This window comes from Notamacropus eugenii, chromosome 5 (assembly GCF_028372415.1).
Source record: "Notamacropus eugenii isolate mMacEug1 chromosome 5, mMacEug1.pri_v2, whole genome shotgun sequence".
NCBI classification, from domain to species: Eukaryota; Metazoa; Chordata; class Mammalia; order Diprotodontia; family Macropodidae; genus Notamacropus; species Notamacropus eugenii.
Window position 1 is genome coordinate 177,483,067 of NC_092876.1, and position 110,059 is coordinate 177,593,125.

General features: G+C 39.0%; 1 protein-coding gene across 3 annotated transcripts; it reads right to left on the reverse strand.

Moving 5' to 3' along the window:
• Positions 1 to 22,340: 22,340 nt before the first annotated feature.
• KCNJ1 (potassium inwardly rectifying channel subfamily J member 1) lies at positions 22,341 to 74,684 on the reverse strand. Of its 3 annotated transcripts, XM_072611562.1 has the most exons (4): positions 74,390 to 74,678; positions 42,400 to 42,570; positions 41,651 to 41,818; positions 22,341 to 26,170 (listed from the first exon to the last, which is right to left on the reverse strand). In XM_072611562.1, the coding sequence occupies exon 4, from the start codon at positions 26,147 to 26,149 to the stop codon at positions 25,031 to 25,033; it is 1,119 nt and encodes a 372-aa protein (XP_072467663.1). In that variant the 5' UTR covers positions 26,150 to 26,170; positions 41,651 to 41,818; positions 42,400 to 42,570; positions 74,390 to 74,678; the 3' UTR covers positions 22,341 to 25,030. The 3 variants fall into 3 exon arrangements, with proteins under 3 accessions (XP_072467663.1, XP_072467662.1, XP_072467664.1); XM_072611561.1 differs by lacking the exon at positions 42,400 to 42,570; XM_072611563.1 differs by lacking the exons at positions 41,651 to 41,818; positions 42,400 to 42,570 and having other exon boundaries at positions 74,390 to 74,684.
• Positions 74,685 to 110,059: the final 35,375 nt, after the last annotated feature.

Below are 110,059 nucleotides of genomic sequence, written 5' to 3' on the forward strand. Positions count from 1 at the left end.
ATCTTCTTTAAAATATAGTGACCATACAGAATTTATCTTAGGAAGCTCAGGTTGACAGTTACCTCATCATCTCATCTTTCTTCACCCTCTGTCTCCCTGTTTTGTTTTTTTCTGAGATAACCACTACCCCTCCCTCACCCTGTGAGTTACCAGGAGCTTTTCATCAGAAGTTCCTAAATGAATGAAGAAAGGTATTCTTAGAGAATGAAGGAGAAAGCAAGGGAGAAGTTCAGAATGAACAGGTATCACCTCCCAGTGAGGTGATAACTGAGAGCCCAAAGTTAGTTATGGCATTGGCTGCTTGAGACCAGATGGCATTAGAAAAAGCATGATTCTTCACAGATGAACCCAGAGGAGGACTGCATCAACAAACAGGGTGTGTCCCAGAAGAATACCACCAACTCAGCTTGGGTTGGACCAGGTTGCCATCCCTAAGACTAAGATTGCCCTATTTAAAGCAAAGGTTTTGATATTTTTGCTAAGATGGTACAATGGGGCCCTGGCAAGCACTCAAACAATTCTGAAAATTCCCCCATGAGTGGCTGAGATACAGTTTCCACGAAGGACTAGACTGTGGAAATGTTAGTGCAAGGCTAATTCCAAGCCATTATATTCTGAGGAGCTCTGAGCGCTAAACTAGGGGCAGGGGGTGGTTGTCTGAATCACTGGTTAAATACCTGACAGCATAAGCTCACTTTGCGGGCAAGAAATAAGCCAAAAGTCTACACTAATTCCAGAGCCATTTACAAAAATGAGAAATTTTCTTTCTCATTTTTACTGAACCCCTTTGAAACTGACCAGTGGAGACCAGGGCCTTCCTCTATGGCTGGTGAATCACTTCTATCTGAGAGGAGGAAGTTCAAGAGAAGAATATCCATCATGTAGTTAAACTGCTACCTGCTTCTTTTATGGTTTTTAAAATCTCATTTCTGTTTTTATTTATCCATTAATTTATTTTTATTGACTGATTCAATTTATTTGTTCATTCATTTACCTGTTAATTTACACATTCATGCATCTATTCACTTACCTGTTTCTCCATTTTCATGCATTTACACATTTATTATTTATTGGCTTGTTATTATTTATTTTTAAACATTGCTTGCATTTACATGTTTATATGCTTGCTTGTTTGTTTATTCATCTATTTATTTGTTTATACATTTATTTGTTTGCATCCTGGAATTCTTTGGTATACCTATTTAGAGGGTCCACGGATAGGATTATCTCGTTAGCCTTAAAGTTCCATCACCACTGGGCACACAGAACTCTGACTTATAACAGTTTCCATTCATTTTAACAAGCACTTTCACTTGGATTGAAACCATAATATTAAAGTTTGGTTTTAAATAAACAAAAAAATCTGGTGAATAATGAATTCCTTGTAAATCCAAATATGCCTCTTTAAACAAGTCCACTTATTATTCCTCCTTGGAATGATCTGTGTTTTTACGTTGTCAGAATTTTGCCCTTCCAATCCTTCTTCAGCCCACATCTCTAGTAAAATTGTATGGTATAACTTGATTTTTTAAAGACTCTTCTCTGAAGTAGACTCTCACAAAATCTAAGGTATATTTCCAACTTAGCCCGGCTATTCTTTCTTTATCTTAAATTCTTTATCTAGCTTCAATTCAATTCAAAATGTATCAGATATCTACTATGTGGAAGGCACTGTGCCAACACTGAAGGTAGAAACAACACACCCTCTGCTTTCAAGTGAACTACAGTTTAGTAAGGGGAAGGACAGGTTCACAGATAACTATGAAATAAGTGACACTGGTTTTAAAAAAATCCAAAAGAAAGATCCAAGAAAAATGTTGTGGCAAATATGAGGAAGAAATCATTTTCAACTGGGATAGATCAGGGGAGGCAACATCAGTAGAGTTGACCACTGGAAAAAAGGGAGTAACTTTACCAGCTGGGAGTGGGTGGGGCAGGGAGACAGTCCAATCTAGGCATGAAAGAAGGCATGAACAAAGAAGGCAAGAAGGAAGGCAATGAAGAGTTGTAGTTCAATTTAGTTGTAATACAGAATACATGAAAGAGAGGAGTAAGATTGAAGACCATCTCCAATCATCCTGATCTTTATGTTGCAGCTGGGCCCAGATGACTCTGGAGGAGAGAGTGAGGCTGATGACTTTGAATAGACCTGCCTCACTTAATTCCAATTCACTTGCAAGTTAAGACATCACCTTCCTGATGTAATTGGTCCTCTCTGAGAGCAAAGGACAAACAACAATCTGGGAGTAAAAGTAGCTGCCCCACTAGGGACCCAACTGACCAGTTCCACTTAGGCAGTGCTCCTTCCTTCCTTCCTTCCTTCCTTCCTTCCTTCCTTCCTTCCTTCCTTCCTTCCTTCCTTCCTCCTTTCCTTCTTTCCTTCCTTCTTTCTTCCCTTCCTGTGTCCACATGGGTAATCATGCACTTACATGTGGGTTCTTTGCCCAAAGGAAAGTGAATTTCTTGAAAGAAAGCTCTGGAAAAACCAGGTTTTGGTAAGACCCATTAAGATTCAAATGGAGCTGCTTGAGTATGCCTTAAACCCAAATCACTCTTACTCTCACTGTTTGATCAATAGTAAGTCCCAGCTCAAGCCTCTGTCTATCTTTGTTTGGGTTTTGATGGCCCAGAGTAAGTGTAAATAGCAATTATTTCTGTTCTGGCCAGGAACCCTAAAGGTCTTCCCCTCCCACATTGATTTTTTTTTTTTGAGTAGGTAGAAAGAGATCTTTGGCCTCATTATTTACCTAGTCTTAATCACTGAATGGATGCTGCCTTAGATAAACTGAGACCTGGGAAAGACCTTAGCTTCAGAGGGCCAAGGTTTTCCACTGCATCTGGAGCCATCTCTCATCATCCTGATCTTTATGTTGTCACTGAACCCAGATGGCTCTGGAGAAGAGAGTGTAGCTGGTCACTTTGCACAGCCCTGCCTCACTTAAATCCAATTCAATTGCAGGTCAAAACATCACTGTCCTGATGTCATTGGTTTTATTCTGGGATGAAGAATAACAACATAAGATAAAACTGAACAAGAAAGTTCAAGTTGGATTGTGGAAGGCCTTGAATATCAGCATCACAAGCTTTTTTTTTTTTAAATTTTGTGTAGTTGACAGTAGGGAGGCTTGAAGATTTTAAGTAGAGAAATGATGTATTCAGAAAATTATTTGGGCAGTATGAAGGAGAATTAGTGAAGGGATAAATTGCAGCCAGGAAGATGAGATAAGAAGCAATTACAATAATCACAGTAAGAAGAATTAAGGACTAATATTAGGATACTTGCACAATTGTAGTGTAAGTGGAAAAAAGGGACTAGATGTGAATGCTAGTGTAGTGGGGAAGCGATAGGACACATCATCTGATTGGATGTGGGTGACAGAGAAGGAAGAGTCAAAGATGACTCCAGAGTTACAAGCCTGAAAATGGTGGTCCCATTAGCAGAACATCAGGAAATCATAGGGAAGGAATAGGTTTTTGTTTTTTTCTTATTGTTCTCGTTGTTGCTGTTGTTGTAGAGGAAGTGGAACAATTTCAAGCTCAATTTTAGTTGTGTTAAATTTGAGGTAACAATAGACTATCCAGCCAGAAGTATCCAGCAGGCAATTAGAAAAATGGGAAGTTATGGGGCAAGCTTGAAACTAAGGATTTAGATATCAACCCAAAAGCAACAATTGAAGTAATTAGAAGGCATAAGATCACTAGGGGAAAGGGTACGTAGAGAGAAGACAGCCTAGGACAGAACCTTGAGGAACATCCACAATTATGGAGTGGAAGGAAGATTAGGATCCAACAAAACAGACAAGGAAGCTGTCCGACAGAGAGAAGAAGCATGAGATTGCAGTGTCTCCAGGGAAGAGAGATGATTAAAAATGGTAAATGTCACAGGGACACAAGGAAAATAAGAGCAAAAACAGCCCATTGACTTTGGCAACAGGGTATTCGTTAGTGTCCTTGAAGAAAGCAATTTCAGAGGAGTGATGAAGATGAAATTCCAATTACTTCATCTTTCATGCCAGGAGAGGGTTAGTTTGATATTTACATACCTGAAAATTATTGTCCAACAGTCAACAAAAGAACTGGAGCAGAGCAGAAAAGATCATGGTGGAATCATGATGTCAGGGGGCTATTCTACAAGCTCCACATTTCTACAAATGGAATTGGCCTCAAGCATTCTGTGTTAATAATAATTCCTAACATTTCTGTAGTCCTGACTAAGTGCCAGGTACTGTGCTAAGTGCTTTATAATTATTGTCTATTTTCACCCTCACACTAACCTTCAGAGCAAGGTGCTATTATTATCTCCAACTTACAGATGAGGAAATTGAGGCAGACAGTTTATGTGACTTGCCAAGGGTCACACAACTAGTAAATGTCTGAAGCTAGATTTGAACTCGTCTTTTTGACGCCAGGCAAAGTGCGCTATACACTGCTCCACCTAACTGTCTCATATCATCCCTTTTATCGGATATACAAGCTCAGCATGTAGCAATCAAAATAATTAAAATAAAATTTAAGACCACAGCATATTAGATTTTGTATTCATATACTTTATACAATTTCCATTTATACGCTTTAAGGTTTATCAAGTCCTTTCTGAAATTGAAGCTTAACTTACTCACATAGGATCACACAGTTCCCCTCCAAATAAGAGTATGAATTAGTCGTCAGGGTAGTTTGGTGAAAGAGTACCCAGCTGGGAGTCAGACGTCTTGGTTGTGCCTTTGGCAGTTAACTAGCTATGTGATCCTTTGTGAGTGTACAAAAATAATAGCATCTTGCTCTCAGGGTAATCGCTTAATAAATGCTTATCCACTGACTGCCTGACAGTGGCTCTTTTCTTCTCTTTATCCTGTTACACTTTTTTTTACCCTTTCACCTCCTAACACTGGTCAGGAGTTCCTTCTCCTTCGTATCTTGCTTTTTCATTATTTTTATTCTAAAGGCTTTTATTATTTTTTAAATTTTTACTCAAGAAACACTTCAAATCCCTCAATAATCTGAAGAGTAAAGTATTCTTCTAGGGTTTTTGCCATTTTTTTCTAGAAGAAAAATTAATACACACTTTGGGCATAACTAGCAGATGTTCTATGATAAAAAAAAAAAAAAAGACAACTAGTGCACACTCTGAAAGTCCTCACCAAATTCTTTTTGCCTTTCACCCTTATCAGAATTGAGATACTCAGTCTTCTGTCATTCTGTGGTCACCACAAATGTCACCCTGCTCCTTATCCTCGTCTACTGCCCTTGATGGGAAAAGTTTTTGTGTATTTGTAATCATTCTTTTCTGGAAAGTTGAGGTTAGCTTGTTGAATCGCCTTTGATGGGCACTTGCAGCTTTCCTATCAAAGACTGAAGACAACTATCCGCTGTGATGATGCATAGGAGGGGCTTTCTCTCTGAATGCAATTGCAAGCACTTATTACCTCTTTCTTCCCTTTTTTCCTGGGTGAATTGTTGCAGACCTATTCCCATTTTCCACTGTCTTCTTACCTGTTCATAGATGAGAGAGAAGCAGTCCACAGAAGTTTCCCAAAGTCACATAGGCAGCACAATTATCCCTTCCACATCACAGAGGTTAGAGGCATGGTGCTCCAGCAATCTGGAAAATCCACGTAAATTTTTTTTCCTCTCCTTTTGTAATTAAATGACACACTATACGAGGAACTCAAGATGTCACATGAGAGATTGCCATAAATACTCTTGGCATCCCCAAACCAGTGTGTAGAATCACAGTTCTTTTACTTCAAATTTAATTTTAAGGAAAAAAATGTGTAGCTTTTCATTTGTTATTAAATAATAAAATACATACAGTACAGGTAATGTTATACATAACAGTATATACATTTTATGCATTTATGAGTTGCTAAACTTTTTAAGACATTTCAACATTTCTAGCCTTTGTATGTCATCTGCTGGCTTTCACATTCTTTTTTCAGACTTTAACTTTTTACTTATTTTCACATTAAATATACACAAAATTGTGTGTATTTATGATATTAAAAGATAAAATATATTGATATCATACAATGCTGCACGTATGTTTTATGCATTTCTGAGTCCCTGAACTTTTTCTGGGTCATCTGCTGGATTCACATGCCAGTTGTAGCTTCTGAAAAACTCCAGAAAAATTCCTATTTAATTTCTTAGGCTGACCTGCAATATATTGAAACCACAACGGGGAAAAGTCATGATGTGGAAGGGATAATTATAATTAACAAACCTAGGGTTCTTTGAACCCAGGTTTTCTTACTCCAAATCTTTTCATTGTATTTTGTCAGCTATACTCAGACACAGAAATGGTAATAGGACATATGAGGACAACCAAAGGAGATGTTGTATGCCAAAGACTTTCTGCAGCCAGATTAATTAGAGGGACTATTTGTGTGGCTGGCTGTAACTATGCCTTTGTAAAAGCCACCTTCAACAGGAAGACTACCTGGATCCTCTTGTTTTGTATGAAACATCCCTCTCAGACCTCACATAGCAAGTTATTTCATAATTCTCTAAAGAAATTATTATTCCTGTGCATCTGGTAATTTCATGATGATCCCTTAGTAACAGGGCCAGGCTTCCAAAAATGGTTGTTCAGGATGTTGTTGGGTGTATTTCTTAATAAAATGAATTATAGTCTTCTTATTTGTATTGGCCCAATGGGTAGATGAACTTGGAGTTCAAGTCCTAAGATAATTCCTGGCTATGTGACCCTAGGCAAGTCACTTAACCTCTCTCAGCTTCAGTTGCCTCATCTGTAAAATCGGGGGAGGGATTAATGACCTTCAAGGTCCCTTCTAGCTCTAAATTTATTATTCTTTGATCTTCAAATATATAATTGCTTTATTCAAATTGCATAATTAGGAGTCATTGTGGTCTAATAGCACTGGATCAGAGATCTCCAGCCTTTTCGGGTTCTTCAAGTTCACTTCAAGGGCTTCAGGCTTCCAGTTTTGAGAGAAAAGATGGACAATGCCAGCCCCACTTCAGTTGACTGGGAAGAAGCCAACATGAGAGAAACTAATAATTTCCATTGTGTCCTTATTTCTAGCTGCTACATTTGAGACTTCAGGGAACACTTTGGGTGTGATCTGGCCCTCTCTATCTCAGCTGAGCTGAGTTAGCTTACTCCCAATGGGAGAGTACACTCTATATTGTCTGCTATATATTCTCCCTTGTGTACTTTCTCTGATTTGTTTTGCTATTGACTTGGACAAATGTTCAATGTAGAATTGGTATTTGGTGGGAAAGAAGTCAAGCCTTGTATGTAAAGCTTGGGTTCTTCTTTTCCCCATTAACGAAAAGCAATCAGAAGTTTAGTTTAAACCTGAAAACTATATCTCCTCCAGGGTGAAGTTTGGATTGAAAGGTCAATACTTGAGGACCTAGACTAATAATATTTAGAGTAGATAAATAGAATGCTAGTCTAGTACCTATTTTCTCTGAATAGCCAAGCTTCTGGTCCCAACCTCCTGTTCCTCTTCCTAATAGGAAATAATCTCCCTTAGAGTAAGGTGTGGGAAAATTAGGCTAGAAATGTCTGTTCCATCTTCCTTCAAGTCTATTCTATCTTCCCTACTATTACACACGTGAAGGACAGCCTTCACTACAGATAGTTCTCAATGAGCACTTATTAAGTGCCCACTATGTATTAGGCATTCTGCTAGGTACTGGATATGCAAATAGAAAAATGAGAGGTCCTACCCTCAAGGAGCTTATATTTTCCTGAACATGATAAATCATAAAAAAGATAGAATATCTTCAAAATCAAGATGCAGTGATTTGGGTGAAGGAGAACAAGGAGTTGAAGAAAGTGATGTGAGCTGAAGAGCTTCTTTGAAGGGAGCCAAGATTTCCAAGAAGCAGCAGTGGAGGAAGGAAAGTAGCTTATGCCTGAACAAAGACACAGATATGGGAGATGGAACATCTCCTACGTGGAAAATCAAGGTCAACTTAGCCAAAGCGAAGAGTCCGTGAGAGGGAGCAATATGTAACTAACTTGGAAAGAAAATCTAAGAGAATTTTCATTTTACCCTAAAAAGTCATGGAGGCTTCTTGAAGTGATTGAAGTAACTTAGACTTGCTTTGGAGTTATTTATAGTTGGTATTCATTTTTTACTAAGCTACGAGTTCCAGGAAGGCAAGAACTGTCATATTATCTAAATGAACTACCATAACATAATGCTCTGCTCCTTAACAGGTATTTGCTAATTTAATTTGCATCTTAGAATTTCAGAACTTAGTGGACCTTAGTATGTTATACTGTGTTATATTATGTTTTATTATATTACATTATAATATATCATGCTATATTGTGTTAGGATATATTATATTACATTATATAAATGATATATTATTTTTGGTTAGGTTGTATTACATTATATGATACACTATATTATGCTATATTGTGTTTGGTTAGGTTGTATTGTATTACATTATGATATATCAAATTATATTATATCATATTGTATTGTATTTTAGATGAGAAACCCATGAGAGCTTCCATTAATTTAGTAATTCAAAATCTAAATTTAAGGTTTAGAAATGACCTTCTCTGAGGACTCCATGAGGTAGGTAGCACAAGTATTTTTATCCCTGGAGGTGCAAAGAGATTAAATTATTTGCCTAGGGTCATAGGAGAGCCCAGTCAGTGGAGAGCCCAGATCTCCTCTCTTTCATCACTCCCACCTAATTACTGACTGAGTGTGCTTGCTATACATCTGACATTTTACTGCATTGTATTTGTCTAGGCGTTGGGTACCCAAAAGATTGTAATGGCTACTAAAAAGCCCGTTAGATGTTGCAAAGGACCCTATCCCATCCCATCTGAAATTTAATAACTGCTGGTTGCCCCAGAACTACAAGACTGTCTCTCAGAGAGGCAAGTTTCACCTTGGTGAAACTGCAGAGTATGGTGCCACCTGCTGTCCAGAGACTACACAGCTGGCACTTAACATCGTCTACCTCATTCCAATCCAATATCGCCCCTGTGCGGTGTAGGCTCCCCTCTCTCTCATCCCCACGTGTAGCATGTGTGTGTAACACCAGCTCTTGCTTCTCCTCTCCAGTCCTCCTTCCCTCAGCCCTCTAAGCTGGGAACACTTCAAAAAAGAAGCAGGAAAGTGGCACTGGAGAAAGAGACAGGGGCAAGCAAAGAGCTAGCAGCCTAGGACCAGGACAGCCAACTGACCCCTCTGCCTGGCAAGCTAAGATCCATATGAAGCCCTCCTGGGAGCAAAGCTAGTGGGAGGGGGGAAGTGAGAACCACAGTATTTGATTAAGGTCAGACCTGAGAACAGGAAAGAAGAGCTCAAAGGAAGGAATCTGCTAGGTCAGCAGGCTGCGGTTACAAGGATGCCATTTAACTCAGTGCTACTATTTACTAAGCAGATATTGCCAGTCAGTCAACAAGAATTTTCTTTATTTTATTTTTCATTTAATAAGCATTTATTTTTTCTCCTCCTTTTCCATTTAAAAGAAAAACAAAATCATTGTAACCAAGTCATTTATTTTTCAATTAACAAGAATTTATTTTCTCTCCTCACTCTATTTAAAGAAAAACAAAACTGTTGTAACCAATTGTCAAGAAAAGCTAATTCTTACACTGTCCATGTTCACTATTGCATGTCTCATTTTGTATCTTGAATCCACCATCTTTGTCAGAAAGTGCACTGCATGTTTCCAAGAATCCTCTGGAATCATGGTTGGTGTGGCATTGATCAGGGTTCTGAAGTCTTTTCAAGTTGTTTATCTTTATAATGTTGTTATCATATTCATCACTTTTCATTTTGCTCAGTTCCCTCTTCATCAGTTAATACAAGAACTTCCCATTCAGCAAGCATTCAATAAGTGCTGGGCCCTAGACATTCAAAGAAAGGCAAGAAAAAAATCCCCTAGGGAGTTCAGAGTCCACTGGGGGAGAAAATATGTGCAATGTCTAGGTCCATCCAAGGTAGATACAGAATAGATGGAAGGTAGTCTCAGAGCAGAAGACATCACCTACTGTGGAGACTAGGAAAGGCCTCCTGCAGAAAGAAAGATTTGAGCTGAGTCTTAAAGAAAGCCCCAAAAACCAAGAGGTGGAGGAGGTGAAGAGGGCAGGGAGGGCAGGTTATGAAGAGCTTTAAATGCCAGAGGACTTTAAATTGGATCATGGTGGCCAAAAGGAGCCACTGGAGTTCAAAGAGCCAGACAGTAAGGCCTAAAGGAACCATGGAGTTTAGATAAATGCCAAAATGCAGATTACAACAGTAAGTGAAATAAGTAGGGGGAAAGACAAAAACAGAGATAACTATAATACACTTTATTACACAAGTGTAGAAGTAAAAACAAAAAATAGAGTCCTTAGCTTCTTTCAAGGCTCAGCTGGAGTGCTACTTCCTCATCCCTCCTCCCCACCCAACTCTCGAAATTATTTTTTATTTTCTTTGTACATTTCCTCTGTATATTTCCTTTGTATATTTATTTGTCTATATGTGTGATGTTCCCTACACCTGTCTCCATCCCATCATAAGCTTCTCAAGGGCAAGAATAATTTTTTTTGTCTTTGTACCTCTAGCACCTAGAACAGTGCCTGTCACGTAGTAGGTACTTAATAAATACTTTTTATATAAACAAGTAAAAGGCCTGATGGGAGGATTTAACACATATACAAATAGTCATAATTTTAAAATTCTACAATAAGAGTGTGCAAAATAAAATGGGATGTATGAAGTGGGGAAGATCATTACTTCCTTCTGGAAAGAGGGAATACTTCCCGGAAGAGGTAGCATTGGAATTGTGCCTTAATGAATATATAGAAACTCAACAGCCTTTAGGCTATAGAATTAGAAGGGGATAGAGTTAGAAGGATATTGTAGGTCTAGGAAAGTGACATAAGTAAAGACAGAGAGTTAGGGAACTGTTGGGTTCATATGGAGTACCTCCAGTGCATAACCCATTTTAGTGTATAGAGTATAAAGAAAGGGGTGGTATGAATTAGGAAGAAGTAGGGTGATGCAATAAAATAGGAAAGGTAGGGTGATGCAAAATTGTGGCGGATATTGAAGGACCTGAACTTTATTTCATAAGCAATAAGGAACTAGGAATGGCTTTCATCAAGGGAATGATATGATCACGTCTATGGTCTATAATATAGAATAATAGTTTGGTAACTAGTGACTGCTGGGGTTGGAAGCTCAATTCCGTGTGGGCGGTCTCGGGCGGGTAAAGGTGGGAACTTCTAAATCTTAGAGTTCTCATGAGGCCCCCCAGGAAACGACTGGGAATCGAGGTGAACCGAGCTATCTCATGTATTTCCGCCTCTTCCCGTGAGAAACGTGATGGGAGAGAGCTCTCCCCGCCCTCGAGATTGTCCCGGATCTGGGCACACCTAACAGGCACGGTATTCAGATGCAAACTATGCGGCTGGAGAGTTTTAATTGGAGTCAGGAAAGCCTGAAAGCCCTCTTGGGAGGAGGGGCCACGTGTGAGGACAGAAGGCTCCGCTTTTCCTCTCTCCGCTCTTCCCTCCCCCTCTCTCCCCACTTACACTTCTACTTCCAATCTCTTATTGTAAGATCTTTGCCTCCTTGGGAGATTCTTCACTCCCTCCTAAGGAAGAATTCCCCTGCACTTGTAACCAGAACCCTGAATAAAGCTCAACCCTTGTTCGACTCTGGAACGTCCTTTCTCTCATACGAGCATCCGGCTTGGCCAGCCGAAGACCTCGAGAGGTGAGGTAAGAAGACTCGGGTAGCCCACAGGCCTCTAGGCCTGGCAAGTGACAGCTGGGGACAGGGAGAGATGGTGTATATTGGAAGACCTGTTAGAAAATACTGAAATCATCCAGATAGGTTGCACTTAGGTCCTACCTCTACCAAGGCAGAGACAGATCGGATGACGGAAGAGATAGAGTAATATATACAAGCAACAAAAGAAAAAGCAGGAAGATAACATTATCATTTCAAACATGTAATTCAGGATGAATGTTGGTGACATATAGAACAGTGGAATCAGAAGGACGAGCGTTACTTAGAGAAGAGGCAAAAAGTTCAAGACAGGACATGTTGAATTTGAGACATATGGGACATATGAATAGAATGCTTCATGGAGAAGAGATTCAGAGGCAGAGCACAGAAAAGATGTCAGGATAGAAATCTCAGGCTCATTTATATAGAGGAAATAGTTAAATGTAGGGGGATGGATGAAATTACCAATAGAGAGTGCATAGAGTAAAAAAGACCAGAACCTTAAGAAAAATATATCACAAGGTTCAGGAAGAGCCTTGTGAAGAGTAAGTACAGAATTACCTACTAAACTGAATTGAAGGAAGATGAAAACTCAAGGAAGGAATAGCTGAAGAGGTAGGAGAACCAGAAAAGGAGATGCCTTAGAAGGCAATTGAAGAGAGAGTATCCTGAAGGAGGGTGCCACTAACAGTGCCAGTTGCTGCAGAAATCAAGGAAAATGAGCACTAATAGAAAAAGCCACCATTTTTCGTGATTGGGAGGTTACTAATGACCTTCTAGAGAGTTGTTTCAGTAGGTGGTAGGGATGGAAGAAAGACTGCAAGGGATTTAGGAGAGATAGGTGGAAGGAAAGTAAATAGTGCATTCAATAAGACTGACACTAAAGGAGAGGGGAAAGATTACATGATAACTGCATGGGACAGAAGGGACAAGGGGAGCCTTTTTTTAAGGCAGGGGAAATATGTATCTCATAGGTAGAAGATAATTGACAGAAGCTGTAGAAAGGACATGGGTGGGGATTGGATCAAAGAAACAATGATGAGGGTTAGTTAATCTTAGCAAACAATACCTCTATCCATGAGGCAAGAAGATAAGAAGAGATTGATAGTGGTCAGAAGTTTTGAGTAGTAGAGTTCATAAGGTACCTAGGACTCAGTGACCATCTAGCATTTTAGCATTAAGGAATGAAATAAAGCCCATGGAGATGAAATGATTTGCCCAAAGTAACAGAGGTATCAAATGTCAGTGATGGGAGTTAACCCAAGTACTCACTGCTCATTAAATGATACCATGTTACTTCCCTGCAGGGTTAGTGCAACTACTTTCATAGGGTCTCCATCAGTTCTTATCTCAGGAGAAAGCCAAGTCTAGTGATAGAAGAACAGGAATTGGGACTACTAGTGGGGGCTTGAGGAGAGATGAAGAGATCTGGAATAGTTAGTATGGAGAATGAGCCAAGGAATCAGTAAGAGTTGAGCGCTGCCATGTAGCAGCAAAGACCAAGTTGAGATTGCATACCAGGTCTATCCAAGGGAATGGCTGAATCGACCAAGATGCTGCTATATCTTGTCTTTCTAACTTACAAAATCTTGTTTACTATGATCCTAGACTTGGCCAGAATGTTACTATTCCCTCCTTGTATTTATCTTCATCCCTTTATATTGTTTATCAGTATAATTTTTTTATCTTTCTTAAAATTGAAAGCAGGGGCTCAGGCAGTGTCTATATGTCCCAGTGAAGTGAAGGATTGAAACAAATATCTGGATAATTCTCATTCCTAAACTTGAATTTTTGCATTGGAGTGTGAGCTTGCTGAGAACAGGGACTATTTTTCTGCCTTTGTTTGTACTGTTAATGCTTAGCACAGTTCCTGACATAGTAGGAGCTTACTGACTGCCTGACACCAACTAGCTGAATATTTTAGACAGAAATATAGGAATAGATGGAACTGACCAGTTGATTATTTTAAAAAAATACTTTACAGGGTAGTCCATTTCATTTTCAGACAGCTGAAATGATAGGGAGTTATTCCTGATCTTAATTTGAAATCTGCCTTCCCTGTACCTTCCATCAGTTAATGTCAACAAGCATTAAGCACCTACTATGTGCAAAGCACTGTGTCAAGCACCTTCCACCCTCTGTCATTCTTCTTCCCTCTGGAACCAAACTGAATACATCTAAAGACTTTCTCACAAGATCATCTTTCAATCAAATGCTTGAAAAGAGCTGTCATTATTAGCTATGTTATCTCTTTTTCTGCTGATTTTATGGCAGTATTTTAATTCCTCTCACTGACCATCCTCCTCTGAGTATGCTCCAGTCTGTCAGTGTCCCTCCTGAAATGTAACTGATCTTAACACAGTATTCCAGATTTACTTAAATTGTTGCTAACATCCTGAGAATATCAGAATATTTTTTCTCTCATTTTGCACACTAATACCTCCCACTGTCCATCAAGACAACATCTCCAGCCATCCTGCCTGGAGAACAATTGGAAACAATGTCTAAAGGGCTATATAAAACTGTGTATACCCTTTGATCTAATAATACCATTACTAGTTCTAAATCCCAAAGAGATCTATGTACAAAAATATTTATAGTGATTCTTTTTGTGGTGGCAAAGAAATGGAAATTGAGGGGGGATATTTATCAGTTAGGGAATGCTGAACAAGTTGTGGTATCTGATTGTGACAGAAACCTATTGCTCTCTAAGAGATGCCAAGCTTGAGGGTTCCAGAAAAACCTGGGAAGACATATGAACTGATGAAAAGTAAAGTGAACAGAAGCAGGAAAACATTACACACAGGAACAGCAATATTGTAATGGTAATCAACCATAAAATATTTAACTACTTTGCTACAGTGATCCAATATCATTTCATGATGAAAGTTGCAATCACCTCCAGAGAAAGGGAACTAATGAACTCTGGGTCCAGCTTGAAGCATATTTTTTTCTTTATGTTTCTTGCTTTTTATTGTTTTTTTGGCAACATGGTGGTAATATGTTTAGCGTGACTTCATATGCATAATTGATATCATATTGCTTGCCTTGTTAAGGGGCATGGGAGAGGCAAAAAGGAAGAGAATTTGGAATTCAAAAAAATTTTTAATAAATGTTAAAATGAGTGGATGAATTATTTTTTTAGAAGACAACACCCTTCTTTCTTCTTAGCCTAGTTTTCATTCTTTTCTAGCAACCATTTCAATTGGAGGAGTAGTTTATAATGACCATGCTTTTTACAAGGCATTCTACTAAGTGATAGAAAAGCAAGCAAAACCAAAAAGCGCTCTTAACCTCAAGAAACTTAGCTATGTGTCTCCTGCTATGAGCATTCTTCCTTCATCTTTCCCATTCACCCTCAACAAATACTCTTTGCCCTGGTGACTCCAATATTGCTTTTGGAGATACTTTCTTCAAGATTCCCCTCCTGGATGAGCCTCCGATCTGAAACAAGAATCCTATATTTTGTTTTCCTTGACTGTCTACGTTTGTTTCAAGGGTTTTGTTTTCCTTCTTTCTTTTTCTATTGGGGCAGGACATGTAGGAAGAAGACAAAACAATAGCTAGTATTGCATGTCTCTAGGCAAGTCACAGCCTCTGTCTGCCTTAATTTCCTTATCTGTAAATAAGAATAATTACAGTGGCTATATCCCAGAGTTATTATAAAGATAAAATGAGATAACATTTTTAAAGTGCTTTGCAAACCTTATTTATTAAAACAAATTTTTATTCATTGAAATTAATCAGTTTCAAGGGTTTTTTTAAAAAAATGTAAAAGAAGCCTACAGTCCATGAGTCTTATCATCAGCCCAAGGAAGGGACATGACTTTATTTATTTACTCTTGCATAGTCCCAGAGAAATAGGGATTTATTTGGTTCCCTGACATATGAGTTCAGCCTGCTGGTAAGGTGATCAATCAATGGTAAATCTCAAGTATTTATGAAATATCCTATCTGTGCAAGATACTGCTTTGGAAACTATGAGGAATTCCAATACATATGTAATATGGAGTTTACAGTCTAAGTGGGGAAATTAATCACATGCACAGAAAAAGATAAACTACCATTACCCAGCAGAATGTAAGCTCTTTGACGACCAAGATTATTTTAATTTTTTTTCTCTGAATCCCTAGCATTAAGCACTTCCTTTAAGACTCAACTGAAGCAGCCTTCTACCTAATGAAAGCTTTAATCCTCACAGTTGCTAGTGGTTTTCTTCTCACTTAACTACTTCACATTTACCTTCTATATGTAAAAGCCAATTTGAGATAGTAGATAGGGAGCCAGCCTTGGGGTTTGGCAGATCTGGGTTCAAATCTCACCTTAATACTGTGTGACCCTGAGCAAGTGACTTAAACTCTCATTGCTCAAGGCAGCTCTCTAAGCCAATCTACTTTGCCAGAGGGAATTTTTTCATTATGTATTTGCTATATTAATGAAATCACAGGCCCAGTCATTATTCTATACATACATACATACATGCATATGTATATATACATATGTGTATATACATGCCATACCTGATAAAATGTAAATAAGAACTTTCTTGTCTTTGTGTACCTATCTTACAGCACGTAATAGGCACTAGATAAGTGTTGATTGATTGATTGCTTAATAATTATTTGTTGAATTAAACTGAATAATTAGCATAGTGACTGGCACATGAAAGGCACTTAAATGTTTATTCACTATAATTCAAAGCAGTAAATGGCAAGAGTCAAGTGAAGTATTTTAGACAGGAATTACAGAGGGGTGATCACTCTGGGCTGAGATGCTCAAGGAAGGTTTTGTGAAGAAGACTAAAACTGATTTAAGCCATATAGGATTGGTCAAAATTAAATAAGTGGAGAGGTTATGGGGAGCTTATTCATGAAGGAATCAGAGGCATTGGACCAAGTGGGAAAACTAAGAGACCAGTTTGCCTGGAGTAGAAGTTTTGAGAGTAGTGGCAGATAAGGTGGAAAATTAGGTTGGATTCAGATTGTGAAGGGTCACCTTGAATGCCAAGCTGAGGAGTACAGACTAGAGTATAGGGAATGGGGAGTCATTGACAGGTTTTTCAGCAAGGGAGGCAGTTACACAACAAAGAGTGTTTCATTAATTTTAATCTGATGGCTTTATATTCCACATATTAGAAAGTGGGTAGACTGGAAACAGAGAATCTTGTTAAGAGAGAAGTTCTGATAAGACTTCAAAATAAAGATGTTGTCAGACATATCCATCCCTAAAGGGCATTTTCCTAAATCAATGTATTCTGGCTCATCACATCTCTTTAGGTTGCCTCTGATCTTCAGATGAGTAAAATGATATCTAGCTAGTGGAGACAAAACTAGAACATTAGCCTTCTGGTACCCAGTTTTCTGTTGTTTCCAATAGATGGAGAAAGCAAAATTCTCTAGAAAAAAAACAACCTGAGGACTTGACTAATTTTTTCCTACCATTTCTCCTTAGGCTTGGCCTTCCTACTTAGCTGGAACTTTGATCAGGTGTATTCATTTAAGGGCTACTACTCCTTGGCCATCCAACTGTCAATTGAAGATGTGGACCCCAAGATTCCCAGCACATGTTTTAATAGGGCAAGGTGTTTGCCTGCAGGCAGCCATGAAATTGACTGCATGCTTTTGGAATGTGACATGCTTTGTGACTGTAAGCACCCAATGCCTAAAATTCAAGTGAAATGCAGGATAGGGCCACCAAATAAACTGGATTAGTGGGCCCAGATTGTCAAAAGGCCCCAGATTAATGTCTCTGGCTGTGTGGATGTTCATTCTAATACCACCCTCTCTAAACTTTTAAGGCCTGGACTTGCAAAGAAGTCAAATACCCAAACATATGGTGCAATCAAATACCTTTTCCCTAAGGAGAGATTCCACAAGGTACTTACTGATGAACTCCATAGTATTTAGCTTAGTATGAGTATAAGATTGGCACTTAATAAATATTTGCTACTTCTGCTTTTCCAGGAGGGAAGGAGCATCAGTGCCTGGTGTTCTCTGGAAGCTGCTTAGCCTCTTAGGTGTCTTGGAGATTTCCTTGGCTTGCTTTGTGGCATTTGCATCCACACTGACCCCTCTCCTCACAATGAGTTCTTTCTATCCCCAGGGGAAAATCTGCATGTCACTTGCCTGGAAAAGCACCTGGGCTCACCCAAGGGCTATAATCCAACAACAAAGTGAACTGAGTCCAAGACCTGGGCCATTTTCCTACTCCTCTTCTCCCCAAGCATGGTCTTATTGGCTTCTGCTACTAAGTTTCAATGCAACTCATCCTCTGGGCAAGGCCCAGCTCCAAGGAGTCCAGCTGGGTGCATCTGGTCAGGGAGATTAAATTATTTTTGAATTCCTAACTGAATGTTCTTTTAATGGAAACTTAATGACAGGCATTGAAATAGATTTCCTCCATAACCCCTCCTCCCTCTTGCTCCCCACACATGGCTCTGGGCTGCCGTGGTTCCGATAACCTTTATTCCCTGCCCCTGGACTTTTATCTCCCCAATGACAAATGGTTTTTGCTGGACAGAAAGAGGAAATTCCAGTCATTGTTCTCAAACTTCTGGCTTCCAAAATAAAATGCTGTATCTCCTCTGTCAAGCTTTGATTGACATTCTGCTTCCTGTAATGGCTGGCAATAACGGCTAAGGGGCAGGCCCCCCACCCAGCTCATTTGCATATCTGCCATCCCATGGGATGGAGGGGATTTTGTGCCTTTACACTATAGGATGATTCTTTGAATTGTAGAATCTTAAGTGTATGAAAGGGTGTTGAAGGTCATTTAGGTTAACTGCTACACAGAACATGATGCTAACATTCCCTATTCTCTAGTTAAAAGGAACAGTTTAGTATCTTATTTCCACTGCTTACCATCTGTGTGACCCTAGGCAAGTCACTTAACTTGGAAGATCTTCTTTTTTTCTCCCGTGTTAAATGAGAGATTTGGATGAGATGACTTTGGGTCCTTCCATTTCCAAAGTGATTATGCTAAGTGAGGACCTTTCAGTGATGGAGAACTCAAAGCATTCTTTTCCATCTTGAAGTTCTGATTGCTAGTAAAGTCTTTAATTATGTAAAAAACTTTTGGAGGTAGCCAGCTGGAGCTGGACTCAGGAGCATCTGCCAGACACCTAACATAGAGAAGTATCCTACTTAATTATATTTCAAGGATTGGTATAAAGGGGATTCAGAAGACCTAGTCACAAGTGCACTCATGAAACTGTAAGTCAGATATTTAGTTAGGAAGAATTGATCCTCACTGGAACTTTGACTTAATCTTTACCCCACTCTAAAAATGCAGAAAAATGTCAGTAGTTCCCTATATCTCCAATACTCATCAGTTGCTCAATGACAGTCAGATTCCTTGTCCTCAGAAAATACCTGAGTGATATAGAAAGGACAACAGTAACAACAAATACTTGAAGTAGTCGCACAAGGATGGATTCCAGTGTCTGGTTGCAGGCCATACTCACTGGGGATAATTTTCCAATGAATATGACACCAAAGATGAGATCAGTGTCCATCACAAAAGAAGTATGGTGTTCATGTCCACCCCAGACCTTTTACTCCAGCATTCTAGTTGTGTGTTTGTTGTATCTCAGATTAAGGTGGGGAGAAGGTAGCAGGAAGTGAGTTATTTGACTCGACTTTTCATTTTCATTTTCCATCAATGGCTCTCCTTGGTTTTGGCTCCAAGAACATAATGTCTCCCCCAGCCCCTTCCCCTGGATAAGTTCATCACCTGAAATTTCATCATCATCCAGGTTGATCGATCTTTGATACTCAACACCCTCTCAGTACTCTCAGCTGCCTCTCCCCTCTGATTGCACAGTTGGGAGGTAGAGCAATGAATGGAGGGTGCAGAACTTCCCAGCTCAACTCATTTTCCACCAGTTGTTTTGCTTGGTATCAACTCCATAATGCATCATGTCCTTGTGACAGTCAGGCACTCTTTGGTAACCTCCTTTTTAGTTTCATTTTGTATATTGTTTTCCCTTATTAGATGGTGAAATCCTTGAGGGCAAGGGCAGTCATTCTTTTTCTTCTTTGTACCCCCAGCACTTGGCACATAGGACCCTGAGATCATAGAAGCTGGAAGAGACCGTAGAATGACCTAGTCCAACTCTTTCTTTTTTTAAAGATGAGGACATTGAGGCTCAAAGGGAAGAAAATTACCTGCCTAAGGTCACACAGTAAAATAGCAGGGCTGGGATCCAAACTCAGGTCCTGTAACTCCAAATCCAGGTCTTTCCCATACTAGCTCCAATGCTACAGCTTCCCACTTAAGCTACCATAAAACCCAAGAGCCTTTATACCTTTTATTTAAAAATACCCAAGGAAAGAAGTGCCACATCTTTCCTTGGTCATACATCTCAGTGTCTTATAATCCTTATCCCCAGAATCTTTTTCCTGCTATCTATAATTCATGCTCATTTTCAGTATGGGCTGCTCCCTGTCCCTTTTTGAACACGACAGCTTTTCATATAGAACCTGTTCCTTCTTTCCTTTTACACTGTCCTTTCTAACACTAATATGTTAAAATCCTGTAGCCTTACCTCTTTGAATCAGTTACCCCAGACTTCAAGTCTAGTGTCAGAGCTTGCTCCCTCATTTCCAAAGTCCTGTAAGAGCCAGGAGGGGTTAAAGTCAAAAACCAGATCCTCAAAGATCCCATGGCAACTGTGCTAAATTGGCATCGTTCAGGAGATCAATGGCAGTGGAAATACTGACTGCAAGAAGGCAGCCCCCAGGCACTCTGCCAAGAAGCAGCAAATGACTTAGAAAGGATAGACTTTGATCTGTATTCACCGATTCAATCCATTTTTTTTCTATTTTATAAAAGTAGCAACAATACAAGAAAAGGGGGTACAAAGAACAGGCAAAGAGTAACCAATTTAGTCAGAGGTTCTTGGTGGCCCAGAAAACTTAGTCTACCCCCCAGGGCACTTAACTGCTTCCATACATTCTCTAGCATCTTGTCCCACACAATGCACATTATAAATACTGAGTGACCTATTTAAAAATTGTACTGTAAGCTCCATGAGGCAAATCTATTCTTTTCCATTCAATAAATGTTTGTTATCACTTCTTAGGTACAATGCACTATACTAAGTGCTGAGGTTACAAAGACAAACATGAACATTCCTGGGGAGCTTACTGAGAATACGTGCCAACAAGTCGGTAAATATGTACATATACATATAGTAATATGAAGTCATTTTGAGAGTGAGAGGGCACTAAAACCCTTGGAGATTATATGAAATCAAAAGCAAATCACATAAGGACAAGCATATGCAAGAAAATTCTATCAAAGTCAAATTACAATGACTTATCTATCCCACCTGGCAGCCCTCCTATGGACTTTGCCATCATGTCCATGTGCTTCTCACATGTTGTCTTCCCCCAGTAGATTGTAAGTTCCTTGAGGGTAGGGACTGACTTTCTTTTTCTATTTTCCTTGGGTATGCCAGTGCTTGATACAGTACCTGGCACTGAGTAGGTACTTAAATGTTAATCAATTCACTGATCAAACAATAGACCATGATGAAGGTAAGATGACTCTTATTCATATGTCCCCTGCTCTCCAGTACAGTCAATACTTCATTGTGTGTTAAATTTAAATGATCAGCAATTTGGTCCCTCAGTGAGGTGCTTAGCTCCTCTGTTTCATGGCCACAGAAGGCACTGATAGATAGTCTATCTAATGTCACATTGGATCATAAGGACCAAAGTATGTAGATGGATTGGCCCATGTACTTCATCACTCCTTAAAAAAACAAGAGATGTTTCTTACTGCTGAGCATGCCATAGCATTACCCTGTATACAAAAGACTATGATTGTGAGTGTCCGATAGAGTAACATTGCAGTAGAAAGGCAATAACTGCAAGAGAAGTTGTCTCTTCTTTAGATTTTATAAGACAGATACCCAGACAACAACTGATCACCTTCCCAACCCCCAATAAATCTACCTCTACCCCACATGTACAAAAATACTTATAGTAGCTCTCATTGTGGTGGCCAAAAATTGAAAATCAAGGGGATGTCCATCAGTTGGGGAATGGCTGAATAAATTGTGGTATATGAATGTAATAGAATACTATTGTGCTGTAAGAAATGATGAACAGGAAGACTTCAGAGAGGCATGGAAAGACTTATATGAACTGACGCTAAGAGAAAGGAGCAGAACCAGGAGAATTTTATACACAGAAACAACTACAGTGTGCGAGGATTTTTTCTGGTAGACTTAGAACTTCATTGCAATGCAAAGACAAAAAAATTACCAGTGGTCTCTTAAGGCAAAATGCCTTCCACATCCAGAGAAAGAACTATGGAATTTGATTGCTGAATGTAGCAGATCATTTTCTTTTGTATTATGATTTGGTTTGTTTTATGCTTTCTCCCAGTCATTTTAACTCTTCTATTCAATATGACTAAGGTGAAAATGTATTTAATAGGAGTGTATGTGTGGAGCCTATATAAAATTGTATGCCATCTCAGGGAGGGAGTGGAGAGGTAGCGGGGAAGGAGAGGGAAGGAGGGGGAGAAAATCTAAGACATATGGAAGTGATTGTAGAACACTGAAAACAAGTAAAATAAAATAAAAATTAAAAAACCCATTCTATCTGCATATTGGTTTTTTAAATAAGTTTATTCTTTAATAATAAATGTTGCTTTTGAAAAAAGCATTAAGTATTTATAGATTTTTTATATTAACACTCTGACAAAAATTGATTCCTGCTTAGAATTAGGTACCATCTACTGTAGTTCACATTCAAAATGGCAGCAGGAAGGAACTGAATAAAACCCAAGCACAGTCTTATATCCTGGGTAATAGAAGGAGGAGGGGATAGGGGAGAGAATTGGAAGACCCATCAGTTTCTTGACTGCTACATTTCACTCCATTCATTGTCTATTGTCACTTCTCTTTTGGAAAGAGCTGAGTATAACAAACCCTAACAGACAAGTCCAATGAACCTTCTCTGAGACTCTGTTGAGCCTCCATTTCAAGTATAGCTTCGTACTTTTAAGCTCCTTGTTTAAGGAAGAAAACAAGCCATGCCCAGTATAACAGAATTTTCACTTATAATCCCAGTCAACATGGAGAGAACATAAAGGTATCTTTTTGGGAAAATGTTATCACAGCTTTCAAATCAAGTACTTATCTTTGCAAGGAAGTTTGGGTGCAGATTCCAATTCACTGATTTAAGATGTGTCTGTCTGTACGTACAACATGAAACAGAAATTTGAAGCTGTTGAGTTGGCCAAAGACCAACATGGGTCTTGAGTTTATTTGGCTCTTTCAGAAAATGGTTTAGGCTCCAGATCTCCATTCCACTGTAGGTGTGGGTAGACACAGCCTAAGTGGGCTCATCTGTATTGAACAATTGCTGGACTTTACTGGGTACCGACAGCCAGGAGTGGGAAGTGTGGCCCATCGCCCAAGAGTTATTTTAAAAGTTGGATCTGTATGGGTTAGCCACACAGTTACTCCCTTTGTTCAACAGCCTCCTCTTCTTTCTGGCAAGCTGGGTTCTCTCCTCTAGTTCAGCCCATGTTTCATTTGATGGAAGACAGAGTGTTGTAAGAGAGATGATTCTCGATTCTCAGCATCAGTGAGACTACAGCTACCCTGAGAAACTCACAATTTCTTTGAGGGGTGGTGGTAGGGAGTAAGAAAACTCATTTTGAGGGATCCTATTTTTGAATTTCAAAGTGATATTTGTGTGCTTCCTGTCACTGTGAATAATTCATGAACCATGTTTAACTTCCCTGAAAAAAACGCCCAAAATGAGACTTCTATGGCTGAGGCCTTCCAATCAGTTCACCTCTTGGGGCCTCAGGTTTCCTTATGTAGAAATCAAAAAGGCTGGGCAAGATGTCCTGTGAGGTCCCTTCTATCTCTAAATCTATAATTATTAGTTACTGATCCCTGCATTGCCTTTATTGGGGCTAGTTTTCATTGGGACACCCCATGTAAATAAAATGCATGAAAAAATCATAGGGAAGAGCAGACAATAATTAGTGCCAATATAAACAGTCAGACTAGATCATCAAGGAAACATCCCTATTTTGTCTCTTAAAGTTGTGATTTTCCGGTGGGCAACCTGCTGCCTCAAGGCCACATGTGGCTCTCTAGGTTCTCAAGTGCAGCCCTTTGACTAAATCCAGACTTCGTAGAATTCAGTCAAAGGGCCACACTTGAGGATCTAGAGAGCCAAATGTGGCCTCAAGGCTGCAGGTTCCCCCAGCCCTGCTAGATAATTATCTCAGTTCTCCAGCTTCCTTCACTTAGGTAGATACCATCAGTTACACATGATCTGTTGCAATGACTGGCTTAACACAAAGTAGACAGATCTTCTCCTTCAGATGCCCATCCATATGTCAATCATCAATACTGCTAAAAAGAACTCCCAGATTGCAAAGGATGGGGAGAGGGGCAATGGAATTTGCTTACTTCAAATGTTTGTATCAGTTCAACTCAACAACAAGCCCTGAAAGTTAAGAAAGTGAAGGCGCTAAGCTAGCTCTTAGGAACTCAGAAGCAAAAATGGACTAGCTCCTGCCCACGAGGAACTTACTACATTTAGATGATTTAATGTCCTAATTCAGTTGCTTTAAAGATATACTTCTACTGCCTGAGATTGGTAGTATTTGTGCTGTAAGAAATGATGAACAGGAAGACTTCAGAGAGGACTAGAAAGACTTATATGACCTGATGCTGAGCAAAAGGAGTAGAACCAGGAGAACTTTGTGCACAGGAATGACCACAGTGTGTGAGAGTTTTTTCTGGTAGACTTGGAACTTCATTGCAATGCAAGGACTTTAAAAATTCCCAGTGGTCTTTTAAGGCAGAATGACTTCCACATCCAGAGAAAGAACTATGGAATTCAATCGCAGAATGTAGCAGATCATTTTTGTGTGTGTATTACGTTTTGGTTTGTTATATGATTTCTCCCATTCATTTTAATTCTTCTGTGCAGCATGACTATAGTGAAAATGTATTTAATAGGAATGTATGTGTAGAACCTATATAAAACTGTATGCCATCTTGGGGAGGGAGGGGGGCAGGAGGGGAAAAAAAATCTAAGTTACATGGTAGTGATTGTAAAACACTGAAATAAATAAAATTAATTAAAAAAAAGAAATTGGTAGTACTGTGTTCTATAAGGTCAGACCACAGATTGCAAAGAGTAATAGCATTCGTTAACTTTCTTTGAAGTTCTTGTCCTGTTTAAGTGTTCCTGAAAATTCTTATTGATCTTCTGTTTTCCTAAGTTATCATGTACCATATTTGTTTTTTGCTTTGCTTATGTGAATGGCTACATTTTAGTATCATCTGTTTCACTGACTTCTTCCATGACAAAGTTAGGATTGTCATAGCCTCTCTTCAACCTAGCTTTGGCATCTTTCTCATTATAGAGGCATAAGGCACAATGTGGGGTATCCACTGCCACTGTCTTGCCAAAGTTATGGAAATCCACTCTATATTTCCCTTCCTTGGTTTTGGACACCATGGGGGCAAAACGATAGCCCCATAGCACTTCCTCTGGGACATAGGATGTCCGGGCCTGACAGGTGGCACTGGTGGACTCCACTGTTCCATCTAGAAACACCACCAGCTCAAAGTCCTGCTGGAGAATGTTTTCAGGTGCCATGTGGAAAAAAGGGCTGTTATGGTCAATAACGTGATAGATGGTCAGTGGGGAAATAAAGAACAAGTTTTCATTGCCTGCATCAACCACAAAGCTGATATCTACCTGGTCCAAAATAATGGTCTCTCCCTCAGGTGTGACTGTGGTCCTCAAAAGCTTGCCATAGATGTGACTGCCAATCAAGAGGCTTTTCCTAAGGTTAGCCACCCGAATCAGGAGACAAAGCTTCCCACCCCGTTTGCTTATGACAGCATTCTTACTAAAGGTGATGGTTTTGGCTCGTTTCTTTGGTCTAGAGATTTTGGCTAAGATGGCACCACACATAAAAGAGTTGATCATAACTCCAAGGATGGACTGGAAGACGAGAAGGAATATAGCTGTGCCACATTGCTCTGTCACACACCTGTAACCGTAACCGATGGTAACTTGCGTTTCTAGAGAAAATAGGAAAGCTGAGGTTAAGCCATTAATGTTATCCACACATGGAGTATGGTTGCTAGATGGATGAAACTCTGGAAGATCTTTATGTATATAGGCTACTGCGTACCATAGGAGGCCAAAGAAGAACCAACTGCCTAAGAAGACAGCGATGAAAATGGTCATCTTGTACCTCCACTTGAGATCAAGTACTGTCGTCCAGATATCCACAAAGAAGAACAATCTTGATTGTGCTTCCACATTGCCAAACTCTATGTTACACCTTCCATCTTTGGAGACTAGCCTTGCTCTCCGTTGGGAATGTCCAAAAAGGTGTATAGCAAAATATTTCTGGAGATATTTGAACATCCTTTCTGTCAGCACTCCAATCTGGAAAACATATCAAAGTTAAAAAAGAAAAAAATTATAATTCTATTTGTTGGACTAATTGAGGGGTATGGATTGGTAACCAAAATTCTGTTCTCTAAAGGAATTATTTACTAAAGGGAGATATAGGATGCTTAGATATTTAGTAATAACAGTTTCATACCACAAAGTTAGATTTCTCTGTAATAGCATTAAAATTTAATTAAATTCAATGAGCCTTTCTGGAATGTATTTTATGTGCCCAGCACTATTTAGACACAAGGTCAGGCTATCTTAGTGGATCCCTAGACCAGATACCATGTCACAATGGATCTCTATAATTTGTCAGGATCCCAATGAGGAAGGAAGCAGCCAAGATCAACCTGCCCCACCCTTCATCTCATTATTCAAAGATTTCATTATTAGGAGCCAGCTGTCAAGAAGCAGTCTCAACAGTTCTTTAGACAATACCATTCCATCCAGTTCCTCAAAGCCCTTTCTAAAACAATGGTTCATGGCATTTCTGAGTGAGGCAAATGTTATTCTCATGCATTTCATATTACAGAAAGGAACAAAAAGACTTTCTCTTAAAAAAATTCAACTAGTTACTAGTGGAACCAGATGAAAATTTAATTAGTAGTCTTTTGTCCTAAGCACTGTTTCTCACACAGAGTTTGAGAGTTGGAAGATGCTTTAGAGATCCTCTAGTCTGAATTGTATCATTTTACAGATAAGGAAACTGAGGCTCAGATAGGTTCAGTGACTTGCTCAGGTTGTGCAGCTTAGTGTTGTAATCAAGAGTCAGATCCCAAGTTTTCTGACTCCCACTGCAGCAGATTCCACTTCTCTTCCTTACCTCACTTTCCCAACACAATCCCTTCATAAAACAGCTAAAAACCTGTAAGCCATCACGAATGCACTGACGTTTATAAAGAGAAGAATCCTTTTTCTAATGGGAATAATTTCCTCCTAACTTATCTTTTTAGTGAATGTCATTTTCTCTCAAAATTAAGTACATCTACACAGCCACAAAGGCAACATTATCAAAACTGTGTACTAGCCCATTTGTGCCAAGTGTGAAATAAATGCTACCATAAGCCTCCAGTCTCTTCCTTCCCCACCTCCAGCACCCCATTTCTTCACAGGTTTATATTTCACCAATAGTCCTAGCTCTGACCAAGGGCTGCTATCTCTGGGAGAGGCTCAGAGCCAATGGAGTATTCTTTACATGCAGAATGGTTTCTTTTAAACCAAGCCACTACGAGGTCTGGTAGAAAGGAAAAAAAGGTTCCTGCCCAGACTCTCCAGTCAACTCCCTGTGTGACTTTGAACAAGTAATTTAACCTCTCTGAGCTTTGTTTTCTTTATCAGTAAAACTGCATGTTAACTCTCATATTAGAATGTGAGCTGCTTGAGGTGCTGTTTTTATTGTTCAGTACTGTCCATAACTGTCCAAAGAGTTTTCTTGGCAAATATACTGGAGTGGTTTGCCATTTTGTTTTCCAGTGGATTAAGACAAACAGAAGTTAAGTGACTTGCCCAGGGCCACACAGCTAGTGAGAGTCTGAGGTCACATTTGAACTCATGTTTCCCTGACTCCAGACCCAGCACTCTTTCAACTGAACCTCCTAGCTACCTCCCTCCTTTAGGGACTCTTTTTGCCTTTCTTTCTATCTCCACCTTAGCACAGTACCTGATGAGTAATAAGCACTTAATAAACATTTGTTGACTGACCAATTGACTTGCAAGGTCCCATAATGCTCATAGAATCATGAATGTTAAAACAGAAAGGGCTGTTATGGCTTTCAGGTAGTTCAATGACTCTGATATTGTTTTGGCTAGATCTGTTTTCCAGGTCATTTGTTTTTCCAGTAAGGTATCTTACATTTTCTTCTATGTTTTCTTCTTTTGAATTTGTCTTGATGTCTCATAGAGTCATTAACTTCCACTTGCCCAATTCTAACTTTTAAGTAGTTGTTTTCCTTAGTTAGCTTTTGTACTTCCTTTTCCATTTGGCCAATTGTACTGTTAAAGTTGTTTTCTTTTTCCAAGCTGTTAATTCTTTTTTTCACAATTCTCTTGCATCTCTCACATTTTTCCCAATTTTTCTTCTACCTCTCCTATCTGATTTTTAAGCTCCTTTGTGAGCTGTTCCATGAGTTCTTTCTAGGCTTGAGACCACTTGCTATTTTTATTTGGGAGTTTGCTTGTGGGTGTTTTGACAATGTTGTCCTCTCCTTACTTTGTTTCTTGATGTTCCCTGCCACCATGATAACTTTCTATGGTCAGATTCCGTTTCTTGTTTTTGCTCATCTTTTTTAGCCTTTTTCCTATCTTTTAAATTTGAGCTCTACTCCTAGGGTGGAAGGGAAATTGTCTCAAATTCTTGTGCCAGGAGCTGCAGGCCCTGGCTGTTTATCTGGTACTGCACTGATGTTGCCCTGACGCCCACAAGGGACCCTGGTGCTGTGCTGAGGGGTAGGCTGGGGGTGGCTGGTGCTGCTGGTTGTTATTAAAGGTCTGGTAGCTTATCTGGTGCTGAGCCAGGGTCCTAGTGCTTGTTTCTGGCATGTGCTGAGGCCAATGGGGTTTTCTGTGCTTCTCCAGGGTTACTTTGAAGCAAGTGGCAGTCTGACTGCTGGAGGCTCTCTGTTTTCCTGTGGATGTCTGGCCACTGACAGTTGTCTGTTTGCCTGGAGCTATGTTGAAACATGTGGCAATTCTCAGAGCTGGAATCTGCCTGTTTCCTTGGCTATGCTGAGGCATGTGATGGGTCTTGGTGTTGGCATTTGCCTGTTCCACCACACCAGGGTTCAGGATCTCCCAGTGGTTTGCTGAGATGGAGCTTGCTGCTACCTTCCTGGGACACTTGCTGTCCTGGATTGTGCTCTCCTTTAACCAAGTGAGACAGACCTTTCTTTCCAAACTTCTAAGTTTCTTGGGCTAAAAGATTGTTTCACCCCATCTTTTTGCTGGTTCTGCTATTCTAGAATTTGTTTGGGGGTGCTATTTTATAGTTGTTCGGAGGTGAATATGGGAGAGTTATGATGATTTGCTATTTACTGCACCATTTTGACTCCTGGAAGTAAGAATGTCCAGCTCATTTTATAGATGAGGAAATCGAAGTAAATAGGGTTGCCATTTGCCCAGGGTCACACTGTTAGAAAGTGTCTGAGGCCAGATTTGAATTCAGGAAGGAATCTTCCTGACTCCAATCCTGGTACTGTTAGGTGGCATTGTGCCACCTAACTGCCCAAGCACTAGGGATAAAGAAAAGGCAAAAAGTAGTACCTGACTTCAAGGAGTTCACAGTCTAATGAATTCAACAAATACACGTTGTGAAGAAAAACCAGTTCTCTCATTTACTATGTCCCTGAGTCACTTAATTCTCTAAAGGAGATAGATACATACTTTGTCACTGGTCCTCTGGAATCATGAGTAGTTATTGTGTTTATCAAGGCAACAAGATGGCACAGTGGATAGAGTATGAGACCAGAGTTCAAATCTGGCCTCAGACCCTTACTAGCTATGTGACCCTGGGCAAGTCACTAAACTTCTGTTTGTCTCAGTTTCCTCATCTGTCAAATGGGGATAATAACAGCACCTTCCTTGCAGGGTTGTTGTGAAGACCAAATGAGATAATAATTGTACGGCACTTAGCACGGTGCCTGAGATAGTAAGAACTATGTAAATGTTAGCTATTCCTATTATTATTATCTATTATTGATTAGAGTTCTTGTGACTCCCAAGACTGTAGGCATTCAGTGTTCTGAATTTCATTACTACTCCTTTCTGGGTCTGTGTCTCCTACACCCATTGTCTTTCCTGACACTCTCTAGCAATTGGAGAGGAATGTGGTACAGTTAAAAGTGGGATGCATTAGGAGTCCAGCAAGCTGAGTCCAATGCTATGTCTTACTATTTGCATGACTTTGGGCAAATCACTTAAACTCTCTGGGCCTCAGTTTCTTCATCTGAAATATGATGGTGTCTAAAATTCCTTCCAGTTCTAACTTTATAATCCTATGAATTTGTGGGTAGGAAGAATTATTTACTATCCATCTTCTAACCTAGCCTATATCAGCTACACACTGAGTACTGACCAGCAGGAAATATTGAGTTTTCCAAGTGTTCACATAATATCTATGCATACACACACACACACACACATACACACGGACATGTACACATGTATGCATAAACACACACACGGATATTTCCCCACTGACAATAAGATAGCATCAGGAAGAAAGAAGATTTGGCATTAAGCTCTCCATTCACTATTTGATTAGAAAAAACATTCTATGGCCCTCTCTCACTGGATTCTTTGAACAAAGTATGGTATTTATATGAAATGCTTTTTACAACTACTTGGCTAACTCAAAGCTGTCAGTTTATTCAGTCATGAAAAAAATTCTACCTAGAAGATGATAGGGTACTGAAGAAATTCATCCTCTACCAAGGCCATTATTCCCATAACAAACCTATTACTCACACATCCAACTTGGCTTACACAATGAAGAATGGTTCAGTCTAACCACAGATAAAGTTAATATGTATTTTACAGATTATTAAAAGATTACTGATGTTATGTCATATAATACGCATGCATGTTTTTAGGTTCCTTCCTGTTGAAATCTTCAAATCTTAATAGCAAGCAAAACTATACCCTGGCTAATATTTACCAAGGTATTCTTAGGGACCTAACAAAACAAGTGGAATACAGTATTGCTGCTTTTCTCTTCAGTGCCTGTGCATTCCCACTGCTGTAATCAGCAAAGCTCCTTAGAGTTTAAAACCTTTATGTAAACTTCCTAGTGTTACCTGATCTATCTATTTAAACAACACCGGAGAAGCACATGCAAAGTTTGGAAGCCTAAGAGTTGAGGGGGAACCAGGACACCAACCAGGAAGCCTCAGTAGTAGGAACATAAATAGGAATCCTCTTCCTGAGTTCTACTAATTCAACAAAAGATCTGTACAACCCTAAGGAACTATAGAATCATATGAATGGGACTTTCAAGATCATCTAATTCAATCTCTTGTGCATTTCTAGAACCTTCTCTGTAATATCCTTGACAAGTACTCATCCAAACTCTGCCCGTCCCCCTCCATTGACACAGGGCTCCTCCTAAAGCTGCCCATTCTACTTTGAACAATTCTCTTAGTTAGGAAATTCCACCTATTGAATCAAAACCTAGAACCACATAAAGTAATTCTTTTTGACAGTCTAGAACCCTGGGCCAAATCTGAGATGATATTTATCAGCACTGATTAGTATTAAAATTTGCTTTTATTCCTTTGGTAAGAGTAAATGTCTTATCCTTAGATTTAAAAAAAATCTTCACAAATATAAGAAATGTGGCTCTAGACAGTAACTTATCTGGAAAAGATCTAAGGTTTTAAAAGAACTGCAAGTTTGACAAGTGTCAGAAATATAATATGGAAGAAGAATATGAGGGAGAGGGAGACAGAGACAGAGAAACAGAGAGATGAGTGAGGAGACACAAAGAACTTACAGGAATAAGGAAACGCAAGTTCTACTGTGCTCAGTCCTGGTCAGAACACTCATAAAGTATTGTGTTCAGTTCTGGGTGCCATCTTAGGGCAACATTGATAAGCTAGGGAGTGTACAGAGTAGGATAAACAAGATAGTGAAGGATCTTGAGTTACTGCCATATAAAGACAGGTTGAAGGCATTGGTGGAGGAGGGCAGGGTAGTATGGGGAAGATAAAATGTAAGAGGAGCCTCCTAGGTATCTGCATGTTTTTGAAGTGATATTCCATGGACAAGTCATTTGCTTTGCACTGTTTTGACCCCGAAGGCCAAACTAAAAGCAATGGCTAGAAGTAATGAACAGGCAAATTTCTATATGATATTGTAGGAAAATCTTTCCTAAGAGTCAGAATTATCCAAAAGCTAGAAGGGCAGTCTTGGAGATAGTTGATTCTTTTTCACTGGCAGTATTCAACTTAAGATAGGGTATAAAAGGAATTCTTGTTCAGTTGTGGGTTGCACTATCTGGCTGCTGAGACTTCTTCAAACTGTTAAATTCAGTGATTTTCTGATATTCTGTATCATAGCCCTTCAAATATATAAAGACAGCTATTATGCTCCTGCCCTTAGTTTTTCTGTAAATACTGCAGTTTCGGGCAATTACCACTTCAGAAAGTCAACAGGTCTTTATTAAGTATATACTTTGTGCTAGGAACTGTACAAAGTACAGGGAAATACAAAGAAAGGCAAAAATGGGCCCTCAAAGAGGTTACCATCTAATTTCGGAGCAACTGGCAATCTTTCAGCGCCCCTGGCAAGACTTTAAATTACAGATGAGTTGACATCTGCATCAGTTATACAGGAAGCTGCATCAGCAGAAGTGAAGGCAAAACAGAAGTCCAGTTTTGAAAAAATTTGAAAACCATTTGTTTTTTTACTCTGTAAATCAGTTACTGAGGGTCCTCTGGGAAACTGGACAACAGTACAGAAGAAATTAGTTTTAAACTAACACTTCACACCTTATACAAAGACATACTTCAGATAGAAAAATGATCTATAATAGATATAATTATAGATGTATAGATACAATTCTTTGTAAATAAATGAGAAAAACAAGGAAGAAAATACCTTACAGATCTATAGATGGAGAAGAGCTCATGACTAAAGAAGAGATAGAGAGGACCAGAAAAGATTAAATGAATAATTCTGATGAGTACCTGTCAAGGATATTACAGGGAAGTTTCTAGCCATGGACAAGAGATTGAATTTGTTGATCTCTAAAGGGATTCAATATTTCTTCCTCCTTCCCTTTTTTACTTCCTCCTTTTCTTCCTCCCCCTCCCTTCTTTTTTTCCTTTTCTCCTTCCTTCTTTCCCTTTCCCCTTTTCTCCCTTCCTTCCTCCACTCTCCCTTCCTTCTTTCCTTCCTTCCTCCACTCTCCCTTCCTTCTTTCCTTCCTTTCTTCCCTCCTTCCTTCCTTTCTTCTCTCATGTCACAGTTCTCTCTCCCCACATCTACTTTGAGTCCTAGCATCTAGGTAATATGGTTCCCAGTAAGTACCAAATTGATGCAGTTTTTAAAGATACACATGCAAGTTGATCTGTCCTGATACTTCTGTCTCGGTCAGTCTGTGCCTGCCCCCTTTTACAAATCAAGGTCTAGCTCAGTGAAAATTCTCATTCATGAAGTATGATCTAAAGGGATTTTCAATGCACCTGCTGCTGTGAACTTGAATCATTATCAGAAAAAAAAGCCCTATCGACAAAACAATGAGGACCTAGGACAAGAGAATTTACTCCTTGTTCATATAATTTTCATGTTGGCTAAGGAATTCACATCATATTCAGGAGGTAGTACTGAGGGAGAGGGGTTTCCCTAACTTTATTTGGCAGATGCCCAGATTCTTCCCTCAGCTAAAAAAAGTTATTGTTCTTACACTTACGCATCAGTGACTTCTTTCCTGAATGCAATGTGTTCCCCTGTGCCAGTAAATACCAGAAGGTCAATGAATAACATCTTTGATCACCATTACATATCAGCCTAGTCATAGACCTGACAGTCTGGGCATTTCTGTAGTGACTTAATACTTTTGAAGAGTCAGTCTTTCCACCCTATAAGGGAGAACAAGATGCTTTTGGAAGCACTGTCCTTCAGCACCAATTTAGAGTCTTCTGGATGGCCTGGGGTGAATGAGGCTATCTCTAGTCCCTAAGATTCCCATCTTTGCATGCTCATTAGGATCTCCAAGGTTAAGTTAGTGGGTAGGAAAAAGATGACCTCCATATTTCACTCCTCTCCCTGGCCCAGGCAAGGGTCACCCTCAGACTGGGGCAATTTTGGCACCATCTCCTAAGGGTATGCCCAAATCCACTTTTCTAGATTTTGACCCAGATCTTCCCCATTTTGTATCAATACATTTGGAGATTAGGTTCCCTTTCGAAGTTTCATCTTTTCCTTACACCTCTCTTCCTATTCAACAGAGAGGCAAATGAACTCTCCTATCAACAATGAATGGTGGCAATATGTCGTCCACTGGGGACCTCACTTATCTTCGGTGGCTGTTTTGTAGACTGGCAGATTAGCTAGTCCCTTGGTTACTTAAAATCATGCAGTTTTCCAATGAACTTCTATTTTGTGTTTTTCTGGGACACCAATATTTTTGCAGCAAGACTCTGTGCTGTTCCAAGAGTAAATCTGAGGATTATACTGTTGCTTTTCCCTCTCTGTGTGTGCTTCCAAGCTGATGTATCACTAGACAGTAGGTCTCCTTTATCTGTTCTCTCAGTCAGATTATATATTGGTAATGAGTCACACCTTTCATCTTGTCATCAACCACAAATGTTTTATTTCCATGATCACTGAAATTCCTTTATTTGATCATAAGTTGCTGTCATTCCATCTCTTTCTACACCTGACTTGTCTTAACCTATTTTTTGTTTTCACCATGACTCCAATCCTCAGGACTTCCTCAGATTGTCATTCCTACTCTGGCTTTTCTTTCTTCCTGTTCCAGTTTCAACCTTTACATAAATCAGTCCAGCTTTAAACTACCTTCACTCCAAAATCCCTTGCTCATTTGCCCCATCACAGCTCATGCCTTGCCAAACCCCAACCCTGAATTACTTACACCATCTGTCACCTTCGCTGCTACTTACAAAATACTTAACAGATCTAGAGGAAATCATGCCACCAAGTCTACTATAAATTCATATTATCTAATCTCAGCTGAGTCTTCATTACATGTAGGACTTTTATTGTTGTTCACTTGTTTTAGTGTTGTTGACTGTTTGTAACCCTATTTGGGGTTTTCTTAGTAAAGATACTGGAGTAGTTTGCCATTTCCTGCTTCACCTCACTTTACATTCCCTTCAGTTTGATGTTTTACTGAGAGACACAGAAGTCTGCAATTTCAAGTCTTTGAGGATGGGGAAGATAGACATTCATCAGTAAACATTTATTATAGTGATCAATAAACAATAAGCATTTATTAAGTGCCTCTATGTGCGAAGCACTAGGGATGCAAAGATAAGTGAAGTGAAAAAGTATTTGTCCTCAGTATGTTTACGTTCTATCGGGCATTCAACCTGTACATAAATGTATATATATGTGTGTATGTATGTATGTATGTATGTATGTATGCATGTATAAAATCTATACAACATTAGTACATGATATTGGGGTGAGGAAGAGAGACCCTAGCAGCTAAGAGGTTTAGGAAAGGATCTATATAGAAGGTGGTGGTTGAGCTAAGTGTTGAAGGGAACCACCTGTCCCTAGAGGCAGTAGTGAAAAGGGAGTAGATTTCAGGCATGAGAGATGCTAGTGCAAAAGTGTGGAAGTGGAGTGCCATATATGAAGAGTAATAAGAGGACCTATTTAATTGGACCTTAGTTTGAAGGAAGAAGAGTAATATGAAATAAAGCCGGAAAGGTAAGTTGGGGTTAGGTTGTGAAGGGCTTAAATGCTCCTTGATTTAATGTAGGATCAATGTAGTTTTTTTCAGTGTTGTGGTCAGGCATGCATTTTAGGAAAATCACTTTGGTAACTGTGTGGCAGATGGGTTGGAGTGGGGCAAGACTGGAGACTGGGAGACAAATTGCAGGGGGAAGGGGTGTTATAGTAGACCAGAACAGAGGTGATGAGAGCTTTTTCTAGAGTGGCAGCCATATAGGAAAAGAGGTGAGGACAGTTGCAAGAGATATTACAGAGGCTAAATAGAAAATCCTTAGCAACTGATTGGATATATGGGATAAGAGACAGTGAACTGAAAATGGCATCCAAGTTGTGACCTTAGGTCATTGAAAGATGATGGTGCCTTTAGTAGAAAATGGAGTTTGGAAGAGGGGTAGGTTGAGGTTGGTGTGGGGGATGAGAATGAATTGTTTTGGACATGCTGAGCTTGAGATACCTTTTGGAAAAGTTCAAAATATCTAATAGTTGGTGAGTCAGGGCTTCAGTACAGGAGAGAAACTAAGGGTGGGTTTCTAGATCTCATAATCAGCTGCACAGAGAGAATAATCGAATCAATGGGAGATGAAGAGATCATCAGGTAAGACATGAGAGAGAAGAGTAACACACCTAAGGGAAACCTTGAGGCACACCTGCATTCAGGGGTGGTGATATGAATGATGTTAAACAAAAAAGGACTGAAGAGCAGTCAATGAATAATGGATAATCTAGCCAATAGAAAAATTGTAAAAGGACATGAACAGAAAGTTCTCAAAAGAAAAATAATATATCATCAGCTACCATATTAAAATAATGCTGCAAATCTTTAAAAAAAAAAGCAAAAATTAAAACAATTCTAAGGTCCCACCTCCTTCCCATAAGATTGGCAAAGATGACAAAAAAATGGAAAGTGACAGTTGATGGAAGGATAGAGAGAAAACAAGTGTATTAATGTACTCTTGGAGATGTTATGAACGAATCCAGACATTCTGGAAAGAAACTTGGAATTATATACAAAAAGTCACTGTGTGACTTTAGAAAGAGAAAAGGTTCAGACTGTGCAAAATATTTATGGCAGAGCTTTTGTTCTAACAAAGAATTGGACAGTAAAAGAGCGCATATTAATTGAGGGTTGTCTGACCAAATTATAATGAATGTAACAGAAATAATGTAAATGCAGTTTCAGAGATACTTGAGAAGATATTCTTAAACTGATACAGAGTGAAATGAGCAGAGTCCAGAGAGCAAATTTTATGATGATAAATACAACCATATAAAGAAAAACAACTCTAAAGACTTAAGAACTCTAATCAATGAATGACCCAGCACTATTTCAGAGGGCTGATGATGAAACCCACCTCTTGACAAAGGACTAAAGTTTTATATATATATATATATATATATATGTGTGTATATATATGTATGTATGTATGTATGTATATATATGTATGTATGTATGTATGTATATATATACATATATAGGACACAATAAATGTGAATATGTGTTTTTATGACTATGAAAATATGTTACAAAGGTTTTTTTCCCCATTGTTTTGGTGTAGGGGGAGGTACTGGAGGAACAGAAGGGAGAAAGAGTCTAATAGTACTGCTCCCCCTTCCCCCCAAAAAATAGAAAAGTAGAAAAAGGGTCACTGAAGCACTTTAAAATGCAGAACAAAAGGCAGCCCAGAATGAAATACAGATAAATATCTTTGAAAGTTGCATGTTGAGTTTATTATATACTAACAAGTAAAAGCAAGTTGTATGAAACAGAGATTTGTGGTTTCATGCTCAAAATTCTGTTTATATTTCCTTTGTACATGGAAATGCCCATTTTTTTATGCTTGTCAAAATCTAGAATTAAAAAAAAAACTTTAGAAAGAAAGAAAGAAGGGACAGGTGGGAGGAGAACCAAGAAAGAATGTGTCATGAAAACGCAAAAAAGAATCTCCAAGAGGAGAGAGGTTTGTCAGCATTGACAAATGAAGCAGAGTCAAATGGTGAAGATGAGAATGAGAATTAAGACAAGCCCATGAGATTTAGCAATAAAGATGTCACTGGTAACTTGGAGGAAGGAATTTCAAATTGAATGATGAAGTTGGAAACCAGATTGTTGAGAAATGAGTGAGCAGAGAGAAAGCATGTCCAATAAGTATAGAGGGCTATGTCTAGGAGTTTGGCTGAGTAAAGGAAGAGAAATATTGGATAATAGCTAGAAGGTCTAATGAAGGCTAAGGGAAACTTGGATACGTTTGTAGCTAGCAGAGAAGGAATCAGTAGATAAGAAGAGATTAAAAATTAGAAAATAAGGGGGTGGTTATGGGCATAATCTGCTGGAGAAGATGGAAAAATTAATAATCCATGTAGAGCATTTGAACTTGATTGGAGACCCGCCTCATCAACAGAGATTGGAGTAATAGTAGAAACAATGAAAGATAATGTCAAGAGATAATTAGACACAGAGAGGAGAAAAGTCAGTGCTCACAATGAAAGTCCCCCCTGCATCATCATCATCTTCATAACTAGCATTTATATAGCGCTTTATAGTTTGCAAAGTACTTTGTAAATATTGTCTCATTTTTTCCTTACAGTAACCCTGGAAGGTAGATGCTAATACTATCCCCATTTTACAGATGATGAAACAGGCTATGAAAGGTTGAATGACTTGCCCAGGGTCTCACAGCTAGTCAGTGTCTGAGGGCAGATTTTAATCCCTAGCATTCTTTTCTCTGCTTCTTCAGAAAACAATTGGGGAACAAAATAAAAATGAGTGTGAATAAAGGCTGTGGTTGGCTAAAGGTTGTTAATGCTATCTCTGGGACAAGGAAAGAAGCGATCAGTGTGAGGCAAAAGTATATTATGTAAAATGTGGTCTTTGAGCTGAGTTTTTAAGAATGCGAAGGATTTTGATGTGCGAAGAAGAATAGAGAATATTTCTGACTAGGGGTACAGCTGTGAGCAAGGCATTGACAGGGAATGGAAAAATGCTGAGTATGGTACTGAAAGGACAATGAAGAGCCCAGTCTGGTTGGAGCAGTGGCTACGTAATAGGCAATAAAAGAGATGGGGTTTGAGAGGGGGTGTTAGATGATACAGGGCCCTGAAGCAGCAGGGCTTAATAGATACAGTATTAGAGTTGAAGTCAGAAAAACCTGGGTTCAAATCCCACCTTTGACACTTACTAGCTAAACACTCTAAGTCTCAATTTTTCATCTGCAAGATGGGAGTAATAATAATAGTGTTTATCACCCTGACTTGTAAGAATCAAATGAGATAATTTATGTAAAATGCTTTGAGATCCTTAAAGCTCTATAAAAATAAGAGCTATGATTATTTTTGTTGTTATTAAGTGCCACATTGAGGTGTTAGTGCCACAATGGAGTTTGATTAAAGGAGTTAAATCACATTTTGTCACAATGACAAAATCAAGGAGTAACTTCAACTAGCAGTGTAAAAGTATTCAGGATTTTTGTTGACCTTCAGAGATTTTATGACTTGCCCCATGCTGCAGTATGCCTCTGTTTTGAATTAATTACAGGCTGTCCCCTGAAGTTATGGGTATGGGTCACCTTCACTTTTCCTACCAGAAATCAGCTGTGGTTGGCACAGTGCCCCAATCTATAGGCATGAAACCTTTTATGTCCTACTGGATGAAGAAAGTGTGCCAAGGACTATGAGAAGAAACATTAGGGATCCTGTTGAGCTAACCTAGCAAGAAACATGAGGAGTGGAATTTTTCTAATCCAGTATTTGTGGAATATGAGCTAGGTTTTACCCATTATGAACTTAGGGCACTGTAGGTTGGCACACAATGCTGGTGACCCAAACTTGGCAAAATTGTGAAATGGGTGAAATTGTGAAGTAATTTGTCTCCTGGGCCTTTTTATCATCATCTTATTTTCCTTCTCTTCCTCCTCCTGTAAGTCCTCCTTCTTCTTCTGACCTTGTCTCCCATCCTTCCAGGACCCCATTGCCGTTATGCTGCTCCACTCTTCAGCTTAGCTGATTCACACTAAAATGCAACTCAATAGATGTGTCCTTTTAAAAATAGAATTCAGAAAGGACAATCTCTATCTCAAAGACATGAATCCCCAATTATAGAATTTCAAACACTGTAGCACCTAAATGGATGGAGGAGGACACTTGGGGACAAGGAGGCTGTGGCTATGCACCCCAAATTATATTTTGTAGTTGACTGCCTTCTCTGCCTCTATACAAACCTGGCTTTTTATATGACTCAGGTCTCTTCTATCTTGAAACAAAAAATGCCCCTGGCATTTCTCAACTAGCATTCTAGATCTCTTCTCCCTTTCACAGCCTAAGATCCAGAAAAAGGAGTATAAACTACCTACTACCGTCCACCCACTGGCATCTATCCTCTGATTCCATTAACTTACTGAAATTGTATTTTCAAGGTTATTATCGATCCCTAAATTACCTGATCTCCTACATTCTCCTGGATCTCATTGTCCTCAACCTTTTTGGCACTATGGACCTCCTCCTTCTGGAAGATACATTTTTTTTTCTTCTGTATATTTCTCTTGAACTTCTCCTCCCTATCTGACTACTCTTTCTCAGTCTTCTTCACTAGTTCTTCCTCTTCCTCATCCCTAAGTGCAGGTATCCCTAAGGCCCTGTTCTTAGGACTCTTCTCTTTCTACTCTACACCCTTGATAATATCATCCAGTCCCATGGCTTCAGGCACCTCATCTGTTTAGTTCACTCCTAAATCTATACATCCAAATCCAATTCCATGAGTTGTATTCCTATACATCCAACTCCAATACAACTCCCTAAACTCTGATCCCATGTCTCTACCACAGCTACTGATCACTTCCTCAACTTTCCATTGCCTCTTCAAACTCAGCAGGTTCAAAACTGAACTATTCTCTTTCCCCCTAAACCTGCCGTTCCTCCTGGACCCACCGTACTCTTAGTCATTCAGGCTTAAAATATTAAGTTGTGTTGGACTCTTTTCCTTGCCCTCAAAGTTCAATTAGATGCCAAACCTTGTCAATTCGGTTTCTACAATATCTCTTGTATGCATCCCCTATCTCTATTCACATGACCACCACCTAATGTGAGTCTTTGTCATCTTTCCTAAACTGTTTTTAACCTCTTCTCTGGTCTTCTTGACTCTAGTGTCTCCTCTCTCTAATCTGCTCTAACACAGCTACCAAAATCACCTTTCTAATGCTCAGATATGACCAAATAATTTCTCTGCTCAAAAAATTTCTGTAACTCTTTATTATTCATTGAATAAAATACAAATTCCCTATCCCAGTCTTCAAAGCTCTTTGTAATCTTGCTCTGATCTAACTTTCCAGCCTTATTTCCATAATTTCCCTTTACCAACCAAATTATTTCAGACAAACCTGAAAATAGCTGCCTCCCAGTAACATCCTGCCCTTTTATGCATTTGTTCAGACCTGAAGCATATTCTACCTGGTTAAATCTTTCTCTTCTTTCAAAGCTCAACTCAGGCACCACCTCCTCTGTGAAGTTTTCCCTGATTCCTAGAATTGAAGGTGTTATCTCTCTCTCTCTCCCTCTCTCTCTCTCTCTCTCCCAGCCCCTCTTTTCAAAGTTCTCCTTTGCTCCATCATACTTTACCCTGTGTCAATTATTTGTGCACATGTAATATCCCATCCTTGACAGCAGGCACAACGTCATTTTTCACCTAATGCCTTGCACATGGTAAGCATTTAATAAATGGCTAGAGCTCTGAACTAGACTCAGAAAACCCCCTAATCCCACCTCAGGCACTTTTTAGCTCAGTGACTCTCAGAAAGTCACTTAAATTCTGTTTGCCTCAGTTTTCTCATCTATAAAATAGGGATAATAATAGCACTTACATTCCAAGGTTGTTGTAAAGATAAAATAAGAGGATGTTTGCAAATCCTAACTTGACAAACACTAAAGTGCTATGGAAATGCCAGTTGTTGCTGCTGCTGATGCTGCTACTACTACTACTACTACTATTATTATTAAATGTTTAATGAATTAATTTGCATTGGAAAATGATTACCTTGTTGATCCTTTTACTCTTAAATTACTTGCCTGTGTCCCTCAGGGCTCAGCAGATGACTCTCCAACCTGCATGTGGTGTTGATACACTTGGTGTCTGTTGGGAGAGGCCAGGAGGTTGGAATGCCAGAGTCCTGGCACCTTCAGAAATGACCTGCTCCAATTCAACAACTGAGGATAAAGCCACAGTCTCCAGAAGACCTGATGGAACACACCAACACAATCAGCTGGGAGAAGAACTGGAGAAAAAACTGGCTTCTATAAGCCAACAGGTCTATATAAATGGCAGTACTTTTGACCAATCTAAATTGGAAGGGTCAAGAGTTCTGAGTTCAAATCCCAACAGTGCCTCAGAGTCATTGTGTGCTCTTGATTTGCCTCCCATCTGTGTTCTATTATTTCTTCTGCTCTTTAGTTATGTAAACCTTCTTTACACATCATGATTTCTTATGGTCGAAATGGTTAGAGAAAATTTAGCTCAATTGAATGATACAAAGAATTTTCCAGCCTCATTGATCCATTTCTGTCATTGAAGGACTACAGGGCAAAGTTTCTTACAACAAAAAAAATTACAGTGAGAATATTGGTGTATAGAGTGTTTTTACTTTATGTATTAGATGTGTTCCAGAAAAGTTTTATGTCAGTAGAATTTCATTCAGCAAAGATTTATTATATTATAATTATATTCTATATAATATATGTACGTATGTATTACATGTGTATGTACGTATATGTATATAATTACATTCTAAAAGAAAGACAACTTGGGACAGAGTGCTGACCTTAGAGCCAGAAAGATCCAGGTGACAGTCTTATCTCTTCCACTTCCTGGCTGTGTGACCCTGGGCAAGTTATCTAATATGCCAAAGACCCAGGCAACTCTTTAAGACTGTAATACACAGCGAAGGTGATGTATCTATATTGGCAGAGGGTGTTTCCTCAGCAGGAGTTTTCTGTTCCAATGAAATCACAGGGTTGATTTTTTTTTAAAGAGAGACATGGTAGGGAGAGAAGAAATAGCTAGAGAGATAATGTAATAAGGTAGAAAGAACATAAGACTTGGAATTGGGAACCCCAAGTTCAAATCCTAGATCTCATATTTCTGAGATAAATGACCACTGACAAGGCAATTAAACTCTGTTGTCCTCATCACACGTTGTTCAATTGTTTTCATTTGTTTCTTAATCTTTGTGTTTTTTTCCAAAGATGCAGATTTCAGTTTGTTTTTAAATGTGTAACCTGTCAGTTTATTAGTCATAAAATTAGACATATAAAAATCTTCTTGAATTCTAATATCAATCCTATGTACCCCAAAGCAATTCAATATTCAAATAGTCACAAATAATGGTTGAACAACTACCAGTAGAAATCCATATCTGAAATCCTTTTGGTAAGTTCTGGTCCCAATTTTATTGAAAAAGAAGTCAGATCAGGTTCCTTTTAAAGGAGTTTGGTCAGTCATGTCTGACTCTCCACAAATCCATGTGGGATTTTCTTGGCAAAGATATTGGAGTGGTTTGCCATTTCCTCAACCAGTTCATTTTACAGATGAGGAAACTGAGGCAAACAGACTGAAGTGCCTTGCCCAGGAAAACATAGCTAGTAAATGTCTGAGGCCAGATTTTAACTCAGGAAGGGGAGTCTTCCAGTTTCCAAGCGCAGTGCGGTGCCAAGCTTCAGTGCACAGCAAAGTCTACAAAGCTTAACACAGTTCTGGGTACAGAGTACACACTTAATAATGCTCATTGACTGACTTATCTATAAATGAGGATAGTTATTCTTGCATTATCACTCTTGAAGTGCTGGTGCTGAGAAATGTATTTTGCAAATCTTAAAGTACTTCATAAGTGTGCTCAATTATTATTTAAAGAAACACTTTGAAATTGAAGATTGTAACTTAACCTTCCTTTCTCAGCTTCCTGATCCCCTCCAGCCACAAGGTGTTCAGGGCTCAGGCATTCAGTCAAAAGAAAGGTATGTCCTACTATCACAAATCAAACTCAAAGACTTCTAATTTCTAGGCTTTTGCAGAAAAGCTGAGTCTGTTGACACAGGACATGTCAGAAGAGTGTGTGGAAGAAGCCAGAGTTGGAGTCAAGACATCTGAGCTCTTACACTGTCTACTTAGCATACAAACATTTATTGAGAGCCTTCTGGGTGCAAAACTCTTTACTAGCCCCTAAAGAGAATTAGAGGCTATCCAGAGTGAGATGGGCTGCCTCAGGGGGCAATGGGCTCCTTATGGATAAGCGAGGCCCCATTGACTCCTTGTTGCTGATGTTATCCTTCAGTATTGGTCTAGATGGACCCAGATGGCTCTGGAGGAGAAAGGGAGGCTGATGATTTTGTACAGTTCTTCCTCACTCAAATCAAAGCCAATTGTAATTTATGTCATCATCTTCCAGATGTCATGGTCCTCTTTGAGAATGAAGGAGAAACCACACAGATGAGATGACCTCTGAAGTCCTTTTTAGAAACAATTAAGTGATGCACTGTGGTCCAGTGACCTAGAGTCAAGGAAACCTGATTTCCAATATAGCCTCAGACCCTTACTAGCTATGTGACCCTGGACAAGTCATTTAATCTCTGTTTGTCTTAGTTTCCTCCACTGTAAAATGAGGATAAAAACAGCACCTACTTTGGAAGATTGTTGTAAGGATCAAATTTGTAGAATGCTTAGCACATAGCAGGTGCTTTATAAATGTTTATTGCCATCCTCTTCTCTTCCTTTAATTTCCTACTTTTAGATTCTGTGATTCTTTTTTATAAAGTAGGGAAATTTTTTTAATGCAAAAATAAAAATAATAACAATAAACAGCCCCTTTTGTTTTGTCTTGAAAGGTGATAGATTTTTTTTCTAAAGTTGGACATATGCAATGTAAGTATTTTCAAACCCTAGCTCAGTGACCTTCTTATTCGGACATTTGAATATTTTAAGAGCATTTTGAAACTGCCTTAGAGCTCATTGTCATTGATGTCTTAAACCTAAACTCTGATACCTCATTGTGGCCAGACTGATAGATCTGTACCCCTCGATATAGTCCAACTCAAATCATTAAGAAGGACAAGGCTTGTTAGGGGAAAGGAGTGTGGGCTAATGCCAAGGGGGAAGTCGTATAGCTAGAGATACTGAAATATGGGATGGTGGTGGGGATGGTGGTGGGTGTTATGCCTTGGAACACTTATAGGAGTCAGTGATTACCCAACTCTGCCTTGGCTTCTGGTGAGCTATCAGAGATAAATTAATGGGCTCCCACATTCACTTCTCTAGTCTTCAAGTTTTGTTTGGGAAAACCTAGGGGGCCAAGGAGATGCTGTCCTCCACCATGTGGAGGGCAGTAGGATTCATGTATTTTCCTGTCCTGTGTTACAAAACTATCCTTTAGACATCGTTCTTTATTCACCTCCCTGACACTTTATGCCAGTGTGTTGCTTTTTTCCCCTTTTTCTGGGGGTTCTATCTATCTGGGGATAACACTGAAGATACCAGCTGGGTGGAAACATTTCTACCCAGTATCACAAAATCAGAAAATGGTTTAGAGCTAGGGAAATGTCCAGCATTCTCATTTTACAGATAAGGAAACTGAGGCCCTGATCATGGTCACACAGGAAGTAAGTGAAAGAGGCAAGATTTGCACTTAAGTTGTCTGGCTCTAAAGCCAGTCTGACTCTGTGAAATGATGTCTTCATATAAAGTACAACAAGATGTGCCCAATACCAGGCTGGCTCAGTCCTTCTCTCCTGTTCTCCTGGTCAGCCACTTCCTTGTGGAAAAACTGGAAAAGAAGACAGAAGACGAAGGACATTTCCTATAGATTATATAGGCATGTCAGGGCAGGACAAAGGCAGGAAATTCTCCAATCATAGAATCCGAGAGCTGGAAAGGACCTAAAAGATTGGCAAGTTCACAGATTATATCACAAAAACAAAACTATCAGTCTCTAAGTTCATTCTGTTGCTACAATTTTCTTATCAGTCATTTCTCATCAAGTGATCTGATTGGACTTTTCCTTCTAGGCTCTTGGATCTTGACCTATAGCTAGAAAATTATTTGCAAAAAGATGGTACTATCTAGCCAAGTATTTGTGCAAATATATGTAGATATAGTCAATTCCCATTTACCCAAAATGGCTGGTAAAGAAGGAATGCCAGTTTATAGAATATGCTCAGAATTACTAGGTATCCCATACCAAAATCATTTATTTTCAGAAAATTAGAATTCACTTCATTCATTTTAGGGGGAAAATGTATTGCGTACATACTATGTGCAGACACTATGATTGGGTGAGGGGAGGGAAAATTATATGAGCCATATTTTCAAATTATCTTTTCAACTAATACATCTTTATTTTCCTTTCCCTTTCACCTGCCTTTCCCCTTGCACCCCACCCCAAAAGACCTTGTGACAAGTATGCATAGTCAAGCAAAACAAATTCTCCCACAGGTCCTACTCATTCTCATTCTGCATATTTAATTAAGGAATAATTCTTGACCTCAAGATTGTTGTTGTAGTCGTTCAGTTGTGTCCGACTCCTCGTGATCTCATTTGTCCTCCACAATATCCCAAAGTCTATCCAAACTCATGTTCATTGAACACTTTGAACAACTTCCAGCCTGAGAGGTTCATCTTCCAATATCATATCTTTTAACATTTTAATCCTGCCCATGGGGTTTTCTTTTCTTTCTCTAGTTGATCACATTTTGTCAGAACTCTCCACTATGACCCTACACAGCAGAGCTCATAGTTTCATTGAGCTACACAAGTCACCACCATGACAAGGTGGTGATCCAGGAAGAGTAATCTCAAGGTGCTTACAATAAAATAAGTAACAGTAAAATGCAATTAATATTAGATTTCCATTGACTACTATTTAATTATTGTTCAATGATTCAGGGACTCTCCCACTGAGATTAAATATTTGCAGGACTGGTTCAATATTAGGAAAACTATTAGCATTATTGATCATATCAACAACAAAACTAACAGAAACCATATGATTATCTCAAATGACTCAGAAAAAGCTTTTGACAAAATACAACACCCATGCCTATTGAAAACATTGGAGAGCATAGGAATAAATGGAGCATTCCATAAAATAATAAGCAGTATCTACCTAAAACCATCAGCAAACATTATATGCAATGGGGATAAGCTAGCTGCATTTCCAGTAAGATCAGGGGTGAAACAAGGATGTCCATTATCACCACTGTTATTCAATATGGTACACGCATAAATATTTTTGTGGTTTTCTTTTGTTTTGTTTTGTCTTTCTCACATTATTCTTCCTTCTATCCACAGCACATCACAAGCATGATAAATTTTTCCAGTCATAGAATCTGAGAGCTGGAAGGGACCTAAGAGATTGGCAAGTCCAGCAATTTTCAAATTTTTTGATCTCAAGACACCTTTACACTCTTAAAAATTATCAAAGACTTCCTAAAGGCTTTTGTTTGTGTGAGTTCTGTCTAGGTATTTGTAAATGTGTAACAATTGGCTCTCTGGGAACATGTGCAAGCCTCAATTGTGAGTTTAACATTTCTCTATCACTCCCTTAAGTTTAGACAATCAACAAAGCAACAAATTAAGACTTGATTTGAATCATTTTCTGATTTTCTAGATGTTTAAAATAAAAATTTAATAGTTCCTCTTTGAGCTAGCTCCAGCACATCCCTGGATATCTATTCAATATTTGCAATATTAGAAATGAAAACATCTTTATATTACTTTGAAAAGAGTTTTGACCACATGGACTTTTCACTTTGATAATTACAAGTCTCATCAAACTTCCTCATTTTGGAGAGGAGAAAACTGAGGCTCAGAAAGGATAATACACTTGTCAAGGTCACACAGGTAGCAAATTATAGGACCATGATCAGGGTACAGGTCTCCTGACTCCCAGTCCGGTACACTTCCATAATGTCACTTTGCTTTCCTTGAGGATCAGTTGTTAACATAAGGCTATTATCATGTCTCAGTCACATCATTATGGATTTTAATTACCAGTATTTAGGACCACAAACAAAATCTCAATTATTTGACCTTTCCAGTAGTTTGCAATCTGAGAAAATGGGACTTTACATTAAACTTGTGAGCCTTATTTTTTTATAAAATGAATATTAGTTACTGCAGGGGTGGGGGGAAGGGAATTTCAATGGAGATTTCCACCTTGGCAGAATTCCCAGGCTGTTGAAGAACTCAGAAAGCTGACCAATCTGTCCTCTACTCTCATACCTTGCCTTCTCTCTCTAACTAGTCACTGCTTAGTAACTGGGCTTTGGACTGGGAGGAAAGGGAAGACAGAAGAGTGAGGTGTGGTTTAGCATGGAGAAGCTTTAGAATTCCTAGAGGTTTCTCCCTTCCCTTCTCTTTTTTTTCTGCTGCTCTCCTTGCTTCTCTTTTGCTCCCTTCCCCTTGTTTCTCCTCCAATTCTCCTTCTTTCTTCTCTTTCTTCTCACTTTCTCACTCTCTTCTCACTCCTCTTCACTTTCTCTCTTCCCCTCTTCTTCCTTAACTTCTCTTAACCCTCCCCTTACCACTCCTTTTGTCATCTTCTTTCCCTTCTTCATTGTTCCATTCGTTTTCTCTTTTCTCATTTCTTCATGATTCTTTTTTCCTTCTTCTCCTTGCCTTCTTTGTCTCCTTGGCTCATTAGTTCCCCTTCCCACTATCTTTTTTCTCTTTCCTTCCTTCCTTTGCCTCACCTCCCCTTTCTTCCATTGCAACTGTCCTTTCCCCCTTTCATGTTCCCATACTGCTCTCTAAGCCCCATTGTTCCCCCTTTTATGAACTTCAGTGGTAACTAGGCATTCTGGCATTGCTGTGGCTGCAGCTGCTGACATATTCCTTTTTCTAGTACTGCAAGACACTTGGGGAGGAGAGAATGGAAAGAATTCTTCAATGCAAAACCAAAGGAGGGAAAAAGAAGGGGGAGACTTTGGGGCATAAAAAGCCCAAAGGGAGAGAGAGAGTGGGAGAAACTGGATGGTAATCAATTAGAATGAATGGTCTCTGGGCTGCAAAGGAGTTTCCAAAGGCTTGGTTATTTGTGCTGGCAGGAAATTCATACAGCCCAGAAATATGGCATGAACCAATGATGTACAGCTGTGCCACCTACGGTCAGGCTCTTGCCAGATTTCATAGACTATAGTGGGGGTGTGCAGGGTTTGAATAAGGCAGACCTCCAATGTGGGGGATAATAGTACCATTATAGCTTAGTAGGGAGAGGTCTTCCTTCTGAACTAGCATTGCACTGTTGCCCTAAAGTGATTTTGGGAAGCCCTGACCCACTGGAAAGAGGTCTGACCCTCCTCAAAGTTAGAGATTAAATTACACTTATGTGATGTGATTTGAAAAGTTTCCCTGCTTCAACTTAGTCACTTGTTATGACACCTGAAATTCAACCATGACAGGTTCCTTCCTTTAAGTTGCAGTAGCAAAAAGAGAGGGTCACTATATTTTCCCAATCTTCACATAAGTATAGCTATCCCTTCCAAATGGCGACTTTCCCCATCATGGCTTTGATACATCTTGTGTTGGCCAAAGAAATTAAATGGGAATGTCTGGGGAGTTTTGTAGAAGCTGCAAATGACACGTGAAGACCAGGAGACAACACAGAGCCTATGGCCAAATATTTAACCCAAATTTTACAATAAGGCAGTGTGAACACCTCATAAAAGAAAAAGAAAACAATTGAGACTTCTTCTCTGGTACAAAGGGAAGGTTAAAAATTTTTTACCAGATTCTCCTGATCTCAGGGGCACCATATCCTTAACCCCCACAATATAGAAAGGATAACTGTAATGCCATTTTGGAATGTCTCCATTTAGTCTTAATATTACCTTTTCATTTATTATGTCTTTATTCTAAACATTTTTCTTTTTAAATTTCAAGTTTCAGACTCTCCCTCCCACGTCTCCCCCACTCACTAGAAGGTGAACCATATGATATCACTTTATACGTGTTAAATCATGTAAAACCCATTTCCACATTAGCCACAACAGAGAACAGAACAAAAAATATGAAGTGAGAAAATCATCCCTCAATTTGTGCTCAGAGTCCATTGGTTCTCTTTCAGAAAACAACTGTTTTGCCTTTCTTTACTCTTTGGTTGTACAAGATCAATCAGCCATTCAGTCTATTAATCACCAAGCATTTACTAAACACCTGTTGTGTGCCAGGCCCCCTGCTGGGAGTTCAGAATATAAATACAAAGGATGAAATAATTCCCTACTCTCAGGAGCCTATATTCTAATGGGAGAATATCCAAACACTCATTTGAGTATGTAGAGAATAAACACAAATAAAAACAGAATTTTTAAATATGGTATTTTAAGGGGAGGTTGCTTGAAGATTAAAGGGTTAGGAAGGGTTTCACTTAGAAGGTGGTACTTGAGCTGTGTCTTAAAAAAAGAAAACTATTGTTTGAGGTGGCGGTTAGGAAAAGTTCATTCCAAGCATAGGGTGACCAAGGCAAAGACACAGAGGTAAGAGATGAAATGTTGTAGGTGGAGAACAGAGAAGTCAGCCTGGCTGGCTCAGAGGGTGAAAGAGTTAGTAACATATAATGGGATTGGAAAGATAGACTGGGTCTAAATTATCTTGGGTTCACCAAGGTAGCCAGCTTGCTATCCGAAGGCCAACTAGCAGCTCGGAAAGCCTTTGTATCTCCTCCTTTGAAACACAGTGAAATGGCCCCAAGATGAATGACTACTGGTTGTAAACCTAGCCTGCCTGTTTATTTTTTTGTGTGCTGTAAGTAGATTTAGGAAATAGCTCACGTTCAGAAATCCACATGTCCCATAAACACTGTATGTGTCACTATTTGTCAGCTGCTGTTTCTCCCTGCCTAGGTTTGTCACTGTGAAAGGAATAAACTTTTTATGAGCATATTCAAAAATGTAATAAAATGAGTTTTCTTGCCATAACAAGGTTAAACACAACCTTCCCCAGGATTCAGAACCATAACTAGGGTGGAGTGACTAGGGCTTTGACCAAATACATAAAAATCTAGAGGGTGCTGTCAACATACTTTTTTAATAATATAGAAACAATTGAACTTAGTTTCATATGAATAAGTTAAAATCAGAATCTTGAAGATGACTATAGCTTTGCTGCACCTCATCTGAACTCCGTCTTTCCCTTTCTCCATCATCACTGCCATAGGATCAAACTAGTTGCTTCTCAGGGGTCTCCACCCAGATCACAGGGAAGGTTTTCCAAGGTTTCTGGTCTATGCTTTACTCCCATGCCACCCCTGTCCCTCAACTGAATTTGTCTTTTATATTGATTTTAAATTAATTTTCATGATATTTGTCTCAGTTCTGCTTTACAAAATTTGTCCCAGGTAGGAGGAATAAGCTCTGGCGGGGGATAACTCCCAAAATTCGAACACCTCTAGGAAGGACACCACTGAAACTTTTGTATGAATAGTCCCTGGTCATGGGAACTCCCTGAGGGCAACTTATCTGAGATCAGGCCACGGAGAAAGGGGAGTATTGTTAGGGAAGGAAGGTAATTTGAACTCATCTAGTGCTTTCTAGGGAGAATAATACTGAGGAATATGTCACAGAAGAAGGATCTGGGAAGAGTTAACAAATGCTTTGGAGAAGGAGGAGACAGAGGAGGAAAGAGAGCGCTGGAGACCAGTCTTACCTGTTTTCTATTTTCACAGTGATAGCCATCTCCCTAGGTTTCTTTGGCTGAGGGAGGTCTTCTGTCCTATAACAATCTGGAAAATCATAGCCTCTCTCCCGATCTCCCCTAGTTATTTCATACGAAAAAAGAACAGTTTATCCTGAGATTCCTCCTATTGTTAACTTTTGCTGGTACTTCATCCATGTTACTCCCACTGACTGTGGACATCAAGGGGCACATATGCAGCACAGTGAATAAAGGGCTGCACCTGGAATCAGGAAGATCTGAGTTCAAATCCTGCCTCAGATACTTATTAGTTGTGTGACTTTGGGAATGTAACAACCCTTGCTCAGTTTCCTCATCTGTAAAATGGGGGTAATAATACTCCTCCAAGTATTGTTGTGAGGATCAAACAATATGTCTAGCACACAGAAAGCATTATGTCAATGTTAACTCTCACTATTATTATTAATATCCCCCAAAGCTCTATTGTGAGATCTCTTCTTTTTCTGTCCTATACTCTCTCACTTGGTGATCTTATTATCTCCCATTGCTCCATTTATCCATCTATACAGATGATTCCCTGATCTATATTGCCAGCCCTATCCTCTCTCCACAACTACAGTCCTATATCATCAACTGCCCTTTGGACATCTCAAGCTGGATGTTCCATAGGCATCTCAAACATGTTCAAAACAATGTTCTCCCCACAAGCTCTCCCCTCTTTACAACTTCCCTAGTACTCTCAAGGGCATCACCCTCCTCCCAGTCAACCAGTCTCCTAACCTTCAATCTAACCCCACAAATCCAGTCTTTTGCCAAGTCTTATTACTTCTATCTTCCCAACATTGCTCATATTCGTTTTTGTCTCTCTGTTCATTTAGCCTCAACCCCAGGGCAGGTCCTCATCTCCTCAATACCTGGGTGCTAGATAGTTACAAGAGCCTTCTCATTGGTCTCTTTACTTCATGTCTGTCCTAACTCCAATTCATTTTCCATTTAGCAGCCAAAAAAGATTTTCCTAAAGTATAGGTCTGACCACATCATTTCACCATTACTCAACAAACTTCAGTTTGCATTATCTACAGGATCAAATATAAAGTTTTCTATTTGACATTCAGTAATCATTCTAACCTAGCTCCTTCCTGTCTTTCCAGTCTTCTTCCATTTGCTCCCTTTCTCACACTCTATGATCCAGTTATACTGGTGTACTTGCTGTTTATTGAACACAAATATTCCATCTCCAGCATCCTTGCTTTTGCAATAACTGTCCTTCTCCACTCCCCCAGCCTCCTCACTTCCTCATCATCTTCCTTCCCTGACTTCCTTCAAGACTCAGTTTATATCCAAAGTCATCCACTGCATCTTGGGCCATTACCAGTAGTCTTGACTTTTCCTTGTCACTGGACTTTGATGACTCTGGAGGAGAGAGTGAGGCTGATGACTTTGTGTAACTCTGCCTCACTTAAATCTAGTTCAGGTACAAGTCAAGACCTCATCCTTGTGATGTCATTGAGAATGCTCACTTTGAGAATGAAGGACCTACATCGAGAACATCACCACCACCACCACCATCATCACCATCAACAATAACAACATATCCCACCATCTGCAGGAAGCTTTTTCTAGTCCCTCAAGTTGCTTGTGACTTTTCCTCTGAGACTACCTCCCATCTACTCCATAGGTATGTTGTATGGCAGCTAGGGTGCTGAGTAGATCTACCTGAGATCTCATCCAGCCTCAGAGACACTTACTAGTTGTGTGACCCTGGTCCAGTCACATAATCTCTGTCTTCCCTATTGCCCCCATCTGTAAAATGGGGATAATAATAGCACCCACTTCCCAAGGTTACTGTGAGGATCAAATGAGATATTCTTTGTAAAGCTATCAGCACAGTGGCTGGCAAATAATAGGGACTAAAGAAGTGTTAGCTGAGATTATTATCATTGTACATTGTTTTTTCCCATTAGAATATGAATTCTTTGAGGATAAAGACTGTTCATGCCTTTCTTTATATCCCCAGCACCTGGAAAAGAGCATGTGCTTCCTAAGCATTTGTTGAGTGACTGAGTGACTCCCTGAGGTGACTGTTGCCTCTGCCTTGTTCCTCCTCCATGGCTAAAGTTTCTACAGCTCTTCAGGGCTGTGGTAACTGAAAAGTCCCAAAGAAGCACTTTTGGGGTGTGTTTTGAAGCTTACTTTGATATTTTAAGGATTGGAAAATGATTTCCTCATAATAAGCCTGCAAGGTATTATGCCCACTTACAGATCAGGACACTGAAGTTCAGGGAGATTAAGTGACAAGGTAATAAATATCCTCAATTTCATTTCTCCCAAGGAAACCAATATACTGCAAATAATGATAAATACTGAGAACTCTCTCCTGTTCACAGATGCCTTCTCCCCAGGAAAAACAAATAATTAGAACTGAATCTTAAAAAAGAATGAGGGGTGGGCATTCAGTACTTTGCTCTGTGATAAAATACACTGCCCTTGGGGAACTTGAGGAAAAATGTAGAAAACCACTAGTCTATCCTGGGTGGCTTAATAAGAAAAAACTCACATTTCAATAACCTATTAAGGTTCCCAAAGCACATTCTTCACAACAGCCCTGATAGGTAGCTAATGCAAGGACAGCATTATTATCCTCATTTTACAAATGAGGAGATTAAGATTTAGAAAGTCAAAGTGAAGAAGTAATACATGAATCTCAGCTCTGTTTCACTCACACTCAGTGCATGGGTTCAGACAAAAGTGGATGGAGAGATAAAAGAGGTTTTCTGTGATTAACACCATAGCTAATATCAGAGTAAATGAGCTCAGGTCTCCTGATTTCCTGTTCAAAGACATTTTCATTATTCAGTGTGATCTCCCCTTCTCAAGGGAGGCTGAAGGCTAGAAATAGATCAGTGTTTCCTTAATTTTTTGTTTACAGAACCATGGGCTGTCAAAGCTTTAGGGAAGAAATGTTAAACTCACAGCCTGTAGGCTCACAGAATCAAATTAAAATGTTTTAATTGGGAAACATTTGACAAAATAAATAAAAACACAGTAGAATATGTTGTTGTTCAGTTGTTTCAATCGTGTTCGACCCTTTGTGACCCCACTTGGTTTTTTGGGGTTTTCTTGGCAAAGATAGTGGAGGGATTTGCCATTTCCTTCTCTAGCTCATTTTACAGATGAGGAAACTGAGGCAAACAGGGTTAAGTGACTTGCCCAGAGTGACACAGCCATTAAGTGTCTCATGCCAGATTTGAACTCAGAAAGATGAGGTTTCCTTATTCCAAGCCCCAAGCTCTATCCACTATACCACCAAGCTGCCCGCATTGGGATATAGTTAATGTTAATATGTGGTTTTCTACATCAATATGTGGCTTGCAGGGGTCGTTCTGTCCCATTTAGTCATCTGGCTTCTATTTGAATTTGACAGCACTGTTTGAAGACCTCCAATAACATCTAGTTCAACCCTCTAATTTACAGATGAGGAAACTGAGGCTAGTAAAATATAGATATCGTTGTTGATGCTGTTGTGGACTCCCTGGACCTATCTCCTTGGCTCCAATCTGCCACCACAAAACAAACAGAAAACCTCACCTGAAGCAGCATGAAGAACGGAGCGAGACACCTATGAGGTGATGTCTGGTTCTTATTCTATAATCATAAGTAAACTACTCATCTATGCCAGAAACCAAGTTCAGACACTGTCCCTTTTTATATGCTCGCAGATGACAAAACAGCAGCCCACAGACCACCTGGGAAGCCTACAGGGGTCAGCCAGGGGAGCTGCTGGATTGGATGATTTCCCAGGGGTCCCTCCAATCATTACATTTTTCTTGTATGTCTATGCCACAGTGTGAACACAAATTGGAATTAAAGTCAAAAGGTCCTGTAGTGTGGCCAGTCCGACCTGACCATTCAGTGGGGGAAATAAGGGGAAAAAAGCATAGGAAAGCTAAGGTGTCAAGGGGATCCTGGAGCCCCCAGTCTTTTCTTTCTGTTTTCAACTTTATTTTATAATTTCCTTCTGTACACTGTATGCTTCAGCCAAGTTCAAATACTTTTTGTTCTGGGGTCATTCATTGTGCTTTTCCTTTGTCCCTTTGCTTACATTGTTCCTGATGCGGAACCAAAACCAGCATGAAGCAATCAGGACTGTGTTCTAGGAAGTAGCATGAAGGGGACAGGAAAACCTGTTCCTCACGCCTATTAACACCTGCTAACCCATTGGCCCCCATCCCTCACTCAGCTGCCGCTGCTAGCTTCCAGGGCTAAGCATCTCGTAGGGCTACTTCCCAGTCATGCTCTCTGTTTTCAGTACCTGCCTTGCAAGGAGAAATCCCAGGGCCAATCTCAGATCAGAGTTAGGCAGGAATCAGCCATGAGGATTGACATTGAACCTGGTCTGTGGAACTCTTCCTTTTAGGGTCGTGAGGTGGCGCAGTGGAAAGAGTGCTGTGCCTGGAGTCAGGAAGACTCATCTTTCTGAGTTCAAATCTGACCTCAAACATTTGCTAGCTTTGTAAACCCTGGGCAAGTCACTTAACCCTATTTGCCTCAGTTTCTTCATCTGTAAAATGAGGTGGAGAATAAAAGGGCAAATGACTCACCTCTCCTGGCATCCTTTCCAAGGCTGAATGCTCCTTCTCTCATATCCCCTGGCACTTGGGGTTAGCGGAAGGAATCTTCTGCTCTTTGCTTCCTGTTGCCACTTTTAGACCCTTCCTCTGCCATCCTCACTCAGCACCCACCTCTTCTCCTTTAAAGTTCACTAGATCCTAGCCAGACCCTTTTTGTTATTCCACTGTCCTGATTTACTCTATGGGCCTCCAGGTATATTTATGCCCATCCCTAGTAAGTTCAGTACCATGTTCTTCTTTAGCCCAACCCTTACACCCTTCAAATTCCCTGGTCTCCCAGTTCCAGTTCCTCAACCCCTCCACAATCCCTGTGATCTCGAATTCCATTCTCCTTCCACCATGTGAAGGAGAGGTCACTCCTTAACCCCAACCCCAAATGAATTTGCCACAGGTGTCAGAATTCCTAGTTATGGTTCTGTTTCTGTGCCTAGAATGTCTTTTCTCCCCTTTTTCACCAGCTGAATTCCTAACAATCCTTTAAAATCCAAATCAAAAAGTAGCTCCTCACTGAAACCTTCCCAGATGTGACTCAGATGACTCAAATGATTCAGATTGCTCCCCCCCCCCCCGCACAGAATTCTCATAGCATTATTATACAACTTTCTAGTCTTCCCTAAACAGTACATCTTGCCCCCCGCCCCCTGCTTAGCACAGGCAGTGCACATACTAAGTGCATAATAAATGTTTGAGTTTTACAATAATTAAAGTTTAATCATTTATTACTTAAAATATATTTAAACAGCAGCAATCACTTCTGAAATGCAATATGTATATATGTGTATGAGTATGATACATGTATGTATAATATTTTATATGTATAATATATGTATAATATTTTAAATAAAATTAAAATTCTTAGTCAGGAAGAACTGAAAATACAAATGTAAGAAATGAAACACAGAGGAAAGCAGGAGATGAGCTTCCAGGTTTTAATCAGGGAATGGCTGTGTGTATGGTTTTTATTCTGGGGGAATTCAAAGAGAGCAGGTTGCAAAGAACATCCCCTCAGCAACCCAGAAACCCTCCCCACTGCCCACCCCCGGAATGGATCCTGGATTCCAGGTTAAAGAAGGGAAAGACTGAGCGGAGTTTTTGTTAGTAACTGTTACTGAAACTTTTGTCTGCCTATCCTCTCACTAACACGTAGGCAAGTCATCTGTCAGGCTTTCCAGACCCACCCTCAGCCCTGTTCAGATACCCTTAAGAACATCTCCCCGTGCTGAAGAGAAGAGTTATACCCAACATCCTGAGATATGAACCACAATGAACAGAGGTCTGTTCTTCCCGGATGCAGGGAATAAAATTAACAGAAGGAAAAATGAGGGTGAAGATCAGAGAGGAAAAAGAAATATTGACAACAAAACCATGAGATTAGATTAGATTGCAGAGATCAAATTGTACCAGGCCAATTGGATTTCCTTCAAGGATAGCATGACAGGGTCTCTGGATAAAGGAGGGAGGTTAGAGATAGATTTTCTCTGGGGACTGGTGAGCTTTTTTGACTGCCCTCCATGAACATCTGAACAACAAACTCTTATCTGGAGCTGTTACTAATGTCCAAATCCAGTTGAATATCATAATAAAATGGAAGGACCCATACCTAATTGGAAAGTCCCACTCAAAGGAGAGAGAAATGAGTGGGCTGTTGCCTCTTGTCTCCCAAGTGAAGAACCTGAGGCCAGTTATTTCACGGGTTGTCAATATCCTGTTTAAAAGAAACTTTAAGGATAGTTTAATTCAACGTTTTTGGTTTTCAAAGTGAAAAAAATTGAAGTCCAGAACTGGTCAAAGTTATTCAGCATTTTATGGTTCCCTGACTCTGGTTCCAACGTTCTTTTCTCTGTCTTTTTAATTAATATAATTCAATCCTTCATGATTATACTGTTAGGTACTGTATTTTAACTTAATATACCTTCCGATGTGTGTCCATCTTGGATTCCATCCATGGAGGTTTAATTACTAGAAAGACATTATTAAGGGTCAATCTCATTTATAACCCCATTCTATGACCCAGACCTAAAGGAGTATATTACAGTAAGGCTCCAGTGTCCTAGCGAGATCATTAGAAACTGGGAAATAGTGTTGGATCTAAGCCAAGGCAGAGTAGGTGGCCACCTATGTGGTATGGTTTTAAGGGTGGCATGATGTTACCTTCACTTTATAGGCTTGAGGTTTGCAAGGTTAGCAATTAGAAGATTGTTTTATTTCCTCTTAAGCACTTTACCCACAAGTCAGATATGTTGCTATGATCTGGACAGTGATAAACCTTGGTGATGACTTACTGTTCCTAAAACTGGGATTCTCATCAGTCACGTTAACTGGGACAACCAATCAATGAGAGTATTTTTAAAGTGTCTGCTATGTTCCAGGCACCAGAGATACAAAGATAAAAGCAAAAAAGTCCTTGACTTCAGAGGAGGCATTTTTACACATTATATTGTGTGTAACCACATATGCATAAATATGTATAAAATATGCAAATAAATTTCTATACCTGTGATCTTTATCTGTGTAGAGATCTCCTGTTTGAAGAATTTTCTTTATTAATGTAAATTAGCCCCTTCAATTCAATTTATAGTCCAAGACACTCTAAATCTAGGTGCCTGGGACATGGAGAGGTTAAGCCGCTTACCCAGAGTTACACTGTAACAGGTAGCTCCATGGCTGGAGCTTGAACCAAGGGCCTCCTGACCACTAGGCCACCTCTCTATCCACTATACCATACTGCCTTTCAAACAAATAAATACAAGGGAAATTGATGGGAGGGGGACTGGCAGCTAGATAGATTAAGAAAGGCTTCCTGGAAAAGACAGTATTTGAATAGAATTCTGGAAGGAACAAAAGATGCGAAAAAGTGGGGCTGAGCTGGGGTTGCACAGTGGAGAAAAAGAACCCTAGACTTGAAACCAGGAAACTGGATTTAAATCCTAGCTCTGTTCCTTATTAGTCATGTCTTCTCAGTTTCCTCATCTGTGGAAATGGAGATAATTTTGCATTACTCAACCACACAGGGAACTGTGGGCATCCAATGACATAAAGCATGTGAGATGTTTTCTAAAGTGATAGATAGATGTTCTCCAATAATCCCCAATGTTGTCAATGTGCCCTCCTACCACTGTCACAGATCACTGCCCCTGCATGGCCTTTAAGAAACACTGCAGCAGCAAAATTCTCCATCTCAAGTCCAGCGTGATGCTGAGAATCTCTGAAATTAGCTAGACTGGTCCTCAGAAAACAAACATACAGAACCATACTTGGAAACAGGATTTTCAGCTTGGGAAGACTTACTAGAGCTTGTACTCTACTGAGATCACCTTCAAGAACCCTGGATCACTTTTCGCCATGGTGAGACATCATCATAGAATGATTGTGAGGTATAGAAATGATCATTGTTATACATGTCACCTTTATTGATGTTTGGGAGGCTATACTGCATAAGTTTTTATAAATAAAATAGCATGCTTTTCTACTCAATTATACTTTTTCTGTGTGGCACCAAAAGACCACATTGCATGAGAAATTCCTGTGATTAAAGAGATTCCTTTGTAGTTATTCCTAAAGTTCCATGTCAAAATCACAATTACAACCTGGGAAGATGGCTGTTACCTATTATCTTAGAGGAGACAGGGTTGTATAATAGCAAAAGGACTAAACTCAGAGCCTGAAGAGTTGGGTTCAAATTTTAGCTCTACCATTTACAATCTGTGTGACCTGGACAAATGTCTTTACTTTCTTTGCTTGTTTCTGCATTGATAAAATGAAAGGTTTGGCATATGATCCTATTACGAGTTTATCTCTAAGGTATTTTCTAATTCTAAAATCCTATGGTGCCCATGAATTTATTGATGAGATAAGCTAGTGTTCATCTAGCAAAGAGCAAGGCCTAAAAGGTCTGAGATGCAGGAAAGGTGAGTTTTGATGTGATCATGGAGGTTGGAATGTAAGACTATGCACAATAAGAAGAAAAAAGGGACAAGTTCAGGAGCAACATAGCCCAATAGTGCAAATGGGCCTGGGGACAACAGGACATTGTAAATTTGTCAGTGGAGTAAGAGGAGGCTACCAAAGGCAAGGTCCTTCTGCCATTAGCACATACTCAACTTTGCCAACGTCTTTAGTAGACAGTTATCAAGTCTTCATGTTTTAAGATGGTTATGGAGAAACTGGAGAACTCCCAGTGAAGAAGAAGAGAAATGATGGAAAAGAAACTTGGTTATTTATTTATAGGACTTATCAGTCAACATGCATTTTAGTATCTACTGTGTTCTAGGCACAGGAAATGGGAATGCAAAGGTAAAAGTGAAAGCAGTCCCTGCCTTCAAAAAGTCTACTATCTAGCCTGGAGCAACAACATTGACATAGATAGGTATTTACAAAATAGGTACAAGGCTATAGGGATGAGGGTAGACACAAACAACTAGCAGAAAGACCCTCATTTTGCAGAGGAGGACCCCCAGAGGATGAACCCTAGAGACAGGTTCCATAACTCACAGCTGAAGTTCATTTCATCACACTAAATCACTTTTCAGAACCAACAACTATTATCTGGATGACTCATATGGAGGTTTGGTTTGAAGCTAGAGAGGAGACTCCATGACTTCCTAAGGGTTTATGCCTATCACTGGAATCTGTGATGTCAGAAAAGTCTTAAGAAGAGAGTGAGCACTTCACCACCTAAAGAAGACACTGAAATTGATCCTTGAGCAAACCCCATTATAGACAGCTTTCTATAGGGTTGGAAGGTTAAGACGTGATCAGGACTCTGTCCCCTATGGTCTCTAATTCTGGGGGCTATAGAGAAAGAACAGCATGCCCATCCACGTTGGGGCCTCTGAATGAGAGGAAAGAACTGAGAGTCATTACTTATGGAGACAATGGATGGAGTCCAATGGAAATGCATGGAAAGCCAGGATCAGACAATTTGCCCTAATTCTCTCAGGAACTAGTTTTACCATCTTGGGCTAGTCATTTGCCTTTGCCTCTGGGACTCAGTTCCCTACCCCCACCCTCCTTGGAGGGTTTTTGTAAAGATGAATGAGATACTGTATATGCATGAAAGCGTTCTGGAAAATTAAATACACTGTACAAGTGTATGGGATAACAGTTATTAACTCTGGGCATGGCAAGCAAAAATCTATCATGTCACTCTTTACTTGCATGCCATGACTTTTCTCCATCTCAGACACAAGCAGAGCCCAAGAATAGACAGCACAGTCAAGCTTTTAGCCTCCAGTCACCAGCAAAATGTGCTTTGAGTTTAATATATTTGCATTTGGAAATTAGTTGGGCTCTAGTCTGACTGTTAGTGTCTCTGAGGCCCCCATTCTCACCCACACAGTTGAGCAGTCAAAGATGGAAAATATTGTGCTGCCAACTTCCACCCACACCCCTTTCCAGCACTGAAATGACTAGCTGAGGAGACTAAAACAGGACCATTTCCTGAGCTGCTCAGGGCTTCTCTAAGGGAACTCTAATGAATGGAATAAAGGCAACTGAGACCAGCCAGGATCAAGGACTACCCCCTGTAATGGGGGTGGAAGCAAAGGATCTTAAAGATAGGGTTGGCTGTTAAAATGCTGGAAATGTTCCTGCATATGGAGGATGGCCCAAGTGTGAAGGGAGTGGTGTGCTCTAGGATAAGGAGTAGGTGGTAGAGAATTGGGCAGTAAGGATGGGGGTGGGAAGAGTGAAGGAAAATGGCCTGAGGGAAGATTCTCAACACCTCTTGGCTGACTGAGACTCAGTGGTGCCTCTGGGATCCTCACGTATCTGCTCAGGGTGGGAGCTATGGAAGAATTTGTATTCTGTGAGGAAAGTTGGTTTATAGTAGAGTTTAGTAGGTTGAAGAAAATTTTAAACCCAAGGAGTGTCCTAAGAAGTGTTTTTGTCAATGATCCACCAAATTATGTCATCTAAAGCCTTTCTCCAGTCTTTCTGTCTAGCCAAAATGAATTGAAGTATCTGGGGAAAACCACCTGTTACCAGAAACATATCTACATGAGTGGACTCAGAGTTCATGATAGAAAGGGACCTTCAGTGGTCATCATGGACATCTCCTGCTTCCAAGCAAGGCTTCTTCTATACTATTGAAGCAAGATTAATGCCTGTCTAGTCTTTAAAAATTCCAGAGAATCATATTACATATATTGCCTTGGAAATTCATTTTAATATTCTTGGAATTCCTTTCTAATGTTTTATCAGAATCCTTCATTTTATAATGGAAGTTTGCCTCCCTTTTGTCTCTTGGATACTGGGAAGCAGTGAAGTATCCTCTCATATACCTGAAGAATCGCCAATTTAAAATTTGCGGGGTTCGGGGGGGCAGGGAAACCTTAGAGATTATCTTGTACCATCTTCTCATTATCCATGTAACCTGGGCTTTCATCAGTGTGGCTCCTTAGAAGATATTCATTGGTTCCCAAGACACCTTAGATCAGCATCTATTCAAAGCTCCAAAGAATGAGCCCCCGTCTAATATTTTAACATAAATAACACATTAATTCAAGGCAGTGATTCTGCAATGATTGATAAAGTATTTACTATGTTCAAGCACTGTACGAAGCACTGGAAAAAGGCAAAAATATGATTCCTGCGCTAAGGAGCACATAGTGTAATGGGAAAGACAACATGCAAGCAACTATGCACACATAAGATAGATATAGGCTTCAACAGAGAGATCTATATAAAGTTATAGATATGTCTATATAGAGAGAGATCTATGTGTAAATCTATCTTATATAATATATACACTAGACATATACTATATGTAGTATATGTATAGTAGATATATAGTGTATTTATATATGTATATATATATTAAATATATGGTGTATATGCTTTCTCTGTTAAGTTGCTGTCTACTGTTCACTAAAATCTTACTGTGTCCTACCATTTCTCTTCAAAATTACTATTAAGTTGTTTCTTTCCTGGAGGAAAATAGAGTACAACATGCCTGCTTTACCCAAGCCTTCTCACCTCTTGTATGTATACTATTTCCCAGACTGCTCAATACTCAACAGCCATGCCCATGAGACCATGGTTACTCCACTCAGACCATCACTTGTACCTCTTCCTTACCAACAACCTAGACTCCAATCCCTGGATCCCTCTGCTCTAAGTCAGCTTTTCTCTTTACCTGACAGATTAATCTTCCACTCCCACTCCAGTACACACATACATCATGGCCCTCCCTTTCTAATTCTTCATTATGTCTTGTTTTCCCCCACTAAAATATTAGTTCTTTGAAGTCAGGAACTGGCTGGCTTGCTTGCATTCTTATCCATAGTATTTAGCTCAGTGTCTGGCACATAGTCACTGTTTAATACTCTATATCTATCTATCTGAATCACAACTGCACCTATTCAACATAGCAGTGAACCCCCAAACCAAATTTTAAAATTAATTTAAATTTAATTTATTTAAATTTATTCTTTGGTTCCTTCCCAGCAGGGCCTCCCAAGGCCCATTTCATAGTTGCCTTGGAATGACAAAAATCCCTTCCAAATCTACCATCACCTTGGCTATCAGATCATTATAGATTACTTGGCTTTTTCTTCAGTCATGTTGATTTTTTGTGACCCTGTAAGACCATACCACCCATGGGGTTTTCTTGGCAAAGATACTGGATGGTTCGCTCTCCAGCGAATTAAGGAGGTTAAGTAACTGGCCCTGGATCAGGGTCTAGTAAGTGTCTGAGATCACATTTGAACTCAGGTCTTCAGACACCAGGCACTGAGCCACCTAGCTGCCAACAGATTACTTGGAAGCTTCAGTTAATCCCTTTAGAAGGTTGTGGGGGACCCAAAGAGTTTATCCTACATTCCTAAAATTATACTCACGTTTTTGCTTTCCCTACCTATAGATGAAAAAACTAAGACCCCAAGAGGTTAAGAGACCTGTTCAGCTAAATATGTAGAAGCAGATCAAGGTCCTCCAAACCCACTGATTCCTCACTAAATCCCACTATTTCCCAGATCAAAATGATTTTAATGCCTCATGCTCCTTTAATCTTAACTTTCTGAATGTCTAATTCCTGAGTTCTGCCTCCCAGTAATTGTAGTTTATACTCATGAAAAGATATTTACTCATTTTATGACTTCTCTCTCAGACCTCACGTTGTTCCAGATAACAGCCTCCAGCAGGCCCTTTCCACCCCCCCACCAAATAGTATAAAATCATCATTCCTGTAGACACCCAAACTGGCAAACAAAATACACTCCAAAATACACAGTAGCCAAAATATAAAATATTTATCTAGCGATAGAAAGATCTATAAATTCCAAGTCCTGCACAAGGTTGGCCTCACTTCTCAGCTGCCAGTCTCAGGCTTCTACTTGTCCAACACATATCATAACCTGTCCCTTTTTTTCAGTCATTTTCCTGTCATATCTGACTCTCTGTGACTCCATTTGGAGTTTTCTTGGCAAAGATACTGGAGCAGTTTGCCATTTCCTTCTCCAGCTCATTTCATAGATGAGACAACTGAGGCAAGTAGGGTTATGACTTGTCCAGGTAGTAAGTGAATGAATGAGGCCAGATTTGAACTCAGAAAGAGGAATCTACCTGACTCCAGGCCTAGCTACCCCTATAACCTGTCCAGCATCATGTAATTCAAGAACCCTACAATTAGAAGGGATCTCAGAGGTTACCTTCTAGAAAATTCTGGCAATGATCAGTCACTACTTGCTTACCTCTAGTAACAGGGAATTCATGATCTCTCCAGCAATTAATTTCCTCTCTGAATAACTGTAATTATTAGAAGCATTTCCATATATTAAACAGAAATACCCAGTCCTTTAGCTTCTACTCTTTTGGTTCCATCTCTACCAGTGGGTCTTTAGAATAAGAGTTTCTCCATTAAAATGTGACTCCTTGAGGGCAGGGACTTTCTTTCAAGTCAATGCACATTTATTAAGCACTCACTAACTTTCAGGCACTGGGCTAAGATAAATAGGAGCATAAAGACAGTCACAGCTCTCAAGTAGCTTCCATTCTAATGGACAAACATAACACAAGGGATCTGAAAAGAGAGTGAAAGGAAGGAACCTGAAAAGGGAACAGGGTGGAGAAAGTCCAGTGAGTGAGGAGGGTAAGCCTGAAGGGGGATGAAGGCACAGTTGGCCTGGTCTTCCTGCTTTAAAGGGAGGTTCTGGGAGAAACCTGTCAACCAGAGGGAACAGCCATAGAGGTGTAGACTATTTCCAATATGTTAAGTTTGGAGTTGAAATGAGTTTCTAGGGCAGAGAGATTTCTGTCATAGTCTAAGAGAAAGCCCAGAAGAGATTCTGAAGTGCAACCTGGGCAGGAATTTATTCCAATTTTTTTGTGTTCCCAGTGCTTAACACAATCTCTGGCACATAGTAGGTGCTTCATTAATGCTTGCTAACTGATTCTTTGTGATAGAACAAAACTAATTCCTCTTTCAAGTGGCAACTTTTCAGATAGTTCCCACTTTTATCTACTCCAGACAAAATATGCCCTGATGCTTACATTTCCAGGCCTCTCACCACCTTGGTTTGGCTTCCTCCAGGTGCTCTTTTGCCTGTGAATGTCCTTGCTAAAATGTTGGGCTCAGAACTTGATGCCATGCTCCAGAGAACGTCTGAGAAGGGCAGCATCCAAGGGGACTCTCACTTCCTTCCTATCAATAATCTAGCTCTAAATTAGCTGCCCCTCAACTTGGCATCTCTTATAGAATAGTTCATCCAGTGCTCCTTTCCTCTATCCATATCCATTGCATCCTTCAAAGCCCAACTCAGGTTCTACTTCTTCCAGGAAGACCTTTTGGATTACCACAGCCTTAGCCAAGCATATTCATCTCTGAAATTCTTAGAGTTTGTTGCTTGTACTTTGCCTCTTACCACATGCTGTCTTATAATGCTTTCTATAGAAATGGTTTTTGTCTTTGGGAAAGCAAGATCCATCCCTACCAGGTTAGTAAAGGAACCCCAGCCAAAGATCAAGCTGAGCAGGAGAAGAAGGGGAAGCAATGATCCTACAATCTAACTGGGCCATAAGTCAACAATGATGAAGCTACCATCTCAGCTTCACTTGTGCAAGTCTTATCTCCACAAAGCAACTGCAAATTTCATTGAAGGCAGGAGCCACATCTTTGCATCTCATGAATCTCAGATGGGTTCCTTGAGCTCCCCTTTGTGTAATGACACTATTCTAGGAAATATAGAGAAATAAAAGAGAAAGGAGGGCACGAGTCAGATCTGATACTCCCTGGATCTCCTATTGGGATTAACCCAGAGTAGGAGACAGGAGGGATCTATGCTTTCTTTCTTGTCAATAATTCATAATTTAGAGAGTTTCCTAGTGCACTGAGAAGTTGTCATTTGGCCAGGGTTATACAGTCAGCATTTGTCAGTTTCAGTGTCTAAATTTGAACACAGGTCTTCCTGGCTCTGAAGCCAACTCTCCATCTACTACTTTGCAGTACATCTCATAGACCTAGTACTTAGTAGACATACTTAGCACTTAGTAGGCATAGTATAAACCATAATCCGGTGAATTGAGTTATGTGAATTTTGGTATAACTAGAGATTCAAGGCTAAGATTTTATTTCTTTCTCACTTCTTTATCTTCTTCCTTTCTTTTTATGTTTTTTATTCCTCACTTTGAATCCCACCTTGCCTTCTATTTTAATCTTTCCTCTCTTGTTTGCTCTCTGGCACATTTTCTGTCATTTCAGTCATGTCTGACTCTTCATGACTTCATTTGAGATTTCCTTGGCAAAGATACTGGAGCAATTTGCCATTTCCTTCTCCACCTCATTTGAAAGATGAAGAAACGGAGGCAAAAAGGGTTAAGTGACTTGCCCAGGGTCACGCAGTTAGTGTCTGAGGCCAGATTTTGATCTCATGAAGATGAGTCTTCCTAAGTATCCACTGCACCACCTAGCTTCCCTTCAGATAAGACTAATAGATTAGAATCTCCTCTATTTCTAAAGAACTTCTGAAAAGGTAGTCCCTGTATCTTTAAACTTTCTACAGACTTCTCAGACCATCCTCTAATTGTCTTTGAACTCTTCTCCAAACCCATTTCAGGTTATCTATACTCTATGCATAATTCATCAGTAACCCAAACCACATTGCAAAAGCAGAATATTCTTCCTGACCTCTAGAGGGTCAGTTGGTGCTTTGAAGCATGAGACGGTGATTACTTTTATCTCACTGAACATCTTGTTACTAGTTACAATGGATGTAGACACCAAATGGCCAACTTTCATCAGTCTGTCTTTTCCTGTGGGAGGCACTCTCATTAGTAGGTAACTTAGGTCTGTCCCACCACTCAAGGACAAATAACAGCTCTGGATGGAGCTGGAAACCTCCCAAGAATTTAGTCACAGGCAGTGAACCATGGGAATCTTCCCTTAGGGGTGGTCACCTGAGAGGGACGGGGGAGTTTAAATTCTCCAGCTACAATGTCCACCTGCTGTTTCCCAAGTACAGCATCACGTATTCAAATCCATTCTGTGAAGACAAGGGTGCATTTTTCTAGACAAGCATTAAGTACCATTTGGTTAAGGTTCTTAACCAAACTAATTATCTCGGCATACTTAAGGAAAATGGAGAGGGAAAAGAGTAATAAGTAAGTTTGTCTTTTCTGGGCTTCTAACGCAACTAGCATGTCTCCCAGATAAAATAATTTGTACAACACATGTGTCCAATGTAGCTAACTAGAAGGCAAAATTCCCAAGGCAAGCTAATTATAGTTTTTGGCTTAGGATACTAACATGCCCATAGAGATAAACCATTTTTTCTAAGTAGAGAACCAACACAGGAAATTACCATGGACCCTTGCTTGCAAAAAGAGTGAGGGAGAGAGGAAGGAAAAAAGAAAGAAAAAGGATGTAGATATTATTTATCCACAGTGACCTTGGGAAAACATGTTCTTTATTCTTAATGAGGATGCCAAATGGTTTCCTTTCCTGCTGGGGTTTAGATGTATTCAGAACAAGAATATTTGAGAAGCAACAAATTGGAATTGAACAATTGAGGAAACTAGAGCTGTTTAACCTGATGGAGAGGAGACTTAGGGGAGACATGATAGCAGTCTTCAGATATTTGAAGGGCTGTCACGTGGAAAAAGGATTAGGGTTATTTTTTTTTTTTGTGGTTCCAAGGGGCAGAACAAGTGGATAGAAATTACAAGGAGGTAAACAGAAGGAATAATGAGGGAGGACTGAAAGGGAATTGCCTTCTTGCAAGGCAGAAAGTTCTCCACCCCTGGAGTTGTTCAAACACAGGCAGGTTGACTGCTTGATGGAGATGAGTGCAGGGCTGGGTGTTCTGGGTATCCTAAAACTAACTAGCTGTGTAGCTTTGGACAAGTTACCGTTCCGCACCAGGTCCCATCTGTATGTAAAGCAAACAGACTGGACATAACGACCTTTAAAGTACTTCCTGGCTCTCAGACTCAATGATTCTATGCGGCAGAGGGACTTCCTACTTTGGACACGGCTCGTACTAAGTAGCCTCTAACACTCTATGATTTGATTTACATAGAATAATGAGTGCCTAGTTATCAAACCTTTTCACTGTTGTTAATATAGACAAGTTGATAGGGACAGGAGACCCTGAGGAGAGTGCCCTAAAGCAATGTGAAGTCACTGAGAACAGCCGTCATAGTAGTAGCAACAGCAATAATCCACATTTTTACATCACATTCCTCACAACTTTTTGCAAGAATTATTACCTTTATTTGACAGACAAGGAAATTGAGACTCAGGGAGATTGTCAACAAGTCATTTAGTTTCTGTGGGCTTTGTCGTGTGCTTGATAAGGATTGGAACTAGGCTCTGAACCCAAGTCTCCTGACTCCAAGTCCAGGGCTCATTCTACTAGGACAGAGATTTTTAAACTTGTTTTTTGTGACATGGATCCCAATGGATCCTTTCTCTGAATAACATTTTAAATCTGTAAAGTAAAATACATAAAATTGTAAAGGAAGCAAACTATATTGAAATACATTTTTAAAAGTATTTTTTAAAGTTCATAGACCCCAGATTAAAGAAGTAGGAGAATGAAAATATTCTCTCCCCCCTCACCAAAAAAACACAAGAAATAATAATCCAGTTTCCATGTTATTCCACCCTTCCTCAACCCCTGGGTGTAACTAAAAATGATTGACAGAAGAGCACTTTGGGAATGCCAAGTGTTATCCAAAAAAAAGCCAATGGGAGAGATGGACAGCACACCCCAGCTGTGGTCTAACCAACGCTGTTATGAATACTCTAGAAATGAGTAACCCTTCTTCCAGATTTTCCCTCAGCACTCATTTTACTCCCCCTCATGCCTGCAGTCTGGAAGGTAATTGAAAATGCAGACAGATCATGCCACATAGGATCTGCCAGTTTCTGCCCCTTGTGGGTGGAGAGGCCCACTTTGAAGAAAAATCCCAAAAAATGGCTCCAAGAGAAGCTTTAAAAAGCAATTTGAATTTTTTTCACTTCCATAGCAATTTAAGCCATGACCCATTAGCCTTAATTAATTCTTGAAGAAACCCTCTGATTAAGGGACCAATCTATTCATCATCATGTTTGTCATTCACAAGAACAATAATTAGGTCTAGAAGATCCTATATATATCATATACATTTATATATATATATATATATATATCCAAATATTCATACCAGCATTTTTTGTGGTAGCAAAGAACTGGAAACAAAGTGGGTGCACATCAACTAGAGAATGGCTGATGAAAGTGTGGTATGTAAATGAAATATTATGATACCATAATGTAGCCAGTGTTTCAATAATAGTGTTTCATCTCTGTGGGAGCAATGGGGCCCTAGAAATACCCACTGAGAGAAAGAGAATTGTAAGATACTGAGATGTGCCAAAATCTATGCTTGAGGCTTCCTAAATCCTTTTCCTTTACCTTCTAAAGAGACTTTCAGCTTAGTATTCAGGCTGCAGTGAGTAGGGAAAAGCATGGCATTTGAGTTGGGGCATTCTGCCCACCATGTGAGCCACCGTGTGAGTGAGGGACAACAGAATGTGGGGAAAAAAAAGTCCTGGACTGCTGCTGCTTTCTGTCTGTGATGACTGCGTCTCATGTCAGGGTACCTGAGACTGAGGCTAGACTCTTGAGCAGCAGCACTGGCCGTGTCTCAAGCCTTCTTATCTTCAGTGATTGGGTCTAGTGATAAGTATCAATGAAAGTGAAGATGCGAGCATGAGGTCATCCCAAGTATCAAACACTTGTCATAAAGGCCAGTAATTTGATGATCCAGGGATGAGAGGACTGATTTCCCCACCTCTCCCCTACCCACCCATACCTCTTTGGTATATTTATACTTGAAGTTTCAGAACTGGGGACCAGGACATACACACCTTCCCTATTCCCTCTCTACAGTCTGTGAGTGCATAGTTCAGAAATTCCCTCAGATAAACCAAGAATGAGGAAACTATTCACAAGAAATTACTAAACCTAGTTGAGCAGAGGATTCCATATGGGAATGATTAATGATCTTTTCTTTAATGTTCATTATGCCTAATAAATAATGTAGCCATAATAAGATGATGATAGGATCCTAGATTTAGATATTAAGGGGACCTCATAGGTCATCTAATTATAAATGGGAAAAGCAAATCCCAGAGAAGTTAAATGACTTACCCATGGTCACATAAGGTGTAATTGAAAGAAGTAAGATTTGAAACTTTTTCCTTTGAATGCAAATCATTTCTCTTTCTACTATGAAAATCAGCCAGACTGGAAGTGAAAATGGGGACCAAAGTGAGAGGAGGAACCAGATGTCAGAGGCTGTAGGCTCTGTATTGCAAAGCCACTGGACTATATTCTATAAATTCTATAAATGAGTGGATTTACTAGCCAGAAAGATGAAATTCCAGATACGAGGTAGAAACAGAAGTATAGATTTCCTCCTTTTCAAAAATATTCTATATCATTCCCTAGTCTAAATTCAGTATCTGACCAGCATGGGTTTTAATTTAGCCAGCTGCAATGAATTACACAATGGTAGAAGTTTCTTGCATTTGGAAGACTCTGATGGGCTCATGCTGCAAGTGATTTGATTATAATATCTTCTGGTAGGCAACACAGAGATTATTCTCCCTAGCTGGATAATTAATAGAATGGCACACTGCCTTCTATAGGCTTGAGAAAAGTATAGCAAGGGCTAATCTGTGCTGCTTATACTATTTCTATACCTTAGTTATCTCATGGAGTACCCACAAAATATCACACACAGCCCATAAGTCTCAAAATAGTAAATATAAGGAATTCAGAGAAACGTGATAAGATTTGTATGAACAGATAATAGTAAACAGAACATGACTACAATAAGGTAAACAAAAATGAAACCAAACACTTAACCATTATGATAACCAATCTCAGCCTTAAGAAGTAATAAGCAAATATACTTTCTTTCTTTTCTTGGAGAGGTGAGGTTCTGTGGGTATGGAATTTTGCATATTCTATCATGTATGGTCACTATAGCAATTGGTGTTATTTAAATATCACCAGGAAAGTCTCACTGGCTTGTGGAGAAGGCATGGGGTAAGGAGTATGTTAAGAAACGAAATGAAAAAATGAAAGGCATAAATAAAACTTAAAAAATTAATAAAGTCTAAGTTTAGCACGTTTTTCTAGGAACTCTTAATGCCTTATAGACAACTAGATTCCCTTAGAGAACTTACTTCCTAGGCCTTGCTCTGTGCAGTCATCAAAGAATATTTTAGCACTGGGTAGACGTGAATCCATGACAACATTAAAGTAACTGGCAAGTTCGTGTCATGCCCTTGAAATAACATCAAATGTTCCAGTCCCCTTTCACGTCTATATCACACTCCCTTTCTAATAGTCACTCAAAAGCTCACCCTGAACTAATTAATGCTCAGTATCATTCATCATACCGGATAGCAGAGGGTATTCTGCAAAGGTTAGAAACTGGGGTTACTAAAAGTCAACAGCAAGGTCTCATTAAAACTCCATCTGTCCACAGAAGAAAGGAACCAGCTTAGGTTGCTGTATGCCATGCCAGCTCTACCCTCCTGTTTCAGGGAGGGACAGTGTTGGGTACCTAAACAAGGTCTTGTATAAGCAACTTAGGAGAGTGGGCATCTGGAGAAATGAGCTCCAAGAATGTGTCTGACTCATTGTGAGGTCTGTGGTCTATGATCCCCTCTCCGTGTTTACCCACCTATAAAACAGGGCCAAGAGACTGGAGCAACTGGAGGAATAAATATGATTTAAAATAATAATAATTATGCTAATAATTAACATTTATGTAATACGTAAAAGTTTGCAAAGTATTTACCCACATTATTTCATTTAAGCCTCACAACAACCCAATGATGTGAGTACCATATGGATTATATTCCCATTTTGCCAAAGAGGAACCTGAGACTTAGAGAAGTTGTGACTTGCCTCCAGTATGAAATAATACTTCATAAATCCCTTGAAAAGAAGCAGTCCTTTAAAACTGACTTGCTTATTCATTTGTTATTCATTTGAGAGACTTTGTGGAGAAAGACATCATGGATGTAGTAGTATAATAACATTAAGCCAATTAACAATGATATAACTAATGTAATAGAAAAAGAATGATGGAGACAGTGATGACCATAAACAGTAATAAACGTTAGCTTCTTAAATAGTCATGAAATTAAAGTTTGTGACAAAGCAAACTTTCTCATTTAAGTAATCTTATATTTTGGGCCTCAGTTTCTGTCTCTGTAAAATGAGGGAGTTGTATTAGGTCATTCCTAAGGTGCCTTCTAGCATTCAGATTCTATGACTGATTCTATTGCCAGGATTCTGAAAAGAACTGGGGAATCTGAGATCCCATGGGAGCCACAGCATGGGTAAGAACCAGAGAATGTAAATAGAATCTTGATTCTTTAAACTAATGATAACAAAAAAAACCCAAAACACTGAGTCCTTTGTAGACGAGAGCAGGAAAATATATTGTAAGGAAAATAAAAGGGGGGGGGGCAAACATGAGAAACTTTAATATTCAGCTCTTCGAAGTCCAATAGACTTGGCACTAGTAAATGCCTTATCATAAAATCAGAGAAAAACCAAGATCCATCCACATCCCCCCAGCTTCCTAGAACTATTTACAAAGCTCCCACTTCCCTCCCTTTTCTTCAAAGTTTTAACATGCATTTGAAGTAATGGGACCTTGAAGGTATCTTTACATGCTTATACTTTCATTGGATGTCTCAAGTACCCAAAGGTGGGATTGCTTTGTGTCATTTATTCTTTCTCTCTTCTCCTTTCACTGCTTTACTTTTACAATCCAATCTGGTTTATTTGTGGAAAGTCAACAGGCCAGCAGTGCACAAAGAGAGAAGGCAAACCAAGCCTACATTTGAAAGGGGGCACGCTCCAAGCTAGCCAACTCCTCCAGCACATCAGTAAGTGTAGATCGGCATGCCCACAGTGATATGCTTCTGAATTGCAGTCACAGACTGTTTTTCTTGTTCTATTTTGTTTGTTCAATGGAAAGGAAAAAAATGTTTGGGGGAAAATTGTTTTTCCACAGCTAGGGAATAAAGCACAGAATCCATATTGATCATAGCCTTTGAATGTCAAATACAAATTGAACCAGGATGTATGAGGTATGAAGAGGGGCTTTTCTTTACTGTTTCTCTCTCTTCTTGGGGCCATATAAAATATACAGAATGGTCAAAGATTTGGCATCTTCTGGTGTTTTGAATTTGTCAGCTCTGTAGTTAGAGAACTAAATCAATATCAAGAATCCCCCATTCATTCCTCCCAGACCTTGGGACGCTCCCCAAAGAAGGTTCTCCCTGTTTTTCATGTAAGCACATCAAGCCACAAGACTTATCCAGAACCTTTCACCTGGCTAGACTCTCATCCCAGACCTCAACTGGCATCTTTATACTCATTCTAGAAATGTGCTGCCCACACAGGCAGGTTTAGCCACCCAAGGCCACCAGAGATGGAATTCCTTCATACCACCTCTCTAATCCCCAGAGAAGACTGCTTCAGGACTAAGGGTATTTGTTTAGAGATTTCTTGCTAGGTACTGAGGTGAACCAGGAGTCACAGGTGGTTCCAGGCATCTCTCTTTTCCCTCTAATCCTAAAGAAACTTTACTCATGGGATTAAGGGAAAGACAGTTTTTCTCTCCTCCTTCACCCCCTTCAAAGGCAATGGCACTATATAAGAAATATCATCATAACAATATAATAATTATATATCATTATATGTGTTATGTACATATTTTATATAATGTCATCATATAAGAAAGATGCTTTGCTTGACATCCAACTTCAAAGCAGTGAGATGTCAAGAAGTGACAGGAGGCAATTAACAAGGAATTGTCTGTACAAATAACAAAGCAGGAGACTGGGGTGGGGAGGGAGGCAAATTCACCATACTCTGATCCAAAGAAAGGGACTAGACAAATAATTGGGGTACAGAGGGGAAAGAGCAAATCTCCTCTAGCATAAACTTCCCCTTTTCCCCCAAAGAAACAATATGCAGCACCTCCTCTTACCTTGTGGGATGCCAGAGTCACCGTCAGGGCAAAGCCTAGCTGTTGCGCAGTTTTCCCAAGAGAACAGAGGATTCCTGGAATGACAGGTCCCTTGACACTTTGGTCCAACAGTTCTAGTATTGGGAGTGGGACAGCCTAAGGCCCTGATGGTTTTTATGAGTCAACAGGTCAGCTCAAACTGGTTGCCAGCTCATCTGTATGCAACTGCACAGCAAAAGAGCAGTTTACTTTATAACCGGATTCAGCAAGAGTAGGAGTGGTTGGTTAAATGTAGTAGATAACATAAAGGTGTTGAGCTGCCAAGGCTAATTAAGGGTGATTTGTTTATAAAGTCAGGGTTGGAGACTGGGCAGCTGAAGAAAGACAATATTGCACAAGGCTGACCTGGTCCAAATGACTTGAAGTTATGGATGAGTAAGTTTGAAACCCTCTGACAACAGGTACACTTGTAGGTAAAGAATGTGTAAAGAAGGCTTTGGGTGGGAAATGTCTCCAAAGTGTCTGCATTATCCCTTCATGGAATCCCAGAATCTTCTGATTGGAAGGCACCACAGAGGCCACTGAATGCAACCTGAACCTGAGTAAGAATCCCTTTTACCACACCCTGGACAAGGGTGATACTGCGCAAAGAACAACGAATGGAAAGTCAAAGTCCTGGTTCAACTGCGGTCTCTATGACTTCACACCAGTGTGACTGTAAACCCCCTAGGCCTTAATTTCCTCATCTGTAAAATAAGGGCTTTGGAATAGATGACCTCTGGGACTCCTTCTGGCTCTAAATCTATTATTCTAAGTACTCATTCAGTTATTTTATTTTTTTAATTTATGGAACAAACCAAGCATTTCCATAACATAGTATAATAAAAAGATGACTTCATATGAAACTCCAAATCTGTTATGTGCAATTTGCTATTTCTTTTAAATATATAATAGAGTTATCATGTAAATTTTTTTCTTTATCCCCCTCTACCCTAGAGATGGCTACCATTAGATATAAATATATATATATGGAGATATATATTATATATATAAAGTTCTTCTATACATACTTGTATTTATCAGCTCTTTCTCTGGATGCAGATAATGTCTTTTTTTGTATGTGTTTTAGAGTTAATTTAGGTATCTATAATAGCCAAAATGACTTATTCACTTAAAGAAATTTTTAAAATAATATTGATATTATCATATACGACATTCTCTTGGTTCTGCTCATTTCGCTCTTTATTATTTCATGCAAGTCTTTCCATGTTATTCTAAGATCTTTGAGATCATCATTTCTTATAGTACAGTAGTATTCTATCATAATCTTATACCACAACCTGTACAGCCATTCTGCAATTGATGAGTATCACTGCAATTTCCAGTTCTTTGTCACCACAAACATATCCAATTGGGTACCCAATACTCATTCACTTGAACATCTTTGCTTCAAGATTTCAAATTAAGAATTTTCTTGCTCTATGACCTATTCTCAGACTTGACTCTCCTTTGGTCACTCTGACCCATATCAGATGTGGGCCTCTGACATGTCAGAAAGAACCAATGAGCTCTCAGTAGATCCTTCCTGACTCCCACCTCCTAAGATAATCCAAAGTGAAAGTTCTGTTCATTTAGTGGGCAGTCCACTAAAGCAATAGCATAAGACAGGGGTGGGAAACCTGTCGCCTTGAGGTCACATGTGGCCTTCTAGGTCCTTGGGTGCAGACTGTGAACTGAATCCAAGTTTTATAGAACAGATCCTTTTATTAAGGGGATTTGTTCTATGAAGTTTGGATTCAGTCAAAGGTCTACACTTGAGGACCTAGAGGGCCCCATGTGGCCTCAAGGCTGCAGCTTTCCCACCCCTGTAAGAGATCTACAATGGTAGAAAGGACCACAGAGGCCCAGAAAAATTAAATAATTTACCCAAGGTCACACAGGCAGAGTCAGAGTTGGGAGTCAAATCTGGGTCTGGAGGCAATGCTGCTGCCACACACACACCATGGAGGATATTTCCATGGAGATATCATGAAATAAAATAGCTTTCCCAACATGGTCATATGTTTTCTTTAGGACTTGATCACTGGAAAATAACCATTTCAATGCAAATTAAGTGCAATGAATATTCAGTGAAACCTATTCTGTACAAGAAATTATGCAAGGTTAACTAGGGAGGATATAAGGATGAATTAGATGCCTGCTCTGTAGGGACCTCCTTTGTGTACTTTCACACTCTCTATTTGGAAAGATATTTGTCTGTGTATTTGGCATATCTCAGCTACTATTTAGGGAAAGAGATAAGACATGGAGCTCTAGTCCCTATAAGAAGGCACTTGTAGACAGATGTAAGAGAGTAGACTTGGAGGGTTCATTTAAGTGAGGAAACCACTCTGGATAAAATCAGGACAGCAACCCTGAAGAAAGTTTCCTAAGGCTGGAAGTTTATTACAACCAACCTGAAAGAACTAGGGACCAAATGAGACCTTGAAGGAATGACCTCTCTGGACCTCTTGAAAAGCCTAAGGGCATAGATAGGCCAACCTTCAGAGTGTACTTGGCTACCTTCTCAAACCTGGTCAGCTCCAAGAATTTAGAACCTTTAAGTTGATTTAAGAAATCAGAATTCAGGGTGTTTTAGATTCTGAGAAGGCTCGTATCTCCTTTCCCTCACTCCAAGGTAGAATTGTTAAGGCAGTACCCCAGGAGACAGGGTGTCTCCTGTCTTTTCCTGGAGGAGCTGACTTGTCACCCACAAAGCCCATGGCTCAGTAAACAGATCTCACACAGGAACAAGCCCAGGGCACGTTTTAAGGTGTGTTTGATACTTTACCTGGGATTTCCATTTGGAGGAGAGGGGAACAAAAAGGGCCATAAGGAGAGGAAGATGTTTTGTTCTGTTTTGAAGATATATTCGTTAAAAGTTTTTCCTTGGCTGAAAAATTGGCTGGCATGAGATTTCAGAGACTCTCAGAACCAGAATTCAATAGGACTTTTTCCTGCTGCTGTTCAGTCATTTAGTGGTCTCCTGATCTTCATGATACCATGGCTCTGAATACCTTCCATGAGGTTTTCTTGGAAAGGATACTGGAGTGGTTTGCTACTTGCTTCTCTAAGGCAAACAGAGGTTAAGTGACTTGCCCAGGGTCACACAACAGTGCAATTTTAGAGGACATCTATTCCATATTGCACGTGATCAAGAATCCCCTCTATGGCCTGCTGAGCACCCTGTTCATCCCACTTTCAGGGATGAATCATGGCTTCCTAAAGCAATCTGTTCCATTTCTGTATTTTGTTGGATTAAGTTTTTCTGTATATCAAACCTAAGCCTGTTTCTCTATGACTTCTACCCATTGTTCCTAGTTCTACCTCTTCTTGCCAAGCAGAATAAAGCTAATTCTTCCTGTACATACTTTAAAAATGTTATCATGCCATAATAATCTTGCTCTTTAAGGTTTATAAAGTGCTTTACCTATGTAAATCCTATGTAAATGTGATCTGCACAACAGTCCTGGGAAGTTGGTGCCCTATTTTACAGATGAGGAAATTGATGCGTGTGGTAGTTACATGACCTGCCCAGGGTTCCATAGGATTTGAACTGCCCAATTCTAAATCTCTAATACTCTTTCTATGTCACCTAGCTGACCCATCCTGATCATGTTTCTTCTTCAAGCTAAGTATCCCAAGTACCTCAACCAAACTTTGAATAGCATGGTCTAGAGTTTCCTCTTGAAGGCCCTCCTGTAAAAGTTCTCCAGCTTGATAAGATCTTTCTAAAATAAGACAATTAGGAAAAACATCACAATACTCACGATATCATCTCACCTTGAACAGAGTTAGGTGGGACTATCACCTCCCTTTCTCTGAACTCTGTGATTTTCTTAATCCAGACCAAGATTACATGAAGTTTTTGCCTGCCCTATCACCCTGCTGACATTTTGAGCTTTATAATTCCCTAAAATTCCCAGCTGTTTCTCAGAGGAATGGTTATCTAGCCTCACCTACCCCATCATGTCCTTGTATAGCTTTTTGCTTTAATCCAAGTGCAGGCAGCATGGTGTGATGAAGACTGATGGAGTTAGAGGACAGCAATAACTAGGGCAGAATGACCAGACCTTTGACCCAGGGTGCCATATAGGACATTGACATCATTAGCAAACCTTCAGCAGCTTAGTTAGCAAGAATAAGTACTTAAAATAGAAAGCTACCAGATGGGCCTGGAGTGAGCTCCTCCATTGCCTTGCCCATTCTTCCTGTTCCTCACCACATCTCACAGATGCCTCCCTAGAAACAATGAGTGTTCTGACATTTGTCTCCTGTCTCCTCATCTCTCCCCACAACAAATGAGAATGGGCTTCAAGCCACTTGACCCAACTATGATTGGTAGTATTTGAACCAGGTACAAAAATTCCCAGTCTTGATATGAAATCAGGAGACCTGATATCAAATCTTATCTATGCCAATTGTTTCTGTAAATTACCTCACTTCTCTGTGCCTCAGTTTCCTCATCTGTAAAATGAGGATTTGTAGTAGATGACCCACCAAGTCTATTTCAACTCTAAATCTATGAATTTGCATTTTGTGAATAGAGGAAGAATCTGTGATTTTCCCAGCTTGGGGACCTCCCTCTGCCACCTTTTGTGACAATGGTCTCTGACATATAGATGAGTCTTAGGGAGTTGTCTGGGGCCCATAATAACAACAAATATCAAAGAAAGTCTGTGACTTGGGAGATAAGTCCTAGGGAGTTGCCTATGGAGTATGGAGAGTGCCCAGGGTCACACCTAGTAAGTCTCAGTCAGAATTTAAACCGAGACCTTCCTGACTCCAAGCCCAGCATGCTATCCGCTAACCCCTGTCCTACTTCTTTATATCTATTCCTATGAGGTTTCACTTTATTAGATTCAACTCTTTATCCAATCTTATTGAGATTTTTTCAGATCCTGCCTCTGCCCTTCCTTTCTCCGCCATCTTTCTGCCATATATAAATTTGATCAGTAAACCAATTTTGCTTTTATCCAAGTCTGTGATGGAAATGTTACATGAGGTAAAGCCAAGGAGATATTCCTGGGCACTCCACTAGAAATTTTCTTCCAATTTGGCACAGACCATGTATGAATATAGGGGCAGCTAGGTGGTACAGTGTATAGGGCACCAGGCTTGGAGTCAAGAAGACTTACTTTTGTGAGTTCAAATCCAATCTCAGATAGTTACTATCTGTGTGTCCCTGGGCAAGTCACTTCACCCTGTTGACTTCAGTTTCCTCATCTGTAAAATGAGCCGGTGAAAGAAATGGCAAACCAGTCTCATACATTTGCCAAGAAAACTGCAAATGGGGTCACAAATAGTTGGACACAACTGAAAAATGACTGAACAATTTTTGAATATGTTTAAGGTCTGGTCACTTAATTGTTCTGAATTGACCTGACTGTACTGTCATTTAGCATCCTATATCTCTCCATCTTGAGTACCAGGAAGCATGGAGGTTTTTGTCAAATCCTTTGTTAAAATTCCCTGATCTACAAGTTGCCAAACTGTCAGAAAAGGAAGTTAGGTTAGTCTGGCATTTTTAATGAAGCCATGTTGACTCTAAATAAGAGGTTCATAGCCTATGTTGTATCAAGGACCCATTGGGCAATTTGGTAAGGCACATAAATATCTTCTCAGAATAACATTTCATTGCCTAGATTCATAATGGAAGGAAGTGCTAAATTTCAGTTAGAGGTTAGTAGGGGGAAAATGTGTATTTTTTTCCCATACAAGTTCACAGATCCTCCTGAAATCAACCCCAAATTAAGAACCCCCTACTGTAAGTGATTTCCCATTTTCCTTTCTAAATACTCACAACACATCCCTCTGATGATATGCTTTAGAGCTTTTGCCAGAGATTGATGCCAAGGCTTAAAGAGATATCATTCTGATTTAAAAAAAAAAAAAAAGACTATTCTTTTCTCACTTCGGAAAATCTCTATGATATTTGCCCATCCTCTGTGCTGTAGGCATCCTGGTGCAAAGGAATGAATAACAGACACAAAGTCAAGGGACCTGAGTTCAAGTTCCAATTTTTTAAATATTTATTACCTGTATAACTTTGAACAAGTCCTCAATCCTTTCTAAAACTTCCATTTCCTCCTCTGAAAATGAAAAGGTTAGACTGGATGACTTCTGAAGTGCCATCCAACCATTATTCTATGATGGACATGTCTCCCATGATTTTTCAAAGACCGCTGATGAAGTTTCACTACTAAGAATGACCAGTTCCTTTAGTATTTAGTGAAAGAATATAGGCACTCTCTTACCATCACTTGCCTTGGGCTTCAACTCCACTTTAACCATTTTATCTTTGCAGGATCCTTCCTAAGGATCCTCAGGGGAGGGAGGAAAACAAAATAAAGGATAAATAGTTTCTGCTTTCTCTCTATTATCATCTTGTCTCTTCTTTGTTCTTCCTCTTGTCTCCAAAGTAGCTACAGTGAGGAGAGGGAGCAGGAATTTGGAATTCATGACTAGCTGCAGCTCTAGATTCTGAGTTTTGTTGTCCCAGGTATTCTTAGAAGAATCTAAGAAAACTTCCTATAAGAGGTGAATCGCTCTGATTTACCTTCATCTTGGCATTATATCACAGAAACCACGTTGAAATCAATTATTTTTACCTTCAGCAGACACCTTTCCTAGATTTTCATTCCTTGGTTTATTGTCACTGGGGTTACTTGCTCCTAAGGTCCTCGATAAATGGACGTCTTTGACATCCATTGAATTAAGCACAGATCTTCAGAGGCATTCTTTGTAAAGCAGGCTCAATACAGTATGTTTTCTTGAGAATCTGCCAAGTACACCTGTCCCAAGGGTCCCTGTACCTCCTGAGAGCAACACAGCTATATGAACAAGTAAGGGACCTTTGTCTTTAACTTGGAACAGACTGCATCCCATTATCATTTCTAGGAATAGTAATTGTGAATAGAACAATATAATGTTGTTTTGTTTATTCATTAATTTCCTAGCAGGATTTTGAAGAGTCCTGATGACTGCTGAAATGAGCAGGGAAGGGGGGGAGGAGAGAGAGAGAAAGAGGGACAGAGACAGAGGTAGAGACAGAGGCAGAAAGACAGAGAGAGAGAGAGAGAGAGGGAGAGAGAGAAAGAGAGAGAGAGAGAGAGAGAGAGAGGGAGAGAGAGAGAGAGAGAGAGAGAGAGAGGAGAGAGAGGGAGAAGGAGAGGGAGAGAGAGAGGGAGAGGGAGAGAGAGAAGCAATTTGCATTAGCCTTCTCCTACCCACTTAGTGAAGCCCACCTTGAAATTGTTAATGACAGAATTTACATGCATAGCTTATTCTTTGTCATAGGAGTGGTTAAAAAAATAAAAAAACTATTGAAATGGTAGAACTCATTAACTCTTAGGCGAGAACAAACTTGGTGCTCTGAGTGGAAGAAGCGTCCCTCTTGCTCACTTGCAGATCAACCAAAGAAATTAAAAGCTGTCTGCAAAGAGCAGGAACAAGGATCTAATTGGTTAGGGTGCAAGTAAGGAGGAAAGAATTCATTCAGAAATAAGACAAGGGAAAGGAGGGAAAGAATTCTTTTTTTTTTTAAATTATTTATTTAACTTTTAACATTCATTTTAACAAAATTTTGGGTTCCAAATTTTCTCCCCTTTTGTCCCCTCCCCCCCCACACACCAAGCATTCTAATTGCCCCTATGACCAATCTGATCTGTCTTCTGTCATCCCTCTCTGCCTTTGTCTCCATCTTCTCTTTTGTCCTGTAGGGGCAGATAACTTTCTATACCCCTTTACCTGTATTTCTTATTTCCTAGTGGCAAGAACATTACGTGACAGTTGTTCCTAACACTTTGAGTTCCACCTTCTTTACCTCCCTCCTTCCCCACCCCTTCCCTTTGGAGGGTAAGCAATTCAATATAGGCCAAATCTGTGTAGTTTTGCAAATGACTTCCATAATAGTTGTGTTGTATAAATTTCCCTCCATCCTGTCCTGTCCCCCATTACTTCTATTCTCTTTGATCCTGTCCCTCCCCATGAGTGTCGACCTCAAATTGCTCCCTCCTCCCCATGTCCTTCCTTCCATCATCCCCCCCACCCTGCTTATCCCCTTATCCCCCACTTTCCTGTATTGTAAGATAGGTTTTCATACCAAAATGAGTGTGCATTTTATTCCTTCCTTTAGTGGAATGTGATGAGAGTAAGCTTCATGTTTTTCTCTCACCTCCTCTCCTTATCCCTCCACTAATAAGTCTTTTGCTTGCCTCTTTTATGAGAGATAATTTGCCCCATTCCATTTCTCCCTTTCTCCTCCCAATATATTTCTCTCTCACTGCTTGATTTCATTTTTTTAAGATATGATCCCATCCTCTTCAATTCACTCTGTGCACTCTGTCTCTATGTGTGTGTGCGTGTGTGTATGTGCATGTGTGTAATCCCACCCAGTACCCAGATACTGAATAGTTTCAAGAGTTACAATTATTGTCTTTCCATGTAGGAATGTAAACAGTTCAACTTTAGTAAGTCCCTTATGACTTCTCTTTGCTGTTTACCTTTTCATGCTTCTCTTCATTCTTGTGTTTGAAAGTCAAATTTTCTTTTCAGCTCTGGTCTTTTCATCAAGAATGCTTGAAAGTCCTCTATTTCATTGAAAGACCAATTTTTCCCCTGAAGTATTATACTCAGTTTTGCTGAGTAGGTGATTCTTGGTTTTAGTCCTAGTTCCTTTGACTTCTGGAATATCCTATTCCATGCCCTTCGATTCCTTAATGTAGAAGCTGCCAGATCTTGTGTTATCCTGATTGTATTTCCACAATACTTGAATTGTTTCTTTCTAGCTGCTTGCAATATTTTCTCCTTGACCTGGGAATTCTGGAATTTGGCCACAATGTTCCTAGGAGTTTCTCTTTTTGGATCTCTTTCAGGTGGTGTTCTGTAGATTCCTTGAATATTTATTTTGCCCTCTGGTTCTAGAATCTCAGGGCAGTTTTCCTTGATAATTTCATGAAAGATGATGTCTAGGCTCTTTTTTTTTGATCATGGCTTTCAGGTAGTCCCATAATTTTTAAATTGTCTCTCCTGGATCTATTTTCCAGGTCAGTTGTTTTTCCCATGAGATATTTCACATTATCTTCCATTTTTTCATTCTTTTGGTTTTGTTTTGTGATTTCTTGGTTTCTCATAAAGTCATTAGCCTCCATCTGTTCCATTCTAATTTTGAAAGAACTATTTTCTTCAGTGAGCTTTTGAATCTCCTTTTCCATTTGGCTAATTCTGTTTTTGAAAGCATTCTTCTCCTCGTTGGCTTTTCGAACCTCTTTTGCCAATTGAGTTAGCCTATTTTTCAAGGTGTTATTTTCTTCAGCATTTTTTTGGGTCTCCTTTAGCAGGGTGCTGACCTGCTGTTCATGCTTTGACTGCATATCTCTCATTGCTCTTCCCAGCTTTTCCTCCACCTCTCTAACTTGATTTTCAAAATCCTTTTTGAGCTCTTCCATGGCCTGAGCCCATTGAGTGGGCTGGGATATAGAAGCCTTGACTTCTGTGTCTTTGCCTGATGGTAAGCATTGTTCTTCCTCATCAGAAAGGAAGGGAGGAAATGCCTGTTCACCAAGAAAGTAACCTTCTATGGTCTTATTTCTTTTCCCTTTTCTGGGCATTTTCCTAGCTAGTGACTTGACTTCTGAATATTCTCTTCACACCCACTTCGCCTCCAGATCCTCCCAGCCAGTGCTTGGGGTCTGAGATTCAAATGCTGCTTCCCAGCCTCAGAGCTTTTGGCGGGGGCAGGGCTGCTATTCAGTGTCAGATTAAGTTCAGGTGCTCAGGTGGGGGCAGGGCTGCCTCACGGGCTCAGTTCCCTCAGGGGGTTTATGCAGAGACCTTCAACAATGGATCCAGGCTCCTGCCTGCTTGGGGAGCCCCGGTCTGCTCCACCTCCGCTGCTGCCTCCCGAGGGGGCCTGAGTTGTGGGGGCACCCCATTCCCCTCTCGACCCGCCAAAAAGACCCTCTCACCAACCCCCGTCACCTGTGGGTGGAGGGACCCGCGAGGCTGCTGGAGATCCCGTCCTTGAAGCCTGCTCGGATCTGCTCCTCTCAGTGCCACAGGGGCGGCAGGGCTGTATTTGGCTCCCAGTCCTCGGCGCAAAGGACCTTTTGCGAGAGGTTTGCAGGTCCCTCTGGAACAGAAATCTCCTTTGCCCCAATGTTCTGTGGCCTCTGGTGCTGCAGAATTCGCAGTGAGTTGCTATTTACAGATGTTCTATGGGTTGTGGGTTTGGAGCTATGTGTATGTGCATCTTTCTACTCCACCATCTTGGCTCCACCCCCCAAGGGAAAGAATTCTAAAGAGACAGATGAGAAGCTAAGAAATGTGGCTGCCTTACTTCCTTTCTCTGCTTCCTGAATCTCTCTAATCATGAATCTTATTAGGGTTAAAAAGCCAGTGAGTCATACAACTGCAAGATTCAAGGTTAAAGCCAAGGGCTTTTTAATTCCTAGGCTTTCTGAACTAGAAATGAATTTTAATTGAAGTAGAGAAAAGCTAGATTCTGTGGCGACACATTGCAGGGAAGGTGTGTGAGAGAAGCCATGGTCTTAGTCAAAGTACCTGTGTCCTGACCCTACTAATTGTGTAGCACTCAATTTAACAATCAAACAATTATTAAAGGTTTACTATGTGTCAGGGGCTACAGGAAATAGTGGGGAAAATGTTGATCTTGGAGAGGACCAAAATGACATCACTATGTTAGAGTCAAGTGTGTCCGACTATGGCTGATCAGACCAATATGAGCTTGCAATGCTCTACCAAAGGTCAGGTACAAATAGTCCATGTGAACATTTTGGATGGATTTTCTAATTTGTGAATCTCACATTTTTTTTTGAGTTACTTCAATTTTGCTTTGCTCATGGAACACAGCGCCTTCTTTGATGCAAGTATAACATCTTTGGGCAGTCCTTTGCCAGTGTCTTCCACGTCATGCAATCAGTTCCAAAGTTCTTCAGAGAAACCTTGAGAGTGTCCTTGTATCACTTCTTCTGACCTTAATATGAACACTTGCCTTGTGGGATAAAATTACAAGGGTGAAGAAAGATACACCTTACCCTCAAGGATCTTACTGTCTAATAGAAGAAGAAACTCATTAAAGAGCAGCTGAAAAACTGAAGGGGAAGGAAAACTCTATCAGAGTGGAGCGTGATGGCTAAGTCCAAAGAATGAGGGCTCTTCCCCAAAATAGAAGTCACAGGAAGATTTTACCTCTGGGAAAAGAGGCAAGAGGCAGTTGAGACATGGTGGTTAAATCTGTAGAGTCAGAAAGCCTAGGAATTCATTGTTTCTACTTTGTGCCCTAAATTTCCTGAAAATTAAATATACCCAGAAGTGGAATAGATTTTCTCAGGAGATGAGTTTTCCTTTGTAATCAAGGTCTAAATGAGTACTTATTGGTGGAGGAGACTGATGGTTCTGGGACAGGTGAGACCAAGTGGTCTCCATAATACCTTCCAACTCTGAGAATCTGATATTCTATTGGAGATGAGGAAAGAGACTAGTTAAAAGTAAGGGGGGTAAAAAACAAGGTTATTGCAATTAATGTCTAACAACCACCTCTCAAAAAAACATGTTTGCAGGGCACGCTTTTAAATTTAATCCACATCATTTATATTTTCTTCATTACTTTCTTGTTTAGATAATGATAAAGAAAATAAATCAAGCCTTGATTGGTTGTTGTTGTTCAGTTAAGTCTGTTTGTGACCCCATTTGGTGTTTTCTTGGTAAATATTAGAATGATTTGCCATTCATTTTACAGATGGGAAAACTGAGATAAATAGGGTTAAATGACTACCCCCGGGATCACAAAGCTACTATTAACTGTCTGGGATCAGATTTGAACTCTGGTCTTTTTAACTCCAGGCCTGATGCTCTATCTACTGTGCCACCTAGTTGTCCTGATTTGTATTGTGGGCCAATTTCTGAGGTGTAAAAATGCTTACACTGAAAATTTAACAATCTGTTCAGCTAACTGGTTCAGCACACCCCTGAAACAAACCCACAGGAGAACTTCACCCAAGCAACATGTCAACAGGGTAAGATGCGAAACAAAAATTAAATGAACAAAAATGGAGAAAATTAATCAGGAAGGATCTTCTGGAAGAGATGAGATTAGAATTGTTCCTCTCAGTAAAAGTCTCCACTAAAGTCATTTTTTCCAGTGCCTCACTTTTTCCTTCTATCAAACACCCCTTCCATCTCTCACAGAGGGAGCTATTAATGCAAGACTATTGTACACTATTAATGTAAGACATCCTGGCAGAAGGAGAAACAGAATGGCAGGAATGGTCCTCAGGATGCCCTCCTGGCTGTTCCAAGGATCTCTAAACAATGCTCTAGATTGAATGGTGGAGTTCCTCAAAGACGAAGTCCGCTCTGAGCCTCAGAAGTTCCATTCATTACTGTGGCAGCAGAACAAGAGCGAGCTTTGTGACGAGTCACTTTATTGTTTTCCATTCAGGCCACCAAGGATTCTGTTGTTCTCTTCCCAGGAAGTTCCTGGCACTAAACGAGTCCTTCCCCAGCAGCATCCTATCATTAACCATTCCACAGATACAATAGCTCTGTCCAGGGTACCTCTAGACTCAGAAGTAGCATGGTGTTATGGAAAGAGCAAGCCCTGGGATTGGCCCTAGGACTTAAGGGATATTTTACCCCAGGTAAGTCTCTTAATAATACTAATTGCTAACATTTGTATATCACTTTAAAGTTTGCAAAACAAACCTTTGCATATATTCTTTTATTTGATTCTCTCTACAAACTTGGGAGAAAAGTGTTATCATTATGCCCACTTTACTGATAACTGAGGCTGAGTAAAGTTAAGTGACTTGCCCAGGGTCTCAGGGCTTCAAATGTGTAAGTCAGCGTTCAAGCTCAGGCCTTCTACCACTTTGTCTCTTCATCTATAAAATGGGAATGACAGCAATACCTACCTTACAGGATCAGTGTAAAGAAAACACACTATCAAGCTTATGACACCATGAGAAAACTTGGAGACATAGTGAATAGCGTAGGACTTGGAGTCAAGAAGACCTGAATGAGGTCAATTCATTACCCAAAATAATTAGTTTTATCTCTCTTAGCCTCTGTGTAAAAAGAGGATAATGATAACACTTACCTCCTAGAGCTAATTTAAATATTACATGAGAGAAGATATGTAAAGTGCTTTGCAAATGTTAAAGCATTGTATAATGCTACTGTTATGTGAATGTGAGTTATTATTGTTATTATTCAGTCTAGATTTCTATCTTCTCAGATGGTTGGAACAAGATGGTTCTCAACTCCTTCCTATGCCCTATTGTCTCTTAAGCAAGTATGCAATCCATTCTTTTTAAAAAATATGTGTGTGTTTATTTATTTTTAAAGTTAATTTTTGTAAATTTTGAGTTTCAAATTCTCTCCTTCCCTGTGGCACCTCCTTCATTCACTGAGAAGGCAAAGCAATGAGATATACATATGAAGTCATGCAAAACATATTTCTGTATTAGCTAGGTTGCAAATACTAATAACAATGAAAAGTAAGAAACATAAAGAAAGTAAAAAAGAATTCAATTTGCAGTCAGAGTATATCAGATTTCTCTCTGGAGTAGATTTCATTTTTCATCATGGGTCCTTTGGAATTGTCTCGGGTTATTATGTTGATGAGAGTAGCTAAATCTTTCACAGTTGATCATTGTTACCATATTGCTGTCATTGTGTACAACACTCTCCTGGTTCTGTTCACTTCACTTTTCATCAGTTCATGTAAGTCTTCCCAAGCTTTTCTGAAATATCCTGCTTATCATTTCTTATAGCACAACAGTATTCCATCACAATCACAAACCACAATTTGGTTAGCAATTCCCCATTTAATGGGTATCCCTCAAATTTCTAATTCTCTGCCACCCAAAAAAAGAGCTGTTATAAATATTTTTGCACAAATAGGTCCTTTTCCTTTTCCTCCAATGTCTTTGAGATACAAAACTAGTAACAATATTGTTGGGTAAAAGGGTAGGCTTCGTTTTATAGCCCTTTGGGCATAGTAGCAAGTTGTTCCCCAGTGTGGTTGGACCACTTCACAAGTCCACCAACAGGACATTAATGTCCCTATTTTTTCACATCCCTTCCAGAATTCATCATTTTACTTTTCTGTCATATTTGCCAATCTGATAGTTATAGACTGGTACTTCAGAGTTGCTTTAATTTGCATTTTTCTAATCGATGGTGAATTATAGCATTTTTTCATATGACTGTACATAGCTCTGATTTCTTCTTCTGAAAACTACCTGTTCATATCCTTTGACCATTTATCAATTTGAGGAGCGGCTCTCATTTTTACAAATTTGACCAAGCTCCTCATATATTTGAGAAATGAGACTTTTATCAAAGAAACTTGTTGCCAATTTTTTCCCCCAGTTTCCTGCTTTCCTTATAATTTTGGCCTCATTGGTTTTGTTTCTGTAAAATCTTTTTAATTTCATGTAATCAAAATTATTCATTTTACTTCCATGATCCTCTCCATCTCATCTTTAGTCATAAACTCTTCCTTTTCCCATAGATCTGACAGGTAAAAATTTGCATATTCTCCTAATTTGCTTAGGATATCACTGTTGATATCTAAAGCATGTACTTTTGACCTTATCTTAGTGTATGTTGTGAGATGTTGGTCTATGCTTGGTGTCTACCAAACTGCTCTCCATTTTTCCCAGCAATTTCTGTTAAGGGGTGAGTTGCCCCAAAAGGTTAAATCTTTGGGTTTTTTAAACACTACATTCCTATGGTCATTTACTACTATGTATTTATCTATTCCACTGATCTACCATTCTATTTCTTAGCAAGTGCCAGATTGTTTTGATGATTACCACTTTGTAATATAGTTTGAAATCCGGTGCTACTAGGTCAACTTCCTCCACATTTTTTTTCATTTATTTCCTTGATATTCTTGAAGTTTTGTTCTAGATTATTTTTGTTATTATTTTCCTAGTTCTATAAAATAATTCTTTGGTAGTTTAATTGATAATTTACTTGAATAAGTAAATTAATTTAGGTAGAATTGTTTTATTATATTGGCTTAGATGATACCTATATTTCTCCAATTGTTTAGAGCTGTATAGAGCTGTATTTATTTATGTGTAAAGTGTTTTGTACTTTTCATGTAATTGCTAGGTTTGTCTTGGCAGGTAGACTCCCAAATATTTTATAAAGTCTAAAGTTATTCTAAATGGAATTTCACTTTCACTCTCATCTTGCTGGATATGGTGGGATGATTTCTAAAAGTTTATTTTATATCCTAGAACTTTGCTAAAGCTGTTAATTGTTTCTACTAGTTTTTCAGTTGATTCTACAGAGTTCTCAAAGTATACAATCATATAAGCTGCAAAGTAATAGTTTTGTTTTCTTGCTGCCTGTTCTAAGTCCTTCAATTTCTTTTTCCTGTCTTATTACTATAACTAATATTTCCAATACAACTTTGAATAATAGCAGTGATAATAGACATCCTTGTTTCACCCTTGATTTTATTGGGACATCTTCTAGTTTATTTCCATTACAAATGACTCACTCTTGGTTTTAAATAGTACTTATCATTTTAATAAAGCCTCCATTTATTCCAATGCTGTCTAGTGTTTTTAGTAGGAACAAGTGTTGTATTTTGTCAAAAGCTTTTTCTGTATTTATGAGATAATCATGTGATTTTTGTTGGTTTTGTTATTGAAGGAGTCAATTATGCTTATAGCTTTCCTATTTCAGCCTTTCATTCCTGTTGTAAAATCTTACTTGGTTATAGTCTATGATCTTTGTGATATATTGCTGTAATCTCCTTGGTATTGCTTTATTTAAAATGTTTGCAATATTCATTAGGGAAATTGGCCAATAGTTTTCTTTCTTTGTTTTTGCTCTCTCTGGTTTAGGATCAAAACCATATTTATATCATAAAAGGAATTCCTTTACCTAGTTTTTCAAATAGTTTATATTGTATTGGGATTAATTGTTTCTTAATTATCTTGTAGTATTCACTTGTAAATAATTTGATCCTGGAGATTTTTTTCTTAGAGAGCTCATTTGTGCCCTGTTTGATTTCTTTTTCTAAGATAGAAGTGTTCAAGCATTCTATTTCCTCTTCTGTAAATCTGGAGAATTTATATTTTTGCATATATTCATCCATTTCACTAAGATTTTCAGTTTTAATGGAATATGATTAGGCAAAATAACTCAATTTAATTTTACCTTTATTGTGATACATTCACCCTTTTCTTTTTTCAATATTCAAAATTTGGTTTTTTTATTCCTTTTTTTAAAAATCAAATTAACCAATGACTTGTCTATTTTATTTTTTTCATAAAAACAGTTCCTAATTTTATTTATTAGTTCAAAGGGTATTTTTTACTTTATTTTATTAATCTCTCTTTTGATTTTCAGAACTTCCATTTTGATGTTTAATTGGGAACTTTAATTTGCTTTTTTTCTAATTTTTTACTTGCATTTGCAGTTCACTAATCTGATATTTCTCTCTTTCATTGATGTGAATATTTAGAGATATAAAATTTCCCCTAAATACTGTTTTGGCTGCATCCCACAAATTGTAGTATATTGTCTCATTGTTGTCATTGTTTTTAATGAAATTATTGGCTGTTTCTACGATTTGTTCTTTGACCCATTCATTTTTAGGATTAGATTATTTAGTTTCCAAAAAATTTTTAACCTATGCTCCACAGCCCTTTATTGAATATAATTTTTATTACATTATGATATAAAAAAAATGTGCATTTACTATTTCTGCTTTTCTGCACTTGGTTGTGAGATTTTATGCAGTAAAACATGGTCATTTTTTGTGAAGATGCCAAGAAAAAGGTATGCTCCTTTCAACTGTCTTTCAATTGACTCCAAAGGTCTATCATATGTAACTTTTCTAAAATTAATGTTTTACAATGAAATATTTACTTCAAAGACATGACAAAAACAAAGTACAAGTACTTCCTCTCAACACCTTGAAGTGTATATTTTCCCCTAAGAAACCTCCCTCTCTAGAAGCTCAGTTCCCATATAGCATTGGTCCCACCAAGTTCATTTCTGGATGTGGCATGATTGCTGGATGAGCCCTATTCTCAGATATCACTGGTCTGAGTCTTGAATATCACTCCCAAAAGTCACTCCTTAATTCTAAAGGCATTAATGCTACATAGGTTGCATACCTGTGCATGCCAAGGTGTCCTCTCAAATTTTCTGACTTACAAGGTCATAATGTTTCCACCACCTTCACCTAGAAGCAAAAAAAAAAAAAAGGCAGAGTCCAAAGATCAAGGTCCTTTCACCAGGTCATGTCATCTATTCTCAAAAGAAGAAAAGGTGCCACAGCCTTTTCTTTTGCAGGTGGACACAGGATGATGTGAGTGAAAGAATCTGCCACCTGTGATTGAAGTAAGAGTGGAAGTGGCTGATGCAGACTGGTCTTTTTGACAGTCAATCAAAGGACTTCCTTTCCATTGCATGGTTAGCCAAATGGAACCTGTTATATAAAATCTATGCCAAGATACTCTCAGAAATATCTGGAAGGATTTACATGAAATGATGCAAAGTGAAATGAACAGGACCAGGAGAACATTGTACATAGTAAAGCAATATTGCATGATGATAAACTGTGCATGACTTAGCTATTCTCAGCAATGCAATGATCTAAGGCAATTTTGAAAGACTTAAGATGAAAGTGCTGTCCATTTCCACAGAAAACTAATGGAGCCTGAATGCAGATCAAAGATACACGTTCTTTACTTTCTTTATTTTTCTTGGGTTTGTTTGTCTGTGTTTTCTTTCACAATATGAATTGCATGGCAGCTTGTTTTGCGTGACTACACATGGATGTATGTCATATTGCTTGCCTTCTCAATGGAAGGGAAGAAGAGAGAATTTGGAACTCAACATTTGAGAAAATGACGTTAAAACTGTTTTTACATGTAATTGGGAAAAAATAAAATATTAAAAAAAAAACAAAGTCTGTGCCAGCTTCTTGGTTTCACTTACCTACCATCACATCCCTTCCTCCTCCGCAAAACTGCCGAATTGATATTCCTAAAACACAGATCTGACCATTTGCCCCTCCTCTCCTCTTAGCTCCCCAATCAAAGACCTTCAGTGGCTCTCTAGAATAAAATTCAAAATCTTCAGCCTGGCATTTAGCACCATTCATAATTCAGCCCCACCTTTCCAGTCTTACTTCATATCATTCCCTGGCATTCTACTTTCCAGTCAAACTGGTATATGAACCATTCCCCCATATGACATTCTATCTTGCTGTTCCTGAAACATAATACTCTATCTCCTACCTACTCCATGCCTTTTCACTGACTTTCTCTCATGCCTGGAGTGTTCTTCACTTCCCACCTCTGGCTTCCTTCCCACCTAGGTCTTTCTTTCCCTCCCAACTCCCAACCTCCTAATGCTTCCCCTCCAAGATTTTTTACCATTTATTCTGTATAGTTACACTTTCACATTGTGACTTTCCCCATTGCAGTTTCAATATATTGTGGGTCGGCATAAGAAATCAGATGGGAATTTTTCGGCAGTTTTGTGGAAATCATGGAGGACATGCAAAGGCCAGCAGATACAGAAAAAAGTTTGGAAACTCAGAAATGCATAAAACATACGTATAGTATTATATAATATAAATATATTTTGTCTTTTAATATCATAATAATTCAAACTTCTTTCCTGGTATAAAAGAAGAGCCAAAAAAATTTATGTAGATTTTCCAGATCATAGGGGTACCTCACCCCTATCTCCCTGAGATATGGAAAGGATAACTGTATATCTTGTACAAGTATATAGTTGTTTATATATTGTCTCTCTCATTAAAATGTAAACTCCTTCAAAGGAGGGACCGTGTATTTCCTTTACTCAACACAGTGCCTGGCACATGGTGCTTAATAAATGTTTGTTGACTATCTTCTGCCTCTCTGCTTTTACACAGGCGATCTCTCATTTCAAGAATGTTTTACCTTCTCATTTCTACCTTTTGGAATCCCTAACTTTCCTCAAAATGGCTCGAATAACATCTGCAAGGCGGTGGGGTATATGCATGGGTATCTTTCCAAATCATCCTAGATACTTATGTTCTTTCCATCTTGAAATTACTGCTAAATCCAATTAGTGAGAATAATGAATCCTGTGAATGGGATCTTTGTATATTCAAATTTACGCTATTTGAAGTTATAATTATGTAGAATAGGGTCATTGATTTGAGCCCAATGGAAACATGCAGTTCAAACTCAAGTAATACCACCTTTCTTAGGATTCTTTATTCAAATCGATGGAAACCTAGCTGTACTTTGTTTCATGTTGTATATTCTTTGTAATTATTTATCTGTTTACATGTAATGAATGAAAGTTCCTTTGGAGCAGGAACTGTTTCCTTTATTTTTGTCTTTGTAACTTCATCATCAAACATTTTTTTATTTGTTTGTTTTAATTGACTTGAATTCAGCCCCCCTAGCATTCTTTCCTTGGTTTTTGCCCTTCTAGATGAAGAAATCATTTCCCTATTTGACCCCTGATTATTCCTTCTCTGGGCTCAAGACTATCTTGCCTCACTCCTGCAGGTCTTATTCTGGCCCCTACCTGTCTCTCTGCCCTTCTTAGTGTACCTACATGTCCATCCATTCATTCATTCAACAATTGCTAAGGCTATTTTTGCCCTTCAGTAAGTGCTATCTCTGCCTCTATTTCTCTATTATCTTCTGGGTCTAGTCTCTTTTAGCAATCACATAATGTCCATGACAAGTACCATCCTACCTAGAGTCCAATTTATATATTAAAGGCTTCCCTTTCTAGATAGACCCCTAGGTCAATAAACACCACCATTCAAATAATTAGTTAATGCCAGAACCCAAATCATCCAACTCTTACTCCAGGTATCTTTGGACTATGTCTGCTCCCTTCTTTTCTTTTTTACAGACACCCACTGGCTGGAAGGGTTGTTCCTTCATGTCATTTATTCACAATCATTTACTGGCTTCTAGCCACTGTTTACACTATTCTGTCTGCCTTTCTTCTGGCAATGAGTGTCTCTTCAAATCACAAATCATGGAATTTTAGAGCTGGAGGGATTTTATAGCCTATCCAGACCAGGAGTTCCTAACAATTTTTATAATGTCAACGTACATTTAGAAGTCTGATGAAACCTATGAATGCCATCTCAGAATAATGCTATTATATAAAATAAAATATTATATTATAAATGCTATAAAATAGTGAGATTATAAAGGAAACAAAATGTATTGAAATAGTTATCAAAATAAAAAAAATCCATTTCCCAGATTCCCTGATCTAGACAAATGCTCTCATTGTACAGAGGAAGAAACTAAAAGCCAAAGAGATCATAGACATGGATGATCACAAATTTGAAGTTAGAACAGAACTTTAAAAAAATTATTTACTATTTTTAACAAAGAGCTATTTAATACCTACTATGTATCAGGTTCTATACTAAGCATTATACAAATATTTGATTTTCGTAGCAGCCCTGGGAGGCAGGTGCTATTATTATCTCCATTTTACAGATGAGGAAACTGAGGCAGACAGAGGCTAAATGACTTGCCCAGGGTCACACAGCTAGTATTTGAGAACATAATTGAGCTCCAATCTTACTGACTCCGGGTCTAGGGTTCTATCTCTTGTGCCACCTAGATACATCATTTTATAGATGAGGAAAACAAGGCTCAGTCAGCTTTAGTGACTTACCCAAAGTCACACAGGTGGCAAATGACTCAATTGTGGCAAGAACCAGGTCTTCTGATGGTTGTGCTAATGTTCTTTCCATTATACCACATGCCATCTGGTTGTATTTATTCATTTTGTTTGTTTGTTTGTTTTTTTTAATAGATTCTATTTTATGAGGAGATCTAGCAAAGGCAAACAAGGAAATAGGTGCATGATGACCTCCAGCTGGTGAAACGCCTTTTTATGTTCCTTTCATTTCTTCAGAAGTCACTGGCTCTGAGTTAGAAAGCCAAGTAAAGCAAGTCAAAGGTTGTGTGAGCTAAAGGGATGGATCTGGGACCATGGTCTGTACTTTTTCCATGGGGAAAAATTGTTACTGAGTGAGCACAATAATGAGATTCCATTAATAGGTTGCAAAGTGGGAGCATGGCGCACGAAGGGAGGAAATGTGGCATAGTGGGGGGGAAAGCTAGGAATCAGAAGTCTAAATATTCTTCCTATTTACTCCCCATGTGAGCCTGGACCTGGACAATTGCTTAACCATCTGGTCCTGTTTCCTGTTCTTTATATAAAGGTGGAGTGATGGAGTAAATTGATCAAACCATCCCAGCTCACTTAAAGTAAGTGAAAATAACCTTGGACAATCAATCAGTGATAGACTAAGGGGGAAAATTCCTTTGAACTGGAGTGACCTGTTCAGATAGGCTCAAGATCATTTATAAATTATCATGATAGTTAGAACTTGACTCATTGAGAGGATGGAACAGTGATGTCTTTCTAGTAAAACTCCAGAGGAGGAATCACCTCAGGACAAAAAAGAGGTCTTGGTTACAGTCTTGATCAGGTCTCTTTACTTGTTCCCCTTTGTCTGGAGGAGTACCTTGTGAGGTTCCAAGGAGCTAGAGAGGGGAAAGTTGAGTCTCCCCACTAATGTAGTTTTAGTGTCTATTTCCTCTTATAACTCACTAATTCCTCTTATAATTCATTTAACTTACTTTAAGAATTTGGATGTTATGTCATTTGGTACATGTAAGTTTAGTGTTGATATTGCTTCATTATCTATGATGTCTTGTAATAAGATATAGTTTCCTTGCTGATCTTTTTTCAATTAAGTGTATTATTGCTCTGGGGGCAAAAAGTGGATTGGTGGCATAGTGGATAGAGTACCAGGCTTGAAGTCATTTCTATATAGAATTCTTCTGACTGCCTTAACAGTATAAATTTCTTAGAAGTTATAGGTATCATCTTCTAATGTAGAAAGGTAAACAGTTTAACCTTACTGAGACCATGTTTCTCCTTCATGTTTACCTTTTTATGCTTCTCTTGAGTCTCATATTTGAAAGTCAAATTTTCTATTCAGCTCTGGAATTTTCATCAGTAATGCTTGAAAGTCCTCTAATTCATTAAATATCCATTTTCCCCCTGAATGATTATAATCAGTTTTGATGGATAAATTATTCTCGGTTGTAATCCTAACTCCTTTGCTTTCAAAAATATATTCCAAGCTGTTTGCTCCTTTGGTGAAAATTGCTAAATTTTGTGTGATCCTGACTGTGACTCCATTATATTGGAATAATTTCTTTCTTGCTGCTTGAAGTATTTTCTCAGATCTGGAATTTGACTAGAATATTCCTGGAAATTTTTATTTGGGGACATCTTTCAGGTACTGATGGATGGATTCTTTCCATTTCTATTTTGCCCTCCGGTTCTAGAATATCAATTTTCCTATAAAATTTTTGAATTATGGTGTCTAGGTGCTTTCTTTGATCACGGCTTTTGGAGTAGTTCAATGATTTTAATTTACTTCTTGATCTATTTTCCACGTTATTTGTTTTTCCACTGTGTTATTTCACATTTCCTTCAATCTTTTTTTTTCTTTTGATGTGGTTTTTTTTTGGTTTGTTTCTTGATATCTCATGGAGTCATTAACTTCCATTTGCCCAGTTCTAATTTTTAAGTAATTATTTTCTTCAGTGAGTTTTGTACTTTATTTCCCATTTATCCAATTCCACTTTTTAAAGTTATTTCCATCAGTGAAGTTTTGTACTTCTTTTCCCATTTGGTTGATCTGTTTTTTAAGGTGTTATTTTCTTCAGTATTTTTGTGCCTCTTTTACCAGGATGTTAATTGTCTTTTCATGATTTTCTTCCTTTGCTTACATTTCTTTGCCTATTTTTCCTCTGCCACCCTTATTTGTTTTTGAAAAAAAATTTTTTAGCTTTTCCAGGAATTCCTGTTGGACTTGTGTCCAATTCACTTTGTTCCTTTGAGTCTGTGCTTGTAGCTATTTTTACTTCATTGTCTTCTGAGTTTGTGTCTTGTTCTTCCCTATAATCATAGTAGCTTTTTGTTTTTGTTCATTTTTCCACCCTAGTTCTTGATTTTGAACTTCATCTAAAAGTTGGACTCTTTTCCTGGGGTGAGGATTAAAGAGGATTGTCAAAGCTTCAGGTTCTTTTGCATTGCTGTTTCAGATTTCCCATCATCATCCCAATATCATCCCTAGTATAGCAGCAGCTAGCAAGTTTTCAGACTTGATCAGATTTGACTTGATTCAGAAAGGCAAATTCAGGGTTCTATGATGCGTGTGACACTGTGCTAAGCACTTTTACAAATATTGTCTCATTTGATCTTTATAACAACCCTGTGAAATAGGTGCTATTGTTAGCCCCATTCTATGGTTTATCAACCTAAATGATTATAGGTTAAAGTGACTTGCCTAGAATCACACAGCTAGTACATGAGGTCAGATGTGATTCTGAAATCAGATCTTCCTGATTCCAAGTCCAAAACTGTCTACTGTGCCACTAGCTGCTTCTTACAAGGGACTTAACAGAAAAGCTAACCTATACCTAAGAGGAACTTCATGAATACCCAATAAAGGAGAAGAAAGGACTTAGAGCAACCAGGAGCTTTGAGTTGACCTTTTGCCATTCCCTGAACTCTACTTGTGGGAGAGGGGTAGCTAAGTGGTGCAGCAAATAGAGCACCAGTACAGGAGTCAGAAGGACCTGAATTCAAATCTCATCTCAGACACTTGACTCAGTAGTTGTGTGACCTTGGGCAAGTCACTTAACCCCAATTGCCTCATCCTGGGTCATCTCCAGTCATCCTGATGAATATCTGGTCACTGGATTCAGATGGTTCTGGAGGAGAAGTGAGGCTGGTGACCCGCACAACCCTCCCTCACTCAAAACTAAGTCAAGTGCAAATCCTGTCATTTCTCTAATGGCATGGTCTTCTTCAGCAATGAAGGACAAACACACACTTGTGGGAGATTATAGCAGATTTTTTTTATGGGGAGGGGTGAGGCAGGGAACGGAGGGAGTAGAATGTTCTGTATCCACTATACTGCTATAGCAAAAACAAAACTTAACAAAAACCTTTCTGAAAGCTATTTAAGTTTAGCTGACTAACTGATATCAACTGGTAACCATGGTTGGAAGTATACTAGTAGAAGCTTATGGGCAGTAAGAGAAAACAGTCTGTCCAGGGCCTTTGGATAACTCTTAGACGCTGTGGGGAAAGCAGCAGCCACATTGCCAGTGCTGGTGGTGAGACAGGAGGGAAGTCACAGACTTGTCCAGTGGTTCTTAAACCTTTTTGCGTCAGGACACCTTTACCCTTTTAAAAATTAGTGAGGAACACCCCTCACCCACCCAAGAGATCTTTTTATGTGGTTATATCTATCAATATTTGTCCTGATAGAAATGAAAACACCCTCATATTACTATGAAGATAGTTTTGATCTCAAGGACACCCTGAAATATTATACACAGCACACAAATATTGTGCCCTTTCTTCAGAGAAGGGAACTTAGACTCAGAGGAGGGTTGTGACTTCTGTAGGGTCACACAGCTAGGTAGCGTCAAAATACAATTTCTGATCCAGGCCTCATTCAGCTCTAGGTCCCACGGTCTTTTTACTATAGTACCCAACTCCTTTGTTTCTCAGTGAGATCTGGGAAGAACTACTCCTAACCTTTGTACCCTAGTCTCCTCTTAGGGACACCAAGTGGCAGTGAAAGCCTCAAATGAATGTGACTAACAGATTAGCAATCAAGAGAGTGGAGGAGACCCATGAAAATTCCCAATTTCCCCCTAGTAAACTTCCATGGCTGCTGCCTTCTTGCTGTGAATATTAATTCATTTACACAGCAAGAAAGCTTCTGCCTGAATCATTTGACTAGTCCCAGTTTCTCTTTCTTTCTAGAAGAAAACAACCTGGAGATGACACTTTATACACAACTTAACCTGTGAACAATATCCAAATCCTTTCCTAGAGGAACCGATGCTCTGGGCTACTAAGCTGATGTTGGTGGGGAGTTTGGGCAACATTAATACAAGCCTCAGGATACTAGGTCCTCATTGTTTGAGTAAAGCCTGGTTTGGACTTAAATAGCACAGTAATAAACCTTGGCTTGAGAGATCACTCCCTTTTTTTTTCTTTTTTCAACATCTGCTCTTTTATTACTCCAGAGTTCCTGCAGGGTAGATCTCTGGTGTTATCTGGCAGCTTGGTACAAATTTCATGTGTGTGAGTGTATACACACACACACACATATACAATATGTATATATGTACACACATATGCATGTATATATATTTGCACATCACATTTCTAATATATATGTGTGTATGTATTTGAAAACAAAACCTATAAAATATACATGTGTAAGTAGACTTACACCCTCAGGCAGTCAGTTACTAGATAGGATGATTGAAAAGAATACAAATGGAATGGAATAGAGAAGATACCCTGGAGATTCCAAGAGACAAAGACTGTGTTGAGATTTCTTTGAGTACTCCTCATATTTTTGAATCACACATCCTGACTTCTGCCCAATTGTCAGGCTTTCCCATCGAAAGAGGCACACCAAACAATGAAAAACAGTTGAGGAGAAAACAAGCCCTCAGAGAATCAGGTGTGAGATCACCTAAAGCCGAGAGAGCAGGAGAGTATTTGGTTTTACAGAGTTTTGGTTTTATAGAGATGTGTTTCTTTCAGCAATAATGGTAAAATCATTGTATTTGTATTCCATGTCATTCAAAAGAGTTAGTCACATACTCCCTCCTCTCCTCCACCTTTTAAATCTCTTCTTTGTTTCAAGACTTAATTCAGGCATCGCCTTCTACATCAAGCCTTTTTTGCCCCACTCTCCATCCCAGGCTCCTAGTACCCTTCCTCCCAAAGTTTCCTGTTATTATTTTTTATTTAATCTGCATCTATATTTTTATTATCCTACATGTTTATTAACTCTACTACTGTACCTATATATTTATTGCACATAGAATGTGGACTCCTTGAGGTCTGGGACTGTTTCACATCTATCTTTGTAACCCCAGAGCCTAGCACATTAATTGGCATATAATAAATATTTGTTGATTGAGTCAAAAAAGAAAAACAGAAAGCACATCTAGAACTGATCAAACAGATACTGAAGAAATCTGCACTAGTGGTAACTATGTCATAAGATACCCAGAGACCTTTTCATTCTTTTGGAGACTGAGTCTTCCTATTTCCCTCAGGCTAGAAGTGAAAAGGCCACTCTCAGAAGCAATTCCACGACTGAGCAGCATGGGAGCTTTGTCCTGCTGCATTTGTTTGACTTGGATTGGTTTAACTCTCCCTAGGCAGCTCTGGATCACAATTGAGTAGCAGGAGGTAATAGCACTGAATCACATCTGAGAAACTTCACAGTGTATTCAGTGATTTTCAAACTGCTTCCTATTACAAAAAATCTATTTATTTTCAATATTCTTCTGGGGATAATATGTGGCTGGGATTCATAGAATACTCAGTCTCAGAACAATCAAAATTACAAGTTACCCAAAAGGCAATGGAAAGTCACATTTTAAGCATCAACAGGCTGCAGTATGTTACTTCAATTAACTGAATGCAAGAAGTAGTATAAAAATGTCATCAAGGCAGTGGAAAAGGAGGTCATGTAGTGAGAATAAGAAAGGTAAATGCCTCTGGGTTGATCTCTATGGAGGATTTTTTGAAAGATAGATAAAAATTACAAAGGAATATGAAAGGATACAATGAGTTAGGAAAATGTTCATATCCTTTGCCCCGTAGAACCCACTACTAGGTCTATCCTTGAAGGATGTCATTGACAAGAAAACAAAGACATAACTTTACAAAAGGGTTCCTAACATCATTAGCTATAAAAGGTGTGTGTGTGGGGGAATTATAAGTAAACTTTGTGCTCAACAACTGGAGAATGACCTAATAAATTATGCTATATGAATGGAATTGAATGATATTACACTGTAAGAAACCATAAACATGTAGACTTCAAAGAGACTTAAATGAAGCAAAGAAAGTAAGACCAAACGGAAAATATATACACTAACTAGAGCTGTGAAAAGAAAGACAATAGTAGCATCAAATCTCATTTTTAATACTCAGGCCAACTTAGATACCACTATGGTGAAATTTATACACACACACATAAATACACATATATGTATGTATATATGTATATGTATGTATATGTGTGTATGTGCATATACATATCTATGTATCTTTTATTTCTTTTAATAATCAGTAAACAATAGATGTTTATAGTCACAAATACAAACATTTACAATCAAAGAAGCATAGAATCTCAGAGCTAAAAGAAATCTCAGAGGTCTTCTAGTCCAACCATGACTCACCAAGGATAAAAATCTTTAACATGCCCCCTGAATGCTCATGTAACCTTCTCTGGATACTAAGGGAATGCTCATCAACTGGGAAATGAGTGAACAAAATAAGTGATATGAATGGAATGGAATAGAACTGTGCCTAAGACACGATGCAAGGTATGACTTCAGAGAATTCTTTATAAGACTTGAATGAATTAATGAAGAGTGAAATAAGTAGAAGGAGGAGAAGAACTTATGCCACAACAACAACATTGTAGACAAACAACTTTGAAAGTCTTAAGGACTCTGCTCAATTCAATGAGCAACCACAGTTCCCGTGGACTGATGGTGAAGCACCTCCTGAAAGAGAAGTGATGACCTCAGGGTACAAACAGTATATTTTTTGGACATGGCCAACGCCAAAATTTGTTTTGCTTGACTATGAATATTTTAAAGGTTTTTGTTTTCCCTTTTTTCTCAGTGGGGTAACATGTGGAATGAAGAGAAAATAGATTTTATTTTATAATTTAAAAAATTAATTTAATTTTCATGAAAGACCTCCAGTGGGGAAAATTTGCTACCTCCCAAGGCTACCCATTCCACTTTTAGGTAGCTCTAGTTGTTAAGAAATTATTCTTTACATCAAATCTAAATCTATGCCCTTGTAACTTCCACCCATTGTTCTTACCCTCTGGGACTAAGTGGAACAAATCTCTTCCAGGTGAAAATCCTTCAAATCTTTGAAAACAGCTATCCTGTTCCTCCAAAATCTTCTCTTCTCTAAGCTGAAAAAATCTTCATTTCCTTCAGCCAGTCCTCATATGGCAGTATCTCAAGGCCCTTCCACTATTTTTGGTTGCCTTCCTGTGGATACTCTCCAGCTTATCAATGTCTGTCCTAAAATGTGGCACTCAGAATTAAACATGATAGTCTAAATACATGACCATTACCAACCTACTTCCATAAAAGTTGCCTCTTTTAAAGCACCGCAAGACCCTATAATTTATTTTGGCTATCATATCACACTCCCAAATCTTTTCCCAGAAGAACTGATATCTATCCATACCCCCATCATCTTTTACATTGAGGAAAATTTTTTTTCTTTTTTTTCCACTTATATGTAAAGATAGTTTTTAACCTTCATTTTTGAAAGATTTTGAGTTCCAAATTTTTTGTTCCAAATTTTTCTCCCTCCCTCTTTAAGTCAAGAGTTAGACTTTACATTTATCTCTATTGCTTTTCAACTCATTTAATTTGGTCAGTGTCCTAGCCTTTCAAAATATATTTGGATGCTGATTCTGTCATCCAGCATATTAGCTCTTCCTCCCAGATATGTCATCTACAAATCTGATAAATATTCCATGATCAGTGTGCCTTTACCCAAACCATTGATTTAAAAATAATGTTAAACAGCGTAAGGTCAAGTTTGGATCCTTTGGATTCAGCTAGTTATCTCCTTGGAAGAGGACATTGAACCATTAATGGGTCTGGGTACTTGGCCTTTCCAAATCTAAAGTAACTATTACCATCTATCCCACGATTCCCCATCATGTTCACTAGAACTGCATGATACTTTTTCAAATGCTTTGCTAAAGTCTAAGTAAATTACATCTCTCTCTCTCTCTCTCTCTCTCTCTCTCTCTCTCTCTCTCTCTCTCTCTCTCTCTCTCTCTCTCTCTCTCTCATTTCCCTCATCCAGTAATTCTGTCAAGAAACAAAAGAGGTCATTCTAGTATGATCTGTTTTTCATGAATCCAAATCGGTATTTGGCATTCAGTAATTCCATTTTTCTAGTTATTAACCAGCCAGAATCAAAGTTCACTCACTTGCGGCTTTCATTCACTTCTTTTCACCCTTCTTTTGTCCTACAATGTTTCTCTCATTTGCTACAATTTTTTAGCAATCATTGACTGGCTCAGTAGCTACATCAACCACTTTTGGTTTTTTCAGCAGAGAAATAAGTAGGATAAGATGACCAGAGCTTTGATACCAGGGTACCAAAAAAAATTTAAATATTAATTTTTGAAGATTGTGAAAGTTTAAACATTGTTACATTTATATGTGATAAGCTTCTTTGCTTCAACTACAGAGAAATTACTCAGGAAGAATTATTAAATAAACTAAAAAACTTCCTGATGATGTCTGGTGAACTCCTCCCCAGTCTGTTTCTGCCTTTTTCTTTTGGCTAGCATTTTCCCCAGCAAAAGCCTTGAAATATCTAAACCCCAGAGTCCCCGGATTCTCTGTCTCTCTTCCATAAGGGGATGTCCCAGTGTCTCTTAAGAAAGGGAGGTATTTAATGAGAAGTGTCGAATACATAGACTATCAATACAAGTTTTTGGTTCATTACAAACTTATAAAAATCACTCCTATGAAATCATAATAGAGTTCTTAAAAACCATCTTGAAGACGTGAGATTTCTAATAAGATAAATGTCTCTGAAAGAAGATTGACAATGGATACTTCTTCTGGGCTCAGTTGTGATTAAATGACTTGCCCAAGGTCACACTGCTAGGAAGTATTTGAGGCAACATTTGAACTCATGTCTTCCTAATTCAACGTTCAGCACTATAGCCACTGTTGACATTTAGGAACAGTTATCTCTATTTTACCAATAAGGAAAATGAAGCTCAGAGTTATTAAATGAGAAAGATATTTTATTTAGTATACATTAGGAAATATGAGTACAAAAAAAGACTAGGAAACAAAATAAATCAAAGGCATGTTTTGAAGACTTTGGAGCTATACAGAATTGAAATCCCTCAGCTCTATGGCACGTAGCTATTTTATAGCTAAAAAAGGCAAAACTTTAAAAAAAAAATTGGAATCAGGTGTGATTTTATTTTTTAAATAGTGTTCTATTTTTTCCAATTATATGTCAAGACAATTTTTAGCATCCATTTTTATAAAATTTTGAGTTCCAAATTTTTCTCCCTCCCTTCTTCCCCCCTCCCTTTCCCTCTTCTTAAAATAATAGGCTATTGATATCAGTTATATGTGTGTTATCATGTAAAATATATTTCCATATTCATCATAGTTGTGAAAGAAGAAACAGATCAAAAGGGGAAAAACACACAAAAAAGAATAAAGTAAATGAAAAAATATGCATTCAGAGTCCATAAGTTCTTTATCCAGATGTGGATAGCATTTTCCTTCCTGAGTCCTTTGTGCTTGTCTTGGACCATTGTGCTGCTGAAAAGAGCTCATTTATTCATAGCCAATCATCACACAATACTGCTGCTACCATGTGCAATGTTTTCCTAGTTCTGCTCATTTCATTTTGTATCAGTTCATACAAGTCTCTCCAGGTTTTTCTGAAAGCACTTTTCTCATCATTTTTTATAGCACAATATTATTCCATTACATTCATATACCACACTTTGTTCAGTCATTCCTCAATGATGGGCATCCCCTCAATTTCCAATATTTTACCACCATGAAAAGGGCTGCTATAAATATTTTTGCCCTTGCAGATCCTTTTCCCTTTTTATGATCTCTTTGGGATACAGACCTAGAAGTGGTATTTATGTTTGTTTTGCCCTTCAGACATAGTTCCAAATTGCTCTTCAGAGTGGTTGAATCAGTTCACAATTCCACCAACAGTACATTAGTATCCCAATTTTTCCATATCCTCTCCAATATTTATCATTTTCTTTTTTTGTCACATTAGCTAATCTGATTGGTGTGAGGATGTTTCCTCAGAACTGTTTTAATTTGCATTTCCCTAATCAAAAATGATTTAGAGCATTTCTTCATATTCCTATAGATAGCTTTGATTTCTTCACCTGAAAATTGCCTGTTTATATACTTTGACCATTTATCAATTGGGGAATGGCTTGTATTCTTGTAAATTTTTTTAAAGTGTGATTCAATATGTATTTAGACACCATCAGTTATTTCTCTGGGGAAGATAGTATTTTTCATCATAAGTCCTTCAGAGTTGTCTTGAATCATTGTATTGTTTAGAATAGCTAAGTCACGCATAGATGACCATCTGATAACATTGCTGTTACTTTGTACTTAGTACATTTCACTTTGCATCAGCCCATGCAAGTCTTTTCAGGTTTTTCTGAGAGTATTCTGCTTATCATGTCATATAGCATAATAATATTGCATCATAATCACATATCACAACTTGTTTAGCCAATTCCTAAATGATGGGTATCCCCTCAATTTCTAATTTATAGCAGAAAAGATCTGCTATAAATACATTCATACATATAGGTGTTTTTTCTTTTTTTAGTTTTTTTTTATCTCTTTTGGGATACTTCATTGTCTATGGTACCTTTTAGCAAGATGAAGTTTCCTTCCTTATTTCTTTTAGTTAGGTCTATTTTTGCTTCTACTTTGTCTGAGATCAGGATTTCTACTCCTGCTTTTTTAACTTTGACTAAAGCATAAAAAGGTTTTGCTCTAGCCCCTTACCAATACTCTGTGTGTGTCTCTCTGCTTTAAGTGTGTTTCTTGTACGCAACATATTGTAGAATTCTGATTTTTGGTCCACTTTGCTATCCACTTCCGTTTTATGTGAGAGTTCATCCCATCCACATTCATAGTTATGATATTTTTCCTCCTGTTTGTCCTCTCTCCTTTCACTCTTTCCCTCCTCAACAATGTCTTCCTTCTGCCTGCTACCTCCCCTGGTCTTCCCTCTCTTCTGTCAGTTCCCCCACTGCCCTTTACTTAATCTCTTTTCCTCCTACTTTACTGTCAGGTAAGATAGTTCCCTGTATCCAGCTGATTGTGTATATTATTCCCTCTTTGAACCAATACTTATGAGAGTAAGATTCAAGCAATGCTTTTTACCCACTCTTATTCTTTCCCTCCATTGTAATAGGTTTTTCACATTTCATGTGAAATAATTTAATCCATTCTACTTTTCCCTTCCTTCTTCACCCAGTGTATTCCTCTTTCTCATCCCTTAATTTTTTTTATATCATTCCCTTAAATTTACCTTATACTTATACCCTCTGTCTATGTATATTAATTCTAGCTGTACTAGTAGTGGTAAAATTTTTGGGAGTTACAAGAATCATTTTCCCATGCAGAGATGAAAACCATTCAGTGCCTATATGTGTATATATATATGTATGTATGTATGTATGTATGTATATGTATGTATATGTATGTATGTATATGTATGTATGTATATATGTATGTATATGTATGTATGTGTATGTATGTATGTATATGTATGTATGTATATATATACACACACATACATATACGTATACATATTTGTTTGTTTATTATACTATATATAGTCCCTTATGTTTTATTTCCTCTTTTTACCTTTTTAGGCTTCCCTTACATCTTGATATTGGAGGTCAAAAATTTTTTTTCAGTTCTGATCTTCTCCTTATGGAAGTTTGAAATCCTTCTATTTCATTGAATATCCATTTTTCCCTTGACATATTATGTTTAATTTCACTGGGTAGGTGATTCCCGGTTGTAGTCCTAGCTCCTTTGCCTTCTGGAATATCATGTTCCTTGGCCTCTAATTCTTTAATGTTGCAGCTATTAAATCCTGTGTAATCCTGATTGGGGCACCCCAATATTTGAATTGTTTCTTTCTGGCCACTTGGGGTATTTTCCCTTGATCTGATAGTTCTCTAATTTGTCTATAATATTCCTTGGAGTTTTTATTTTGGGATCTCTTTCCTGAGGTGATCAGTGGATCCTTTCAATGCCTATTTTGTCCTATGGTTCCAGGATACTGGGGCAATTTTCCTTGAAAATGTCTTGAAAGATGGTGTCCAGGTTCTCCTTTTGATTATGGTTTTCAGGTAGTCCAATGATTCTGACAATGATTCTCTTAGATATATTTTTCCAGGTCAGTTGCTTTTCCATTGAGGTGTTTTATATTTTCTTCTATTTTTTCATTGTTTTGAATTTGTTTGATTGATTCTTAATGTTCCATAGGGTCATTAGCTTCTACTTGCCCAATTCTAACTTTTAAGAAGTTATTTTTTTTCAGTTAGCTTTTGTACTTCCTTTTCTATTTAACCAATTGTGCTTTTTAAGGAGTTGTTTTCTTCAGTGGATTTTTGTATCTCCTTTTCCATTTGGCCAATCTTAATTTTTTAAGCAGTTGTTTTCCAAGTTGTTGACTGTTTTTTCATAATCCACTTGCATCACTCTGATTTCTTTTCCCAATTTTTCTTCTACATCTCTTATCTGATTTTTAAAGTTCCTTTTTGAGCTCTTCCATGAGTTCTTTTTGGGCTTGGGACCACTTCTTATTCTTGTTTGGGGATTTCCCCATGCATGTTTTGACATTATTATCCTCTCCTGAGTTTGTGGCTTAATCTTTCCTGTCACTATAATAATTTTTCATGATCAGATTCTTTTTTGTTGTTGTTATTTTTTGCTCATCTTTTTTGGCCTTTTTCCTTTCTTTTAAATTTGAGCTCTGCTCCTGGGTTGGGGGGGGGAGGGCACTGTCTCAGACTTCTTGTGCCAGGGGCTGCAGGAATTCCAATGATGTTGCCCTGAGGCTCACAGGGGACCCTCATTTCTGATGCTACACTGAAGGGATGGGGTTGGGGGTGGCTGGCACTGCTGAAGGTGGTAAAGGTCTGGCAGCTTACCTAGTGCTGAGTTAGGGTCCTAGTGCTGGTGTCTGGCATGTGCTAAGGATAGCCTGGTGTTTCTGCATTTCCCCAGGCCTACATTGAAGCACATGGTGGTCTGGCTGTTGGCAGCCGCCTGTTTACCCAGGGCTTTGCTGAAGCACTTGGCAGTTCTCAAAGCTCTTGGCTATGTGCTGGACTCCACTCCCCTTTTGCCCAAGTGAGACAGATATTTCCTACCAATCTTCCAAGTTTCTTGGGCTAAAAAATTGTTTCCCCCCATCTTTTTGCTGGTTCTGCTATTCTAGGACTTGTTTTGGAGTGCTATTTTATGGTTGTTTGGGGGTTAATATCAACAGCAGTGATATTGAAAGGACTTAATTTGTTTTATCATTATCTTTTAAGTGAAAGGTGAATCACTAAATACAAGCAAACTCCCATTTCAACCTCTGGAGATATAGGAACTGATACAGGGGCTAACGATAAGAAGAATCTATGATAAATACTGAATGGAGGGTTGGGATGAAAACGTTGTGCTGCTGGAATGGTAGCAGCTAAATGATTCCTGATGGATGGGAGAGAAAAAAGGTATCATTAGTCAAATGCTTCAGTGCCAGGTATTGCCCCTTGGCATCACACAGAGGTGGAGAAAGATAAAGTTCCACATCTGTATCTCTTGCTTTCTGCTGCCAACTCTGGTTTGAGGGGGGAAAGGGAGAGAGGGAGACAGGCTTCTCAGTTGCTTAACACCCTGGTGAGCTGGCTAATTTGCCTTGCTTAAAGAGTCAAGATGAGCTATGTTGTTGTAAACTGTTATAATAGGACAGAACAGCCTTCAAGCGAGTAAATAAATAACTGACTTGCCTGGTTTGTATATAGCCCAAGGACAGCCAGTCTGGTAAATTTTGCAGTTTTCTTGCTTAAAGGAAATTGCTATTCACATTACAAAGTAACTTTTTCTAAACACTCTTTTAAGAATGATTATGAGTTGAGAGAGTGTATCGATGTTATCTAACAGTATAGAAGAAAAGATTTGCCCACTAAAGGAGAAATGGGACCCAACAGACAAGCAGTAAGCAGAGAGAGAAAATCTTGTGGTACAAACGTTCTTGAATAGACTAATGACATCAAAGCCTATAACCTAGAGTAATGAGTTACACTAAGCTTTGGCGGGAAGGTTTTCCTCCCTCGAATGCTTCTTTTCCATGTTCCTATAAGTATATTGTCTAACAGAGAGCACTGGCGGTGGAAGAATGTGACCCAAGTTTATACATGCATTGGGATGAATTTTAATATTTGCGCATTTGCTTTAATATATGATTATACTGTTATATCTTTTGACTTATTCATAGATAAATATTCTTTTAAGATCTAAAACTATTATTACTGTGGCTGGCTGTATAAATAGAAAGGTATTAGTAGGAGATGCAAAAGAGCTAGAATGATGAGTAAGGGGAGAATATTTTCCCTCAACAAGTTTGTCCCTAGGATTTGAAATAATATGAACGTAACTAAATAGCAGTGGTCTTTATCTGGGAACATCTTCCTGCTAGTATAAGAGCAGATTAGAGTGAGTTGACCGATGCAGATTATAAGTCAGGTGCCCATGGATAACCTATATCTGATTATTTACCATATCAGGGAGGTGGAAGGGAAGGATGGGAGGGAGGGAGAAAATTTGGAACTAAAAAGTTTTAAAAATTGTCAAAAATTGTTGAACACATAATTGAGGAAGGAAAATTATATATATATATATA

What these genes read in the sequence shown, in the direction of transcription:
- KCNJ1 (XM_072611563.1), bottom strand. Translation starts at nt 26,149, where the DNA reads ATGTTCAAATATCTCCAGAAATATTTTGCTATACACCTTTTTGGACAT.